General features: G+C 39.4%; 1 long non-coding RNA gene across 1 annotated transcript; it reads right to left on the bottom strand.

The window, feature by feature from the left end:
* Positions 1-13,469: 13,469 nt before the first annotated feature.
* On the bottom strand, positions 13,470-68,968 carry LOC119534672. Its single transcript, XR_005217091.1, has 4 exons — positions 68,908-68,968; positions 68,574-68,685; positions 44,133-44,218; positions 13,470-13,834 (listed from the first exon to the last, which is right to left on the bottom strand). It is a non-coding gene; the product is annotated as an uncharacterized LOC119534672 (long non-coding RNA).
* Between the last annotated feature and the right edge of the window lie 54,957 nt (positions 68,969-123,925).

Here is a 123,925-nt window from a genome sequence, read left to right as displayed (position 1 = left end):
CTCCCTCTGCTGTGGCACAGGAAAAGAGGTAAGCTCAGTGGGCAGAGGTCAGGTTCCTATCTGAAAATCTACCAAGCTACAATTACATATTTCAGCTTTAGGTAATATATTTCCTCCGCCCAGTGAAAGGGGCCCTGGAGACATCAACTCTCCTGATATTGGAACCATAGGGAATTTGAAACACATTATCAGCACCACGTTTGGACCTTGGGATAAGAGTCAGAACCCAAAGGGGCCAAACCATTGACTGGGAGTAGAAGGGTAGGAATCTGCACCAAGAAAGACAAGATGGAGGAATGGGCCTTGCATAAGCCAGCAATTGTGTCTCGGACAGCTGGGATTTACCAAACACCCTGCTGGATCTGAACAGAAACACACGTGAGACATTCTGGGGAGCCGTGACTGGGAGGACAGAAAAGGAGGTAATTAAAATGCAGCCAGTGAAGACTACAGTAGGAGCAGAAATAAGGTCCATATAAGCCTCCTCGGGGAGGGACATTTGGGATGGGGCTGGCATGAGACTGACCATCCTGAGAGCAAGGAGAGTCAGCCAGAACCAAGGAAGGCAGGAGGAGGTTCCAGGCAGAGAGAAGCATGAAGAAAGGATGCAGAGTGAGTGCCATGGGTGAGAGGCAGCAGTCACAGAGACAATTCTAGAGAACCAGGAGCCAGATGCTTTTTGGCTCTCTGTTCTATGGTCTGGACTCAATTGAGCTCATAAAGCTGCACTCTGAGGTAATTTTGTTGTGGTCTTAGAGGAACACAGGATAGGTTTACAGCTAAAATCATTTTTTATTTACTGTCTCAGAAAAGAGAAGAGATTTTTCTTTACTGGGCTAGCACACCACATCTGGGAAGTTGAGGATGGCTATTATATCAGGTTCAACTTTACATTGGTAAAGATTTCTCAACACTATCCTCACTAGATACCATATTTCAATAAATACAAGATAACATCAATTAGAAGACACACCATTTTTTGTATGTCATTAAGGAAAAGGATGCCAAATAAATTTAATATCACTGACAGGTATTAACATGAACCCTGATTTGACATGTTAAAATATGAAAACTTTGCCTCTTAGAATTGATAAAATATAGCAGGTGAGAGACTGATATAGAAACCACTCAATAAACTAGGAATAAAAAGTAACTTTCTCCACATGATAAAAAGCATTTATGATAAACTCAGAGCGAACATTGTACTTATGCAATAGTGAAAGATGAAAGTTTTCCCAGTAAGATCAGGAACAAGACAAGAATGTCTCCTTTTACCATAGTTATTCAACATTATGCTGGAAGTTCTAGTCAGAGTAATTTGGTAAGTAAAAGAAATAAAAGGCATTCAAAATAGTAAGGAAGAAGTAAAACTATATCTATTCACATATTATACTATGTTCCATATAGAAAATACCAAACAATCCACAAGAAAAGTTAATAGAGCTAATAAAAGAACAGAGCTGGGGGTCTTACTCTCCTTGATTTCAAAATTTTCTACAAAGCTGTAGTAATCAAACAGTGTGGTACTGGAATATGGATAAGACACATAGTCCAATGGAATAGAATTGAGAGTCCACAAATAAACTCATACATCTATGACCATTTGATTTTTGACAAGGGCAACAAGTCCATCCAATGGGGAAAGAGTATTCTCTTCAACAAATGGAGCTGGGGCAACTGTGAATCCACATGCAAAAGAATAAACTTGGACCCCTACCTCTTACCATACACAAAAATTAACTCAAAATGGATTAATGATGTAAAAAATAAGAGCCAAAACTAAAAAGAATCACAGAAGAAAATTTAGGGGAAATCATCAGGATCTTATACTCAAAGATATGACACCAAAAGCATCAACACAAAATAAACAATAGATAAATTGGACTTCATAAAAAGTCAAGCCTCTTGTGCAAAGGATATTATCAAAAAAGTTAAAAGACAACATAGGAAAGGGGAGAAAAGAGTTGCAAATCGCGTATCTGATAAGGGTTTAATATCCAGAATATGTTAAGAACTATTACAACTGAACAAGGAAAACACAGTTCCATTTAAAAAATTGGACAAAGGAGTTGAATTGATATTTCACCAAAGTGAATATACAAAGAGATAATAAGCACATGAAAAGAATTTTATCATTAGCCATTAGGGAAATGCAAATGAAAATCACAATGAAATACCACTTCATACCCAGTAGGATGCCTATTATTAAAAAATAAAATAAAATAAATATTGGCAAGGTTGTAGAGAAATAGCAATGCTTGTACATTGTTTGTGGGAACATAAGATGGAAAACTGTGGAAAACAATTTGGACATACCTCAAGAAGTTAAACATAGAATTAACATACAACTCACAAATTTTTCTTCTAGGTATTTACCCAAAAGAATTGAAAGCAAAGACTTGAACAGGTAATTGTATACCAATGTTCATAGCAGCATTATTCACAACAGCTAAACAGTGGCTATTCATTCCAACAATCAGAGTGTCCAGTAAAAGATGAATGGCTAAACAAAATGTGGAATAACTCCACATAATGGAATATTATTCGGTCATAATAGGGAATGAAGTTCTGATACACACTACAACATGGATGAACCTTGAAGACATGCTAAATGAAAGAAGCCAGACACAAAAGGACAAATATTGTATGATTTCATTTATATAAATAATTTAGAACAAACCAATATACAGAAACAGAAAGCATATGAAGGTTACCAGGGGTGGGAGAGGGTATGGGGAGTTGTTGCTTAATGGGTACAGAATTTCTATTTGGGGTAATGAAAATATTCTGGGAGTAGATAATAGTGAGAAATAGACAACATAGTCCAAGTACTTAAAATCACAGAATTGCAAACTTAAAAATGGTTAAAATGGTTTTTATGTTATATATATTTTACCATAATAAATTTTTTCTTAAAAAAATGAATATGTGGAAACAGGAAGAGGTGATTGTTGTACACATAGTGCATATACTACAGATCACTGGACTAAACAGCTTAAAAAGATGAGTTTTATGTTATGTGACTTATGTTTCAATTTTTTTTTAAAAGGAATATGTTAAAAAAAAAAGCAACAAACCTGGATGCATGGAGTGAAGGACAGTTAAGAAAGAAATGTTATTCTAACATTTCTTGACTGCTAAATAAAATTCCTATAAACAATGAAGGGTAGTATAAAAAACAAAAAGTGAAACGGAGGGACGAATACAAAGGTCTGTATCTTGCAAAGGGTGGTAGCAGAACATCATGTGTGAAATGTTTTTGCGAAGAATTATCTACCTGAGCTGAACAATCAGGAAATTCTGGCAGACATCCACTAGATCCATGGCCCACCTCTGTACATACAACATTAAGCCCTGATGAGCACCAGCCACTAACAGAGTCCTGAGGTAAAGGGGACATGCAAACAGGCAGAAAAATCTCTGAAGAATAAGGGAACAGCCTTTGTTGTATTCAAAGAAATAAATACTCAATGTCTTGGAACTCAGTATTACATTGTGTTGTGGATTAAATGCTGCAATTGTCAAACCATAAAAAATTAAATGAATGATTCAACAATTCTACTTCTAAGTATATACCCAAGAAATTTGAAAATATGTTTCAGAAATCTTGCACATGAATGCTCCAAAAAATAAATGACTGAATGAATGTAAAACTTGTGCACAAATGTTTTGACATCATTATTCATGATAGCCCAAAACTGGAAACAACCCAAATATCCATTAACTGAAAAAATGATATATAAAACATGGCATATCTATACAATGGAAAGTTATTCTGTTATAAAAGGAATGAGTTCTGATATATGCTGTGATATGGATATCAGCATGCTAACTGAAAGAAACCAGACACAGACACCACTTATTATGTCATTCCTTGTATATGAAATATCCAGAATAGGCAAATCCATAGAAACAGACAATAGATTAGTAGTTGTCATGGGTTGGAGGATGGGGAGAATTGGGAATAAGACTGCTCATGGGTAAAGAGTTTCTTTACCCATGATAGTGGTGATGGCTGCACAAGCTTGTGAATATCATGGTACATGAATTATATCCCAATAAAATACCTCTAGAATTTTTAAAAATTAAATGATACAGATCAAAGGAAACAACTCACATACACACCCACAAGATTACATTTACTTTTGTTCATTCTTTCTTCAGAGGAACCAAGATCCCTTACGAGTGTGTTGCCCTTTCCTTGTGAACAACCTGCTGAACTGTCCATGCGCTGTCCTCTAGGGAGAATCGCTTCTTTATGCAAATCTGTGAAAGGCTCTCCTTTCACTAAACTCTGCTCCAAGAACATTACCATCCAGTAGCAGTAGTCCCAGTGGGGCAGGTTCTGAGGCCTCTCGGGCTCTGAAGATATCTGGAGGTCTAAAGTAGTCAGGAGCTCTCGCTGTGGGGAACATTCAAGAACGGGGAGGAAAGACTGAAGATTACTGTTTTGACTCCAGGGCTGTGATGCAAGAGGCCTGGGTACTGTGGAATATTCAATCACAAGAGCAGCCCTGACCTTAAGGACTGAAGCTAACCCTTTAGCAGGTCATGGCATTTCAACATCAATCCCTCTAAAAGGGTAATGGCAGAACCATGGGGGACTCCAAGGAAAAATCCTCAACTCCAGTATCTCTTTTTTCCTACATTTTTGAGGGTCAATCTTTCTACACTATGCAGGGGAGTTCTAGAATTCTTTGTGTTGCTTTCCATGAATCCTGCCTGAGACCCGACTGCCCAGGTCAACCTCTCTTGCTCCAAGTCTGTTAAATCTATGATCTTTCTGTTTAAAAGTTTAAATCCTGGGGGCAAATGTTTGATCATTTTGTCATTACTAAGCAGTTATTAACTTTATTTTGCACTCTGTGCCTCTTTTAAAATCTGATGAAAGTGATGAACACTCTTCCCAGAAAAAATGCATAAACATAATTTTCAGGAATTCAGCCTTTGAAACTTATCTTTAGAAAATGGATAGACTCCCTGTAAAGAATTCTTGATTTGTAGGAAGTCACCAGGGCTGCCTTCCCTGTTTTGGATTTCAGGATTCTGATAATATACTTTAGGACTACCCCCAAGGAAAAGGAAATAGTTTGCATCAGCTTTTAAGGGAACTGGTTAATATTCATTGATGCTAATGTAACTGAGAATTAAAGAGTTAACAAATGATTATAATTGCTGAATCATTATATAAATGCTTTTCACTTTCTGGTATTTTACTCAAGGCCAGATGTCTTGATCTTTGATGATAATGCTTTATTGCATAACTATATAATCTTTATTTTGTAACTATATAGCCTCCTGATAACTTGTGACTGGCCTCACTTGTATCCCTTTATCTTGTTTTACAACTTTGAAGTCTTTCAATCTTGTAGACAGCCCCTTACTGTTCATTAATGAAAGAATTTGAGTTAGCCCAGAATTAACCCACCTGAATTCCTAAGCTAACTTACTAGATAAAGCTAGTTCTCACTAAAATTGGCCCATCTGACATACACTGTAGCTTAAACCTTAACCCATATGTGTCCTATACCTCATAATAATACTAAAAATCATGCCCATCTTCATGTTAAGGCCTCTATTTCCTTACATACATTCTGTGACTAGGTATGTAATCAGTTTGTGTATGCTCAATATTTAGACTATTTCTAACCTCGTCATGTTCAGCCCACTGTTCTTCCTTATCCTAAACCTTCCTGTCTTTGATTATAAACTCCACACCACTTGGGAGAGGAGCCTAGTGAGTTATAGCAGTTCTGGGAGACAGATTTGAGGCTCACAGGTCTTCTGTTCTCCTTGCTTTGTGGTTTGCAATAAAAGTCTTTATCCCTTTGAAATTTTGATGTCTGAGATTGGCTATTATGCACATCAGACAGAGAACCCCCATGGATGGGGGTGAGGGGAGGGAAGGTTTTGGTCTTTACAAGTCAAACCAACATCTTAAAATTTGTGCTTATGATCCAGGGAGAGATGGGCATTTCAAAGGCCTGAGGATATTAGAGATCCTTTTTGAATTTCAGAAGAGAAAATGTTTTTTTTTTTAAAAAATTGTTAGCAAAGTTTCAAGTTTATAGAGTCCCTGTACTGTTTTCAGCCCTGGTTTCAAAAGTCAAGGAGTGATGTTGTTTTGGGGAGAGCTAAGATGGCAGCATAGAGAGGAGTGGAAGCTAGTTAGTTCCCTGGAACAACTAATAAACAGAAACAACTAGTAAATAACCTGGAATAACTGCAGGGAGACAAATGTGACTGTCGACTCATCATACACCAACCTGAATTGGGAGGAATGCTTGAGATCACAGCATAAAATCTGTAAGTAAAAACTGCAGACCCATGCTGAAAGCCTCCCCCCCTCATAGAAGCCTCACAGAGCTAGAGAACAGCACTCTCTGAACAAGCAAATATACCTCAGTACAGCTCCAACTGCGGTTTTAATGTTAACTGCTCAATACAGACTGCAAATTTGCAACAAGCAGACTGAGGCTTTTGGTGATGACTGACCTTGGAGAGTCAGGGGATATATCTGTCTCAGGATGGGGAGCCCAAAGGATCAGGTGCTTATCTCTGGCCAATGGGTGAATCTGAGGGCTTTCTGTCCCGTTTTCTCTCTCTCAACCTGGGTGGCTCAGTGGAGAAAGCCTCAACCATTTGAAACTCACAGTGCTCTACAGTAGAGAAAGCCTCATCCATTTTAAACTTGCAGCACTCTGACCCAGACAAGGATGGAGATAGCAGAGTCAGAGAAACAAAAATCTATTTATATGCAAATGACCTCTCTCTAGGGGCATATCTTCCCAAGAGGAAAGAGGTGGGGCCCAGCTCTACTACCCACCTTCCATTCAGAACAAGAACCCAGAGCCTGGGGGAAAACAGCCCCTGGCCCACACCTCCTTACTCAAAGTCTGTAGTGACAGGCTGACAGGCGCCACTTGCTGGGCAGAAAAGCACAGGGTGTGTCAGTCCTCTAAGACACACCATCAGGGAAACTGGATACTGAATAATTCCTCCTTCTGGGACCTGAGCCTGTTCTCATCAGGGAAAACCAGATTGGGGTGGCCAAGAAGGTCAGATGCCTAGACAACAGAAAACTACAACTTACACTAAGAAAAATGAAGTTATGGCCCAGTCAAAGGAAAAAACTTACACTTCAACTGAGATACAGGAATTTAAACAGCTAATGCTAAATCAATTCAAAAAGTGTAGAGAGAAGTTATGGCAAAAGAGATAAAGGCTATATAGAAAACACTGGGCATACATAAGGCAGAAATCAAAAGTTCAAAAAAACAACTGGCAGAATCTATGGAAATGAAAGGTACAACACAAGAAACAAAAGACACAATGGAAACATAAAATAGCAGATCTCAAAAGACAGAAGAAAACACTCAGAAACTGGAGAACAAGGCACCTGAAAGCCTACACACAAAAGAACAGATAGAGAAAGAATGAAAAAATATGAGCAATGTCTCTGGAAACTTAAGGACAAAATGAAATACAAGAATGTATGTATTATTGGTGTCCCAGAAGGGGAAGAGAAGGGAAAAGAGGCAGAAGCAATAATAGAGGAAATAATCAGTGAAATGAAAGGGGAAACATTACTACCCATCCTACAGAAATAAAGAGGATTATAAGAGGATACTATGAACAGTTTTGCCAACAAGTTAGATAACTTAGATAACATGGACAAATACCTAGAAACACACAAACTACTTACACAGACTCAAGAAGAAATAGGCCTACACCAAGACACTTAAGCAGATTATCAAACATCAAAGACAAGGAGAGAATCCTGAAAGCAGCAACATAGAAGTGATCCATCACATACAAAGGAAGCTTAATAAGACTATGTGTGGATTTCTCAGCAGAAAACCATGGAGGCAAGAAGGAAGTGGTTGTGATATATTTAAGATACTGAAAGAGAAAAACCGCCCAACCAAGAATCCTATATCCGGCAAAACTGTCCTTTAAATATAAGGGAAAGCTTAAAATATTCTTTGACAAACAGACAATGACAGAGTTTGTGAACAAGATATCTGCCCTACAGGAAATACTAAAGGGAGCACTACAGACTGATAGGAAAAGATACAAGAGAGGTTTGGAGAAGAGTAGATAAATGAAGACTATCAGTAAGGTAAAAAGAAAAAAAATAAAAATAAATTAAGATAGGATGTATAAAATTCAAAAGACAAAATGGTAAATGGTTGCACAATATTGTAAGGCCATTGAACAAAGGTGAGTGTGAACAGGTGTGGAAGAGGAAGGCTATGGGCATGTATGAAACCAGAAGGAAAGGGAGAAGATAAGAATCAGGACTGTAAAACTTAGCAAAACCTAGACTGGACAATGATGATGATTAATTGTACACATATAAGAATTTTTTTTACATGAAGGAGGACAAATTAATGTCAAATTGCAAGGTGTTAAAAAGAAGATGGTATATAGAAAAATAAATCAATGCAAATTAGGGTCTATAGTTAACAGTAACATTGTAACATACTTGCAAGAAATGTAACAAAGGCAATATACAAAAGCTAAATGGCAATTCAAGTGGGGATAAAATGAAAGGGTATGGGATTCTTGTTGTTTCTCATTTTAATTTTTTTATTCAATTTTTCTCTATTAAAATTTTGCATTAGTATATTCTTCAATTTTTCTCTTCTTTCTTTGCAGTAGAAATAGAAATGTCCTCATATAGATTGTGGTGGTGAATGTATAACAGTGATTATACAAGGAACCATTGATTGTTCACTTAGGATGGATTGTATGGTGTGTGAATAAAACTACTGAAAAATAAACAGAAAGATACAAGTACTGGAGAAAATGTAGAGAGCAGAATGTGTATATCCACTGTTGGTAGGGAAATAGAATGGTGCAGCCCATTTGGAGTGCAGTGTTGTGGTTCCAGAGGAGGCAAAAATATAGGGATGCCATTTGATCCTGCAACTCCATTATTAGGTATATTCTTGGAAGAACTGAAAACAGGGAAATGAATGGACATTTCCACAATGATATTTATGGTGGCAGTATTCACTATTTGCAATGGGTGGAGATGGAATAAAGGTACACTGACTGATGAATGAAAGGGCAAACTTTTCTCTATGCATACAATGGCATATTGAGTGGCTGCAAAAAGGAATGAAATTGTGAGGCATGCAACTAGATGAATGAACCTTGAGGAGAGTATATTGAGTGAAATAAGCCAGAAATGAAAAGATTATTATAACACATCACTAATATGGACTAAATATAATGTGCAAACTCTGAAAATTGAATTCGAGAGCATAGGTTATTAGAGGAAGGCTTGCTGTAAATGTTCCTGGATTGTAAATTCTTACGACAGTTACATCTATTCCTGAGTTGTTACAGCTATTTCTAAATTCTGAGATGGTGGGCTCTTTGTGTACAACCTGGTCATTCCCAGGAAATTTAGGTAGGTGTATGATATTTGAAACTCAGAGTAAGAGTTCTGTGGCTATGAAAGTCAGTATTACCCCATAGAACAACTGTTAGGCTGAAAGAGATGACTTCAATCAAAGATATGAATGCAGCTGATCTGGTTAGGACTAAGGCAAATCAGATAAAAGGGTAAAGAGTGATATTGATGGTGTTTTAAAACTTCATCTTCTGTGTGATACTAAAGGAAGAGATGTTTAGTTGGTGTAAAATTTACATTTTCTCTAGCACATTATTTAATATAACTTATATGGTAAGTTTATTCAAACACGTAACCTTGAATATGGTGTGAGATCTTGATGATTTATACAGGTTAATGTGATTCTGTGACTCATTCCAGAGTAATTTGGGCAAAGAATAAAAATGTATTTTCAAAGCATCCTTGAGGGACTGGGAAACAATGTGGAAATACTAAACTTCCCCACCTGGGGAATTGCTGATAGTCTTGCAAGCATTGAGGACTACCAATAGGCCAAGTTCTTGATCTTAGGCCTTGCCCTTATGAAACATATTCCTACACAGAAGCTAAGCTTACTTACAATATGCCTGAGTTACCCCCAGAGATTCTCTTTTGTTTCTCAAATGTGGCCTCTGTCTAAGCCAACCTTGCAGGTAAACTCATTGCTTTCCCCCCTAGGAGGGTGTGACTCCAAGGGGAGTAAGTCTCCCTGGCAATGAGGGACATGACTCCTAGGGATGAGCATGGCCCTGGCATTGTGGGATTGAGTAAACCTTCTTGGAACAAAAGGGGAAAGAGAAATGAAACAAAAGTTTCAGTGGCTGAGGCACTTCAAATAGAGTTGAGAGGTCATTCTGGAGGTTATGCTTAGGCTTAGTAGAGATGTCCCCTTTTAGATTTTAGCATTTTGGAATAAATGAAAGGAAATATCTGAAATTGTTGAAATGTAATCCAGTAGCCTTGATTTTTGAAGATTGTGTAACTATATGGCTCTTAAGGTGTGACTGTGTAATTGTGGAAACCTTGAGACTGACACTCCCTTTATCCAGTGTATGGACAGATAAAACAAAAACACAAAAAAAATATTAAGGGGTGATAATGTGTATAGGATGTCTTAAGTGTTCTTTTTATTTTATTTTATTTTTTTGGAGTAATGAAAAGGTTAAAAAATGATGATGAATGCACAATTATATGATGATAATGTGATCCATTGGTTGTACAGTTTGAATGATTATATTGCATGCGAATATGTCTCAATAAAATTGCACAAAAAATAAAGAAGATGTGGCCCACCTCAATCATGATGGGTCCTAATCTTACCTACTGGGATCCACTATAAAAAGAATGAATACACAGAGAGAAAGCCAGGGAAGCAAGAAGCTGAAATCAAGGAAACCTGAAACCCAGAATAGAAGGGAGATACTCTTATAGGCTGCCATGTGCCTTCCCATGTGGCAGAGGAGCCAAGAATTGCCTGCAGCAGGTCTTCAGGAAGAAATCATTGCCTTCATGAGGCCTTGATTGGGAGCAAATAAACCATCATTGTTTAAGTCAAAATAAAAAATTAAAAAAAAAACAAAAACCCAGAAAGTTGTAAGTGCTGCTGGTAGATAAGTAGAATGCTGCAGCCCCTGTGGAGGGCAGTATGGTGGTTCCACAGTAGGCTAAGTATAGGTTTGCCATGTGATTTTGCAACTGCATTATTAGGTACATACTTGGAAGAACTGAAGCAGGGACATGAATAGACATGAATAGACATTTGCATGCAAGATTATTCTTTAATGGCTGTTTTTACTTATCATAATTGATTCAGAGTCTTTACTTATTTCCTTAGAGATCTATTTCTTCTTCAGTCATTTTAGATATATTATGGGTTTCTATGAAATTGTCCATTTTGTCAGAGTTTTAAAATATGTTGGTGTACAGTTATTCACAGTGTCCTCTTATCATTTTAGTTCTGTAAGGTCAGTATTAATGCCCCTCTGTTCCAGTATTCTAAAGCTGCCAGAAATGCAATATGCCAGAAATGGATTGGCTATTACAATGGGTGTTTATTAGTTCACAAATTTACAGTTCTAAGGCCATGAACATGGCCAAATTAAAGTATCATATGGTAGATACCTTCTTTGAGGAAAAGGCCAGTGGCATCCAGAACAAGGAAGGCATGTGGCTGATGTGTGCTGGTCCTTTGCTACTGGGCTGCATTATTTTCAGCTTCTGATTCCAATGTCTTTCTCCTTAAGCATCTGTGGGTTTTCACTTAGCTTCTCTGGGGCAAACTCTGGGATTCATCTCTTAACTTAGCATTTGAAACATCCAGGTCTGGTTGGCTCTGAACTCCCTTCAACATATCTCTGTCATTTATCCTCTGATAGAGGATGCTAGTAAACTAAGACCCACCTTGAATGGGTGGAGTCATAGCTCTGTGGAAGTAATCTAATCAAAAGATCCTGCTCACAATTGGGTGAGTCACATCTCCATGGAAACAACCTACTCAAAAGATGCCACACACAATAAGTCTGCACCCATAAGAGTGCAGTAAAAGAACATGGCTTTTCTAGGGAACATAACAGATCCAAACCAGCATATTCCACCATCTGGACCCCAAATAGACATGTTCTTTCTACATGTAAATTATGGAATTCCTTCCATCACAGTATCACAAAAGTCTAAAATCATTTTAGTAACAATAGATAAGTACAAAATCATCAAAATCAGTTACAGGCTTGTTTGTCCTAAGACAAAATATCCCTCTGGCTGCAAACCTGTGAAATTTAGAACAAGTTATCTGTTTCCAATATCCAAAGGAAGAACAGTCACAAACATTCCCATTGCCATAGGGAGAAGCTGAAAGAAAAACAGGGATCACTGGACCAAAACACTTCCTAAAACCCACAGGGCATACTTCATTAGATTTCAAACTTTCAGAGTCATTTATAGAATGATGTTTAATCCTTGGGGATTGAGAGAGTTGCAGGCCCACCAGTTCCAAGGGCTTATGCAATTGTTCTACTCTCTTCCAACACTGGGGTGATTGTTCCAATATATGCGAGTATTGGGGAAACCAATTTGTTCTCAGCTCCACCCTCCTCAAACATCTGGGTCACACTCAGACTCTCGCAACTATGAGGCACATGCTCAACCTTTTCAGAAGAGTGGGTTGTGGCCAGGATCTCTGCAATCTCCAGGGAGTGTGCTGCATCCTCTTTGAACTCACCCTCTCCACATGCATCAGTGGGTTCACTCTCCTGATGGAGTTCTCTTCACTCCCATCATCAACTTCCATGGTTCTGCCTTGGAAGAATTTTTTTCTTCAATCTGTTCCTTTTAGACCAGACTGACAATGTTTCCATTTATACAGATCTTGCAAAAAATTTGTTGGCTTGACATGCCTCACACAGGGTCAAAACATAGCACTTTCCACAAATCCTTCCTGGATAACTACATTTCCAAACCTTGCTTGCACTGTAATGCTTGCCAGTTACCATGTTTAGTTAAATCCTCATGTGGGACACTATCCTCTGGGGCCTCAATGTCTGGAAGTCCAGAATTTTCCAGACCATCAATTTCTGGTTCCTTTGTACTGAAGAGTTCAGTTCTCAGCTTATCTCTTTCCTCTCATGTTTTACTATAAGTTGCAAGGAGAAGCCAGGCTGCACTCTCCAGATTTAGTTTGGAAATCTCTTCAGTTAAGTATCCCAGCTCATTCTTTCAAATTCTCCCTTATATCCAACACCAAGACTCAATTTTGCCAAATTCCCTGCCACTTTAAAACAAGGATCACCATCCTTTAGTTGGCAATGACACAATCATCATTTCTATATAAGGCCTCATTGGAAGAACCTTTAGTGTCCATAATTCTACCAACAGTCTCTTTAAAGAAATCTAGGCCTCTTCTATCAAGTTTCCCACAATTCTTCCAAAATCTTCCTCTTATCCATTTATAAAGCTGTTCCAGCATTTTGGGATTTGCAAATAACAGCACCCCAGTACTCAGGTATGAAAATCTGTTATGGTTTGATAAAGCTGCCATCAATACAATATACCAGAAATGGATTGACTTTTACAATGGGTGTTTATTAGTTCACAAATTTACAGTTCTAAGACCATGAAAATGTCCAAATTGAGGCATCAAGAAGTACACACCTTCTCTAAGGAAAAGGCCAGTGGGGTTTGGAATACCTCTGCTAACTGGGAAGGCATGTGGCTGGTGTCTGCTGGTCCTCTCCTCCTGGGCTGCATTACATTCAGCTTCTGATTCCAGTGTCTTTCTCCTTAAGCTTCTCTGGGTTCTGATTTAGCTTCTCTGGGGAAAACTCTGTGCTTCATCTCTAAGCTTAACATTCCAAGCATCTGGGTCTGGTTGTCTCTGAACTCTCTTCAAAATAACTTCCTTTTATCCTCAGAGGATGGAGGGGGCAAGATGATGGCCTAGAGAGGAGTGGAATTTAATTAGTCCCTGGGAGCAACTAAGAAACAACCAGAAGCAACTAGTAAATAATCTGGAATAACTTCTGGGAGAAACTGTGACAGTCCATGCATCATACAGAAACCTGGATTGGGAGGAATGCCTGAGACTGCAGCATAAAATCTGTAAGTAAGAACTGCAGAACCATGCCAGAAGCCCCCTCACCCCATGGCAGGCTGAGCTGCAAAATATCACTGTGGCCGAAAGCAGCACTCTCTGAGCAAGCATATATAGCTCAGCCCATCTCCAACTGGGGTTTTCATTAACAAATGTGGACTGCTGAATAAAAGCTACAAACCCCTAACAAGGAGGCAGAGGCTTTTAGTGATGACTGACCTTAAAGAGCCAGAAGAAATCTCTGTCCCAGGAGGGGGAGCCCAGAAGACTGGGTGTTACCTTTGGCTAATGTGTGAAACTGGGGGTCTATGGACTGGCTCTGAAAGGGGGCTTTCTGTCCCTTTTCCCATCTTTAAACCTGAGCATCTCAGTGGAGAACACCTCAGCCAGTTTCAGTTTGCAGTGCTCTGACCCAGACATGGGTGGTGATAGCAGAGTCAGAGAGACAAAGGAGCTATTCAAATTCAGATGATAACTCCCTAAGGGGTATATCTTCCCTAAGGGGAAGAAAGGGAGTCCAGTTCTACTATCCATTTTCCCTTCAGAACCAGACTCAGAGCCTGTAAGGGGCTACACCTCCTTACATCAGTCAGGAGTGACAGGCTCACAGGTACCACTTGCTGGGCAGGTTAGGAAGAGCACAGTGGCTAGAGACCCCACAGGAAACACTGTCAATATCTAAGACATACCTGCAGGGACACTTGAAACTGAATATAACCCCATTCTAAGATCTGAATCCATTCCAGTCTGGGAAAATCTGACTGGGGTAACCAAGGAAACCAGATACCTAGACAATGGAAAACTACAGTCTACACTAGGAAATACAAAGATATGGCCCAGTCAAAGGAACAAACTTACACCTCAATCAAGATACAGTTGACATATTGTTTCACTTTAATGAAACAATCTATTAAAGACTTTCAAAGATATATGCTAAATCAAATCAAAAACCAAATCAACAAGTTCAGGGAAGATATGGCAAAAGAGATGAAAGCTATAAAGAAAACACTGGATGAACATAAGGTAGAAATAGAAACTTTGAAAAAACAACTGGCAGAATCTATGGAAATGAAAGGCACAACACAAGAGATGAAAAATACAATGGAGACATACAACAGCAGATCTCAAGAGGCAGAAGAAAACACTCAGGAACTGGAGAACAAGACACCTGAAATCCTACACACAAAAGAAGAGACAGGGAAAAGAATGGGAAAATATGAGCAAAGTCTCAGGGAATTGAATGACAACATGAAGAACATGAAGGTACATGTCATGGGTGTCCCAGAAGGAGAAGAGAAGGGAAAAGGGGCAGAAGCAATAATAGAGGAAATAACCAATGAAAATTTCCCATCTCTTATAAAAGACATAAAATTAGAGATCCAAGAAGTACAGCATATCCCAAAGAGAACAGATCTGAATAGAACTACACCAAGACACTTAATAATCAGATTATCAAACATCAAAGACAAAGAGAGAATCCTGAAATCAGCAAGAGAAAAGTGATCCATCCCATGCAAAGGAAGCTTGATAAGACCATGTGCAGATTTCTCAGTAGAAACCATGGAGGCAAGAAGGAAGTGGTGTGATATATTTAAGATACTGAAAGAGAAAAACCATCAAGCAAGAATCTTATCTGTCCTTCAAATATGAGGAAGAGTTTAAAATATTCTCTGACAAACAGACAATGACAGAGTTTGTGAACAAGATACCTGCACTACAGGAAATACTAAAGGGAGCACTACAGACAGATAGGAAAAGACAGGAGTGAGAGGATTGGAACAAAATTTTCTGTGATGGTAGCACAGCAATGTAAGGACACTGAACAAAGATGACTCTGAGTATGGTTGAAAGAGGAAAGTTAGGAGGACGGGGGACACCAGAAGAAAAGAGGAAACAAAAGACTGGGACTGTATAACTCACTGAAACCTAAAGTGTTCAACAACTGTGATAAAATGTACAATTATGTTTTTACATGAAAGAAAACAAATGAAGGTCAACCTTGCAAGGTGTTAAAAATAGGGTGGTATTGGGGAAAATACAATCAATGCAAACTAGAGACCATAGTTAACAGAAACATTGCATTATGCTTCCTTTAATGTAACAAAGGCAATATACTAAAGCTAAATGCCTATAAGAGGGGAACATAAGGGAGGGGTATGGGACTCCTGGCATTGGTAATGTTGTCTGACTACTTTATTGTACTTTAGTTTAATTCTATCTTTCCTTTTGGTGCTTTGTGGCTGTCATTATTTTCTTTCTTTTTTTTTCTTTTGTCTCTCTATCTTCTTTGATTCTTCTTCCTTCTTTGTGGAAGAAATGAAGATGTCCTTATATAGATAGTGGTGATGCTGGTGAATACATAAATATGTGACTATACAGGAAACCATTGATTATTTACTTAGGACAGATAGTGGTGATGGTGGTGAATACATAAATATGTGACTATACAGGGAATTAATTATTTACTTAGGACAGTAAACAAAACTGTCTTAAAATAAATGGGTTGATGAAGAAAATTGAAAGCACTATATTGAGTGAAATATGTCAGACACATAAGGGCAAATATTGCATGGTATCACTAGTATGAACTAATTATAATATGTAAACTCATAGACATGAAACATAAGTTACCAGGATATATAATGAGGTTAAAAATGGGAGTGGTTGCTTATTGTGAGCAGAATGTTCCACTAGGTTGAACTTAAATGTTTGGAAATGGACAAAGATGATGGTAGCATGTTTTTGTGAGAAGAACTAAAAGTGCTGAAAGTTGTGTGAATGTGTGGAAAGGGAAAGCTTAGAGTCATTATGTCACCAGATGGAATGTTGGAGGTTACAGTGTGGGAATGTACAAAACAGTGAATCTTGTGGTGAACAATGTCCATGATTAACTGTATAAATATTAGAAATCTCTCTCATGAACTAAAACACATGTATGACACTATAACTAGAAGTTAGTAATAGATGGGTTGTATTAGTTAGGGTTCTCTAGGGAAACAGAATCAATGAGAGATATCTATAAATATAAGATTTATAAAAGTGCCTTATGCAACTGGGCATGCATGAGTCCAAATTCCATAGGGCAGGCAACAAACTGGCAAACTCCAGTGAAGGTGTTAGATGAATTCCTCAGGAAATGAACTGGCAACTTGATGAACTCCTCAGGAAACACTTTGCTGGTCAGCTGAAGAAGAAGTGAAGGTCCTCTATCTGTCTTGCTTAAAAGTCTTCAACTGATTGGATTAAATCCAGCTGACTGCATTCGCTCATTGTGGAAGACATGCCCTTCACTGACGTCATCAGTCACAGCTGCAGCCAATTGACTGCTGATTTCATAAACCAGCCTGTTGGTTTATTAACCAGCCACAAACATCCTCACAGCAACAGTTAGGCCAGGGCTTGCTGGACCAGACAGCTGGGTACTATCACCTGTTCAAGTTGACACATGAAACTAACCATCACAGTCACCCCTTGTCAACTTAGCAGTTATACGCATTACCTAAAACCATACTTTATTCACTAAGTAGAGAACAATAACAGACATGTATTTTGCCTAACAATACTCCACTGTGCAGCATACAACTGGAATGCATTAAATCTCTCCAGAATAGGGTGCAAGTCCTTGGGTGACACTAACTCTTAAAATTGATTTCCTTTAGCTTAAATACAGCAAAATGAACAATACAGCTTATGTCACATGATAAGGGGACAAGACAGAGGAGAAAGCAAAGATACTTGCTTTACACAAATACAAACACACTCATAACAAAACAAGGAGGAAATATTCATACCATCATAATCCTGGTCACATGGCCATAGTTCATATTTATCACTACCTTCTTCTACTACCATTCCATGTTACCTTTACCCTCAGCAAGCACTTCAGCTGGCCTTGGCTCTTTGCCTGGTGGGGTGACCCAAACCTTCATTCCTGAAGTTTCTTGGCCATTGGTAGTCCTGCCTGGATTGGGTTGTTGCAGTTTTCCATTGACTTTAATCACAGGGCATGGTAGTATTAAGAGATGCCCTAGGGGATCTCCTGTATGCCAGGAAAACTCTTCTTTACTTCCATAGTGTACTTGCAGTGCTATTTCCCCTTGATAGGATCAATCACCCCCAGCCAGTACAGTAATCCCCTTCCTTGCCTGTTGATTCAGAGGCACGAGAAGACCCAAGTGGCCAGGTGACAGTCTTAACTTCCAGTTCAATAGGATTATTGTTGTGTTTTCCTGGTGGAAGCACTCCTCCTTTTGGAACAAAGACTTGTAGACCAGTAGAGCTTAAGCTTGCAGGGATAGGAAGCAAAAATTTACCTAGTGGATCACTAGGAGCGATAGTGAGTGGTGCCACTCCTGTTTCCACTCCTTGATTCCTGGACCCATGAATCCTGGCTATGGAAGAAACAGCCCCAGAGAGTGGATGCTGATTCAGAGCATACATATCCTCCTGGAGAACACTGCCACAGCCCTGAAAGGTATTGCCACCTAGTTGGCACTGTAATTGGGTCTTCAACAGGCCATTCCACTGTTCTATCAACCCACCTGCCTCTGGATGATGGGTGTACAAGTTTGAATGTACTATGTCCCCCAAAATGCCGTTATCTTTGATGCAATCCTGTGGGGCAGACTGATTAATCTTTTTGATTAGAGTGTGACCTTTTGATTGACTGTTTCCATGGAGATGTGACCCACCCAACTGTAGGTGATAACTCTGATTGGATGTCTTCCATGGATTGTGGCCCCACCCATTTAGTGGGGGCCTTCATTAGTATACTAGAGCACTATATAAGCTCAGACAGGAGCAAGACTGCTACATCCAAGAGGGACACTTTGAAGAATACACAGAAGCTGAGAGAGTAGCTGCAGAAGAGGGACTGTCTGAAGATGACCATTGAAAGCAGACTCTTGCCCTGGAGAAGCTAAGAGAGGACAAACACCCCAAGAGCAACTAAGAGTGACATTTTTGAGGAACTGCAGCCTAGAGAGGAACACCCTGGGAGAAAGCCATTTTGAAACCAGAACTTTGGAGCAGATGCCAGCCTCATGTCTTTCCAGCTAACAGATATTTTCTGGACATCATTGGCCATACTCCAGTGAAGGTACACAATTGCTGATGTGCTACCTTGCATATGTTATGACCTTAAGACTGTAACTGTGTAACCAAATAGCCCCCCCTTTTATAAAAGCCAATCCATCTCTGGTGTTTTGCAATCTGGCAGCAGTAGCAAACTAGAACAGATTTTGGTGCCAGAGAAGTGGGTTGCTGGTGCTGCTGAGTTTGCAAATACCAAACATGTAGGGATGACTTTTTAAATGGATAAGGGGAAGATTGTGGAAGAATTGCAAGGAGCTCAATAGAAAAGGCCCAAACTGCTTTGAAGAGACTGTAGAAATATGGACTCTAAAGATAGTTCTGATGAGGCCTTGAGCAGAAATGATGAATGTGTTGTTGCAAACTGGAAGGAAGGTGATCCATGTTTTAAAGGGGCAGAGAATTTGGCAAAATTGAGGCCTGGTGTTGGAAGGAAGCAAGAATTGAAAGCAACAATCTGGAATATTTAGCTGATGAGAATCTCTGAGCAAAATATAGAAGTAGCTTGGCTTTTATGTGCAGATTATAGTAAAATGTGAGAGGACAGAGATAAGCTGAGAAACAAACTCTTGGTTTCAAAGAAACCAGAAATTGGTGGCATGAAAAACTCTGCGCTTCCAGGGAGCGAAACCCCAGAAACTACAGCCTAATTTGAGGATGCAACCAAATATGGAACCCAGCTGCCATTACAGAAAAAGCCAAGATTGGAGGAGTTTATGCAGAAAGGATTTGTGGTAAGTCCTATTGTCTTATGGCTTTGACCCCTGTTTGCTTCATGTGAAGCCAACAAAATTTTTGTGAGATCTTTATAGACAGAGCTGCTGCCAGTCTGAACTGGAAGGGACAGACAAGGAACAAATTGAAGGAAAAATTTCTTCAAAGACAGAGCCATGGAAGTTGAGATCTGGAGTCAAGAGATCTCAGGCGGGGAGAGCGGAGTGACCCACATACATGGAAAGGGTGAGTTTGCCCTGGAGGTCGAGGGTGGGCCTTCTACCTCGATATTCAGGAAAGGTGTTGCCACCTCAGGCCCCAAAAAGGGTGGTGCACATTTCCAGGGAATTGGGGAGAGCCTGGCTGCCACCGCACTGTTCTGATGGGGTTGAGCATGTGTCCCGGGGATGGAAGGGAATCTGGGTGCTGTCCTGATGTTTGAGGAGGGTGGGACCAGGAAGGTGTGGATATGTGAGAGCACTCACCCAAGCATTTGGAGAGGAAAGGGCTGTGACAAAGGCTCTTAGGAAGGGTTAGACTCCCACTCTCTCAAGCACCAAGGATAAAATTTCATTCTCCAAATGACTCAGACTTTGAAATCTAATGGAGTTTGTCCTGCAGGTTTTAGGAACTGCTTTGATCCTGTTAACCTTGTTTTCCTTACTGTTTCTCCTTATGGCAGTGGGAAAATTTATCCTATGAATGTCCCTCCTTTGTATAGTAGAAGCACATAACTTGTTCTAAGTTTTACAGGTCCACAATCAGAGGGGAATTTTGTATTAGGATAGACCAGGCCTGTAACTGATTTTGATGGGATCTTATTGTTACTGAAATGATTTAATGTTTTGTGATATTGTGATAGAATGGTTTATATTATATGGAAAGATAATGTCATTTTGGGGTCCAGGGTGTGGAACGTGCCAGTTTGAATGTATTATGTCCCCCAAAATGCTGTTATCTTTGATGCAATCTTGTAGGGAAGATTGATTAATCTTTCTGATTAGGGTTTGACCTTTTGATTATTTCCATGGAGCTGTGACCCACACAACTGCAGGTGATAACTCTTGATTGAATGACTTCCATGGAGGTGTGGCCCCACCCATTGAGCAGGGGGCATTGATTAGTTTACTAGAGCACTATATAAGCTCAGACAGAAGCGAGATTGATACAGCCAAGAGGGACACTTTGAAGAATGCACAGAAGCTGTGAGAGAAGCTGCAGATGAGAGACAGTTTGAAGATGGCCATTGGAATCAGACTCTTGCTCCAGAGAAGCTAAGAGAGGACAAACAGCCCAAGAGCAACTAAGAGTGACATTTTTGAGGAACTGCAGCCTAGAGAGGAATGTCCTGGGAGAAAGCCATCTTGAAACCAGAACTTTGGAACAGATGCCAACCACATGCCTTCCCAGCTAACAGAGGTTTTCCAGACATCATTGGCCATCATCCAGTGAAGATGCCTGATTGCTGATGTGTTACTTTGGACACTTTATGGCCTTAAGACTGTAACTATGTAACCAAATAAACCCCCTTTTATAAAAGCCAATCCATCTCTGGTGTTTTGCATTCCAGCAGCATTAGCAAACTAGAACAAGGGGAGCATAGTAAGACCAGAGAATTCCACGAGCATGTGTCCATTCCCTCACTTCATTTGCTGTGAAGTGTGTTCCTTGGTCAGAAGCAATGCTATGTAGAATACCATGATGGTGGATAAGGCATTCTGTAAGTCCATGGATGGTAGTTTTGGCAGAAGCATTTCATGCAGAGAGGGCAACCCCATACCCAGAATATGTGTCTATTTCAGTAAGGACAAATCACTGCCCCTTCCATGATGGAAGTGGTCCAATATAATCAACCTGCCATGAGGTAGCAGGCTGATCACCTTGGGGAATGGTGCCATATGGGGTACTGAGTGTGGGTCTCTGCTGCTGGCAGATTTGGTGCTCAGCAGTGACTGTGGTGATGTCAGCCTTGGTGAGTGGAAGTCCATTTTGCTGAGCCCATGCATAACCTCCATCCCTACCACCATGACCACTTTGTTCATGAGCCCATTGGGCAATGACAGAAGTGGCTGGGGAAGGAGGCTGATTGGTATCCACCAAATGGGTCATTTTATCCACTTGGTTATTAAAATCTTCTGCTGAAGTCACCCTCTGGTGAGCATTCACATGGGACACAAATATCTTCATGTTTTTTCCCACTCAGGAAGGTCTATCCACATGCCCGTTCCCCAGACTTTTTTTGTCACCAATCTTCCAGTCATGTTCCTTCCAAGTCCCTGACAATCCAGCCAAACCATCAGCAACAGCCCATGAATCAGTATACAAATGTACCTCTGACCAGTTCTCCTTCCAAGCAAAGTGAACAAGGTACACTGCTTGAAGTTCTGCCCACTGGGAGGATTTCCCCTCACCACTTTGTCCTTCAGGGACATCCCAGAAAGTGGCTGCCATGCTGCAGCTATTCACTTTTGGGTGGTGCCTGCATATCATGCAGAACCATCTGTAAACCAGGCCTGAGTTTTCTCTTCCTCAGTCAACTGAATGTAAGGAACTCCCCAAGATGCCATAGCTATGGACTGGGAAAGAGAAAGTAAGGAGGAAGAATTGGGGTCCATGGGCATTTGGGCCACTTCCTCATGTAACTTACTTGTGCCTTCAGGACCAGCTCAAGCTCTGTCTTGTATATACCATTTCCATTTTATGATAGAGTTCTGCTGTGCATGCCCAAATTCATGGCTTCTCATGTTGGACAACACCCAGCTCATGATGGGTAATTCAAGTCTCATGGTAACTTGGTGGCCCACAGTTAAGTGTTCTGTCTCTACTAAGGCCCAGTAGCAAGCCAACAGCTCTTTCTCAAATGGAGAGTAGTTATCTGCAGAGGATAGTAAAGCTTTACCCCAAAATCCTAAGGGCCTGCATCGTGATTCTCCTATAGGAGCTTGCCGAAGGCCCCAAACAGCATCTCTATTTGCCACTGACACTTCCAGCACCATTGGTTCAGCTGGATCATATGGTCCAAGTGGCAGAGCAGCTTGCACAGCAGCCTGGACCTGTCACAGAGCCTCACCTTGTTCCAGTCCCCCACTCAAAACCTGAAGCTTTTTGGTCCCTCAGTAAATGGGCTGAAAGTAGCAAACGCAAATGAGGAATATGTTGTCTCCAAAATCCAAAGAGGCCAACTAAGCATTGTGCCTCTTTTTTGGTTGTAGGAGGGGCCAGATTCAATAGCTTATCCTTTACCTTAGAAGAGATACCTTGCCAGGCCCCACACCACTGGACACCTAGAAATTTTACTGAGGTGGAAGGCCCCTGTATTTTTGTTGGATTTATCTCCCATCCTCTGTCACACAAATACCTTACCAATAAATCTAGAGTAGTTGCTACTTCTTGCTCAGTAGGTCCAATCAACATATCATCAATATAGTGGACCAGTGTGATGACTTGTGGGAAGGAGAAATGATCAAGGTCCCTGTGGACAATATTATGACATAGGGCTGGAGAGCTGATATAACCCTGAGGTAGCACAGTGAATGCAAACTGCTGACCTTGCCAGCTGAATGCAAATTGTTTCTGGTGGTCCTCACTAATAGCTATTGAGAAAAAGGCATTTCCCAGATCAATAGCTGCATACCAGGTACCAGAGGATGTGTTGATTTGCTCAAGCAATGATACCATACCTGGAAGAGCAACTGCAATTGGAGTCATCACCTTGTTAAGCTTACAATAATCCACTGTCATCCTGCAAGACCCATCTGTTATCTGCACAGGCCAAATAGGAGAGTTGAATGGGGATGTGGTGGGAATACCACCCCTGCATCCTTCAAGTCCTTGAGAGTGGCATTAGTCTCTGCAATCCCTCAGGAATCTAGTGTTGCTTCTGGTTTACTATCTTGCTAGGCAGGGGCAGTTCTAGTGGCTTCCACTTTGCCTTTCCCACAATAATAGCCTTCACTCCATGAGTCAGGGAACCAATCTGAAGATTCTATCAGTTGCTGAGTATGTCTATTCCAATTATGCATTCTGGCAGTGGGGAAATAACCACAGAATGGGTCTGGGGACATGCTGGACCCACTGTGAAATGGAACTGAGCTAAAATTTCATCAATCACCTGACCTCCATGAGCCCCAACTCTGACTGGTGGACCAGAGTGATGTATTGGATCTCCTGGAATTAATGTCACTTCTGAACCAGTATCTAATAATCCATGAAATATGTGGTCATTTCCTTTTCCCCAATGCACAGTTACCCTGTTAAAAGGTCATAGGTCCTCCTGGAGAAGGCTGGGAGGAACAGTAACAGTAGAAATTTTTTGGCAGTATAACAGGGTCCTTCACCAAGTGTACCCAGCCTTCCCCTCATTGAAGGGGCTCTGGATCTGTAAACTGTCTCAAGTCTGGGAATTGACTAAGGGGCCATGACTCTCTGTTTTTGTAATTCAAGGGAGACTTTGGTTCACTTGACCTAGAATAATTCTTCTTATACAGTTCAAGCAAGATTTTACTTGATTGCCCATCTATTTTATTACTTTGTACTCCATGATCTACTAGCCAATGCCATAATTCTCTGTGAGTCAGATTATTTTGATTGCTGCTTTGAGCCTGCTTGCATTATGGTACCCATGCCCACCTTGTCTGTGGTGATTAACTGCAGCCACTTGGCTTCTGCCTGTTTGGGATCTGATTATCCTGATTGTGTTTGAGGATTCCAGCTCAGTGACAGCAGTTTCTACAGTAATATCTGACCTACAGAGAAGAGTGACTACAGAGCTCTTCAGAGACGTTGGAGCTAGTCTCACAAATTTATTCCTCACAGTCCTGGTAAAAGGTGTGTCCTCTGGACATTCCAGGGGTGTATGAGCAGGTCTTCCATGATAAATCTACCCTAACATTCCAATCTCTCTAAGCCTTTGAATCCCCTCCTCTATGTTATGCCAGGGCATACTGGCATTTCAACCTCTGGTAATGTCAGCCACCTTTTGATCCATGTTTCAGACAACCACCCAAACTGACAACACCCCTTCTAAACCCTCAAGCTACAACATTGAATGCAGAGTCTCTGCTTAGTGGGCCCATATCAGTAAATTCAGCCTAATCCAACCTTATATTCCTTCCACCATTATCCCATACACTTAATATCCATCCCCACACAATTTCCCTGGTTTCTGTCTGTATAAGTTGGAAAACTCATATAGTTCTTTTGGAGTATAGCGTACTTCCTCCTGGGTCACACTTTGACCTCATCCTTCAGGGTCTGTTGGGATTTTAGTCTAGTTACAGGTCTTGAAGCAAAGACTGGTGGTGGGGTTGCGTCATGAAAAGAATTAGAAGTATCCCTCAAGCCATTTACTTCAGGACATTCTGCTGCATTTTCATCTTGTAGAACAGGATTGATCTCTCCAGACAGAGGAGTGAGGGCTGCTTCCTCAGGGGAGGTGATTACAAGATTAGTAGGCACTGAAGAGTTAATCTCCTTAGGTGGAGGTTGGGTGGCAGACTCAGTGCAGACTGGAGGTGGGTAAGCTGTTTCCTCAGGACAGCCCACCACAGGTAAATCTAACAATGACTCAGCAGAATCCAGGGTTTCAGTGTCTTCACTGCCATTATTGTCAATCCATATGTCCCCATCCCAAATTTCAGGATCCCATTCTTTTACAATTAATGCCTTTACTTTAACAGCGGATACCCTGAGAGGTTGAGATTTTAGTTTACATTGTAAATCTGCTACTCGCACAATAAGAGTCTGTGTCTGTTTTTCAGAAATCTCAAGTCTGTGGCCATGGGAAATAAGATTTTCTTTCAGGGCACACATAGATACTTTTACATCTATCACACAGTACTTAAGTTTTAAAGTTGAAGCTTTAGCTCATCTCTTTCCCTTATAACTTTATCCAACATATCTAAGAGCAGCCAGCCAACATCATTATACCTCTTAATTCTGCAAAACTCTGTGAAGATGTTGAAAACACTGTCACCCAGAGCCTTTCTTCATACGAGTGTATGATTAGGAGAATCATATGGTGCTATTTTGTGATCTCCATTGCCAACTCATGCCATGGACTCTCAGTGTCATCTTGATTATTGGAAATGGAGTCATTAGTGCCTTTGAATCTAATCAGAGTAGAAAACAAATTGTAAAAACCCATTTTAAGATTCTGTTTCTCAAGAGCCACTTCTGGTACCAAGTTGTATTAGTTAGGGCTCTCTAGGGAAACAGAATCAATGAGAGATATCTATAAATATAAGATTTATAAAAGTATCTCATGCAACTGTGGGTATGCACAAGTCCAAATTCCATAGGGCAGGCAGCAAACTGGCAACTCCAATGAGGATGTTAGATGAACTCCTCAGGAAACAAACTGGCAACTTTGACAAGTCCTCAGGAAACACTTCGCTAGTCAGTCAAAGAAGAAGTGAAGATCCTCTATCTTTCTTCTTTAAAAGTCTTCAACTGATTGGATTAAATCCAGCTGACTGCATTCTCTCATTCTGGAAGACATGGCCTTCCTTGACATCATCAGTCACAGCTGCAGCCAATTGACTGATGATTTAATAAACCAGCCTGTTGGTTTATTATCCAGCCACAAACATCCTCACAGCAACAGTTAGGCCAGGGCTTGCTTGACCAGACACCTGGACACCATCACCTGGCCAAGTTGACATATGAACCTAACCATCACAGGGGTATGTAGGGAAAAATATACCTATTGCAAACTATGTACTATAGTTAGTAGTATTTTAACATTCTTTCATCAGCAGTAACAAATATGCTATACCAATATTATGAGCCAATAATGGAGGGAGGGTGGTTAGGGGTATGGGTGGAGTTGAGTCCCCTTTTTATGTCCTTATTTCTTTTCTGGAGTAATGAAAATGTTCTAAAAATAGAAAAAAGTTAATTGTGGTGATGGATGCACAACTGTATGGTGGTATCATGGGGAATTGATTGTACACCTTCTATCTTTGGATAATTGTATGGTACGTGAACAATCTCAATAAAAAAAAAAAACTCTGTGTTTTATCCTCAGATACAGAATGCAAGTAAACTACCTAAGACCCACCTTGAATGGGTGGGGTTACAGCTCATCCTCTTTCACTTGGTATGTTTTTCTTAAATTTTCATTTATTTTAAGATATTAGCTAATTTCCCTCTTGATATCTTTCTTGACCTACTGATTCTTAATTTTCACATAATTGTGAATTTTCCTTCCATTATTGAATTCTAGATCCATCTGATTGTGGTCACAGAAAGCACCTGGTATGCTGTCAGAATCTTTAAATTTATTGAGATCTGTTTTTGATGGAAAATGTGGTGTATCCTAGATCATCCATGAGCACTTGAGAGAAATGTGTATTCTGAGGTTGTTGGGTGAAGTGTTCTATGTATTTTGGCTATTGCTGACCTATAGTATTCTTAGTACTTTTCAAGTTCTCTATTTCTTTATTCATCATCATGCTTATTCTATCCCTTTTTGAAAGTGATAAGTTGAAGTTTCGTAAAAAACTTGTTGAACCATCTGTGCTGGTTTGCATGTATTATGTCCCCCCAAATGCCATGCTGTTTAATGCAATTTGGTGGTGGTGGGGGCAGATATACTAGTGTTGATTAGGCTGGAATATTTATATTACATTGTTTCCATGGGGATGTGACCCACCAAACTCTAGGCGATAACTGAATAATTGCCATGGAGGTGTGGCCCTGTTCATCCAGCATGGGTCTTGATTTAATCAAGGGAGTCCTTTAAAAATGCTGGCACAGCCCAGACATGAGTTGGCTTAGCTCAGAGATGCTTGGTGTTGTGAACCCCTGACGTTGGCTGCAGCATAGAGACATTTCGAGGATGACCATTGAAAGTAGACTTTTCCTTCTCGAGAGGAGAAACTAAGAGAATACCCCTAGTCACCTATAGAGAAACATCCTGGGAGAAAGCCATTTTGAAACACAATCTGGGAGCAAAGGAAGAAGATGCCAGCAATGTGTCTTTCCAGACAACAGAGGTATTCCTGATGCCATTGGCCATTCTTCTGTGATGTACCCTATTGTTGATGCCTTACCTTGGACACTTAATGGCCTTAAGACTGTAACTTTGTAACCAAATAAACTCACTTTATAAAAGCCAATCCATTTACGATGTTTTCCAAAATGGCAGCATTAGCAAACTGGAACATCTCTTTTTCCCTTCATATCCAGCAATGTTTGCTTTATATATTCTGGGCTCTGTTGTTAGGTGCATATATGTTCATAATTGTTATATCTCCTTGATGAATTGACCCTTTTAACAATACATACTGTCTTTCTATTTCCCTAATAATAGTTTTTGAGAAAGTTTATCTTGTATGTGATTAATGTAGCCAACCCCATTCACTTTTGATTACCATGGGCATGGAATTTTTCCCTACTTTTCACTTTCAACCTAATTGTATGTTTGAATTTAATGCAGATCTCTTGAAAACAGCATATGCTTGTGCCATGATTTTTTTTTTTTGTTTTGACTCTGCTTGATTATTTTTTTAAATTCGGTTTTATTGAAATGTATTCACATACCATACAGTCATCCATGCTATACAATCAACTGTTCACAGTATGATCATATAGTTATGCATTCATCACCACAATCTATTTCTGAACATTTTCCTTACATCAGAAAGAATCAGAATCAGAATAAAAAATAAAAGTAAAAAAAAGAATACCCAAAAACCATCCCCCATCCACCCTATTTGTCATTTAGTTTTTATCCTCATTTTCTACTCATCCATCCATACACTAAAGGAAGTGTGATCCACAAGGTTTTCACAATCACACTGGTCACCCCTTGTAATCTACATTATTATACAATCATCTTCAGGAGTCCAGACTACTGGGTTGGAGTTTGGTAGTTTCAGGTATTTACTTCTAGCTATTCCAATACATTAAAACCATAAGAGGTGTTATCTATATAGTGCATAAGAATGTCCACCAGAGTGACCCTCTCAACTCCATTTCAAATCTCTCAGCCACTGAAACTATTCTGTCTCATTTTGTATCCCCTTTTTGGTCAAGAAGATATTTTCAATCCCATGATGCCATGTCCAGATTCATCCCCGGGAGTCAAATCCTGTGTTGCCAGGGAGATTTACACCCCTGGAGTCAGGTCCCACATAGGGGGGAAGGGCAGTGAATTCACCTGCTGAGGTGGCTCACTTAGAGAGAGAAGGCCACATCTGAGCAACAAAGAGGTACCTCGGGGGAGACTCTTAGGCACAATCATATGCAGTTTAGCCCCTCCTTTGCAGTAAATGAGCTCATAAGGGCAGTCCCATGATTGAGGGCTTGGCACATCAAACCACCAGTCTCAATGTTTGTGACAACATCAACACTATTCCAGGTGAGAAGTCCAACACTTCTGCACCTTCCCCCAGCTCCTCATGGCAGGGCAGGGCAAGGGGGGGGAGGCTGTAAATATATTTTTTATTCTCTGCCCAAATTACTTTGGGATTGTCACTATTTCACTCTAACCTATACTAACCTACCATATCTCACTTCCTATTCAAAGTTCCATGTAATTGTGGTGTTTGAACAAACCGACTGTAGAGTTATACTGTTTAGAAATATAGTTCCTGCACCAAATAGACATCTCTTCCCTTGGTCTTACATGAAGTTGAAGTTTTAAAAACACAATCAGTTTTGACCTTTACCCTTTGGCCCGGTTTGCCCTAGTCTTAACCAGATCTGCTTCATTCACATCACTAATTGAAGTCTGGGCTCTTTTCAGATTTTTTTAAACAGTTGCTGTAGGCACTGATACTGACATTCATATCTGCTGAGCTCTAGCTCTGAGTTTCAGGTGTCTCAGAGATACGCATTGTTCCAGAGACCAATCAGGTCATACACTAAGGGATCAGCATCTCAGAGTTTAGAGATAGGCATTACAATTCAAAAATAGAGTTGACTACTGTAAGAGCTTACAATCTAGGGATTATTACAACTATCATGTCCACATTAGGCTATGTTCTAAGATTCAATTCTGAGTTTACACATTGTAGTTAGTCCATATTGGTGAAGCATTAGTGTTTGCCTTTATTTCTGGCATACTTCACTCAAATACTGTGTACAGGATTGTTCTAGTTTGCTAATGCTGCCAGAATGCAAAACACCAGAAAAGGATTGGCTTTTATAAAGCGGGTTTATTTGGTTACAAAGTTACAGTCTTAATGCCCTAAAATGTCCAATGTAAGTCATCAACAATCGGGTACCTTCACTGGAGGATGGCCAATGGTGTCCAGAAAACCTCTGTTAGCTGGGAAGCACGTGGCTGGCATCTGCTCCAAAGTTCTGGTTTCAAAATGGCTTTTCTCCCAGTATGTTCCTCTCTAGGCTGCAGTTCTTCAAAAATGTCACTCTTAGTTGCTCTTGGGGTGTTTGTCCTCTCTTAGCTTCTCCAGAGCAAGAGTCTGCTTTCAATGGCCATCTTCAAAATGTCTCTCATCTGCAGCTCCTGTGCTTTCTTAAAGTGTCCCTCTTGGCTGTAGCTCCTCTTCAGAATGTCACTCACAGCTGCACTTCAAAAGTGTCACTCACAGCTGCACTGCACTGAGTTCCCTCTGCCTGTCAGCTCATTTATATGGCTCCACTGATCAAGGCCCACCCTGAATGGGTGCATCCATGTCTCCATGGAAATACCTCATCAGAGTTATCACCTACAGTTGGGTGGGGCACATTTCCATGCAAACAACCTAATCCAAATGTTCCAACTTAATCCCCACTAATATGTCTGCCCCACAAGTTTGCATCAAAGATAATGGCATTTGGGGGACACAAACACATCCAAACTGGCACAAGGATCCATTCACCTCATTGTGTGTCTCACAGCTTCACACCTTCTCATAGTTGCTCAATATACCATTGTATGCATATGCCACAGTTCACCATTCTGTTCCTCAGTCTATATACCCTTAGGTCACCTCCACCTTTTGCAAATCATGATTATTGTTTTCCATGAACAACAGTTTGCAAATGTCCATTCATGTCTCTGCTTTCAGATCTTCAGATGACATACCCCATAATGAGGTTGCAGGACCTTATGGTCCCCACATACTTAACTTTTTGTGGAACCACCACACTGACCTTCAGAAAGGCTACATCATTCTACCTGCTCATCAACAGTAGATAGGTACATCTCTCTCACCATGTTTTCTCCAACACTTTTACTCCTGTATATACTCTTTCCTACAATTTTATAGAGTTATATTCACATACCATACATTTATCCACAGTGTACAATCAGTTGTTCATGGTATCATCATAAAGTTGTACATTTATCACCACATCAGCATATTGATTACAACAAGAAAAATTGTTTTTTTAGCAATAATAAAAAAGATGATAAAAAGAAAAAATAACATGTCATACAATAATTTATAATAGTAAGGACAGAAAATAACACCACTACCAGAATCCCATATTCTTCCCCTATACCCCTCATATACACTTAGCATTGGCATAGTGCCTTTGTTACATTTAATGGAGGTATATTACAATGTTACTGTTGACCATAGACTCCAGTTTGCTTTGATTATGTTTTTTCCCAAAGTGCCATGTTTTAAAAACCCATTCTCAAAATCTCTTGTTTGACTGGAGAATTATTCCATTTACATTTAAAGTAAGAGTGATGGTTAGGTTCATGTGCCAAACTTGGCCAGGTGATGGTGTCCAGTGTCTGGTCAAGGAAGCATTGGTCTAACCATTACTGCAAGGACATTTATGGGTGGTTAATAAACCAGAGGCTGTTTTATTAAATCATCAATTAACTGCACCTGTGAATGACTGCATTAACAAAGGGCATTTTTCTACAATGAGATAATTCAATTACCTAGATTTAATCCAAGCAGTTGAAGACTTTTAAAGGAAGAGAGAGAACCTTCACTTCTTCCTCAGCTAGCCAGTGAAGCATTTCCTGAGGAGTTTATTGAACACCTTTATCAGAGTTATCAGTTTGCTTCCTGCCCTACAGAATTTGGAATCATACATTCTGCCCAATGGAATTTGGACATGTGCATCCCCACAGTTGCATGAGGCACTTTTATAAATCTTATATTTACAGATATCTCTTGTTGGTTCTGCTTTCCTAACAGAGCTTGGTACCAGGAGTGGTTCTTGAGAAACCGAATCATAAAATGATCTTTTACAATTGTTTTTCTACTTTGATTAGATTCAAAGGCACTAATGACTCCCTTTCCAATAATCAAGATGGCACAGTCAATGGAGTGATTTTGGCAATGGAGATATGAGAAATATCACCATTTAATTCTCCCAGTCATATTCTTGTACAAAGCAAGGCTCTGGGTGACTGTTTGACAACTTAACAGAGGTTTTGTGGAGTTAAGAGGTAAAATGATGTTGGCTGGTTTCTCTTAGATACACTGGATTAAGTTATAAGAGAAAGACGAGCTAAAAGGACTCAAATTTGAAACTTAAGTGCTGTATCATGGGTGTAAATGTTTCTATGCATGCCCTGAAAGAAACTCTTATTTCCTGTGGCTGCAGACTTGAGATTTCTGAAAACCATACCAGAGACTCATTGTACAAGTAGCAGATTTACAACATAAACTGAAATCTCAACATCACAGGGTGTCTGCTGTTAAAGTAAAGACATTAATTGGAAAAGAATGGATCCTGAAACTTGAAACAGGGACATATGGAGTGATGATAATGGCAGTGAGGACATTAGAAACCTGGATTCTGCTGAGTCTTTGCTAGATATACCTGTAATGATCTGCACTGAGGAAACAGCACTCCCATCTCCAGTCTTCCCTAAGGAGAAAACCCAACCTCCAGCCTGCTTTGAAGAAACAGCTACCTAACCATGAGTCTGTCCTCAGAAGGCTGCCATCCAACCTTTACCTAAAGAGATTAACATCTCAGTGCCTGCTAAACCTATAATCACCTCCCATGAAGAAGTACCTCTCACTCCTCTGTCTGCAGATATTAATCCTGTTTCATGAGATGAACCTGCAGTGGAATGTCCTGAGGTAAATGGCTTGAGGGATACTTCTAATTCTTTTCATGTCCCACCCTCACCACCAGTCTTTGCTTCAAGGTCTATAAATAAAGTCCCAAGAGGCATGGGAAAGGTGAGATACAAAATTTGACCCATGAGGTAGTACACTATACTCCAAAATAAGTGCATGAATTTTCCAATTGTATAGAAAGAATATGTGTAGGGAATATGTGTGGGAATGGATATTAAGGGAGTGTGGATAATGGTGGAAGGAAATAAAGTTGGGTCAGGATGACTTTATTGATATGGGCCCACTAAGCAGAGACCTCTGCATTCAATGTTGTAGCTTGAGGGGTTAGAAGGGGTGTTATCTGTTTGGGGGTGGCTGGCTGAAATGTGGATCAAAAGGTGGCAGACATTACCTGAAGTCAAAATGCCAGAACTGCCTTGGTATATGTAGAGGAGGGGATTCAAGGCTTAGAGAGATTGGAATGTTAGAGTGGGATTTATCATAGAAGACCTGTTCATACACTCATGGAATGTCCAAAGGACACAACTTTTACCAGGACTGTGAGGAATAATTTGTGAGACTAGCTCTATCATCCCTGAATAGTAGTCACCTTTCTCTGTAGGTCAGATATTACTGCGGGAATTTCTGTCACTGAGACAGAATCCTTAAGCACAATGGGGATAATAATATCCCAAATTGGCAGAAGCCCTGTGGCAGCAGTTAAAACGCCAAAGACAAGGTGGGCATGGCTGCCATAATGGAAACAAGCTCAAAGCAGCAGTCAAAATAATGACTCACAGAGACTTATGGCTTTGGCTAGTAGATCATGGAGTACCTAGAAGTAAAAATAGACAGGCAGTGTACTAATTCTTGCTTGATCTGTGTAAGCAGAATTCTAGGTCAAGTGAACAGAAATCAACTTTGAATTACAAAAACAGAGAGTCATGGCCCCTTAATCAATTCCCAGACTTGAGACAGTTTACAGACCCCAAGTCCCTCAAATGAGGGGAAGTCCAGGTACCCTTGGGGAAGGACACTGTTACACTGACAAAAATTTATACTGTTAATCTTCCAACCCTCCCCAGGGGGACCTATGGCCTCTTAACAGGGTAATCGTGCATTGCTAAAAAGGAAATTATCAGATATATTGGAGATTATTACACACTGGTTCAGAAGTGATATTAATTCCAGGAGACCCAAAACGCCACTCTGCTCCACCAGTCAGAGCTAGGTCAGGTGATTGATGGAGTTTTAGCTCAGGTCCATTTCACAGTCATCCAATGGGTCCCCAGACCCTTACTGTGGTTACTTCCCTAGTTCCAGAATGCATGATTGGAATAGACATACTCAGCAACTGGCAGAATCTTCACATTTCTTCCCTGACTCATCAAGTGAGGGCTATTATGGTAGGAAAAGTCAAATGGAAGCCACTAGAACTTCCTCTACCTAGCAAAATAGTAAATCAGAAGCAATACTGGATTCCTGGAGGAATTGCAGAGATTAAAGTCACTCTTAAGGACTTGAAGGGTGCAGGGGTGGTGATTCCCACCACATCCCCTTTCAAGTCTCCTATTTGGCCTGTGCAGAAAACAGATGGGTCTTGCAGGGTGACAGTGTATTATTCTAAGCTTAACCAGGTGGTGACTCCAATTGCAGCTGCTGTTCCAGATATGGTATCGTTGCTTGAGCAAATCAACACATCCCCTGGTACCTGGTAGGCAGCTATTGATCTGGCAAATGCTTTTTTGTCAACAGCTCTTAGAAAGGACCACCAGAAATATTTGCATTTAGCTGGCAAGGCCATCAGTACATTTGCACTGTGCTACATCTGGGGTATATCAACTTTCCATCCCTATGTCATAATATTATCTGCAGGGATCTTGATCATTTCTCCTTCCCACAAGACATCAAACTGGTCCATTATACAGATGATATCATGTTGACTGCACCTAGTGAACAAGAAAAAGCAACTATCTGGATTTGTTGGTAAGGTATTTTGTGTCAGAGGATGGGAGATAAATTCAACAAAAATACAGGGGCTTACCAACTCAGTAACATTTGTAGGTGTCCAGTGGTGTGGGACATGTTGAGATATCCATTCTAAGGTGAAGGATAAGCTGTTGCATGTGGCCCTTCTTATGACCGTAAAAGAGGCACAATGCCTAGTTGGCCTCTTTGGATTTGGGAGACAACATATTCTTCATTTGAGTGTGCTACTCTGGCCCATTTACTGAGTAACCAGAAAAGCTTTTAGTATTGAGTGGGGGCCAGAACAAGATGAAGATTTCTAACAGGTACAGGCTGTTCTGTAAGCTGTTCTGCCACTTGGACCATATGATCCAGCCAACCCAATGGTGCTGGAAGTGTCAGTGGCAAACAGAGATGCTGCTTGGAGACTTTGGCAGGCTCCTATAGGAGAATCACAATGCAAGCCTTTAGGATTCTGGAGGAAAGCCTTACCATCCTCTGCAAGTAACTCTCCATTTGAGGAACAGCTTTTGGTCTATTGGGCCTCAGTAGAGACAGAATGCTTAACCATGGGCCACCAAGTTACCATGAGACCAGAGTTAACTATCATGAGCTTGGTGTTATCTGACCAGCCAAGCGATAAAGTTGGGCATGAACAGCAGCACTTAATAAAATGGAAATGGTATATATGAGACAGAGCAAGAGTCCTGAAGGCACAAGTTACATGGGTAAGTGGCACAAATATCCATGGCCTGCACTCCTTCCACCTTACCTTATCTTTCCCCAGCTCAAAGCTATAGCATTTTGGGGAGTTCCTTACAGTCAAGAAGAGAAAACTTGGGCCTGGTTTACAGATGGTTCTGTACAATATGCAGTCACCACCCAAAAGTTGACAGCTGCCACTCTGCAGCCCCTTTCTGGGATGTCCCTGAAGGAAAATGGTAAGGAGAAATCCTCCCAGTGGGCAGAACTTCAAGCAGTGCACCTGGTTGTTCATTTTGCTTGGAAGGAGAACTGGCCAGATGTGCATTTGTATACTGATTCATGGGCTGTTGCTAATGTTTTGGCTGGTTGGTCAGGAACTTGGAAGGAACATGACTGCAAAATTGGTGACAAAGTAGTCTGGGGAAGAGGAATGTGGCTAGACCTGAGTGGGCAAAAAACATGAAGATATCTGTGTCCCATGTGACTGCCCACCAGAGGGTGACTTCAGCAGAAGATTTTAATAATCAAGTGGATAAGATGTCCCATTTGGTGGAAACCAGTCAGCTTCTTTCCCTAGGCACTCCCTTCATCGCCCAACAGGTTCTTGATTAAAGTGGTCATGATGGTATGGTTGAAGGTTATGCATGGGCTCAGCAACATGGACTTCCACTCACCAAGGCCGACCTTGGCACAGTCACTGCTGAGTGCCCATCTACCAGCAGCTGAGACTCGCACTCAGTCCCCAATACAGCATCATTCCCTGAGGTGATCAGTCTGCTATCTGGTGGCAGATTGATTACATTGGACCACTTCCATCATGGAAGGGGCAGCAATTTGTTCTCACTGGAATAGAAACATACTCTGGATATGCATTTGCCTTCCCTGCATGCAATGCTTCTGTCAAAACTACTATCCATGGACTTACAGAATGCCTTACCCACTGTCATGATAGTCTACATAGCATTGCTCTAACCAAGGAACCCACTTCACAGCAAATGAAGTGAGGGAATGGGGCACATCTTCATGGAATTCCTCTGGTTTACCACATTCCCCCATCATCCCAAAGGCAGCTGGGTTGATATATATGGTGGAATGGCCTTTTGAAGGCTCAATTACAGTGCCACTAGGTGGAAATACCTTGCAAGGCTGGGCAGTGTTCTCCAGTAGGCTATGTATGCTCTGAATCAGCAATCCACTCTATGGGGCTGTTTTCTCCCATAGCCAGGATTTGTGGGTCCAAGGATCAAGGGGTGAAACTAGGAGTGGTACCACTCTCACTCCTAGTGATGCACTAGGCAAACTTTTCCTTCCTGTCCCTGCAACCTTAAGCTCTGCTGGTCTACAAGTCATTCCAAAAAGAAGAATGCTTCCACCAGGAGAAACAATTCCATTGAAATGGAAGTTATTAAGACTGCCACCTGGCCACTTTGGGCTTGTCATGCCTCCGAATCAACAGGCAAGGAAGGGGATTACTGTACTGGCTGGGGTGATTGATCCTGACTATCAAGGGGAAAGAGCACTGCAACTATACAATGGAGGTAAGGAAGAGTTTTCCTGGAATACAGGAGATCCCCTAGGGCATCTCTTATTACTACCATGCACTATGATTAAAGTCAATGGAAAATTGCAACAAACCAATCCAGGCAGGACTACCAATGCACAAGAAACTTCAGGAATGAAGGTTTGGGTCACCCCACCAGGCAAAGAGCCAAGGCCAGCTGAAGTGCTTGCTGAGGGTAAAGTTGAAATGGAATGGGTAGTGGAAGGAGGTAGTGATAAATATCAACTATAACCAGGTGACCAGTTACAGAAATGAGGACTATAATAGCATATTTCCTCATTTTGAGTATGCTTGTATTTGTCCATGAAGCAAATATCTGTTTTCTTCTTTATCTTATCCCCTTATCATATGTATGCTGGTTTGGATGTATTATGCCCCGAAAACACCATGTTCTTTGATGTAATCTTTGAGGGCAGACATTAGTGTTGATTAGACTGTAAGTCTTTGTTTCCATGGAGATGTGACCAATCCAACTGTAGGTGATAACCATAAATAATTTGCATGGAGATGTGGCCCCACCTATTCAGTATGGGCCTTGATTAGTTCACTGGAGCCCTATATAAGCTCAGATGGAAGGAGCAAGCTTGCTACAGCCAAGAGGGACACTTGGAAGAATGCACAGGAGCTGAGAGAGGAGCTGCAAATGAGAGACAGTTTGAGGAGGGCCATTGAAGCAGACTCTTGCTCCAGAAGAAGCTAACAGAGGACAAATGCCCCAAGAGCAACTGAGAGTCACATTTTGAAGAGATGTGGGTCTAGAGAGGAACATCCTGGGAGAAAGCCATTTTGAAACCTGAACTTGGAACAGATGCCAGCCATGTACCTTCACAGCTAACAGAGGTTTTCTGGATGCCATTGGCAGTCCTCCAATGAAGGTACTCAATTGTTGATGTTACCTTGGACACTTTATGGCCTTAAGACTGTAACTGTGTAACCAAATAAACCCCCTTTATAAAAAGCCATCCATTTCTGGTATATTGCATTCTGGCAGCATTAGCAACAAAGAACAATTTGACTAAGCTATAGTGTTTCATTTTGCCATATTTAGTTAAAGGAAAGGAATTTAAGGGTCAATGTCACCCAAGGACTTATCTCCTATTCATGAGTTTTAGTGCATTTCTGGTTGTACACAGGGAAAACTGCATATTGGTTAGATGAAATATAATGTCTGCTATTATTCTCTATTTAGAGATAAAGCATGGTTTACGGTGATGTGTATAACGTGAAGTTGACAAGGTGACTGTGATGGCTAGGTTCATGTGTCAACTTGGCCAGGTGATGGTGTCCAGGGTGTCTGGTCAAGCACGCACTGGCCTAACCATTTACTGCAAGACATTTGTGGCTGGTTAATAAACCAGAAGATTGGTTTATTAAATCATCAATTGACTGCACCTGTGACTGACTGCATCCACAAAGTGTTGTGACTTCCACAATGAGAGAATTCAAGTAGCTGGATTTAAATCCAAGCAGTTGAAGACTTTTAAGGGAGACAGAGAGGACCTTCACTTCTTCAGCTAGCCAGCGAAGAATTTTCTGAGTTTATTGAACACCTTCATTGGAATTGCCAGCCTCGCTGCCTGCCCTACAGAATTTGGATGTGTGCATCCCCACAATTGTGGACACTTTTAGAAAATATTTATATTTATAGTTACCTTGTTGATTCTGTTTCCCTAGGGAACCCTAACTAATACAGTAAGTATTATAAGGCAGACCTTACTTCTGAGCATCTAGTCATGGGATTTTTAGAGTATAAATTCCCAGATGCAGTGAGCACTAACACCATGAAAGGCAGCTTCTGGTGTGTTACTGGGTCTTGGTGAAAATGGAAAGTAATTACCAAGAGATCTCATGTTTTCCTGAGGCTAGAAATCCTTATCATACCCTGGGTTCCAGGTAATCAGAACATTTACCAAGGCAATGCCTAACGACAGAGTATCATCAAAAGGAAGTGGCAAATTCAGGACTGTGCTTGCCCAGATACCCACTGTTTATGGCCTGAGGGGGCTTTGCAGCCAAAGGACTAAAGAAGACACCAGTCATTTTGTGAGACAATGAGCTTTTATTCAGGCCTTACCTACAAGGAAATGGAAGTTGGTCATGTCCTGAATTCAGGAGCTGCCTGATCCTACCAGGAGAGTAGGTCAAAAACCTTAACTGACCTAGGTCACACGGTGTGCAGTCTTCAAAGGTCCTTAGAGAAGGCCCCTGGGCCAGGGACTCCCACACCGAGGAAGTGACATGGTTTGGATAAGGGATGGCAGAGATGCCCATCAAATATGAGCCTACTGCAAAAAACCAGGAGGCCCTTCCTCCATGCATTGAAATCCAAAGGACCCCTGACTCTTGGACGTCCTAAACCAGATGCTCAGTACTGGTTCACTGGTCAGTCAAGCTGAAGGTATGTGGCATCTACTGGGCAGCATAAATTATAGCACCTTTGGCACTGAAAAAAGTGCCAATGGACTGAACTGTGACTGGTCCTAATAATCCTGGAATGCTTGGGACCTAAGTACCCATGTACCTGTTTTACTGCCTCATTGAAGAAGCCAAAAACCAATGGCTTAGTCTGTTCAGGTTCATGGATAGAATAAGATTGTAGAATCAAATATTCACTATTATGGGCAACTTTCAAAACAACTGCTTGTGCAGAAAGTTATTTATGTTATTCGTGTATATACATATGGCAAGATTCTTTTTATGAAGGCTATCTTTGGAATGACATAGCAAACAAGGGATGCACCAAACTGCTTTTCATACCCAACAAAACTTGAGATTCTGGTGGAAGAGAGGCTGAGGATGATCCCTTCCTGGAGGATGAGGATAATGGACTTTACCTCAGTGATATTCATGAAACACAGCTTAATTTCCCATGAATTCTTCCAAATTTTTAATTTGGAACCTAAAAACATTCCTAATATTAATAATGGCCTCTAATTGTGTTTTGCAAATTTAATAGTTGTTTCCATATAACCAAATGTCATCTGTAGTTTCCTTTCATCCCAAGCTTTCTGCTTTTTGTTTTCTCTTTGGCTTATTATATTATACAACTCCCCATTATGTCTGTATGTAATGGAGATTATGAGAGAATGCAACCTTTTCTTAGACTATATCTAGGGTAAAGCAACCAGTCTTTCAATATTTCATAAAATATTAGATGTAGGGATGAGAACAGAAACTCTCCTAGTGTCCCCATTTAGTAGGAAAACTCAGACTTTTAAAATTATGAAGTTAGCTGGAAACTTTCCATACATTCATGCTCTCCATCATAATTTTCCAAAATTAATGCTAAAGACTGGATTTCCACATCGGAATAATCATAATGGCATTGCCATTGGGCTCCATAGGTTTTGAAACCTATTACCTCTTTGATTATTAAGATGATTATTTCAGTGAGTTTTGATTAATTATCCATTACGGGCCATTAGAGAGGAGAAATGGAGCTACCTGGAACTCCCACTTAAGTCAGTGAACTACTGTCTGCAGAACCCTCTAATCCAATGATAAATAATATAATAACTGAGATGAGGTATGTTCACTGTAAAATTTGAAACAAAACAAACATTTGTTCCTACCCTTCATATAATCACTGACCCAAAAAATGTTCATCACTCATCCAATAGAAGAAACCATTGAAAGCATATTCATTTACCCTAGAATACCAAATCACAGACCTCACACTCTCCTATGCCCAAACCTACAAGCATTTTTCACCGAGCTCTAAAACTCAGCCACCAGATACCCAATAATTTGCCCAATCTCATCAAACACTAACCCTCACAAAGACACAATAACTCATGCTAACAACCTTCCCAATTTCAGAATAAGTGATTTCCAATGACTTTACATTTAATACATTCTCCATCAAGAAATTTCCTGGATCTAACCCAAGGGTTTCACCCTCCTAAGAGACTTTTCCTTCTCATTTTTCCATGGTTATTCCTAAATTGAGTTTTTTTTTTTCAGCACAGCAAGGCTTGTATTTCACTGGTAGTGCACACTAATTACAAACTTAGTGTTTCATTGCAATGGAGTCCACTTGAAGTCCTTATCTCTAATTTATCAGATCTACAGCTTCGTGGAGTACACTTTCTCTAACTAACCAGCAGGTGGCGTCCACGAGCCACCTGTTCTCCACAAGCCAGTTCTCCCCTGCTTAGCCTTTTTGGTGAGTGGGGGAGTGAGTCTTGTGGGGTCCAATTGGTGTACCAAGCTTGCGTGTGTAGTTGGTGTTGCCTGCCCTGTATATGGGGCGTGTTTCTGGGCAGTCAGGGAGGGGGGGGGAGTGGCTCTAACAATCAAAATCTCCCTGGTGATCCTAGAGTTTTAAAGCTGCTGCAATAGTCTAATCCTTCAGTTCAGTCCTGCCACAGTTTGTCTCTGCCACTGACCCACAAGTCCTTGGTATTGGCGTATGGCTCCTGAGACTTGCAAGTTGGGGCCCTTCTTCCAGGCCGTGCACCCCGGGTCCTCTGTTGAGGGATGACTGTGCTATGTCACAGGTGAGTGCCGTCCCCCCAGGGCAGTTCTGGGCTGCTGGGCTGTGTAGGGAGGCTCCCAGTCTGCTGAAATGATGGCTGAATGGGGGCTTTGTTAATTCACACTGCTCTACCTTCCCAACTCTGGGACAATCAGCTGAGGGTTGCAGGGAAGGCTAATGTCCACGCCCAGTTTTGTGGTGTGTGTGCCTGTTATTTGAGGCACTTCCATCACACTGGGTTGTCTGGGGCAGTTCTGGGCTATGGGGCTGGCGATGGGCAGGAGTGTTTCCTGTCCACCAGGATGATGGCTGTGAGCGGACACCCCCCTTTTCCTGGAAGTTGTGGTGTTTAGTGAATTTTCTCAGCCACTGGATTATTGCGTTTTGTCTCAGAGCTCTCCTAGTTCTGCTCTTGACTTGACCTGCCCAAATTGCAAGTCTTTGAAGCTTTCTGTATTGGGCTTCTTAGAGTAATTGTTTTAGAAAAAGAAAAAAGGATTAAAAAAAAAAAAAAAAAAAAAAAAGGCCCTCCTCAGAGATCTAATGGGTTATTGAAATGCTAATAGACAAAGCAACCAGGGCCATTAAGGAAAGGTCCACAGGGCAGAGAGATCAGCTTTTCTTCGGGATTTGCATATGCGCCTCAGGGCCTGAGCTCGGGCCTAAGCTCTGCCCTTCCCCTTTCTGTGTTCACCAGAACTCCAAAAATCCTCCACTTTTATTTTGGAGTTTTTCATGTTGTTTTTTTTCTATGCCTGTCTCCTCTCTGCTGGGCTGGCTGCTCTCAGATTCTCTGGTGTCTGGTCTCCGTCTATCTATGGTTGGAGTTTGGATCAGCAGAATGAGTTTCTGATAAGGGCTGCCACTGCAGTTCTCCCTTCTCCTTCCCGGAGCTGACAGCCCCTCCTCCCACGGGACTGAGCCTGGCAGGGAGGGGCGCGGGTCCCCTGGCCGCAAAAACTTACAGATTTCGCTGATCTCAGCAGTTCCACGTTTTCATGAGTGTTGTATGAAGTATGCCCAAAGTCAGATTGCTCTGTGGTGTCCAGTCCATGCAGTTCCTGGCTTTCTACCTACTTTCCTGGAGGAGTAACTAAAACATACAGCTCACCAGTCTGCCATCTTGCCCCGCCTTGCTGCCTGCTTTTTAGATACACTCACAGAACCACAGACATTTTAAATACATAGAACTCCATTGTAAAGGAATATCACATAATATGTGGAGTGATATATACCTGGAAATTTCCAAACAGACTTTGATTATGAGCTCCTGATGCTGACTGTAATACTTGCTCTAGAGCATCCCATAATTAAAATGCTATTTTCCATCAATTTCAGATAAATCTACAGACTCATTATAAGGCAAGAAATATCCATGATTTGTCACTTTTTAAAAATGACTAGGGTTAAATTATTCTTATATACGGATGACCTCACTTTGTGTCATTTATAAAATTATTTACATTATGTTATGCATTTAAACAAACCCAGTGCACTGATATGTGAAGCGCTCTCTATCTAAATTCAATTCACTGGTCTGTTCATTAAAGTGGCAGGGTACTTTGAAGCAATATCTAGAATTCTTCAGACCTAAATGAGTTTCATACAGAACCCTGCATCAGTAAGTGCTGCCTCCCTCAATTCTACATAACTCAATTCTGTGATTTTAAGTACAGCTGGTACAGGATAACAAGTCAGGGACCCTTGAGACAGTGAAACTGAAAGATGGCCTTAGTCTGACTATTTCTGTTGTAGGAGACCTCCCATTCCCAACATTTTCTGCAGCCTACAACATCACTTTTCATTGTCCCTCTCATATCTTCATCTCTCATGTCTACTGAAGAGTAAAAGAAGCACCATTGTTGCTTCTGGTCTCCTTAAATCTGCAAAAATTTTCACAGTTCCATAAACTGCATTTTATTAAAGGGAAGAATACTTCCTATATATTGAATCTATTTAGAAATTTGAATAAAGTTGATTTACAGAAATTGAAGTTGGGAAATTGGGAACAACAGTTGAAAGGAAACTTTTAGTTTACTTTTCTGAATGTTTCAAAATGTGCAAATATATTCTCTATCAACACTTTCAGAAAACTGAAATTGGGGAAAATAAATGAACAATTCCTCATTTCCTTTTATTTCTTAACCATCTCTTGTGCTCTGGTCAACAATGCACAGTTTTATACTCTAGCACCTGTAAAACTGGATTGATTAAATGCACCCACTAAAACATCACCCTCCCCACTGACTATTAATTTCTACTCTTATTCATCTGTATTACCTATGTTCACCACACAAGCCTAAGCAAACTTCATGCACTGACATTATCCATGAGTGCATTATTTCTCCAATGAGGCCATGGGTTAGGTGAGAAAAAGAAAATCTGTCCCATCATTTCAGAGAATACAAAAGCTTAATGGAGGCTGGAATAAACTAATGTAATATTGGGAAGGAAATTACTTATTGATGAGCCTCAAACTTACCATAACTATTCTAGAGCCCACAAAAACAAACTGAAGCTCAGATCCTTGAATACCTCATGAATGGACCCGGAAAATTCTTGACAATAGGAGAAACCTCCCCATCTACTGATAACAGTGGTTAAACTGTTTATCTTCAGTTAAAGAAGAAATCCCTACTCACCCGTGACTGCATTATCAACAGCTCAGCTGACAACTGTCTTCCTCTGGATTTTCACTCACAACCAGACAGGCAGTAGGTGAGCAAATCTGAGAAAAGAGATAGAAACCTTCAGAATCAAATCTTTTTTTTTTTAATTAAATTCAGTTTTATTGAAATACATTCGCACACCATACAATCATCCATGGTATACAATCCACTGTCCACAGTATGACAACATAGTTATGCGTTCATCACCACAATCTATCTCTGAACATTTTCCTTACATCAGAAAGAACCAGAACAAGAATAAAAAAATAAAAGTGAAAAAAGAACACCCAAATCATCCCCTCATCCCACCTCATTTGTCCTTTAGTTTTTATCCCCATTTTTCTACTCATCCATACACTAGATAAAGGGGGTGTGATCCACAAGGTCTTCACAATCACACTGTCACCCCTTGTAATCTACATTATTATATAATTTTCTTCAGGAGTCCAGACTGCTGGGTTGGAGTTTGGTAGTTTCAGGTATTTACTTCTAGCTATTCCAATACATTAAAGCCTAAGAGGTATTATCTATATAGTGCATAAGGATGCCCACCAGAGTGACCTCTCGACTCCATTTGAAATCTCTCAACCACTGAAACTATTTCATCTCATTCTGCATCCCCCTTTTGGTCAAGAAGATATTCTCAGTCCCACGATGCCAGGTCCACATTCATCCCCGGGAGTCATATTCTGCGTTGCCAGGGAGATTTACACCCCTGGGAGTCGGGTCTCACGTAGGGGGGAGGGCAGCAAGTTCACCTGTCGAGATGGCTCAGTTAGAGAGAGAGAGGGCCACATCTGAGCAACAAAGAGGTACTCAGGGGGAGACTCTTAGGCACAACTACATGCAAGTTTAGACTCTCCTTTGCGGTAACGAGCTGCATAAGGGCAAGTCTCACGATCGAGGGCTCAGCACATCAAACCGCCAGTCCCAATGTTTGTGACAACATCAACACCAGTCCAGGTGAGGACGTCCAACACTTCTGCACCTTCCGCCAGATCCTCAGGGCTGGGGAGGGGGAGGCTGCAAATATATTTTTTATTATCTGCCCAAATTACTCTGGGATGTGTCACTATTTCACTCCAACCTATACTAACCTACCGTATCTCACTTCCTATTCAAAGTTCCATGCAATTGTGGTGTTTGAACAAATCGACTGTAGAGTTGTACTGTTTAGAAAATTTAGATCCTGTACCAAATAGATATCTCTTCCCTTGGTCTCACATGGAAGTTGAAGTTTTAAAACACAATCAGTTTCAACCTTTACCCTTTGGCTTGGCTTGCCCTGGTCTTACAGAATCAAATCTTGAGTACAATTTCCAGATTCACCTGTCAGGAATCTCAAACACTTCACCTGGAAGTAAAACCAGTACAATCAGCAGGAACATGCAGGAAGACCCAAGAGAAAGGGAGAAGTCTCTTCTCTCCCAGGGTCAAGATGTAGGACACCTGGCTTCTCTAGCAACTAACAAAGCTATGAATACCTTCATATTACAGATAAGAAATATAAAAATCACTTAATTGTATGTATTTCTGATGTTATTCAGAAACTTAATTCCCTCCCTGATTCCAAAACAGGAATTCCTGATCCATGTCTCATCTGGAATTAGGCTGCCACTACCAGAGAAAGTTGTCTGAAATTTCTTATACAATTAGGCTTGGTGTATGCACCAGCATTGGTTCTCCAACATCCGTCCCTATACTCTGGACTCTTACTACCTCCCTGTCCTAACCACCTGCACCTAGCCTTCTGGATACAGTTGTCCTAAATCATCTTGGTTCTTTCCCATGTCATGTATAACAATGTAACTCCCTCAACACTGAGTACTAGATCTCATCCCAATGGATTTGGATGTCAACCAAGAAACTCAATACATTTAATTATAGGGGAAATCTTGAGATCAATTCAAGATCTTCATCAGTTTGCAGGGATCAATGGCTCCTCTCATATAAATCTAATCATGAAAATCCCCTGCATCAGAAAACAGCAAAAGTATTTGGGTCATAATGCCATTGTCATGTCCTAAAATCTTCAAAGGATTAGGAGGCTCAGAAGATGTAGAATGAAGAGATCTGGGAGAAAATCTATCTGCTCACTTTGATATTTTTATGAGAGGGTAGCTGAAAGCTTTTTCGTACATTAATCATCAGCTGTGATATCTAACACTTCATTATTAATATATGTGAGTGGATGTGTATAATGTAAATTTCTCCTCAAAACATTAATTGCATGCACTTCATGGGCAAATAATGATAAAGTGTCATAAACAGAGGTAGGATTAACTTATTCATTGGTACCTGAAGTCTGGGGAAAAAATAGCCTTGGTTTTTTGAAGGCAATTGTATAACTATGTAGCTTACATACTGTGACACTGTGATTGTGAAAACCTTGTGGCTCACACTCCCATTCTCCAGTGTATGGAGAGATGAGTAGAAAAATGGGGACAAAAATTAAATGAAAAATACAGTGGGATGGAATGTTTTAGGTGTTTTACATTTATTTATTTATTTATTTATTTATTTGAAGGAAAATGTTCAAAAATTGATTCTGGTGATGAATGTGCAACTATATGAGGACACAGTGAATAACTGATTGTACACTGTGGATGACACTAGGGTATGTGAATGTATCTCAATAAAACTGGATTTAAAAAAAAGTACTTCATTATTACTTTCAAATTAAATGGATTCACTCCCCAGTCAAAAGACAGAAATGATCAGGATAGATAAAAACAAACAAACAAAAAAATCCCAAGTGTATGCTATATACAAGTAACTCACTTTAGCTTCAAAGACAGAATTAGGTTCAAAGTAAAAGGATGGAAAAAAGATCTACCATAGAAGCATCAACCAAAAGGGAGCTGGGCTAGCTATACATATATGAGATAAAATAAACTTTAATTCAAAAACTATTACAAGGGACAAAGAAGGCCATTATATACTAATAAAGAGGTCAATTTAACAAGGAGGCATAACAATTATAAATATATATGCACCTAAGAGCAGAGCCTCAAAATACATGAAGTAAATATTGACAGATTTGAAGGCAAAAGTAGATGGTTCTATATTAACAGTAGGAGATCTCAATATATCACCTTCAATAAGAGTCCATCCACATGAATAAATAAAAACTATCTGGTATTTACACACAATGGAATAATATTCAGCCATAGAAAGGAATGAACTTCATGTGACAACATGGATGAAACTCAAAGACTTCATATTGAGTGAACAAAGCTAGACACAAAGGACAAATACTGTATGAGCTCCCAGAAATAAAATAATCCTAATAAACTGAGTCAGAAACTAAAACTAAAAAGGAAAAAAAGAAACACTATCCAACACAGTGAACCCTACTGTAAATGATGGACTATAGTTCATAGTGTAATTAAAATGTCCTCTTAAATTTTAACAAATGTACCACATTAATGCAAGGGAATATTAAGGTAGTATATGGTAACACTATATGTATGATTTACCGTAAACCAATAACCTCTCTAATTAAAAAAAAAAAAATAGATTGGGGCTGACTGAGGAAAGAATCAGTGAACTTAAAGATAAGACAGCTGAAATCATCCAGTCTGATGAAGAGCAGAAGGAAGAAAAAATGAAGAAAAGTGAACAGAGTCTGAGGAACTTATGGTGGTTTGGAACTGTATGTACCCCAGAAAAATAGGTTTTTAAAGATAATCCATTCCTGTGGGTGTGGACCCATTACAATTATAATCTTTTGATGAGGATATTCAGTTAAAGTGTGACACACCACCTTCAGGATGGGTCTTAATCCCCTTCTGGAGTATTTTTTAAAAATTCAGTTTTATTGAGATATATTCACATACCATACAATCATCCATGGTGTACAATCAACTGTTCACAGTACCATCATATAGTTGTGCATTCATCACCCCAATCTATGTTTTGAACATTTTCCTTATACCAGAAATAATAAAAATAAGAATAAAAAATAAAAGTAAAAAAGAACACCCAAATCATCCCCCCCATCCCACACTATTTTTCATTTAGTTTTTGTCCCCATTTTTCTACTCATCTATCCATACACTGAACAAAGGGAGTGCGATCCACAAGGTTTTCACAATGACACTGTCACCCCTTGTAAGCTACAATGTTACACAATTGTCAAGAGTCACGGCTACTGGGTTGCAGTTTGATAGTTTCAGGTATTTACCTATAGGTATTCCAATACATTAAAACCTAAAAAAAGAGTTATCTATATAGTGCATTAGAATGCCCACCAGTGACCTCTCAACCCCATTTGAAATCTCTCAGCCACTGAAAATTTATTTTGTTTTATTTCACACCCCTGTTTTCGTCAAGAAGATGTTCTCAATCCCACAATGCCAGGTCCAGATTCATCCCCGGGAGTTATATCCTGCATTGCCAGGGAGATTTCCATCTCTGGAAGTCAGGTCCCACATAGTGGGGGAGGGCAGTGAGTTCACCTGCCAAGTTGGCTTAGCTACAGAGAGAGGGCCACATCTGAGAAACAAAGAAGTACTTGGTGGGGGGGGGGGGACTCTCAGGCCCAATTACAAGCAGGTTTAGCCTCTCCTTGCAGTAATGAGCTTCCTAAGTGCAAGCCCCAAGACAGAGGGCTCAGCATACCAAACTGTCAGTCCTCAATGTTTGTGAGAACATCAACAACAACCCAGATGAGGAAGTCCAACACTTCTGCATTTCCTCCCAGTTTCTCAGGGGGGCCCTGCATATATACTTTCATTCTTTGCCCAAATTACTTTGGGATGTTTCACTACTTCATAATAACCTATACACATCTGTGCCGGTTTGAGTGTATTGTGTCCCCCAAATGCCATTATCTTTGTAGTCTTGTGTGGGGCAGAAGTTTTGGTGCTGGTTAGATTTGCTTGGAGTGTGCCCCACCCAGCTGTGGGAGATAATTTTGATGAGATGTTCCCATGGAGGTGTGGCCCCACCTATTCAGGGTGGGCCTTGATTGGTGGAGCTATATAAATGAGCTGACTATAAGAGAGAAAAGAGAGTGCAGCTGGGAGTGATGTTTTGAAGAGAAGCAAGCTTGCTAGAAAGGAACGTCCTGGGAGAAAGCCGTTTTGAGGCCGGAGCTTTGGAGCAGATGCCAGCTGCCTTCCTAGCTAACAGAGGTTTTCCGGAGGCCATTGGCCATCCTCTGGTGAAGGTGCCCAGTTGCTGATGTGTTGCCTTGGACGCTTTGTGGCCTTAAGACTGTAACTGTGTAGCGAAATAAACCCCCATTTTATAAAAGCCTATCCATCTCTGGTGTTTTGCATTCTGCAGCATTAGCAAACTAGAACAACATCTACCAGATCTCACTTCCTACTCAAAGTTCCATGTATTTATGGTGTTTGAACAAACTGACAGTACAAGTTAAATTGTTTAGAAAATATAGATCCTGCACCAAATACCTCATTATGGGGTATGTACTTGGAAGATTTGAGAACAGGGACATATATGGGCATTTGCACACTGGTGTTTATGGAGGCAGAATTTATGATTAGCAACAAGTGGAGGTAGCCTAAGGGCACATCAGCTGAGGAACAGAGTGGTGAACTGTGGTGTATGCACACAATGGAATACTGAGCAACTCCAAGAAGTGAAGCTGTGAGACACACAACAAGGTGAACAGATCCTGTAGACAGCATTTTGAGTAAGGTATGCCAAAAACAAAGACAAACATTATAATGCCTCACCAATATGGACTAACTACAATGTGTAAATTGGAATTGTATCCTAGAGCACAGCTTATCAGGGGAATGCTTATTGTAATGGTCCCTAGATTGTAAGGTCTTACAGCAGTCAAATCTATTCCTGAACTGTAATGGCTATCTCCAAACTCTAAGTTGTTGATCCCTTTGTGTGTAACGTGATTGGTCTCTGGAACTTTGGATATCTGTGTGACAGCGCAAACTCAGAGCTAGAGCTCAACAGAGATGAATGCCAGTATTAGTGCATACAGCAACTGTTAAAAAAAAAAAGCTGAAAAAGAATCCAGACTTCAGTTAGAGATATGAATGAAGCTGATCTGGTTAGGACTATGGCAAATTGGACCAAAGGGTAAAGGACGATATCGGCCATGTTTTAAAACTTCAACTTCCATATGAGTTCCATGTATTTTTTTTAATTGTTAACATATACAATCCAAAAATTCCCCCTTTTAATTACATTCATAAGTACATTTCTGTGCTGTTGACTGCATTCACAATGTGTTACCATCATTCCTTAAGATGGCGGCTAGGAAAGACAGTGCAAAAAAACACTTCTGTGAAAAATACTAGATAAAAGCCAGAAAGTGACCCAGAACACGAGTTCTACTGATGCACCAGCTGGACAAGGTCTGCTAAATCCACAGGGACCGTGCACTCGGTGAAACTGGGAGTCTGTGTTCTGAAATGAGTGAGTAAGCCTGCTGAATGTCCAGCAGCCACACTTAGGTGTGGGAAAACTGTGGGTTGGCATTTGGAGGTGGACTACATCTTTTTAAAAAAACCCCAAAGCAGCTGCAGATACGGCAGCGAGAACTGCACAGTGAAGCGTGGCAGGAACAGGCTGTGTGAACACCTCAATATCTGGTGTGGAAGATAGCCTTTAGCACACCCACTGCTAATTGTCTCAGAGTGAGGAAGGCAGAGGTGAGCCAAAAGGGGAAAATAACCACGCCCCTTACAGCCATTTTCCCAGCAGGTTGGGAATGCTCCTGCCCGGCGCGGGAGCCACAGGCCAGAGCCACGCCAAAAAACCCAGTGTGAAAGGAAGTGTTTCCAGCAACACATCCACACAACACAATTTTGGGCATTGACAATAGCCTTTCGTGCACCCACAGCTAACTGTCCTGGAGCTGGGAAGGCAGAGCTGTGCAAAAAGGGGGAAATTAAGATGCCCCATTCAGCCATCCTTACAGCAGGCTGGGAATGCCCCTACACGCCCGGCATCCCATAACATCCCTTGAGGGACAGCACACACTTGTGACATAGCACAGCCTTCCCTCAGCAGAGGTGCTAGAAGGGCATGGCTTGGAAGAGGGACCCACTTGGAAATCCCAGGGACCATATGCCAATACCAAGGACTTGTGGGTCAGTGGCAGAGAAAATCTGTGGCGAGACTGAACTGAAGGTTTAGACACTTGCAACAGCCTTAAATCTCCAGGAACACCTGGGGGTTTGATTATTAAAGCTGCCCTCTGTCCCTAACCAGTCAGACACATGCCCCACATTCAGGGTGGACAGCACCAACAACACACCCACGCCATCTGCTGGTTAAAGAAAGTGTACGCCACCAAGCTACAGATCTGACAAATTAGAGATAAGTCTGTGAATAGTCCTACATATCCTAACAGAACCCTAACAAGTAAAGCAAATGCCAAGAGGCCAAAAACAACAGAAAATTTTAATGTATATGAAAAAACCCAACAATATGGATAACCCAAACCCAAAAACCCAAATCAAAAGATCAGAGGAGGCACAGTACTTGGAACAATTAAAGAAAGAACTAAAGACAAACGAGAGTATGGCACAGGATATAAAGGACATGAAGAAGACCATAGAAGAGCATAAAGAATAAATTGCAAGAGTAAATAAAAAAATAGATGATCTTATGGAAATAAAAGAAACTGTTGGCCAAATTAAAAAGATTCTGGATACTCATAGCACAAGACTAGAGGAAGCTGAACAACGAATCAGTGACCTCAAGGACCACAGAATGGAAAATGAAAGAACGAGAGAAAGAATGGGGAAAAATTGAAAAAATCAAAATGGACCTTGGGGATATGATAGATAAAATAAAACATCCAAATACAAAACTCACTGGTGTCCCAGAAGGGGAAGAGAAGGGTAAAGGTCTAGAAAGAGTATTCAAAGAAATTGTTGGGGAAAACTTCCCAAACCTTCTACACAATATAAATACACAAAGCATAGATGCCCAGCGAACTCCAAACAGAAAAAATCCAAATAAACACACTCCAAGACATATTCTGATCAGACTGACACATACCGAAGAGAAGGAGCAAGTTCTGAAAGCAGCAAGAGAAAAGCAATTCACCACATACAAAGGAAACAACATAAGACTAAGTAGTGACTACTCAGCAGCCACCACGGAGGCAAGAAGGCAGTGGCATGACATATTTAAAATTCTGAGAGAGAAAAATTTCCAACTAAGAATACTTTATCCCGCAAAGCTCTCCTTCAAATTTGAGGGAGAGCTTAAATTTTTCAAGGACAAACAAATGCTGAGAGATTTTGCCAATAAAAGACCTGCCCTAGTTCAGATACTAAAGGGAATCCTACCAACAGAGAAACAAAGAAAGGAGTGAGAGATACAGAGAAAGGTTCAGTACTAAAGAGATTCAATATTGGTTCATTAAAGGACATTAAGAGAGAGAGGGGAAAAATATATCTGACAAACATAAAACAAAGGATAGGATGGCTGATTCAAGAAATGCCTTCACGATAATAACATTGAATGTAAATGGATTAAACTCCCCAATTAAAAGATATAGATTGGCAGAATGGATCAAAAAATATGAACCATCAATATGTTGCATGCAAGAGACTCATCATAGACACAGGGACACAAAGAAACTGAAAGTGAAAGGATGGAAAAAATATTTCATGCAAGCTACAGCCAAAAGAAAGCAGGAGTAACATTATTAATTAATCTCGGATAAAATAAACTTTAAATGCAAGGATATTATGAGAGTCAAAGAAGGCCACTACATACTAATAAAAGGGGCAATTCAACAAGAAATAACAATCATAAATGTTTATGCACACAATCATGGTACCACAAAATACATGAGACAAACACTGGCAAAACTAAAGGAAGCAATGGATGTTTCCACAATAATTGTGGGAGACTTCAACACATCACTCTCCTATAGATAGATCAACCAGACAGAAGACCAATAAGGAAACTGAAAATCTAAAAAATCTGATAAACAAATTTGATTTAACAGACATATATAGAACACTACATCCCAAGCCACCAGGATACATATTCTTCCCTAGTGATCACGGAACTTTCTCCAGAATAGACCATATGCTGAAACATAAAACAAGCCTCAATAAATTTAAAAAAGTTGAAATTATTCAAAGCATATTCTCTGACCACAATGGAATACAATTAGAAGTCAATAACCATCAGAGACTTAGAAAATTCATAAACAGCTGGAGGTTAAAAATGAGGGGGTGATGAAAACATTCCTGGATAATCAAAAGCTGAGGGACTTCATCATCAGTAGATCAATCCTATAAGAAATGCTAAAGGGAATTGTGCAGGTTGAAAGGAAGGGATACTAAACAATTGACTGAAACCACATGAAGAAATAAAGATTTCCAGTAAAGATCACATGGTAAATATAAATACCAATACTACTGTATTTTTGATTTGCAACTCCACTATTTACTTCCTACAGGATCTAAAATACATAAAGTGTAATGATAAATCAGCAGTTTTGGATTCAATGTAAAATATGTAATTTTTGACAAGACCTACATAAAAGTGGGGGAATGGAGGAATAAAGGAACATAGTTTATGTGTCCTTTGAAGTTAAGCTGGTATCAAGGAAAACAAGATTGTTATAGATTTAGGATGTTAAATTTAAGCCCCAGGGTAAACACAAAGAAAATATCAGAGAATATGATCATAGAGATGAAGAGTATGGGTTACAGGAAGTGGGGGAAGGGGCAATGGGGAGTTAATAAGAAATGAGTGCAGGGTTTCTATTTGGGGTGAAGGGAAATTTCTAGTAATGGATGGTGGGAAGGTGATGGCATTGCAACACTGTGAATGTGATTATTCCCACTAAATGGAATGCTTGGGAGTGGTTGGAATGGGAAGATTTATGCTGTATATGTTTCCACAAATGAAAAAAAAAAGTCTAAATAGATAACGACAATTAAATGCCATAGATGATCCTGGATGAGATCTAAGAATAGAGGAGAAAAGGCTCAAAAGCTCACAATTGGGACATAAGAAAAAAATGAAATATAGAATGTAAGCTTTATATCAGTGTTAAATTCTTGAACTTCTTAACTACACTTAGTGTGATGACATAAATGAATATTCTTATTCATAGGAAATGTATATGTGAATTATATTATTTGTTCAAGGATGTGTGTAACTTGCTCTCATATGTTCACAAGACAGAGCAATAGATGATGGATGATAGACAGGGAGGAAGGGAAAGAGAAATGGTAAAGTGACAAAATAGTAAAGTTGGTACATCTGGGTATCGGTGGAGGGGGTTTGGGGTATGCTGGATTTCTGTGTATGGGGTTTGTATTATTTTTGCAACTGTCCTGTAAATTTGAATTTATTTTAAAATAAAAAGTGAAAAACAATAGATTGGGGTGATGAATGCACAACTATATGATGATACTGTGAACAGTTGATTGTACTCCAAGGATGACTGTATGGTATGTGAATATATTTCAATAAAAGTGAATTTAGGGGAGGAACCTAAGATGGCTACTAGGTGAGACAGAGAAAAAAACACCTCCGTGGAAAACACTAGATAAAAAAACCAGAAAGGACCCAGAACACCACTTCCAGAGTAGCACCAGCCAGACAAGTTCTGCTAAAGCTACAGGGAATGTGCGTTTGGTGAAACCAGGAGTCTGCATTCTGAAATGAGTGAGTGAGTAGGCTGAGTCCCTTGGCCACACTGTGGTGTGGGGAAACGGTGGGTTGGCGTTTTAAAAAAAAAAAAAAGCAGCAGCAGCCTGGGAACAGCTGCAGATAAGACAGGAGCGGTCTGGACTAACACCTCAGTGTTCTGGGGTGGAGGATACCCCTTCCCACACCCACTGCTGATTGTCTCGGGTCCAGGGGAGCAAAGGGGATATGCACAACTTGCAGCCGTCTCCCCAGCAGGCAGGGCTACTCCTGCCTGGGGCCGAACACACAGCACAGAGCCGAGCCAAGAAACCCAGCCTGACAGGGAGTCTTTCCCACAGCACCACTCACACGACACAGTATCGGCCATGGACAGTGGCCTTGAATACACCCACGGTTGACTGTCCCAGAGCTGGGAGGGTGGAGCTGTGTGGAAAGGGGGAAGTTAACGCGTCCCATTTAACCATCTTCGAAGCGAGATGGGAACGTCCCTACATAGCCCGGTGGCCCAGGGCTTCCCTGAAGGCTGGCGCTCACTTGTGACGTGGCACAGCTCTCCTCCCCTCAGCAGAGGTCCTGGAAAAGCACAGCAGGGAGGGGAGAACCGCTCGGAAATCCCAGGGAACCTACGCCAATACCAAGGACTTTTGGGTCAGCAGCAGAGAACAGCCTTAAATCTCTGGGAACACCAGGGGGGTTTGATTATTAAACCTGCCCTTCCTCCCTAACCGCTCAGGCACACACTCTTCATTGAGGGCAGACAGCACCGACAACACACCCAAATTAAGTGCACCAATTGGACCCCAAAAGAATCAGATCCCCACACACCACAAAGTTGGGGAGAACTGACTTGAGGGGAATAAGTGACTCACGGACGCCATATGCTGGTTAGTTAGAGAAAGTGTATGTCACCAAGCTGCAATTCTAACAAATTAAAGATCAAGTAAAGCAAATGCCAAGAGGCCAAAAACAACAGAAAATCTTAAAGCATATGATAAAACCAGATGACATGGAGAACCCGAACCCAAACACTCAAATCAAAAGATCCAAAGACACACAGTTCCTGGCAGAATTAATCAAAGAACTATAGACAGGCAATGAGAGCATGACATGGGATATAAAAGACTTGAAGAAGAGCATGGCACAGAATATAAAAGACATAAAGAAGACCCTAGAAGAGAATCAAGAAGATACTGTAAGAGTAAATAAAAAAATAGAAGATTCTTATGGAAATTAAAGAAACTGTAGGCCAATTTAAAAAGACTCTGGATACTCACAATACAAGATTAGAGGAAGATGAACAACAACTCAGCCTCCTCGAGGAGCACAGAACAGAAAATGAAAGAAAAAAAGAAAGAATGGAGAAAAAAATTGAAAAACTTGAAATGGATCTCAGGGATATGACAGATAAAATAAAACATCCAAATTTAAGACTCTTTAGTGTCCCAGAAGGGGAAGAGAAGGGTAAAGGTCTAGAAAGAGTATTCAAAGAAATTGTTGGGGAAAACTTCCCAAACCTTCTACACAATATAAATACACAAAGCATAAATGCCCAGCAAACTCCAAATAGAATAAATTTAAACAAACACACTCCAAGACATATTCTGATCAGACTGTCAAATACTGAAGAGAAGGAGCAAGTTCTGAAAGCAGCAAGAGAAAAGCAATTCACCACATACAAAGGAAACAACATAAGACTAAGTAATGACTACTCAGCAGCCACCATGGAGGCAAGAAGGCAGTGGCATGACATACTTAAAATTCTGAAAGAGGAAAATTTCCAACCAAGACTACTTTATCCAGCAAAACTCTCCTTCAAATTTGAGGGAGAGCTTAAATTTTTCACAGACAAATGCTGAGAGAGTTTGCTAATAAAAGACCTGCCCTACTTCAGATACTAAAGCGAGCCCTACCGACAGAGAAACAAAGAAATGAGAGAGAGAGATAGAGACTTTTAACAGACATATATAGAATTTTACATCCCAGGTCACTGGGACACACGTTCTTCACTAGTGATCATGGATCTTTCTCCAGAATGGACTGTATGCGGGGACATAAAAACAAGCCTCAAAAAAATAAAAAATAAAAAAATGAATTTGTTCAAAGCACATTCTCTGACCACAATGGAATACAAATAGAAGTCAATAACCATCAGAGACTTGGAGAATTCACAAACACCTGGAGGATAAAAATGAGGGGGAGATGAAAATATTCCCAGCTAATCAAAAGCTGAGGGACTTCATCACCAGTAGATCAGTCCTAAGCAGGCTGAAAGGAAGGGACACTAAACAATTGACTGAAACCACATGAAGAAATAAAGATTTCCAGTAAAGATCACATGGTAAATATAAAGACCAATACTACTGTATTGTTGATTTATAACTCCACTATTTACTTCCCACAGGATCTAAAATACATAAACTGTAATGATAAATCAGTGGTTTTGGACTCAATGTAAAATATGTAATTCTTGACAAGAACTACATAAAGGTGGGGGAATGGAGGAGTATAGGAACACAGTTTACATGTCCTATTGAAGTTAAGTTGGTATCAAAGAAAAACAAGATTGTTATAGATTTAAGATGTTTTACCATCCTAACATCTTTAAGCCCCATGGTAAACACAAAGAAAGTATCAGAGAATATGACCAAAGAGATGAAAAGTAGAGTAGGGGTTCCAAGAAGTGGGGGAAGGGGCAATGGGGGGGGTTAAGAAATGAGAGTAGGGGTTTTGGTTTGGGGTGAAGGGAAACTTCTAGAAATGGATGGTTGAAAGGTGATAGCATTGCAACTTTCTAAATGTGATTAATCCCACTAATGGAATGCTAGGGAGGGGTGGAATAGGAAGATTTAGGCTATATATATCTTTCCACAATTGAAAAAAAAAATAAAAGACAGTCTAAATAGATGACAATTAAATGCCAAGGATGATCCTGGATGGGATCTGAGATCAGAGAAGAGGAGGCTAAAGGGACACAGATGGGACACAAGGAAAAAAAAAAAGGAAATATAGAATGTAAGCTTTATATCAATGTTCAATTTCTTGAACTTCTTAGCTGCGTTTAATGAGATTGCATAAAATAATGTTCTTGTCCATGGGAAAGGTATATGTGAATTATATTGTTTGTTCAAAGATATGTGCAGCTTGCTCTCCTATGTTCAGAGGACAGAGCAATAGATGATGGGTGTTAGGGAGGGAGGGAGGGAGAGAGAGAGGGAAAGAAAGAGACAGTGGTGTGACAGGATCTTAAAGGTGATGGATCGGGGTTTTGGGGGTGGGGGGTCGGGGTATGATGGAGTTCTATATATGGGGTTTGTACTGTTTTTACAACTGTTCCTGTAAGATTGAACTTATTTCAAAATAAAATTTATTATAAAAATACAAACAAAAAAGTGAATTTAATTAAAAAAAAAAACTCATGGGATGCAGTTAAATGATCAGTGATCTAAGTTTCAATCCCAAGAATCTGGAAAAAGACAAAATTAAATCCCAAGAAAGTAGAAGGAAAGAAATAATAAAGATAATAACAGAAATGGGTAACTAGAAAATAAACATACAAATAGACAAAATCAAGAATTCCTAAAAATTATACTTATGAAAACAATTATTAAACACTTCTCAAGACTGATGATAAAAGAGAGAATGAGAAGGAGACAAGGAGAAAAGGAGAGAACACAAATTACCAATATTAGGAATGAAAATAAAGGGATACATGAGCAAGTTTATGCCAATAAATTTGACAGTTTGGATGAAATGGACAAGTTTCATGAAAAAATGTAACTTCATAAAACTGTCACAAAAAGAAAATATGAATTATCTTTCACCTATTAAAGGAATTAAATCTGTAATTAAAAACCTTTCCAAAACACATCTGAAGCACAAATAGCTTTGCAGGTAAAATCTCCTAATCATTAAAGGAGAAATAATATCATTCTTTTCAAATTATGCTAAAGGAGAGAATGGGCACAGCTGGTTCTGCCAGCTACTGATATATAACACTTCTTTGGGATGAACGGAGTCCTGGAACAACTCACTCCACTACCTTGATGACCCTCAAACTGTTCTAAATTTTTACTCAAATTTGAGGATGTCAGATACTAGAGCATGTTTAAATTCTAAGATGATGGATCAAATTGATAACAAGTAATTTAAAATATAGTTCATAATTTATTAAAAATAATACACAATTACTGACATAGGAAATTATGGAACCAAACACAAATATATAGATGAAGAACATAGCTAGGATTAAAGATGATCTCTTGCCTCTTATGGGAGAGATGACATAAAGAACAGATGCCAGTCTAGAAATAATTTCAATTGTGATGGTCAAAATCATCTATCTCCAAAGTGATCTATTTCTTTTGTAAAATAGTTTCAAACCATCTCTTTAATGTGGTGATTCAAAGGTCAAGGCAAAGGTTTAAAATAATATTTATCAAGCAAAAGAGATAGAATTGATTGGGAAAGTCTTACTAGGATTGCCTGGAATTTTTGAGGAATGCCCCAAATAGCCTGGTGTCATAGCCTCAGATCCAGTGTAATACTTATTATGTACCCTGGTAGAACTGCTTCCTCCTGGGAACCAAGTATTTTAACCCAATAGGACCTATCTCTGCAGAAACAACAGTTTCTGCAGGGCCTTAACATAGCTCTAGCTTAGAAACCTTCAAAATGCCACTTTGGAACCCACAATAATAAGTAGTTGGGTCAAAGAGGATATCTAACTCTTAGATGTATCAGAAATAGCCATGCTTCCAGAGACCAAATGGATTTTAAGGTTCACTGGGCCAATTGTTGCTGATATTTGTAGAACCCCAGATAAATTCAGCCACCACTTATATGAGATCTATGTACCTAAAGTGCTTTAGTAATCCAGCTTTTAAAAGAAATACCATACAATGGGATGGAAAAAACAATGGGAATTTACTGACTCATGATTTTGAAGGTAGAAAACTTGCTTCCTCCTGGGGTTATCTTATGGCTGGCTACCAATCTTTGGGATTTCATGAAGTTACTGTCACATAGCAGTATATGTGGTATCTTCTCTTTTTACCTCTGGGGACCAATAATTTTCACCTTGTGTGTGGGGAACCAAGCTTTTCATGTCACTTAGACCATGTCCGGGGTGGTGGCCTGGAACGCTGGGCCACAAGCCTGCATGGAACGCCGTGTAGGCACGCCTTGTAAAGATGTGCGTCTTGTGACTATGACAGCAGCGTTAACCATTGACCCCAGATTGTTCCTTCTTATCTGCAGCAGGATGTAAAGATTAATATCTGAGAGATACTGAATGCTTTTAATCACGTAGCGTAGTCTTGCTTTGTGTAACAAAGGAATAAATAACTGGAGCACAGGTGCATCAGCACCCACTTGGCACACGATGCTGTGGGCCCCCTGCTCCCTTAAATCTTAACTTTGTGTCTGTGTCTCATTTCTGCGTCGCCCTGTCAGCAACACTTGTGAATGCTCCCATGGTGGCGGCCATGGCTTGTCCTGTGCCAAATGTCCTTTGCTTTTAAGGACTTCAGCCATTTTGAATTCAGGCCCACCCTCATTCAGTTTGCTCACACCTTACTAGACATTTTGAAAGTTCTTATTTACAAATGGGTTCTTATCCACAGGACCAGGTTTGAGACCTGAACTTGCCTTTGGGGAGGACATGATTCTATTCCCAACATGAGGGAAGGTCAACTTCGTCCTCTGTCTTTATTCATCTGTAAAATTTGGGTGATATCTTATCCAACTCATATATATTGAATAAAATAATTTGAAACATGTAAAAAGCTTTGAATTAAGCTTGATAAATATTTATTAACATTGTTAAAGTAAATTAAATTATTACTGTTATTATTATTTTTGAATTCCCAACACCAACAGCTCTTTCTGTGCCAAGGGTGTGACCACTCATGTCCTCTCTATGAGAACTATGAAATTTGAGCCCTCAGATATTTTATCAATTTAGAAAAATTTACATGCAAGGTAAAAAGAATTTTATAGAAATGTCTGATTAGTGATTAAAATAGAACAATCACAGGCAATAGGCCAATCCCTAAAGAGAGAGGGGATACTCACAATTTTTCAAAGTTTCTAAATATTATCAAATGTCTCCAAGTCAATTTTTTTTTATTCCTAGGAGGAATAATTTTAATAAGATCAAAAACCTAACAGAGTAAATTAAGAAGAGAGACAACTTTATTGAAAAATATCCACCTTCAATATTAGAAAATATGAATTTGTTATTAAAATAGCTAAAATGGATACTCACAACAGATGCTAAAATTTAAACTTAGGCGTCCAACAAATATTCTTAGTAAATTAGACATGAAGCATGAAAACAATTTTAATCAAATAGAAAGGGGAAAGCTTGGGATAAAAATATACTTTGACTACAAAAAATGACTTCCTAATGAAAACTCAATGCAACTACTGTTGATTACATTATTTTAAATGCATTTAAACCTAAAATCAAAACATCTAAGTATTCATAAATGTGAACAGTGTGGACCATGTTCTCTCCTTTTTTGGTCCCACTGTCAGCCATCTCAGTTCAGGTGTCTCTGAAAGGTTTGGGTCAGTGAACATCAATGGTTTTTATTTAATCATCTTTAAAACTGACTCAGATAGCCCCCACATACATCCAACTTAATCTCCAGCCTTCCTTGGTTGGGCACTGACTCCTTCAAGCTCTTCAAATACTTCCCTGAGGAGTGGTTTTCTTAAACATTAATCCCAAAACCTAAACTTTAATAAACAACAAATGGCAAAACCAGTGTCGGTCATTCTGTCCATAAGGTTCCTGAGCCTATTCATATGCCAAACTCTGGTGTTCAAAGGTGAGACTGATAGACTTGATACCTAATGTTTTGGAGTTCATTGTCTGGGAGAGGAGGCAGTCAAGAAAAGTGGACTATTAGTTGAAAATACTTTGGTAAAAACACAGAGGCATTGGTGAGCTTTGGATAGGCACCAAAACTGGATCTGAATATTCAGTGAAGGCTTCCAAATTATTAATAACTAGGCTAGGATCTGAAAGAAGCACATGCTGGGTGTGGCTGCAAGGCGCTCCAAGAATAGGAGACTGCATGAGCAAGATACTAATGCCTTTTTAGATGTAGGAATTTCCCATTTGCATCACACATCATAAAGCAATGTGAGTGAAAAAGATAATACACTGTTTAGACCTATCAGAAAAGAAAGCTTTTGCCTTGGGTATAAACAACTGCACAGAAATGGGCAATCTCAAAAATCATTCCATATATGCTTGGAAAGAATAAGAAAAATAAGAGCTGAAAAAATTCTGATCAGCCAAACAGACGTTAGGCTACAGGTCTAGAATAAGTTGCAGCAAATGTCAAGGAACTCAGATGAGATATGAGAATTCAAACAACTAATTGAGGATGCTCAAACAAACCTAAATCAAGTCAACAAGTTGAAGGAAAATGTGTCAAAGAGACAAAGAATATAAAGAAGACACTGGGTGACCATAAAGAACGCAGAAACTTGCAAAACAAAATGACAGAACTAATGGGAATGAAACGCACAAAAGAAGAGATGAAAAATACAATGGAGACATACAACAGCACATTTAAAGAGGCAGAAGCAAGAGTTAGTGAACTGGAGGACAGGGAATCTGAAATCACCCACAAAAGAACAGATGGGAAAATAATGGAAAAATTTGAGCAGGGTCTCAGGGAACTGAAAGATAACATGACACCCATGAATATATGTGTTATGGGCATCCTAGAAGAAGAGAAGGGAAAGGGAGCAGAAAGAATAATTGAAATAATCACAGAAAATTTCTCATCCCCTATGAAAGACATCAAATTACACATCCAAGAAGTGCAACATACCCCAAAAAGAATAGCCCTAAGGAGACCTACTCCAAGACATTTACTAATCAGATTATCAAATGCCATAAACATACAGAGAATTCTGAAAGCAACAAGAGTAAAGGGATCCATCAAATACTAGGGAAGTTTGATAAGATTAAGCATGGACTCCTCAGCAGAAATCATGTGGGTGAGAAGGGAGTGGCATGATACATTTAACACACTGAAAGAGAAAAACTGCCATCCAAGCATTCCATACCTGGCAAAAGTGTCCTTCAAAAATGAGGGAAAGTCTAAAATATTTACAGATAAACAGATACTGAGAGAGGTCATAAACAAGAAAATTTCTACAAGAAATATTAAAGGGAATGCTACAAGCTGAAAGGAAAACACAGGAGAGAGGATTGGAGGAGAGTGTAGAGATAAAGATTAACAGTAAGTGTAACTAAAAAGGTAAAAAAAGAAAACAATAATATATCACATATAAAATCCAAAGGACAAAATGGTTGAAGAAAGTCTTGCATTTATAGTAACAACATTGAATTTTAATGGATTAAACTCCCCAATCAAAAGACATAGACTAGCAGAATGGATTAAAAAAAAAAAAAAGAGGATCCATCCATATGTTGTCTTCAAGAGACTCATTTTAGACTTAAGGACAAAAATAGGCTAAAAGAGAAAGGTTGGAAAAATATATTCCACACAAACAACAACCAAAAAGAAGCAGGGAAGGTATACTAATATCAGATAAATTAGTCTTTAAATGTAAAACTGGTAAAAGAGATAAAGACACTATGTATAAATAAAAAGAACTTATAAAGAAGAAATAACAATCAGATATTTATATACTGTGCCTGTTTGGATATATTATGTCCCCCAAAAAGAACCATGATCTTTTAAACCAATCTTGTGGGAAATTTGGGTTAGGCTGTTTCCATGGAGATGTGACTCACTCAACTACAGGTGATACTTTTGATTAGATTATTTCCATGGAGGTGCAGTCCCTCCCATTTAGTGCAGTTCTTGATTAGTTTACTGGAATCCTTTAAAAGGCACTGACACAGGCCCAGGCTTTTGCCGATATTTAGAAATGCTTCTGAGAGGCAGGCCCAGAGTTTGCTCCAGAGATGCTAAGAGAGGCCAAAACACCCCAAGAGCAGCTGAGAGAGACTTCTGGAGACATGCTTGGGTGCTGACATTAGGAGATACTTGCTGATGTTTGGAGATACTAGCCCAGAGATTCCTTCTGAGAAGCTAAGAAAGACAAGCCCAGAGATATCTGGAGCAAGCCATTTTGAAACCAAAACCCAGGAGCAAAGTATCAGCAGATGCCAGCCATGTGCCGTTCCAGCTGACAAAGGTGTTCCTGACGCCATCGGCCATACTTCAGTGAAGGTACCCTCTTGTTGAAGCCTTAGAACTGTAAATTTTTAACTTAATAAATCCCCTTTATAAAACACAATCAATTTCTGGTATTTTGCATAATGGCAGCATTAGCAAACCGGAACATGCACCTAGCCAGAGGGACCCAAAAAACATGAGGCAAACGCTGGCAACACTGAAGGGAGAAATAGATCTCTCTACAATAATAGATGGAAACTTCCATATACCACACTCAATTGACAGAACATCTAGACAGAGGATCAATTAGGAAACAGATCTTGAATAACATGATAAATGAACTAGTCATGATAAACGATCTAGTTGATCAACACTGGGCTGGAAGTCTGGCAGAGTAATTAGGGAAGAAAGAGGAAAAAAAGGCATCCAAATTGGAAAGGAAGAAGTAAAACTTTCACAGTTTGCAGAGGACATGATCCCCTCTGCAGAAAGTCCTGAAAAATCTACAACAAAGCTAATAAAGCTAATAAATAATTTCAGTAAAGTGGCAGCACAGAATATCGACACACAAAAATCAGCAACATTTCTATACACTAGTAATCTGAGGAGGAAATCGAGAAAATAAGTTGAATCACAATAGTAAGCAAAAGACTCAAATATCAAGGAGTAAATTTAACCAAGAACATACAGGACCTATACAAAGAAACTACAAAACATCGGTAAAAGAAATCAAGGAGGATCTAAATAAATGGAAGAACATACCACATATATGGATTGGAAGACAAAATTTGGTTAAGATGTCAATTCTACCCAAAATGATTTTTATATTCAATGCAATACCACTGAAAATCCCAACAATTTACTTTGCAGAAAATAGAAAAGCCAATATTCTAGTTTGCTAATGCTGCCAGAATGCAAAACACCAGAGATGGATTGGCTTTGATAAAAGGGTGTTTATTTGGTTCCACAGTTACAGTCTTAAGGCCATAAAGTGTCCAAGGTAACACATCAGCAATCAGGTACCTTCACTGGAGGATGGCCAGTGGTGTCTGGAAAACCTCTGTTAGCTGGGAAGGCACGTGGCTGGTGTCTGCTCCAAAGTCCTAGTTTCAAAATGGCTTTCTCGCAGGACGTTCCTCTCTAGGCTACAGTTCCTCAAAAATGTCACTCTTAGTTGCTCTTGGGGCATTTGTCCTCTCTTAGCTTCTCTTGAGCAAGAGCTTTCAACAGCCGTCTTCAAACTGTCTCTCATCTGCAGCTCCTGTGCTTTCTTCATAGTGTCCCTCTTGGCTGTAGCTCCTCTTCAAAATGTCACTCACAGCTGCACTGAGTTCCCTCTGCCTGTCAGCTCATTTATATAGCTCCACTGATCAAAGCCCACCCTGAATGGGTGGGGCCATGCCTCCATGGAAATATCTAATCAGAGTTATCACCTACAGTTGGGTGGGGCACATTCCATGGAAACACTCAAAGAATTCCAATCTAATCAGCCCCACAAGATTGCATCAAAGATAATGGCATTTGGGGGACATAATACATTCAAACCAGCACAGCCAATAATCAAATTTATTTGGAAAGGAAGGGTGCTCCAAATAGTTAAAAAAATCTTTGGAAAGAAAAAGGAAATTGGAAGTCTCACACTACCTCACTTTAAAACATATTACAAAGCAATGGTGGTCAAAACAGCATGGTACTGGCAAAAAGAGATACACCAACCAATGGAATTGAACTGAGAGTTCAGAAGTAGACATTCTCATCTATTGACAGTTGATTTTTGATAAGGCACCCAAGTAGGTTAGAACAGCCTCTTCAACAAATGGTGCTTGGAGAACTGGATATCTATATTCAAAGGAATGAAAGTGGACCCCTATCTCACACTTTATACAAAAGTTAACTCAAAATGGGTCAAAGTCCTAAACATTAGTACTAAGACCATTAAAATGTTAGAAGAAAATGTAAGAAAGTACCTTAAAGATCTTGTGATAGGAAGTGGTTTCCTAGACCTTGCACCCAAAGCAAAAATTTTTTTAATTGAAACTTATAAGCTCTCTATTTGTGTCTGTTAGTAGGTTTGTTCCATGATATTTTTCTACCTATGATTGTTACTACCAAATTATCCATGTCCAAAAGAATTAAAGAGGATCCATATCTCACACTTTATACAAAAATTAACTCAAAATAGACAAAAGACATAAAACATTAGAGCTAAGACCATAAAACTCTTAGAAGAAAATATGGGGAAATATCTTAAAGAGCTTGGTAGGAGGTGGTTTCCTGGCAATTATACCCAAAGCAAAAGCAATGAAAGAAGAAATAGATAAATGGGATCTCCTCAAAATTGAATACTTTGGTCATCAGAGGACTTTGCCAAGAAAGTAAAAGGCAGCATACTCAATGGGAGACGATTTTCAGAAACCATATATCTGATAAAGGGATAATATCCAGAATATTTAAAGAGATGCTAAAACTCAACAATAAAAAGAGAGAAACTCAATTTAAAATTGGGCAAAAAACATGGATAGACATTTTTCCAAAGAAGAAATACAAAGGGCTAAAAAGTATATGAAAAGATGCTTAACTTCACTAGCTATCATGGAAATGCAAACCCAAACCACAATGAGACACCATTTTACTCCACCCAGGATGGCCATTATCAAAAAAAAAAAAAAAAAAAAAAAAAGTGATGGAGAAGATTGTAGAAAACTAATACACTTATTCACTGTTGGCAGGAATGTAAAATTGTGCAGCCACTCTGGCAGTCAGTCTGGCAGTTTCTCAGGAAGCTATATATAGAACTGCCATATGATCCAGCAATCCCACCGCTACATATGCACTCAGAAGAACTGAAAGAAGGGACATGAAGAGACATTTGCACACCAATGATTACAGTGGCAGTGTTCACAATTGCCAATAGATGGAAACAGCCCAAATGTCAATCAACTCATGGGTGGATAAACAAACTGTGGTACACACAAAAGATGGAATATTATGCAGCCGTAAGAAGGAATGAAGTCATGATGAATGCAACAAAATGGATTAAACTTGAGGACATTATGTTGAGCAAAATAAGCCAGAAACTAAAGGACAAATATTGCAGGGACTCACCACTATGAACTAAATATAATGAGCAAATTCTCAGAGTTAAATCAAGAGCACAGATTAACAGGAGATACAAAGATGGTAGCGAAGGGAAAATTGATGCTTAAAGAGTACAGAATGTTTAATAATATTGACTGTAAATGTCCAGAAATGGATAACACAATAGTGTGTGATGGCAGCACAATACTGTAACTGTAATTAAGAAAGCTGAGTCTCTGTATGGTTGAGAGGAAGACTAGGGTCATGTATATCACCAGAACGAAACCTAGGGAAGAAAACCTGGGATCACATAACTTAGCAAAACCCAGAGTGGACAATGACAGTGGCTAATTGTGTAAATATAAGTAAGTTCTTACATGAACCAGAACATGCATACAACACTATTACAAGGGGTTAATAATAGGGTGGTTTATGGGAAAAATACAATTAATACAAACTAATGTCTATAGTTAACAGTAACACTGTAATGTTCTTTCATTAACTGTAACAAAGGCACTATACCAAAGCTAACTATCAATAACAGGGGGATACAAGGGGCATGAGATTATTTTTTTCAGAAGAAATGAGAATGTTCTAATATTGATTGTGGTGCTGAATGCATTAATATGTGATGATACCAAGAGCCACTGATTATATACTTAGGATGGATTGTATGGTGTACGAAGTTAAAAAAAAAGAGAGAGAGAGAGAAAGGATGAGGTGGATGGCAGTATAAATTATATTTTCATCTTTAGTATAAGAGAAACCTATGGCCCATATAAATTAGAAAAGGTTACCAGATTACTAGCATCTGGAAAAATGATCCAGATATTTCTATCCTTAATTACACAGGTATTTTTCTCATCAATAAGAAGAGAAATCCTCAATCCCAGGCAACATCATACCTTCATACCTGGTCTCAGAGAAATGATGAGGACTCTGTCTCCTAGAACCTGGATGACAGTATCTTTCAAAATGGGAAAAGGCTGAGGTAAATGAACTGCAAGTCCCAAATGTAAAGGAAAACAGAGTGCTTCTGTACTAGCTCTATCAAAACCTTTTCACTGCAAAAGGTGAATCAGGATAATCTGCTGCAAAGTTGAGGGGTGAATGCACAAGTGAGTTTGGGGTGACTTTGCCTTTCTATGGTCTCATTTTCCACTCTGTGAAGTGGGAACAGTAAGAGGACCAACATATTACTTAAGCTTATAATCGCTGATCCTCTGAGACTTCAGAATTGGTCATTTTGCTTACCTTCCTTTGCCTAAGATTTCTCATCTATCAATATAAATAATTATTATGGTTATCTCCTTTGTAATATTTTGTGAGAAATAATGAGTTAGTACATTCAAAGCACATAGAATTTTGTCTGATGTACATGCAGGTTTCAAGTTAAGATTTATTCCTAATAACCCACCCATGCTTTCAAAGTAAAGGCTAATTGCCCTTTGGGAAATTTTTATCAAATTAGAAAAATATCTGCAAATTGAAAACCGTACGGAAGAACCAAACTAGCAATCCAATAGACCAATACTAGTACCTTCAATCACCTAGAATATGTGAGATTGCTCCGTTTTCTTAACGCATATCCTTTTGAAATCTTCTGTACTCTTATTAGAACAGCAACATCTCCACAAGCTGATGTTCACTGACTGAAAATAAATTAACATCAAGTAAAACTTCTTCCTGGCATCCGCGGGCGAGTGTTGCCAGCGCTCTCCTGCCCACCCTCTCCCCAGGGGCGCAGGGGCGCGCGGGCTGCAGTGGGTCCGGGGAGCGGCCGCGGCGCCTCTGGGGGCCTCCGCGCCCCAGGCAGGGCCGACGAGCCGCTCCCGTCGGCTGAGAGACGGTCCGCGGAACGCGAACTCGCTTACCAGAGCTGTGTCCGCCGTCGGGTATTCTGTGTTTGGCGCGCCCGGCAGCATGCTCCTCCCCTTCCGTCTCAAGCGATCTGGCCGACGCAGGAAGCGTCTAGGAGAACGGAACTCTCGCGTAATACGCCTTTCTTCCCGCGACGTCGGAAGAGAAAGAAACGTGCTTCCGCTGTCATTCACTCTCTCTCCAGTGAGGGTGGGAAATGAACCCGCCGACCCTTTCCGCGGCTGAAGGAGCGTGCTCAGCTGCAGAAGCCTATCTCCATCAAGTATCGGGGAGGCAAAAATGAAAGAACCAACATATTTCATCGTTTTTAAGATGCATTTTCTTTGCATTTTAACATCTCTAAAAAGTCAGGATGTGTCTCAAAAAGAGTTGTGTGTTTTTGTATTTTTCAGGCAGCATTTTCTCTTTCCTAGTGAGTCAGGCAGCAGTAGTGCGTCTTAAGACTGATGACATTGTAGATGCGATGAAACAGTTGGTAGAACTTCAACCCAATTGATGCGGCGTGTGAAACCAATCCGTCTTGAACGGTATGCAGGCAGAGTCTCCTTAGACCCTGCACTGTTTGTTTTGTTTTGTTTTGGAAATGTTCTGGGAACCTTATTTTTTTAAAGGACAAATCAAATAAGATACAGTTTTCATTTCCCAAACATGAATAATCCATTCTTAATATGAAATGGACTCAATTGGTAAATTACACATGAAATAAAAAGGGAATGCAATTTTACATATATATGTATATATAACTATCCTATCTATACCAATTCAACAGTCAAATTAATCAAGACATCGTACAGTTTTTTAAAAACCCAACATTTTGAAGCCAGTTATCTACAGTAAACCAAGGGAAATTCTGATATGGAATGGTGTGTCTCAAAGCAAAAATGAAGGTGCCTGCTATGAATTAAGAGCGGTAACTTTCATTTTAAATTTATAAAATAGATTTATTTAACCAAGACACCTATTTCAAAGAAGGAACCAAATATAGGGGTTGATTTACTGGGTGACAAAGGCAGGTAACATTGTGGTTAAAAAACTGCTGGCCCAAGGTCAGCTGATTCCTATTCCTTCATTTGGAGCAGTTCAGCTAACCCGGGTAGTCAAAGTGCTTAACTACTCTCCCTTTTTCCCATACTCGAGGAGATATCAGAAACTCTGAGGTTCACTCTGGGTATAGACTAGGTAGCAGTTTCCCTTCTGTTCCTCTTAACAGTTTAAAAGAGAATTCCTGAGACTATTAACAAAACACGTGGATGCACCTTTTTTTTTTTCCAATTCATCAATAGACACCTCAAACTTTTTTTCACCAAGTTATGGCTAAGAATATAAATATCCAATACTTGCAGTTCTACAACACTACTAAAAAACCCAAAACCTGCCTTATCACCCTCACCTCTATTAGTAAAAAGGAAATTTGATTAAAACCTGTAAAATCATACAACAAAGGAAGACTAAAGTCTGATCCTTACTTATCCTTAAATCTAATTTCAGATGTCACGCTAGTCTGATGCATCTGGTAACTAATAGCATTTCAATAACAAATCCAGTAAAAGCATCTCTGAACTAAGTGTAACTTTTAGTTTAGTTGATGTGCCTTTTCGATATTAAAGGTGCTGGTATTATTCTAAGATGTCTTATGACTTACTGGGCTCAATAGCATCTCCTAATGAGGCATCCACCTTTAGCAGTATTTTTTCCTCAAATTTTATCTAGCATAGTAAACTCCTCTGACATTTTAAAATAATTCTGGTGAAATCAATGCTGACATAAACAACCTTCCCTGACTTGGCCCCATGGTAGCTTTTAGTGAAACTGCAGTGACTAAGTTACAAAATGCTCAATTTTTTATGGCATCTTAGGTTAGTATATTCACTCATTCAAAATCAAGGTAGTATAATAGAAAGACTATTATTAAAATAGATGTGGTGATAAGCATCACCCTTCATATTACACATTTAGAAGATTTTTAAAATTTTTAGGTTCTAAAGCCTATGGTAAAACTAGGCTGTGTAAGTCGATTTGTTCAAACACAATTGCATGGAACTTTGAATAGGAAGTGAGATACGGTAGGTTAGTATAGGCTGGAGTGAAATAGTGACACATCCCAGAGTAATTTGGGCAGATAATAAAAAATATATTTACAGCCTCCCCCTCCCCAGCCCTGAGGATCTGGGGGAAGGTGCGGATTTGTTGGACTTCCTCACCTGGACTGGTGTTGATGTTGTCACAAACATTGGGACTGGTGGTTTGATGTGCTGAGCCCTCGATCATGGGACATGCCCTTACGAAGCTCGTTACTGCAAAGGAGAGGCTAAACTTGCATATGAGTGTGCCTAAGAGTCTCCTCCTGAGTACCTCTTTGTTGCTCAGATGTGGCCCTCTCTCTCTCTAACTGAGCCATCTCGACAGGTGAACTCGCTGCCCTCCCCCCTACGTGGGACCCAACTCCCAGGGGTGTAAATCTCCCTGGCAATGCAGAATATGACTCCCAGGGATGAATGTGGACCCGGCATCGTGGAACTGAGAATATCTTCTTGACCAAAAGGGGGATGCAAAATGAGATGAAATAGTTTCAGTGGCTGAGAGATTTCAAATGGAGTCGAGAGGTCACTCTGGTGGGCATCCTTATGCACTATATAGATAACACGTCTTAGGTTTTAATGTATTGGAATAGCTAGAAGTAAATACCTGAAACAACCAAACTCCAACCCAGCAGTCTGGACCCCTGAAGAAAATTATATAATAATGTAGATTACAAGGGGTGACAGTGTGATTGTGAAGACCTTGTGGATCACATTCCCTTTATCTAGTGTATGGATGAGTAGAAAAATGGGGATGAAAACTAAAGGACAAATGGGGTGGGATGGGGGGAATGATTTGGGTGTTCTTTTTTCACTTTTATTTTTTTATTCTTGTTCTGGTTCTTTCTGATGTAAGGAAAATGTTCAGAGATAGATTGTGGTGATGAATGCATAACTATGTTATCATACTGTGGACAGTGGATTGTATACCATGGATGATTGTATGATGTGTGAATGTATTTCAATAAAGCTGAATTTAATAAAAAAAAAAAACTAGGCTGTGTAGCTCTTCCATTTATAAGCACCTTATAACAGAATAGTTACTTGACCCTATGTGCCAGTTGTGGGGGCAGACATATTAGTGTTGATTAGATTGGAATCCTTTGAGGGTTTCCATGGAGATGTGACTCAATCAACTGTGAGTGAAATGTTTTATTGGATAATTTCCATGGTAGTGTTACCCCGCCCACTGAGGGTGGGTGTTAATTGGATCACTGGAGTCGTACAGAAGAGTTTACAGATAGAAGGATCTCAGCGCAACTGAGAGTGACATTTTAGAGAGAGTTGCAGCCAAGAGAGACATTTTGAAGAATGCACAGGAGCAGAGAGCTACATCTGAGAGACACATTTTGAAGATGGCCATTGGAAGCTGACACTGAAATTTTGGAGAGGCCATTTTGAAACCAGAACTCTGGAGCAGATGCCAGCTACATGCCTCCTCAGCTAACAGAGGTTTTCCGGATGCCAATGGCCTTTCTCCAGTGAAGATACCCTATTGTTGATGCCTTACCTAAGATACTTTATGGCTTTAATACTATAACTTTGTAACCAAATAAACCCCCTTTATAAAAGCCAACCCATTTCTGGTATTTTGCAAAATGGCAGCATTAGCAAACCAGAACACCCTATATTAGAATGTCCTTTCAGTTCAAGAGAGTAATAAAGTGCCTACCTCTATACAAACCACAGATTCCAAACTTTAAATTAAGCTAACTGCATTGACACGTTAGGGTTAAATTCTAGACCTGCACTGCTTTTAAAAGGATCAGCTTGGTCATCCATGGTTTTGGATGAGCTGCTTTGGACAATTGCCATGTGGTGGACCCAGTCCCAAGCTTGGAATTCAGTTTTCTACCCAGGGAGAAACCAATTCTGCAAGCTCAGGCACTTGAGACTGCTGGCCTGTTAAACCTCAACAGTTGGGTAAGCCTCTTTTCAACCCTGGCAAAGTTTAGAAATTAACATGGAAAACCTCTTGTTAAATATGGCAGATTCACCTCCTCTTCCTCCTGAGACCCCTCTAATATTATAGGAAAGGGTTTTTATAAAGGCAAAAACCCATGAGGGTATAAAAGATGGGAATCTTGCGGAGCTGGAACTAGGTATAGAGTGGTTGCTGCCTTAAAAGACTGGGGCATGAGGCCAGTGCCTGAGGCATCATGCATGAGAATGGAGTTGGAAAAAGAAGAGAACCCAGACCTCTCTCCCAATCCATGTCACTGGCTGCCATGGCCCCCTGCCCCAGTAGGGACTAGGATATGAAGTCATAGAGAGGAAGCCCACTCATCCAGCGTCAGAGCCCTGTTCTGAGGCTCCTTGGAGAGGAGGTCTCCTCTCTGCAGCTGCTCCCAGCTCAAAAGGAAAGACTGGTAGTTAGGGGTCATCTAGTAGAATCGCCCAGCCAGATCCTGGCCTCAAAGTTCAGCAGCAACAGGTGCTAAGAGCATCTCGCTGGTCATGCAACTGAAAATCCCAGGAGATTCTCAGTCACTAGAGAAGAGTGGGAAATAATAAAGGAAGAGGGGCTCAGAGGAACAGAGATGATAAGGGAAGCAGAGAAAAAAAAAAAACTAAAAACAATGTCCATAAACATATTAAAGAAAATGTTGCATCCAAAAAAACAAGAATAGGAGGCTGTAAGAGAACATTTAGCAACTGAGGAAGATCTCCTACAAATTAAAAATACGACAGGAAAATGAATAATTCAATAGAAGAGTTGAAAGATATAGTTGAAATCCTCCAAAATGAGTAAAACAAAATCAAAACCAGAAAGGCAAAAAACCAGTAAATGTTATAGTAATAACTTTCCAGTGCTTAGAATCAGCCTGGCACATGGATGACCTCCACACGACCGGAGGATGAAGAAGGGGTTGTTGGGCTGGGACTGTCCATCAACACCAGAGGCAGCCACAAGCTCCACCTCTGGGCACAGCTTCCCCTGTGAAATGTGACATTGATGTATAAGTATGACACTCAGAGTACATGTGTGCCAGGCATTGTTCTCATTACTTCATGCACATTAACTCACATGATCCTTGTAAGAACCCAGTGGAGGTGATCAATGAACAACTATATGACGGTAATGTGATCAATTGATTGTATATTGTGGATGAGTGTATGGTGTGTGAATAAATCTTAATAAAAATAAATAAAAGAAAATAAACTACCATATATATATATATATATATGTGTGTGTGTGTGTGTATATATATAAAGAACACCCAAAACATCCCCCCCACACCCCCATCCCCTCTATTATTCATTTACCTTTTGTCACCCTTTTTCTGGTCATCTGTCCATGCATTGGATGGGGCGAGTGTGGGCCACGGGATTTTCATGGTCGCACTGTCGCACCGTGTGGGCTGTATGGTTGTGCGGTCGTCTTCGGGAGTCGTGGATACTGGGTTACAGTTCTGCGGTCTCCGGTGTTTCCTTCTAGCTATTCTAGTGCATTAATAAATAAAAAGGTATATCTGTAAAATGCGTGGGGGTGACTTCCAGGGTGGCCTGTAGACTGCATTTGGGGTCTCTTGGCCACTGGGGCTTTATTTTGTTTTGTTACTATTCCTTTTTTTGGAGGGTTTTCTCGGTCCCATGATGCCAGGTCTGGGCTCATCCCCGGGAGTCATGTCCCACGTTGCCGGGGGGATTTGCACCCCTGGAAGTCGTGTAGGGGGAAGGCAGTGGGTTCACCTGCAGTGTTCGTTTGGAGGGAGGGGCCACATGAGAGCAATGGGGGGGGGTTCTCCAGGGGTGACTCTTGGGCGCAATTATGGGTAGGCTTGGCCTCTCTGCGGCGACCGGCTTCACGGGGGCTGCCCCAGGATTGAGGGCTTGGCCACTAAATTGGTAGTCCCCAATGCTTGTGAGAATATAGGGAATTCCCCAGGTGGGTAAGTTTAATATTTCTGCATTTTCCCCCCGGTCCCTCAAGGGGGCTTTGCAATTACATTTTTTAATTCTCTACCCAAATTACTCTCGGATTTATCAGGGCTTCACACTAACCCATACAAACCAACCAGGTCTCACTCCCTGTTCAAGGTTCCATGTAGTTATGGTGGTTGAATAAACTGACCATATGAGTTAAAGTAAAAAAAAAAAAAAAAAAAAAAATCCAGTGGAGAAGGTACTGTTACTATTCCCATTTTTACAGATGAAGAAATGGGAGCAGAGACGAGTGTCATACAACAGGGAGAGGAGGTGCAAAAGCCAAATGGCTCCAGAACTTGTACCCTTTGTGCCCGTAAGTACTACAATATTGCCCCTCACTTAAAAATAAGTCCAACATCTTATGTGATTTCTAGAAAAGAAGGAGACAAGCAAAATCTACATAGAAATTATTCAAGAAAATTTCCTAAAATTTAGGATTATGAGTTTCCATAGTAAAAGGACCATGGAAGGCTGGAGACAAAGGAAGAAGGGGTCTACACTGAAATACATCACTGAGAATTTCCAAAGCATGGAGCAACGAGGAGATACTAAAAGTTTGCAGGTAAGGAAAAGTGATCACAGATAAATGATTAGAATTCAAAAAGGCACAAGACTGCTAGGGATTAGAAGATGGCACAATACTCTACAAAATCTGGGGGGAAATGATTTTCAACCTAGCCAAACTTCTATACTTAAAAGCAAATGTAAGGGTAGAAGAAAGACAAAAAGGCCTCACACCCACTATGATGGCTACATTGAAAAAAATGGAAAACAGCAAGTGTTGGAGAGCATGTGGAGAAACAGGAAACTTTGTTCTTTGTTGGTAGGAATGTAAAATGGGCAGCCACTATGGAAAAGAATTTGGTAGTCCCTCAGAAAATTAAGTATAGAATTACCATATAACCCAGCATTCCCACTTACAGGTATATAACCAAAATAATTAAAACAGGGACAAAGGAGATAATTTCACACTGAAGTTCATAGCAGTATCATTCACAATTGCCAAAACATGGAAGCAACCTAAGTGTCTGTCAACCGATAAGCGGATAAACAAAATGTGATAGATCCATACAATGGAATATTATTCACCCATAAAAGGAATAAATTTTGTGGCTCAGGAAGGAATGAAATCATGAGGCATGCAACTAGGTGAATGAACCTTGAGGACATTATGTTGAGCGAAATAACACAGAAACAAATTGACAAGTATTTTATGGTCTCACTAATACAAACTAACTATAATGATGACTCCAACAACTGAATTCAAGAGTATAGGTTATCAGGGCATAGAAAGTGGGCAGAGATTGGGCAATGGATGATTAAGGAGTACAGAATGTTCAATAAGGCTCCTTGTAAAGATTCCTAGATTGTGAGCTCTTAGAACAATCACATCTATTCCTGAATTTCAACTTTTATTTCTAAATTCTGAGATGCTATGCACTTTGTGCATAAACTGGTAGTTCCCTGGAACTTTAGGAATCTGTGTTATACCTGGGACTTGGGGTTGAAGTTCTGCAGCTCTGAAAGTTAGCATTACTCCATACAGCAACTGCTAAAGAAGCTGAAAAAGAGATCAGACTGCAATTAGAGATATGAATGAAATAGACCTGGTTAGAACTAAGGTAAATCAGAATATAGGGTAAAGGATGATATTGTCTGTATTTTAAAATGTCAACTTCTGAATGAGACCAAAGGAAGACATGTTTATTTGGTACAAAAATTAAATTTTCTGTAGCACCTTATCTAATTTAACCTGCCTGATCAGTTTATTTAAGCTGGATAATTACATGGAATCTAGTGTTGGGAATGAGATCTTGTAATTCTGTACAGGTTGACATAATACCCTGATACATTCCATAGTACTTTGGGGCACAAAATAAAAAAGTATTTGCAAAGTCTCCTTGTGAGAGTATGGGTAAAAATGTGGAACTATTAAACTTCCCCACCTGGGGAATTCTTGATATACTGTCAAGCATTAGGGACTCCCAATTTAATTAGACAACCCTCAGGCTTGAGGCTTCCATTGTAAAACTTATTTCTACAATGGCAAAGCTAAGCCTATTTATAAGTATGCCTAAGAGTCACCCCAAGAGAACTTCTTTCGTTGCTCAGATGTGGTCTCTCTCTCTAAGCCAACTCCACAAATTAACTCACTACCCTACTTCCATGCTGATATGTTTACATCAAGGCAAGACATTTTCCTATATTTTTATTTATTCTTTAATATATATATTGATGACATTCATTGAGTCTCTTCATCTGGCATACACTTAGTGGGCACTCGGGTACAAGAGGGATCCGGACAGGTGTTATCACTACTACCTTCACTCAGACAGTCCAGAAGAAGACACATTCAAACTAGGAATCACAGGGAATATTGGTGCAAGCCTTGCTGGGGAGATGTGGAGATCTGAGGGAGCACAAATCAGGGACCAGTGTTGGGTTGAATGAACATGATATACATAAGTAGATTCCTGAAGGATGAGAAAAAGTCCGGTAAGGTAAATTTGGGAACAGGAGAGAGGTACCAGTAAAATAATAATGTAGGTAAAAGACAGAAAACAAACTAGTTTGTGGCCCATAAATTGTATGCACGTTTGGCTGTTACCTTTAATTCAATTGAGGGAGTAGTAGTAACATGACAGTGAATACCTTGGCCATGCTGATGGAGAACAGAAATATATTAAGATATGGTCTTTATTATATACAATGGCCAAGTGCTTCTTATTCCAGGTATGCAAGGGTGGTTCAACACACAAAAAATCTATTAATATAGTACACCACATTAATAATCAAAGGGGGAAAACCTCATGACCATCTTGATTGATGTAGAAAAGGCATCTGACAAAATTCAACATTCTTTCTTGATGAAAACCCATCAAAGGATAGGAATAGAAGGAAAATTCCTCAACATGATAAAGGGAATATATGAAATACTCACAGCTAACATCATAAACAATGGGGAAAGCTTTCCCTCTAAGATCAGGAAAAAGACAAGTATGCCCACTGTCACCACCGTTATTCAACAGTGTGCTGGAAGTTCTAAGTAAAGCAACTAAGCAATAAAAAGAAATAGAGCATCCAAATTGGAAATGAAGATGTAAAACTTTCACTGTTTGCAAATGACATGATCCTATATGTGGAAAATCCTGAAAAATCTACAGCAATAAATAAGTACAGCAAAGTTGCAGGACATAAGATCAACATTCAAAAATTAATAGTGTTTCTGTACACTAGGAAGGAGCAATCTGAGGAGGAAATCAAGAAAAGAATTCCATTTACAATAGCAAACAAGAGAGTCAAATATTTAGGAATAAATTTGACCCTGAATAGCCAAAAACATCTTGAAAAAGAAGAATGAAGTGGGAGGACTCTCACTTCCTAATTTTAAAGTCTGTTACAAAGCTACAGTGGTGAAAACAGCTAGTACTTGCATAAAGGTAAACATATTGAGCAGTAGAATTTAACTGAGAGTTCACAAATAGACCCTCACACCTATGGACAATTGATTTTTTTATGTGAACTTTGACATATATACATAACAGTGATAAGTTTCAAAGTATGATTTCACAAGTAGAGAGCAAATTTCAAAGTATGTCATGGGTCACAGTTCCACAACTTCAGCCATTTCCATTATTGTAAAATATAACATACATAGAGAAAGGTGTTATCTCTTAATGTACAGTTCAACAAGCAGTCATATAGGTAATTTCAAAAATTATTATGGGTTAGAGTTCCACAGTTCCACTTATTTCCTTATTATGCAATGCAAGGTATATACAGAAATGTGAAGACCTTCAAGGCACAATTCAATAAGCAGCTAGAGAGAAAATCCCAAAGGATGCTACAGGCTACAATTCCACCATGTCATTACCTCCTTCCAGCCATTCCAACACCCCAGCATCCAAACAAATCTGTAATTATATAAAGTTTCAGTATTCATAGACCTTTTTAAAATCTTAAGTTGGTTGTTGCTATGCCCTCCTCTCATTTAATATCTTTCTTCAAATTTAGGGGTGTCTAGACAGTGAGCACCCTGACTTTTTCTAATTGAAATGGGGTGTCAACAGTATAGGAAGGGGGCTGCATCAGAAAGTTGATCTTAAAGAGGCTCTTGCCTCTGGGTTTTAGGACTTGTCTGGTACAGGAACACCCTGATGGATTTAAGTTTCTAAAAGATGAAAGTTAGTGAGTGCATCTTTTATAGAAACTCAGGTATTGACCTAGGTATTTGGGGACCACCTTTGGTAAGGGCATGGCATACTGTGACCATTTGGGATGTCTAGCTGGAGCTTGCATAAAAGCAATCTCCAGGATAGCGTCTGGACTCTATCTGGGATCTCTCTGCCACTGTAATCTCAGCTTGTTACCTTTCTTTTTTCCCCTTTTGGTCAAATAGGCATTTTCAGTCCCTCACAGCCAGGGCCAGGATCATTCCTGGGAATCATGTCCCATATTACCAAGGAGATTAATTCCCCTGGGAGTCATATGTCCCTCTTGGGTGGTGGGAAGAATAATAAGTTTATTTGCTGAGCTTGGCTTAGAGAGAGAAAGGTGACATCTAAGCAACAAAAGAGGGTCCCTGGCAGTGCCTCTTAGGCATAATTATAGGAGGGCTCAGCCTTCTGTTTACAACCCTAAATTTCACAAGAGCAAGCCTCAAGTTGAGGGCTTGACTAATTAAGTGATTGTTTCCTAACTTCACTTAATATATATTCTATCCCAAGATAAATGGTCAGTTTCTTATACTATCTTCACTTAGTTTACAACCATCATTACTCTCAAACTTAAACAATTATCATAACATAATACATCCCAGAGCTCTTATCAGCTGCTAAGTATTCATCCCTAATATTAGTGTAGAGTTTGATAAGATATGCCTATTGAGTGTAATCATTAATATATAATGGGTAGTTTTTCCATTCCGCTCTGTTGTTAACCTTCTGCATCAGTGTCATACCTTATACCATGCTAACACTTATTTAGGTTCGTGGTGCTACTATATGGATTACATGCCTTAAAACAGCCATTTATGAACATGTTCTTCTTCAATGCATCATTGATACTAATAGTCCCATTAAAGAGCCATAGTCACACCTGACCATTCCCATACCATAATATCACCCTCATTGTAATATCTGTACATATCAGATTATCATTCCCTTTTCACTAGCTTCTGACTATCTCTAGGTCCCCTATATTCTACATTATAAGACCTATACTTTACATTTTTCACAGAGATCACATTAGCAGTAACATACCATATCTCTCCTTTTGTGTCTGACTTATTTCATTCAACATTATGTCTTCAAGGTTTGTCCATGTTGTTATATGTTTCATGACCTCATTCCTTCTTACTGTTGCATAGTATTCCATCATGTGTATATACCACATTTTGTTTATCCATTCGTCTGTTGAAGGACATTTGGACCATTTCCACCTCTTGGCAATTGTGAACAATTCCACAATGAACACAGATGTGCAAATATCTGTTTGCGTCACTGCTTTCAGATCTTCTGGGTAAATATTAAGAAGTGAAATTGCTGGATTGTAGAATAACTTGACATCTGGTTTTCAGAGGAACCACAAAGCTGTCTTCCAGAATGGCTATACCATTATACATCCCACCAACAATGAATAGAGTTCCAATTTCTCCACATCCTCTCCAGCATTTGTAGTTTCCTGTTTATTAAATGGCAACCATTCTAATTGGTGTGAGATGATAGCTCATTGTGGTCTTAATTTGCATCTCCATAATAGCTAGTGAATACAAACATTTTTTATGTGTTTTTTAGCCATTCATGTTTCCTCTTCAGAGAAATCTCTTTTCATATCTTTTGCCCATTTTATAATTGGGTTATTTGTACTGTTGTCATTGAGTTGTAGGATTTCTTTATATATGGAAATATCAGTCTTTGATCATATATATGGTTTCCAAATATTTTTTTCCCATTGAGTTGGCTGCCTCGTCACCTTTTTGACAGATTCCTTTGAGGTATAGAAGCTTTTAATTTTGAGGACTTCCCATTTGCTTATTTTTAGTTTTGTTTCTTGTGCTGGGGGTTTAAGATCTAAGAAACAACTTCCTAATACAAGGTCTTGAAGATGTTTCCCTACATTATCTTCTAGGAGTTTTATGGTACTGTCTCTTATATTGAGGTCTTTGACCCAGTTTGAGTTAATTTTTGTGAAGGGTGTGCAGTAGGGGTCCTCTTTCATTCATTTGGATATGGATATCCAACTCTCCCAGCCCCATTTGTTGAAGAGACTGTTATATCCCAGTTCAGTGGTTTTGGGGGCCTTATCAAAGATCGGTTGACCATAGATCTGGGGGTCAATTTCCAAATTCTCAATTCGATTCCGTTGATCAATATGTCTGTCTTTTGGCCAATACCATACTGTTTTGACTACTGTGGCTTTACAGTAAGCTTCAAAGTCAGGAAGTGTACATCTCCAACTTAGTTTTTCTTTTTTAGAATGTTTTTAGCAATTCAAGGCATCTTTCCCTTCCAAATGTATTTGATACCTAGGTTTTCCAGTTATCAAAATAGGATGCTGGAATTTTGATTGGAATTGCATTGAATTTGGGTAAAATTGACATCTTAATGACATTTTGCCTCTTATCTATGAACATGGAATATTTTCCCATCATTTTAGGTCCCCTTCTGTGGCAGTTTGAATATATTGTGTCCCCCAAATACCATTATCTTTGATGTAATCTTGTGTGGGCAGACATTATCAGTATTGATTAAATTTCTTTGAGTGTTTCTTTGGCGATGTGCCCCACCCAGCTGTGGGTGATGACTGATTAGATATTTCCATGGAGGTGTGCCCCACCCATTCAGGGCGGGCCTTGATCAGTGGCGCTATATAAATGAGCTGACAGGCAGAGAGAACTCAGTGCAGCTGTGAGTGATGTTTTGAAGAGGAGCTACAGCCAAGAGAGACACTTTGAAGAATGCCCAGGAGCTGAGAGAGGAGCTACAGCTTTCAGACACATTTTGGAGATGGCCTTTGAAAGCAGACTTTTGCTTTGGAGAAGCTAAGAGATGACAAATGACCCAAGAACAACTAAGAGTGACATTTTTGAGGAGCTGAAGCCTAGAGAGGAACATCCTTGGAGAAAGCCATTTTGAAACCAGAACTTGGAGCAAATGCTGGCCATGTGCCTTCCCAGCTAACAGAGGTTTTCCAGACACCATTGGCCATCCTCCAGTGAAGGTACCTGATTGTTGATGCATTACCTTGGACACTTTATGGCCTTAATACTGTAACTTTGTAATCAAATAAACCCCCTTTTATAAAAGCCAATCCATCTCTGGTGTTTTGCATTCCAGCAGCATTAGCAAACTAGAACACCTTCTATTTCTTTAGTTAAAATTATGTAATTTTCAATGTATAAGCCTTTTACATCCTTGGTTAAGTTTATTCATAGATACTTGATTTTTTTAGTTCCCATTGAGAATGGAATTTTTTTGAGGGTTTTAACTAGAAATATTATGTTACTTCTAGTGTATAGGAACATTATTGACTCATGTATTAATCTTGTATCTTGCTATTTTGCTAAATTTGTTTATTAGCTCAAGTAGCTGTGTTGTCGATTTCTCAGGGTTTTCCAAATATAAGATCACATCATCTGCAAAAAAATGGTAGTTTTACTTCTTCCTTTCCAATTTGGATGCCCTTCATTTCTTTGTCTTCCTAGATTGCTCTGGCTAGCACTTGTAGCACAAAGTTGAATAACAGTGGTGACAGCAGGCATCCTTGTCTCATTCCTGATCTTAGAGGGAAGGCTTTCAGTCTCTTGCCATTGAGTACTATGCTGGCTGTGGGTTTTTCATATATCCCATTATCATATTGAGGAGGTTTCTTTTGATTCCTACCTTTTGAAGTGTTTTTATTAAAAAAGGATGGTGGATATTGTCGAACGATTTTTCAGCATCTATTGAGATGATCATTTGATTTTTCCCTTTTGATTTATTAATGTGTTGAAATAAATTGATTTTATTAGGTTGAGCCATCCTTGCATGCCTTGATTGAACCCCACTTGGTCATGGTGTATGATTTTTTTAATGTGGCTTCTTACTCAATTTGCAAATATTTTGTTGAGAATTTTTGTGTCCATATTCATGAATAAGATTGACCTGAACTTCCCTTTCTTGCAGCATCTTTACCTGGTTTGGTATTAGATTGATGTTAGCTTCGCAAAATGAGTTACGTAGTGTTCCATTTTCTTCAACATTTTGAAAGATTTTAAGTAAGATTGGTGTCAGTTCTTTTTGGAAAGTTTGGTAGAATTCCCCTGTGAAGCCATCTGGCCATGGGCATTTTTTTTTTTTTTTTTGCAAAGCTTTTTGATGATTGATTTGATCTCTTTGCTTGTGATTTTTTTTTTTAATTTTTATTGGGATTGTTCAGATACCATACAATTATCCAAAGATCCAAAGTGTACAATCAGTTGCCCCTGGTACCCTCTTACAGCTGTGCATCCATCACCACACTTAACTTTTGTTCAATTTTTAGAAGCTTTTCATTACTCCAGACAAGAAATAAAGTGAAAGATGGAAAAAAAAAAAAAAGAAAAAGAAAAGGAAACTCGAATCCTCCCATATCCCTAACCAATCCCCCTCAATTGTTGACTCGTAGTGTTGGTATAGTACATTTGTTACTGTTTATGAAAGAATGTTGAAATACTACAAACTGTAGTATACAGTTTGCAATAGGTACATATTTCTTCCCTATATGCCCGTCTATTATTAACTTCTAGTTGCATTGTCATACATTTGTTCTGGTTCATGGAAGAGCTTTCCAATATTTGTACAGTTAATCATGGACATTGCCCACCATAGGATTCAGTTTTATACATTCCCATCTTTTGACCTCCAACTTTCCTTCTGGTGACATATATGACTCTGAGCTTCCCATTTCCACCTCATTCACGCACCATTTGGTGCTGTTAGTTATTCTCACATGTTGCTACTGACACCTCTGTTCATTTCCAAACATTTAAGTTCATCCTAGTTGAACATTCTAGTCATACTAAGCAACCACTCCCCATTCTTAAGCCTCATCCTATATCTTGGTATCTTATATTTCATATCTATGAGTTTACATATTATAATTAGTTCCTATCAGTGAGACCCTGCAATATTTTTCCTTATGTGTCTGGCTTATTTCACTCAGTATATTGCCCTTGAGGTTTTGACATCAACCCATTTTTTTAGATGGTTTTGTTCACCCCCTTTACATTCCATCCTAAGTAAGCAATTGATGGTTCTCTGTATGGTCACATATTTATGTGTTCACCACCTTCACCACTATCTATATAAGGGCATCTACATTTCTTCCACAAGGCAGGAGGGAGCGTCATAGAAGGTAGAGAGGGAAAAGAAAGAGGAAAAAAATGACAGCTAGGAAGTAGCAAAAGGAAAAGTAACCTTAAATCAAGGTAGGGTAAAGAGTCAGACAACACCACCAATGTCAAGTGTCTAACATGCCTTCCCTATCCCCCCCACTTAATCTGCATTTACCTTGGTATATTGTCTTTGTCACATTAAAGGAAGCATAATACAATGATTCTGTTAGTTACAGTCTCTAGTTTACATTAATTGCATCCCTCCCTCAATACCTCCCCATTTTTAACAACTTGCAAGGTTGACATTTGCTTGTTCTCCCTTGTAAAAGAACATATTTGTACATTTTATCACAATTGTTGAACACTCTAGATTTCACCAAGTTACACAGTCCCAGTCTCTATCTTTCCTCCTTTCTTCTGGTGTCTCACATGCTCCCAACCTTCCTCTCTCAAACATATACATAGCTATCTTTGTTCAGTGTACTTACATTGTTGTGCTACCATCTCTGCAAATTGTGTTCCAAACCACGCACTCCTGTCTTCTCCTATCACTCTGCAGTGTTCCCTTTAGTATTTCCTGTAGGGCGGGTGTCTTGTTCACAAAGTCTCTTATTGTCTGTTTGTCAGAAAATATTTTGAGCTCTCCCTCATATTTGAAGGACAGCTTTGCTGGATATAGGATTCTTGGTTGGCATTTTTTCTCTTTCAGTATCTTAAATATATCACACCACTTCCTTCTTGCCTCCATGGTTTCTGCTGAGAGATCCGCACATAGTCTTATTAAGCTTCCTTTGTATGTGATGGATTACTTTTCTCTTGCTGCTTTCAGGATTCTCTCTTTGTCTTTGACATTTGATAATCTGATTATTAAGTGTCTTGGCGTAGGCCTATTCAGATCTATTCTGTATGGAGTACGCTGCACTTCTTGGATCTGTAATTTTACGTCTTTCATAAGAGATGGGAAATTTTCATTGATTATTTCCTCTATTATTGCCTCTACCCCTTTTCCCTTCTCTTCTCCTTCTGGGATACCAATGATATGTACATTCTTATACTTTGTTTCATTTTTAAGTTCCCAGAGACATTGCTCATATTTTTTCATTCTTTTCTCCATCTGCTCCTTTGTGTGTAAGCTTTCAGGTGTTTTGTTCTCCAGTTCTTGAGTGTTTCCTTCTGCCTCTTGAGATCTGCTGTTGTATGTTTCCATTGTGTCTTTCATCTCATGTGTTGTAACTTTCATTTCCATATATTCTACTGGTTGTTTTTTTGAACTTACAATTTCTGCCTTATATATGCCCACTGTTTTCTTTACAGCCTCTATCTCTTTTGTGAAATATTCTCTAAACTTTTGGAATTGATTTAACATTAGTTGTTTAAATTCCTGTATCTCAGTTGACGTGTACGTTTGTTCCTTTGACTGGGTCATAGCTTCATTTTTCTTAGTGTAGGTTGTAGTTTTCTGTTGTCTAGGCATCTGACTTCCTAGGCCACCCCAATCAGGTTTTCCCAGATGAGAACAGGCTCAGGTCACAGAAGGAGGTAATATTTCAGTATCTGGTTTCCCTGATGGCTTTTCTTAGAGGATTGAGACACCTGTGCTTTTCTGCCTGGCAGATGCACCTGTCAGCCTGTCACTGCCTGTGTAAGAGGGTGTGGCCTGTGGCTCTCCTCCCCCAGGCTTTGGGGTCTGGTTCCAGAAAGACTGAAAGATGGGCAGTAGAGCTGGGCCCCTCCCTTTCCTCTTGGGAAGATATGCTCCCTCCAGAGATGTCAACTGCATATCAACAAGTTCTTTGTTTCTCTGACTCTGCTGATCAAAGTGTTTTGATTTTAAAATGACTGAGGCTGTCTTTACTGCAAAGCACTGTGGGCTGAAAATGGCTAAGGTTTTCTCCACAGAAAGAGAAAGGGACAGAAAAGCTCCCAGGTTCACATGTCAGCCAGAGATAGCACCTGATCCTCTGGGTTCCCCATCCTGAGACAGATATGTCCCCCAACTCTCCCAAGGTCAGTTGTCACCAAAAGCCTCTGTCTGCTTGTTGAGGATTTGCTGTCTGTATTGAGCAGCTAACATTAAAACCCCACTTGGAGCTGGGCTGAGAGAGTGCACCGCGTGGCTTCTGTGAGGGAGGGGCTCTCAGCTCTCGACTCTCAGCTCTCAGCATGAGTCCGCAGTTTTACTTATAGATTTTACACTGTGATCTCAGGCATTCCTCCCAATTCAGTTTGGTGGATGATGAATGGACAGTCATGTTTGTCTCCCCGCTGCTGTTCCAGATTATTTACTAGTTTTTTGGTCATTTATGAATTGTTCCATGGGGGGACTAACAGTTTTCCACTCCTCTCTATGCTGCCATCTTAGCTCGCTTGTGATTCGTTTTTGAGGACCTATATTTCTTCTCTGGTCAGTCTAGGTTGTTCATTTGTTTCCAGAAAATTGTCCATTTCCTCAACATTATATAGTTTGTTGGCATGCAGTTGTTCATAGTATCCCCTTATAATTTTTAAATTTCTTCAGGATCCACAGCAATGTCCCTCTCTCATTTATTATTTTATTTATTTGGGTCTTCTCTTTTTTTATTTTGTCAGTCTAGCTAGGGGCTTGTTGATCTTGTTGATCTTCTTGAAGAACCAGTTTTTGGTTTTATTTATTCTCTCTATTGATTTTTTGTGCTCTATGTCATTTATTTCTGCTTTATTCCTTGCTATTTCTTTTCTTCTACTTGTTTTAGGATTCAGTTGTTACATTAGTTCTTTGATTTTATCTCTCTCTTCCTTTATTTATTCATTTTTATTGAGATATATTCACACACCATGTGGTCATACAAAGCATACATTCAATTGTTCACAGTACCAGTATATAGTTGTGCACTCATCACCAAAATTAATTTTTGAACATTTCCAATACCACACACAAAAATAAAAAGAATTAAGATTAAATTGAAAAAGAACAATTAAAGTAAAAAAGAACACTGGGTGTTTCTTTTTTTGTTTTGTTTTGCCACCATTTTTCTACTCATCCATCCACACACTGGACAAAGGGGAGTGTGGTCCCTATGGCTTTCCCAATCACATTGTCATGCCTCATAAGCTACATTTTTATACAATCGTCTTCAAGATTCATGGGTTCTGGGTTGTAGTTTGATAGTTTCAGGTATTTGCTGTTAGCTATTCTAGTTCATTAGAACCTACAAAGCATTGTTTATATTGTGCATAAGAGTGCCCACCAGAGTGACCTCTTGGCTCCTTTTGGAATCTCTCTGCCACTGAAGCTTATTCCATTTCCTTTCACATCCCCATTTTGGTCAAGATGTTCTCCATCGCATGATGCCAGGTCTAGATTCCTCCCCGGGATTCATATTCCACGTTGCCAGGGAGATTCACTCCCCTGGGTGTCTGATCCCACGTAGCGGGGAGGGCAGTTATTTCACCTGCCAAGTTGGCTTAGCTAGAGAGAGAGGGCCACATCGGAGCACCAAAGAGGCATTCAGGAGGAGGCTCTTAGGCAAAATTATAGGCAGCCTCTCCTTTGCAGCAACAGTCTTGCCAAGGGGTGAGTCCCATAGTAGAGGGCTGTATTAGTTAGGGTTCTCTAGGGAAACAGAATCAATGAGAGGTGTCTCTGATTATCAAATTGTAAAAGTGACTCACACAACTGTGGGTATGCATGAGTCCAAATTCTGTACAGCCATCAACAAACTGTCAACTCCAAGGAAGATGTCTGATGAACTCCTCAGGAAACGAACCAGCAACTTTGACAAACTCCTCAGGCAATAAACTGGGATCTTTGACTAATGTGTTCGAAGAACTCCTCAGGAAACAAACTGGCAACTTCGAAGAACTCCTCAGGAAATGCTTCACTGGGCAGCCGAAGAAGAAGGGAAGGTCCTCTGTCTGTCTTGCTTATAAGTCTTCAGCTGATTAATTGGATCAAATCCAGCCAATTGCATTCTCTCATTGTGGAAGGCACACCCTTTTGTGAGTCATCAGTCACAGCTGCAGTCAATTGACTGATGATCCAATAAACCAGCCTGTTGGTTTATCAACCAGCCTCAAACGTCCTCACAGCAATTGTTAGGCCAGTGTTTGCTTGACCAGACAGCTGGGTCACCTGGACAAGTTGACACATGAACCTAACCATCACAAGGGCTCAGCCCACAAGCCACCAGTCCCCTATGTCTGTGAACACATCAGGAACCATCAAGGTGGGGAAGACCAACACCACTGCATTTTCCACCAGGTCCTCAAGGGGGTTCTGAATATTTTTTTCATTGTTTTTTTTAAAAATTAGCTCTTTTTTAAATTAACTATATAAAAAAATTTTTAAAATGCAATAAAAAAACATTTCAAACAAACCATAACATAACAAGGGAGTAAGAAAAAGATGACTAACCTAAAATAACTATTTTACTTCCAATATATTTCTACTCTACCCCACAAAAATAACCTAATATAGCAACATTTCTGTGAACTTGTTCCTACCATACCCATCAGAAATTAACAAACCATAGTCATTCCTGGGAATTCCCAGAACATTAAATTTACCCACAATAGCTTAATTGTTCTTATTGGGTTATCATTACCCCTTCACTAATTGCTATCTATCACTATTTCCCCTACATTCTACATTATAAACCATTTATTTTACATTATTAAATGTTCACATCTGTGGTAGCACATAATATTTCTAATTTTGTGCCTGGCTTATTTCGCTCAGCATTATGTCTTCAAGGTTCATCCATGTTGTCATATGTTTCACGACATCATTCCTTCTTACTGCCATGAAGTATTCCATCGTGTGTATACACCACATTTTATTTATCCACTCATCTTTTGAAGGACATTTGGGTTGTTTCCGTCTCTTGGCAATTGTGAATAATGCTGCTATGAACAATGGCATGCAGATATCTGTTTGTGTCACTGCTTTCAGATCTTCTGGTTATATACCAAGAAGTGCAATCACTGGATCGAAGGGTAACTCTATATATAGTTTTCTAAAGGACTGCCAGACTGAATTCCAGAGTGGCTGAAACATACAGTCCCACCAACAATGGATAAGAGTTCCAACTTTGCCACATCCTCTCCAGCATTTGTAGTTTTCTGTTAAATGGAAGCCATTCTAATTGGTATGAGATGGTATCTCATTGTGGTCTTAATTTGCATCTCTCTAACTGCTAGTGAAGCTGAATATTTTTTCATGTTTCTTGGCCATTTGTATTTCCTCTTCAGAGAACTGTCTTTTCATATCTTTTGCCCATTTTATAATTGGGCTGTCTCAACTCTTGTCACTGAGTTGTAAGATTTCTTTATATATGCAAGATATCAGTCTTTTGTCAGATACATGGTTTCCAAAAATTTTTTCCCATTGAGTTGGCTGCCTCTTTACCTTTTTGAGAAATTCCTTTGAGGTGCAGAAACTTCTAAGCTTGAGGAGTTCCCATTTATCTATTTTTTCTTTTGTTGCTTGTGCTTTGGGTGTAAAGTCTAGGAAGTGGCCGCCTAATACAAGGTCTTGAAGATGTTTTCCTACATTATCTTCTAGGAGTTGTATGGTACTTTCTTTTATATTGAGATCTTTGGTCCATTTTGAGTTAATTTTTGTGTAGGGGGTGAGGTAGGGGTCCTCTTTCATTCTTTTGGATATGGATATCCAACTCTCCCAGCCCCATTTGTTGAAAAGACTGTTATGTCCCAGTTCAGTGGCTTTTGGGGCCTTATCAAAGATCAGTTGACCATAGATCTGGGGGTCTATCTCCAAATTCTCAATTTGATTCCATTGATCAATGTATCTATCTTTGTGCCAGTACCATGCTGTTTTGACAACTGTGGCTTTATAATAAGCTTCAAAATCAGGGAGGGTAAGTCCTCCCACTTTGTTTTTCTTTTTTAGAGTGTGTTTAGCAATTTGAGGCATCTTCCCTTTCCAAATAAATTTGATAACTAGCTTTTCCAAGTCTGCAAAGTAGGCTGTTGGAATTTTGATTGGTATTGTATTGAATCTGTAGATGAGTTTGGATAGAATTGACATCTTAATGACATTTAGCCTTCCTATCCATGAACATGGAATATTTTTCTATCTTTTAAGTTCCCCTTCTATTTCTTTTAGTAGAGTTATGTAGTTTTCTTTGTATAGGTCTTTTACATCTTTGGTTAAGTTTATTCCTAGGTACTTCATTTTTTTTAGTTGCTATTGAAAATGTTATCTTTTTCTTAATTGTGTCTTCAATTTGTTCATTTCTAGCATATGAAAACATTACTGACTTATTTGCATTAGTCTTGTATCCTGCTTCTTTGCTAAGTTTGTTTATTAGCTCTAGTAGCTGTATTGTTGATTTCTCAGGGTTTTCCAGATATAAGATGGTATCATCTGCAAACAATGACAGTTTTACTTCTTCCTTTCCAACTTGGATGCCTTTTATTTCTTTGTCTTGCCAGATTGCCCTGGCTAGCACTTCCAGCATAATGTTGAATAACAGTGGTAACAGTGGGCATCCTCGTCTTTTTCCTGATCTTACAGGGAAGGCTTTCAGTCTCTCACCATTGAGTATTACGATGGCTGTGGGTTTTTCATATATGCTCTTTATCATATTGAGGAAGTTTCCTTCAATTCATACCTTTGGAAGTGTTTTTATCAAAAAAGGATATTGGATTTTGTCAAATGCTTTTTCAGCATCTATTGAGATGATCATTTGATTTTTCTCTTTTGATTTGTTAATGTGTTGTAATTCATTGACTGATATTCTTATGTTGAACCATCCGTGCATGCCTGGAATGAACCCCACTTGGTCATGGTGTATGATATTTTTATTGTGTCTTTGGATTCGATTTGCAGGTATTTTGTTGAGAATTTTTGCATCTATATTCATTAGGGAGAAAGGCCTGTAGTTTTCCTTTTGTGTAGCACCTTTTCTGGTTTTGGTATTAGATTGATGTTAGCGTCTTAAAATGAGTTAGGTAGTATTCCATTTTCTTTGATGTTCTGAAATAGTTTAAGTAAGACTGGTGTCAGTTCTTTTTGGGAAGTTTGGTAGAATTCCCCTGTGAAGCCATCTGGCCCTGGGCATTTATTTGTGGGTAGCTTTTTGATGACTGATTGGATCTCTTTGCTTTTGATTGGTTGGTTGAGGTCTTCTGTTTCTTCTCTGGTCAGTCTAGGTTGTTCATATGTTTCCAGGAAATTGTCCATTTCCTCTACATTATCCAGTTTGTTGACATACAATTGTTCATAGTATCCTCTTATAATTATTTTAATTTCTTCAGGATCTGCAGTAATGTCACCTTTCTCATTCGTTATTTTGTTTATATGGGTCTTCCCTCTTTTTGATTTTGTCAATTTAGGTAGGGGCTTGTCAATCTTGTTGATCTTCTCAAAGAACCAACTTTTGGTGTTATTTATTCTATTGTTTTTTTTTCTCTATGTCATTTATTTCTGGTTTAGTCCTTGTTATTTCTTTTCTTCTACTTGGTTTAAGATTGGTTTGCTCTTCATTTTATATCTTCCTCAGTTGATCCATTAGTTCTTTGATTTTGGCTCTTTCTTCCTTTCTAACATATGCATTTAGTGCTATAAATTTCCCCCTCAGTACTGCTTTTGCTGCATCCCATAAGTTTTGGTATGTTGTGCTCTCATTTTCATTCATCTCTATATAGTTAGCAATTTCTCTTGCTATTTCTTCTTTACTCTGCTGATTGTTTAGGAGCATGTTGTTTAACCTCCAGGTATTTGTGAATTTTCTAAGTCTTTGATGGTTATTGACTTCTAACTGTATTTCATTGTTGTCAGAGAATGTGCTCTGAATAATTTCAATGTTTTTAAATTTATTGAGGCTTATTTTATGCCCCAGCATATGGTCTATTCTGGAGAAAGTTCATGACCACTAGAGAAGAATGTGTATCCTGGTGATTTGGGATGTAATGTTCTACATATGTCTGTTAAATCCAATTCATTTATCAGGTTGTTTAGTTTTTCAATTTCCTTATAGGTCTTCTATCTGGTTGATCTTTCTATAGGAGAGAGTGATGTTTTGAAGTCTCCCACAATTATTGTGGAAACATCAATTGCTTCCTTTAGTTTTGCCAGTGTTTGTTTCATGTATTCTGTGGCACCTTGATTGGGTGCATAGTCATTTATGATTGTTATTTCTTCTTGTCGAATTGCCCCTTTTATTTGTATGTAGCAGCCTTCTTTGTCTCTCATATATCCTTGCATTTGAAAACTATTTTATCTGAGATTAATATTGCTACTCCTCATTTCTTTTGGCTGTAGTGTGCATGAAATATTTTTTCCATCCTTTCACTTTCAATTTGTTTGTGTCCCTGTGTCTGAGATGAGTCTCTTGTATGCAACATCTTGATGGTTCATTTTTTTTTTTGATCCATTCGGCCAATCCATATCTTTTGATTGGGGAGTTTAGTCCATTACATTCAATGTTATTACTTTGAATGTATTTCTTGCATCAGCCATCTTAACCTTTGGTTTATGAATTTCAGATATATTTTTTCCTCTCTCCCTTAATGCCCTTTAAAATACCCATACTGAATCTCTCTTCAGTACTGAAACTTTCTCCATCTCTCTCTCTCTCTCCTTTCTTTGTTTCTCTGTTGGTAGGGTTCCCTTTAGTATCTTAAGTAGGGCAGGTCTCTTGTTAGCAAATTCTCTTGGCATTTGTTTGTCTGTGAAAAAATTAAGCTCTCCCTCAAATCTGAAGGAGATCTTTGCTGGATAAAGAATTCTTGGTTGGAAATTTTTCTCTCTCATAATTTTAAATATGTCATGCCACTGCCTTCTCACCTTCATGGTGGCTGCTAAGTAGTCACTACTTAGTCTAATACTGTTTCCTTTGTATGCGGTGAATTGCTTTTCTCTTGCAGCTTTCAGAACTTGCTCCTTCTCTTCTGTATTTGACTGTGCCATCAGAATATATATTGGGGTGTGTTTATTTGGATTTATTCTATTTGGAGTTCTCTGGGCACTTATGATTTGTGGATTTATGGTGTTTAGAAGATTTGGGAAGTTTTCCCCAACAACTTCTTTGAATACTCTTCCTAGACCTTTACCCTTTTGTTCTAGTTTGCTAATGCTGCCAGAATGCAAAATGCCAGAGACGGATTGGCTTTTATAAACAGGGGTTTATTTGGTTACACAGTTACAGTCTTAGGCCATAAAGTGTCCAAGGTAACACATCAACAATTGGGTACCTTCACTGGATGATGGCTAATGGTGTCCAGAAAACTCTGTTAGCTGGGAAGGCATGTGGCTGGCATCTGCTCCAAGTTCTGGTTTTAAAATGGCTTTCTCCAAGGATGTTCCTCTCTAGGCTGCAGTTCCTCAAAAATGTCACTCTTAGTTGCACCTGGGGTATTTGTCCTCTCTCAGCTTCTCCAGAGCAACAGTGCTTTCAACAGCCATCTTCAAATTTTCTCTCATCTGCAGCTCCTATGCTTTCTTCAAAGTGTCCCTCTTATCTGTAGCTCCTCTTCAAAACATCACTCACAGCTGCATTGAGTTCCCTCTGCCCATCAGCTCATTTATATGGCTCCACTGATCAAGACCCACCCTAAATGGGTGGGGCCATGCCTCCGTGGAAATATCCAATCAGAGTCATCACCCACAGCTGGGTGGGGTGCATCTCCAAAGAAACACTCAAGGAAATCTAATCAAAACTGATAACGTCTGCCCACACAAGATAATGGTGTTTGGGGGACACAATACATTCAAACTGGCACACCTTCTCTTCCCCTTCTGGAACACCAATGAGTCTTATATTTGGATGTTTTATATTATCTATCATATCACTGAGGTCCATTTCAATTTTTTTTTATTTTTTCCCCATTCTTTCTTTTGTGCTTTCATTTTCCACTCTGTCATCCTCCAGGTCACTGATTCACTGTTGAGCCTCCTCTAGTTCTTGTACTATGAGTATCCAGAATCTTTTTAATTTGATCAACAGCTTCTTTTATTTCCATAAGGTCATCCATTTTTTTATTTACTCTTGCAATTTCTTCTGTATGCTCTTCTAGGGTCTTCTTCATCTCCTTTATATCCTGTGCCATGGTCTCATTGTTCCTCTTTAGTTCTTTGATTAATTGCTCCAAGTACTGTGTCTCGTCTGATCTTTTGATTTGAGTACTTCAGCTTGGGTTATCCATATCATCTGGCTATTTCATATACTTTAAAATTTTCTGTTGTTTTTGGCCTCTTGGCATTTGCTTAACTTGATAGGGTTCTTTTAACATATGTAGACTGATTCAAACCCTTATCTCTAATTTGTCAGATCTACAGCTTTGTGGAGTACATTTTCTCTAACTAACCAGCAGGTGGCTTCTGAGAGCCACCTATTTCCCTCAAACCAGGTCTCCCCAACTTTTTCTTTGTGGTGAGTATTGGTGTGAGCCTTGTGGGGTCCAATTGGTGCACTAAGCTTGTGTGTGTAGTTGGTGTTGCCTGCCCTGCATATGGGGCATGTGTCTGAGTGGTTGTGGAGGGGGGGCAGCTTTAAGAATCAAATCTCCCTGGTGTTCCTTGAGATTTAAAGCTGTTGCAATAGTCTAATCCTTCCATTCAGTCTTGCCACACTGTGTCTCTGCCACTGACCCACAATTCCTTGGTATTGGTGCATGGTCCCTGGGACTTGTGAGTGGGTCCCTCTTCCAAGCTGTGCACTCTTAGGTCCTCTGCTGAGGGACAACTGTGCTACATCACAGGTGAGCACCATCCCCCAAGGGAAGTTCTGGGCTGCAGGGCTATGTAGGGGCATTCCCAGTCTGCTGAAAGGATGGCTGAATGGGCATGTTAATTTCTCCCTTTTCACACAGCTCTCCTTCCCATCTCTGGGACAATTAGCTGACAGTGCAGGAAAAGCTGTTGTCCATGCCCAATGTTGTGGTGTGTGTGTGTATTGTGGAAACACTTTCCGTCATACTGAGTTGTTTGGGGCAGCTTTGGGCTGTGGTGGTGGTGCTGGACAGGAAATTTCCCAGCCCACTGGGAAGATGGCTGTAAGGGAATTCCCCCCTTTCTTGGGAAGTTGTGGTGTTTAGCAAATTTTCTTAGCACTGGACTTTTTGCCTTGTGTTTCAGAGGTCTCTTAGCTCTGCTCTTGTCTAGGCCCAAATTGCAAGTCTTTGAGGCTTTCTGTAATGGGCTTCTTAGAGTAATTGATTCAGAAAAGAGAAAAAGATAAAAAAGGGGGGGTGGATTCCTTGCAGATCTAATGGGCTATTGAAATGCTAAGAGACGAGGAGATTAGGGCCATTAAGGAACAATCAAGAAAGCAGAGAAACTGGCTCTTCAGACAAGGAAACTTGCCTACTGGATTTGCATATGAGCCTGACTCTGAGCCCTGCCCTTCTCCATTCTATGTTCACTGGAAATCCAAAAATTGTTTCTATTTTATTATTATTATTATTATTATTATTATTATTATTACTATTATTTTGCTGATTTGCTACCCCTATCTCCTGTCTGCCAGGCTGACCATTCCTGGATTCTCCTGTGTCTGGTCTGAGTCTAACTACATTTGGAGTTTGGATCAGCAGACTGAGGTTTCAATAAGAGCTGCAACTGCAGTTCTCTCTCCTCATTCCCAGCACCAATGGCCTCTCCTCCCATGGGACTGAGCCTGGCTGGGAGAGGCATGGGTCCCCTTGCCATGAGAACCTACAGATTTCACTGATCTCAGATGTTCCACAGGTTCATGAATTTTGTGTGAAGTATGCCCAAAGTCAAATTGCTCTCCATTGTCTGGTCCATGCAGTTCCTGGCTTTCTACCTACTGCCCTGGAGGAGTAACTAAAACATACACCTCACCACTCCACCATCTTGCCCCACCTCCTACCATGCTGTTTTGACCTCTGTATTTTTGTAATAAAGTTTAAAGTCAGGAAGTGTGAGTCCTCCAACTTTGCTCATCATTTTGAAGATTTTTGTTTGTTTGTTTGTTTTTTACTTAATGGGGCTCCATGACCTTCCAGTTAAATTTGATGATTGCTTTTTCCATTTCTGCAAAGTAGGCTGTGGAATTTTGATTGGGATTGCATTGAACCTGGAAATCATTTTGGTTAGAATTGACATCTTGACAACCTGTAGTCTTCCAAACCATGAACACAGAATGTCCTTCCTTTTATTTAGATCTTCTTTGGTTCCTTTTAACATTTTGTAGTTTTCCATGTTTACCTCCTTTATATCCTTGGATAAATTTTTCCTTGATATTTGATTCTTTTAGGTACTATTGTAAATGGAATTTTTTCTTGATTTCCTCTTCAGATTGCTCATTACTAGTGTATAGAAGCACTGTAAGAAGCACTATACATTTTTGTGTGTGGATCTTGTACTCTGCCACTTTGCTGAATTCATTATATCTGGTAGCATTGTTAGAGATTTGTTGGGACTTTCTAAATATAGGGTCATGTTGTCTGCAAATAGTGAAAGTTTTACTTCTTTCTTTCCAATCTGGATGCTTTTAATTTCTTTTTTTTTATCCTAATTGCTCTGACTAGAACTTCTAGTATAATGATGAATAATAATGATGACAATGGTCATCCTTGTCTTTTTTCCAGATCTTAGTGGGAAATCTTTCAACTTTCACAATTGAGTAAGATGTTAGCAGTGAGTTTTTTCGTAAATGCCCTTTATTATATTGAAGAAGATTCCTTCTATTCCTATTTTCCTTAGTGTTTTTATCAATAAAGGATGCTGCATTTTGTCAAATGCCTTTTCTGCATCCATTCAGATGATCATGTGGATTTTTTCATGTATATTAATATGCATTGATTAACACAGTGTATGTTATATAAATTGATTTTCTTATGTTGAACCACCCTTGCATACCTGGGATAAATCCCATTTGATCATGGTGTATAATTCTTTTAATGTGTTGTTGGATTCAATTTACAAGTTTTTTTTTTTTTTTTTGAGGATTTTTGCATCTATAGTTATAAGAGTAATTGGGCTGCAATTTTCTTTTCTTGTGATAGCTGATGTTGGCCTCATAGAGTAAGTTAGGTAGTGTTCCCTCCTGTTAAACTTTTTGGAAGACTTTGAGCAGGATTGGTGTCAATTCTTTTGAATATTTGATAGAATTCCCCTCTGAAGTCATCTGGTCCTGGACTTTTCTTTTTTGGGAGATTTTTGATGACTGATTCAGTGTCTTCACTTGTAATTGGTCTGTTGACATTTTTATTTCTTCTAGAGTCAATGTAGGTTGTTGTTTGTTTCCAGGAATTTGTCCATTTCACATAAATTGTCTAATTTGTTGGCATACAGTTGTTCAATCTCTCCTTTTATTATCTTTTTTATTTTTCTGGGATCAGTACTAATGTTCCTCTCTTATTTCTGATTTTTTGGTGTTTGTGTCCTCTATTTTTGTCAGTCTCGCTAAAGATTTGTTAATTTTATTGATCTTTTCATAGAAGCAACTTTTGGTTTTGTTAATGCTCTGTATTTAAAAAAAGTATCTATCATTTAGTAATGTTCTAATCTTTGTTATTTCTTTCTGCTTGATTTGGATTTAGTTTCCTCTTCTTTTTCTAGTCTTCCAGGTGTGAAGATAGGTCTTTGATTTTAGTTCTTTCTTATTTATTCATGTAAGCACTTAGTGCTATAACTTTCCCTTTCAGCACTGTCTTTGATATGTTGTATTCTCATTTTCATTCATCTCAAGGTATCTACTGATCTCCCTAATTTCTTCTTTGACCTATTGATTCTTTAAGAACTTGCCATTTAACTTCCATATATTTGGGGTCTTCCAGTTCTCTGCTTCTCTCCAGCTTCATTCCATTGTGGTCACAGAAGATGTGTTGTATAATTTCAATCTTTTTAAATATATCAAGACCTTTTTGTGACACAATGTGTGGCCTGTTTTGGAGAATGATCCATGTACACTTGAAAATAATGTATATCCTGGCATTTTGGGGTGCAATGTTCTGTGTATGTCTGTTAGGTCTAGTTCATTTATCATATTATTCAAGTTCTCTGTTTCCTTATTGATCTTCTGTCTAGACAGTCTATGTGTTGATGAAAGTGGTGTATTGAGGACTCCAACAATTATTGTAGAGGTGTCTATTTCTCCCTTCAGTTTTTCCAATGTTTTCCTCATATATTTTGAGACATCATGATTAGATGCTTAAATACCTCTTATTGGTGGATTGTCCCTTTTATTAATATTTAGTGTTCTTCTTTGTATTTTATAACAGTTTTTTACTGAAAGTCTATTTTGTCTGATATTAGGATTGCTACCACAGCTCTTATTCATTTATTTTTTTTTTTTTGGTTACTTTTTGCATGGATTGTTTTTTTTAATCTTTTCACTTTCAACCTATTTGTGTCTTTGGGTCTAAGATGAGTCTCTTGTAAACAACATAGAGTTGGATTGTGCTTTTATATCCATTCTGCCAAACTTGTCTTTGACTGGGGACTTGGAGAGTTTAATCCATTATCATTCAGTGTTAGTATTCTAATTGCAATTTATCCATTTTGTCATTTGGTTTTTATATGTTGTGATGGTTAGGTTCATTTGTTAACTTGGCCAGGTGATGATACCCAGGTGTCTGATCAAGCAAGCACTGGCCTGAACATTACTGCAAGGACATTTGTGGCTGGTTAATAAACCAGAAGGCTGGTATATTAAATCATAAGTCAATTGGCAGCAGCTGTGACTGATTACATCAATGAGGGGTGTGTCTTCCACAATGAGAGAATGCAATCAGCTGGATTTAATGCAATCAGCTGAAGAATTTTAAGTGAGACAGATAGAGGACCTTCACTTCTTCAGCTAGCCAGTGAAGTGTTTCCTGAGGGTTTCATTCAATTTGCCAGCTTGTGCTTGAGGAGTTCATTGAACACCTTCATTGGAGTTGCCAGTTTGCTGCCTGCCCTACAGAATTTGGAATCATGCATCCACACAGTTGTGTGACACACTTTTGTAAAATCATTTATTTAGATATGTCTTGTGGTTTCTGTTTCCCTAGAAAACCATAACTAATACAACTTGGTACTGAGAGTGGTTCTTGAGAAACAGAATCTTAAAACTGACATTTACAATTGGTTTTCTACTCTGATTAGATTCAAAGGCACCAATGACTCCATTTTCAGTGCTCAAGATGGCACTGACAGTCCATGGTGTGAGTTGGCAATGAGGATATGCAAAATAACACCATTTGATTAGCCTAATCATACCCTTGTATGAAGCAAGGCTCTGCATGACAGTGCTTTTGACACCTTCACAGAGTTTTGCAAAGTTAAGAAGTATAATGATGTTGGCTGGTTGCTCTTAGATATGCTGGATAAAGTTATAAGAGAAAGGGATGAGCTAAAGGTTTCAAATTTGAAACTTAAGCACTGTACACATGTAAAAGTTCCTATGTGTGCCCTGAAAGAAAATCTTATTTCCTGTGGCTGCATGCTTGAGATTTCAAAAAACCAGACCCAGAGTCTCATTGTATGAGTAGCAGATTTACAACATAAACTAAAATCTCAACATCACAGGGTGTCTGCTGTTAAAGTAAAGGCATTGCTTGGAAAAGAATGGGATCCTGAAACTTGGGATGGAGACATATGGATTGATGATAATGGCAGTGAGGACATTGGAACTCTGGATACTGCTGAGTCTTTGTTAGCTATACCTGTAGTGGTCTGTCCTGAGGAAACAGCCTTCCCACCTCCAGTCTGCTGTGAGGAGACTGCTACCCAATCTGCACCCTGCTTTGAGGAAACAGCTTCTGGATCTCCAGTCTGCCCTGAGGAGCCTGTCATCCAACCTCCACCTAAAGAGAGAAACCCTTCAGTGCCTGCTAAACCTGTAATCACCTCCCTTGAGGAAGCAGCCCTCACTCCCGTCTGGAGAGATTAATCTTGTTTCATGAGAAGAATCTGCAATGGAATGTCCTAAGGTAAATGGCTTGAGGGACATTTATAATTATTTTCATGACCCACCCCCACCACCAGTTTCTGCTTCAAGACCTATAAATAGACTAAAGTCCCAACAGACCCCGAAGGATGAGGTACAAAGTGTGTCCCATGAGGAGGTACACTATACTCCAAAAGAGCTTTATGAATTTTCCAATTTATTCAGACAGAAATCAGAGGAATATGCATGGTAATGGATATTAAGGGTGTGGGATAATGGTGGTAAGAATATAAAGCTAGATCAGGCTGAATTTATTGATATGGGCCCACTAAGCAGAGATTCTGCATTCAATGTTGTAGCTCGAGGAGTTAGAAAGGGTGTTAACAGTTTGGATGTTTGGCTAAAATGTGAATCAAAAGGTGGCCAACATTACCTGAGGTCAAAATGCCAGAACTGCCCTGGCATAATGTAGAGGAGGGGATTCAAAGGCCCAGATAGATTGGAATGTTAGGGTGGATTTATCATGGAAGACCTGTTCACACACTTATGGAATGCCCTGAGGACACACCTCTTACAAGAACTGTGAGGAATAAATTTGTGAGACTAGCACCATCATCCCTGAAGATCTCTGTAGTTGCCCTTCTCTGTAGGTCAGATATTACTGTGTGAACTGCTGTCACTGAGCTGGAATCCTTAAACACAATGGGGATAATTGGGTCCCAAGTTGACAAAAGACATGTGACAGCAGTTAATCACCAAGGACAAGATGGGCAAGGCTACCATAATGGAAAACAGGCTCAAAACAGCAGTTTGAAGTACCTAGGAGTAAAACAGTAAAATTGACTGAACTTTTGTTTCAACTAACTATATAGGCAGAAGAATTCTAGGTCAAGTGAACAAAAGTCTCCCTTGAATTACAAAAATGGAGTGTCATGGCCCCTTAATCAATTCCCAGACTTGAGACAATTTACAGATTCAGAGCCCCTTGAATGAGGGGAAGTCTGGGTAACCTTGGGGAAGGACCCTGTTACACTGCCAAAAACTTATATTGTTAATCTTCCCCCCAGCCTTCCCCAGGGGGACCTATGGACTTTTAACAGGGTAACTGTACATTGGGGAAAAGGGAATGATCAGATATTTCATGGATTAGTAGACAATGGTTCAGAAATGACATAATTCCAGGATGCCCAAAACATCACTCTGGTCCACAGAGTTGGGGCTTCTGCAGATCAGGTGATTGATGGAGTTTTAGCTCAAGCCCTTCTCACAGTGGGTCCAGTGTGTCCTAAGAACCATCCTTTGTTTATTTCCGCAGTTTTGGAATGCATAATTGGAAAAGACATACTCAGCAATTGGCAGAATCCTCACACTGGTCCCCTGACTCATGGAGTGAGAGCTGTTACGGTGGGAAAGGTCAAATGGAAGCCACTAGAAGTGCCCCTGCCTAGCAACATAGTAAATCAGAAGCAATGTGGATTCCTGGATGGATTGTAGAGACTAATGCCACTCTTAAGGACTTGAAGGATGCAGGGGTGGTGATTCTCACCACATCCCTAGTCAACTCTCCTATTTGGCCTGTGCAGAAAACAGATGGGTCCTGGAGGATGACAGTGAATTATTGTAAGCTTAACCAGGTGATGGCTCCAATTGCAGCTGCTGTTCCAGATGTGGTATCATTGCTTGGGCAAATCAACACATCCCTTGGTACCTGGTATGCAGCTATTCATCTAGCAAATGCTTTTTTCTCAATAGCTGTTAGTAAGGACCACCAGAAACAGTTTGCATTCAGCTGGCAAGGCCAGCAGTATACATTCACTGTACTACCTCAGGGGTATATCAACTCTCCAGCCCTATGTCATAACATTGCAGGTATCCTCTCCCTCTCGCAAGACATCACACAGGTCCATTATATTGATGATATCATTTTGATTGGACCTAGTGAGCAAGAAGTAGCAACTACTCTAGATTTGTTGGTAAGGTATTTGCATGTCAGAGGATGGGATATAAATCCAACAGAAATACAGGGGCCTCCCATGTCAATAAAATTTCTAGGTGTCCAGTGGTGTGGGAGCATGTCAAGATATCCCTTCTAAGGTGAAGAATAAGCTGTTGCATCAGAAAGAGGCAAAATGCCTAGTTGGCCTCTTTGGATTTTGGAAACAACATATTCCTCATTTGGATTCCAGTCCATTTTCTGAGTGGCCGGAAAAGCTTCTAGTTTTCAGTGGGGACTGGAACAAGATGAGGCTCTGTGACAGGTCCAGACTGCTGTGCAAGCTGCTCTGCTACTTGGACCATATGATCCAGCTGACCCAATGGTGCTGGAAGTGTCAGTGGCAAATAGAGATGTTGTTTAGAGCCTTTGGTAGGCTCCTATTGGAGAAGAACAATGCAGATCCTTAGGATTTTGGAGTAAAGCCTTACCCTCCTCTGCAGATAACTACTCTCCATTTGAGAAACAGCTTTTGGTCTGCTATTAGGCCTTATTAGAGGCAGAGCACTTAACCATGGGCCACCAAGTTACCATGAGACCAGAGTTATCTAACATGAGCTGGGTGTTTTCCTACCCACGAAGCCATGAAGTTGGGCATGCACAGCAGCATGCCATCATAAAATGGGAATGGTATATATGAGATAGAGCTTGAGTGGGTCCTGAAGGCACGACTAAGTTACATGAGGAAGTGGCCCAAATGTGTATGGCCCCCACTCCTGCCACATAATCTTCTCTGTCCCAGCCCACAGCTATGGCATTTTGGGGAGTTCCTTACAATCAGTTGACTGAGGAAGAGAAAACTCAGACCTGGTTTACAGATGGTTCTGCACATATGCTGGTGCCACCTGAAAGTGGTCAGCTCTAGCACTGCATCCCCTTTCTAGGTTGTCCCTGAAGGACAGCAGTGAGGGAAAATCCTCCCAATGGGCAGTACTTAAAGCAGTGCACCTGATTGTTCACTTTGCTTGGAAGGAGAACTGGCCAGAGGTCCATTTGTATACTGATTCATGGTCTGTTGCTAATGACTTGGCTGGATAGTCACAGAGTTGAAAGGAAAATGGAAAATTGGTGACAAGGAAGTCTTGGAAAGAGGTTTGTGGATAGACCTTTCTGAGTGGGCAAAAAACATGAAGATATTTGTGTCTTATGTGAATGCTCACCAGAAGGTGACTTCAGCAGAAGATTTTAATCATCAAGTGGATAAAATGACCCATTTGGTAGATACCAATCAGCCTCTTTCCCCAGCAACTCCTTTCATTGCCCAATGGGCTCATGAACAAAGTGGTCATGGTGGTAGGGTTGTAGGTTATGCATGGGCCCAGCAACATGGACTTCCACTCCTCAAGGCTGACATGGCCACAGCCACTGCTGATTGACAAATCTGCCAGCAGCAGAGACTCACACTCAGTCCCCAGTATGGCATCATTCCCCAAGGTGATCAGCCTGCTACCTGGTGGCAGGTTGATTACATTGGACCACTTCCATCATGGAAGGTGCTGTGATTCATTCTCACTGGAATAGACAATTACTCCAGGTATGTGTTTGCCTTCCCTGCATGCAGTGCTTCTGCCAAAACTACCATCCATGGACTTACAGAATGCCTTATCCACTGTCATTGTATTCCACACAGTACTGCTTCTGACCAAGGAACCCACTTCACAGCAAATGAAGTGAGGGAATGGACACATGCTCATTGAATTCTCTGGTCATACCATATTCCCCATCATCCAGAGGCAGCTGGGTTGATAGAATGGTGGAATAGCCTATTGAAGACTCAATTATGGCACCAAGTAGGTTGCAGTACCTTGCAGGACTGGGGCAGCATTCTACAGGAGGCCTGTATATGCTCTGAATCAGCATCCACTGTATGCTGCTGTTTCTCCCATAGCTGGGATTCATGGGTTCAGGAATCAAAGGGTGGAAACAGGATTGGCACCACTATCACTCCTCATGATCCACTAGGGAAATTTTTGCTTCCTGTCCTTGCAAGTTTAAGCTCTGCTTGTCTACAAAAGACTTTTTTTCTAAAAGAAGGAATGCTTCCACTTGGAAACACAATAATTCCATTGAACTGGAAGTTAAGACTGCCACCTGGCCATTTTGGGCTTCTTATGCCTCTGAATCAACAGGCAAGGAAGGGGATTACTTTACTGGCTAGGGTTATTGATCCTGGCTGTCAAGGGGAAATAGCACTGCAACTACACAATGGAGGTAAAGAAGAATTTTCCTGGAATACAGGAGATCACCTAGGGCATTTCTTAGTACTACCATGCCCTGTGATTAAAGTCAATGGAAAACTGCCAACAACCCAATCCAGGCAGACAACCAATGGTCAAGAAACTTCAGGAATGAAGGTCTGGGTCACCCCAGCAGGCAGAGAACCACAGCCAGGTGAAGTGCTTGCTGAGGGTAAAGGGAACATTGAATGGGTAGTGGAGGAAGGTAGTGATAAATATGAACTATGATGTGATGCATTACAGAAAAAAGGACTATGATGGTATGAATATTTCCTCCTTGTTTTGAGTACATTTGTATTTGTCTGTAAAGCAAACATCTTTGCTTTCTTCTCTATCTTATCCCCTTATCATATGACATAAGCTGCATTGTTCATTTTGCAGTATTTAAGTCAAAGGAAATCAATTTTAAGAGTTAATGTCACCCAAGGACTTGTGCCCTATTCTGGAGAGATTTAGTGCATTTCTAGTTGTACACCAGATAGTGGAGTAATGTTAGGTGAGATATATATCTGCTATTGTTCTCTACTTAGCAGTAAAGTATGGTTTAAGGTACTGTGTATAATGGCCAAGTTGATGGGGTGGACTGTGATGGTTAGGTACCTGTGTCAATTTGGCCAGGTTATGGTACCCAGGTGTCTGGTCAAGCAAGGACTGGCCTAACCATTACTGCAAGAACATTTGTGGCTGGTTAATAAACCAAAAGGCTGGTTTATTAAATCATCTATTAATTGGCTGCAGCTGTGACTGATCACATCAATGAAGTGTCTTCCACAATGAGAGAATGCAATCAGCTGGATTTAATCCAATCAGTTGAAGACATTTAAGTGAGACAGATAGAGGACCTTCACTTCTTCAGCTAGCCAATGAAGCATTTCCTGAGGAGTTCATTGGAGTTGCTAGTTTGCTGCCTGAGTAGTTCATTGAACACCTTCATTGGACTTGGCAGTTTGCTGCCTGCCCTGTGGAATTTGGACTCATTCATCCCCACAGTTGTGTGAGACACTTTTATAAAATCTTTTATTTAGATATCTGTTGTTGATTCTGTTTCCCTAGGGAACCCTAACTAATAATTATGTCATTTCTTTTTGTCTCTCATTTCCTTTGTTGCATCCTCCTTTTCTTTATAGTTTATCTTCTGTGATGTATCTGTCTGATCCCTTTCTCATTTTGGTTTCTTTACATTTTACAAATACTTTCTTTGTGGTTACTCTGGGTTTTGTATTATACAACCTGCATCTATAACCTACTAATTTGAAAAGATACCAACCTAACTTCAATATCGTTCATATTCTCTGCTCCAATATCCCTCAACTTCCCATCTGTATATTGTTTTTGGACCAACATTACCTCTTTTTATTTTGCATGTCCATTATCAGGAAATATAATGTTTTCCTGTTCAATTGTAGTTTTACTTATCAGAATTAAGGAGTAGAGTTTAATATTGCAAATACAATAATATTGGGTTTTGCACTTTCTCTTTTAGTTACCTTTTCTAAAGATCTTCACTTCACATTACTCCACACCATTCTCTCCTTTCTATTCCTTTCAACCTGAAGAACAATCTTTGGGGAATTCTGTAGGACAGGCCTTTTGTGATGAACACTCAATATTTTTTCTGAAAATTTTAAAATCTCTGTTATTTTTGAAGGACAGTTTTTCTGGGTAAATCCATTTTGGCTGACAGTTTTTCTCTTTCATTACCTTAAATATATCATACCATTGCCTTCTTGCTTCCATGGTTTCTGATAAGAAATTGCCATTTAGTCCTATTGAGGATTGCTTTATGTGATGAATCACTTTTTTCTTATTGATTTCACAATTCTCTCTTTATCTTTGGCATTTGATATTCTGATTAGCATGTGTCTTAGAGTATGTATCTTAGGATTTATTCTGTTTGGAGTACATTGTTCTTGGACATGTATATTTATGTCTTTCTTAAGAGTTGGGAAATATTTGCTATTATTTCCTCAACTATTCTGTCTACCCCATTTCCCTTCTCCTGTCCTGGGACACCCATGATGCATATGTTTCTTTGCTTCATGCTGTCACTCATGTCCCCGAGACACTGACCAATTTTTCTATTCTTTTCTTCATCTGTTCTTCTGACTATATGATTTCAATTGTCCTGTATTTTAGCTTGCTTCTTTCTTCTGGCTGTTCAATTCTGCTCTTGTATGCCTCTAGTGTATTTTATATGCATTTTTTATTGTGAACTTTAACATATATACATAACTTTCAAAGTATGATTTAACAAGTAGTTAGAGAGCAAATTTCAAAGAATATCATAGGTAGTAGTTCCACAACTTCAGCTATTTCCATTATTGTAAAATATAACACATACAGAACAGTGTTAACTTTTGATGTGCAGGTCAACATGCAATTATATAGGTGCTATGGTTTGCTAATGCTGCTTATCATACAAAATACCAGAAATGGGTTGGCTTTTATAAAGGTTTATTTGGTTACAAAATTACAGTCCTAAGGCCATAAAAGTGTCCAAGCTAAGGCATAAACATGAGCATACCTTCACTGGAGAAAGGCCATTGTCATCTGGAAAATCTCTGTTAGCTGGGAAGGCATGTGACTGGCATCTGCTCTGGGGTTCTGGTTTTGAAATGGCTTTCTCCTCTCTTAGCTGCAGCCAACATTGGGGGTCCACAACTCCAAGAATATCTGAGCTAAGCCAGCCAGCTTCTGGGTCTGTGTCAGCATTTTTAAACTACAACCCAGAACCCATGAATCTCGAAGACAGTTGTATAAAAATGTAGCTTATGAGGGGTGACAGTGGGATTGGGAATGCCATAAGGACCAAACTCCACTTTGTCTAGTTTATGGATGGATGTGTAGAAAAGTAGGGGAAGCAAACAAACAGACAGGGGTACCCAGTGTTCTTTTTTACTTCAATTGCTCTTTTTCACTCTAATTATTATTCTTGTTATTTTTGTGTGTCTGCTAATGAAGGTGTCAGGGATTGATTTAGGTGATGAATGTACAACTATGTAATGGTACTGTAAACAATCAAAAGTACAATTTGTTTTGTATGACTGCGTGGTATGTGAATATATCTCAATAAAATGATGATTAAAAAAAAAAAATAAAGGACTCCAGTGATTAAATCAAAACCCATGCTGAATGGGTGGGGCACTACTCCATGGAAATTACCTAATCAAAATTATCACGTACAATTGGCTGGGTCACATCTCCATGGACACAACTTAATCCAATATTCCAACCTAATCAACACTAATACATCTGATCCCACAGACTGTATTAAGGAACATGGAGTTTTGGGGGACATAATATATCCAAATCAGCAAAACATATAATTTCAAAAATTCTTATGGGATACTGTTTCACAGTTTCAGTTCTTTCCTTATTATGCAATGTAGGGTATATACAGACAGGTAAAAACTTTCAAAGCACAATTCGACAAGTAGCTATAGAACAAATTTCAAAGAATGTTATAGGTTACAATTCCACCATGCTATTTAACTTCTTCTAGCTATTCCAACACCCCAGCATCTAAAAATATGTATATATTTATATAAAGTTTCAGTATCCATAGACCTTTGTTAAATCTTTTCTTGTTTTTGCTACCCCTTACTCTCACTTAAACTCTTTCTCCATTTTCAGGGTCATCCAGGCAGGGACAACCCTAACTTGTCCATATTGAAAGGGGGTGTTGACAATATGGGGAAGGGGGCTGCACTTGATTGTTGCTTTTAAAGAGGCTGTTGCCCCTGGGTTTTAGGACATGTCTGGTATAGGAACACTCTGGTGTATTCAAGTCTCTGAAAGATAAAAATTAGTGAGTGAATCTTTTATAGAATCTCAGGTAGGGACTTAGGAATTTGAGGATTACTTTTGGTAAAGGCATGGCATACTGCGGTCATTTGGGATGTCTAGCTAGAGCTTGCATAACAGAAACCTACAGGATAGCTTCTCAACTCTATTTGGGATATTTCAGCCACCATAACCTCAGCTTGTTCCCTTTCTTCTTTTTCCCCTGTTGGTAAAGTAGGCATTTGCAATCACTCACTGCCAGGACCAGGTTCATTCCTGAGTTGTGTCCCATGTTGCCAGGGAGATTAATTCCCTTGGGAGTCATGTCCTTCATTCTCCCTCATTTTTGAAATAAAGTCTTCCCAAATATAAAATTCTTATTTGACAATTATTTTCTTTCAGCAGTTTAAAAATTTCATCCCACCACCTCTTGCCTCCATGATTTTTGATGAAAAATCAGTGCTTAGTTTTATTGGGGTCCCCTTGTACAGAACTCATTGCTTTTCACTTGCAGCTTTCAGAACTTTGTCAGTCTTTTGCATTAGACAATTTGATAACCACGTGTCTGGGTGTGGTTCTTTTTGAACTTCTTCCATTTTAGGTTTGTCAAAATTCTTGAATATGCATATTCAGCTCTTTTGTTAAATTTGGGAAGTTTTCTGCCATTATTTCTTTGAATATTCCTTCTGCCCCTTTTCTCCATTCTTCTCCTTCTGAGACTCCCATAATGCATATATTTGCATGCTGGGTAGTGTCCCACAGGTCTCTTAGACTCTGTTCATTCTTTTTTATTCTTTTATCTTTCTGCTCCTCAACCTGAATCATTTCTGTTGTTTTCTCTTCAAATTCACTGATTCTTTTTTCTTGCATTTCGAATCTGCTATTGAAATCATCTATGGAAGTTTTATTTCAGCTAGTACATTCTTCAACTCAAGTATTTCTCCATAGAAATTCTCACATTGTTCATTCATTGTTTTCTCCAAATCCTTTAGTTCTTTCTCCATGTTTTCCTTTATCTCCTTGAGCATATTGAGGATTATTACTTTAAAGCCTCTGTCCAGTAAGTCCAAAGTCTGGTCTTCTTCCTTGACTGTTTCTGGACTTTATCTTGTTCTTTTATATGGGCAATCATTTCCTTTTTCATTGTTTGCCTTGTAAGCTTTTGCTGTGCATTATACATTTTAATATTGTAAAGTATTGAACCCTGGGATTTAGTCCTTGGGATGTCCCAACTAAGGATATGACCAAGATTTTCTTGAATGCCAGGCATTCAAACAAACCAGACAAAAAGCACCTTTTGACCTTTTGTCAAATTGATCCTGTTTGGCAAAGTCTGGTCTTCTTCAGAGCTTAGCTCTCCTACCAAGCAGGTCAGCCCAAGGAGACTGGGAAGGGCAGTATCTTCTCTGCCTTATCTGAGCCTGCCTTGAGCCAGAGTGAGAGAACCTGCTTCTTGACCTGGACATGTGCTTGCTAGAGAGACCAGGAATTTCCCATTTAAAGACCACAAGACTTTGAGTGAATGAGCTCTCTACTCCATTTGCAACAGACCTCTTCCCCTTTCTGGTGGTTTTTGCAGTGATTTAATGCAGTTAGTCCTCAGCCCTAGGCTTTTTCTCAAAATGTCCCAGCTGTCTGCAAGCACTTTCTTTGCCGTCAGAACAAAATCTGGAAGAGCAAGCCTGAGACATTGCCCCAACTCAGACTCTCATATTTCTGTTTAATAAATTAGCACTGATACACATCAATCCTATGATGCAAATAGGGACTATACTGCTACTTCTGTAACAATGCAAGGGACCCACAATGGGAGTTCAACTGGCTCCACCCTGTGTTATGGAGGAGCCACTAAGGATATCAGGAGCTTTTTCTATGGCTTTTGAAGGTATTTTCTTATATCAGCACTTGCCAGATAAGGGAGTCCTTTAACTGCTTTCCATAATTTGGAGAAAGAATACTGTCTTTAAGATTCCTCTGCTGCTTTTATCCCACAAGTATTGGAATAATTGCTGTCCTCAAAGACGGCCCAGAAAAATCTGAATTAGCTGATGAATGCTAGAAATCTGGATCAGTCCACACATGCCCAAAGTTTGGTGGACTAGTTCTTTATGCCCCACACTGACACCAGCAAGTTGAGCCAGGAGTTGGAATTCCAGTTCCTATTGCTGCCCATCACATGGCTTGGGGAAGGGAGATGGTAGCTGTTGTATGGAGGGTGCATCTCACCATATTCTCTCACAGTTTATCAGCCTCTTTCTCCCACTCATCACTGGATGCTGCTTGGTGTTTCCACACACTATAGAGTTCCAAAGTGCTTGTTTCAGACTCTTTCTGCCAGTTCAATTGTTGTTTTGGTGGGGGACTGATCCCTGGAGCTTCCAACTCTGCCATTTTCCCACAATCCTCTCCTTGATATATCCAGGGTTTCTGATGAGAATTGACATTGAATCTTATTGAGGATTCCTTGTATGTGATGAGTTGCTTATCTCTTGTTTTCAGAATTTTCTTTTCATATTTAGAATTTTCCATTTTGATTATAATATACTTGGAGTAGGTCTGTTTGGACTTAAACTACATGGAGTTTTTTGGGCTTATTGGGTATGTATGTTCATTTGTTTCATAAGATTTGGGAAATTTGGGGCCATTATTTCCTCAAAAACTTTTTCTGCCTTCTTTTGCTTCTCTTCTTCTGGGACTCCCACAATATGTATATTGGTACACTTCATCTTGTTGCACAATTCCCTTATGGTTTGATCACTTTTTAAAAGTAGTTTTATTGAGATAAATTCACATACCATACAATCCATCTAAAGTATAAAATCAATGTCTTCTAACATAGTAACAGAGTTTACATTCATCATCACAATCAATTCATGAACATTTTCTCCACTTTAAAAAGAAAAACCCCATACCCTCAGCAGTCACCTCTCAATCCTTCTCTTCTTCTCTAGCCATACATAGCAACTAATCTATTTCTGTCACAAAAACACTCTTCTCTGTCCCTATAAATTTATTTATACTTGCATTTTATATAAATTAAGTCAAACAATTTGTAGTACTTTTTGTCTATTTTCTTTCACTTAGCATAATGTCCCTGTTTTTATTTTTTTTTATTTTTGCAATTGAAGGAAGAATATTCATATATTACTATTTACTACAGTCCATAATTTGCTTTAGGTGTACTTTTACCCATATACCACCCTATTATTAACACACTGTAATAATATTGTACATTTTTTTAAGTCATGGAAGAACATTCTTATGTTTGTAGTATTGACCACACTCATCATCCACAAGAGAGTTCATTATATTATACTGTTCTATGTTTCATCCCTTGGCTTTCTTTTTAGTGGCATTCATGATGCTAAACTTTCCCTTTCAACCACAATTGCACCCACATATCATTGCTCTTAATTACACTCACTATAATGTGCTACCATCACCTCTATCCACTTCCAAAGATCTACAGTCAATCTCATTACAAATTCTGCTGAAAGTAAGCATCAGATCTCCATTCCCTGCCCTCATTATATCTTCTGTGACCTATATACTAGATATTAACACCATGAGTTTGCTAGTTATATTTAGATCATATTAGTGAGGTCATCCAATATTTATTCTTTGATGTCATTCAACATAATGTCCTCAAGTTTCCTCCATGCTGTCCCATGCTTTGACTTCATTTCTTCTTAAGGCCAAATTATAATCCATCATATGTATACAGCACATTTTGTTTATCCATTCCTCAGTTCGTGGGCACCTGTAATTTTGAATAATGCCACTATGAATATCCATGTGCAGATATCTGTTTGCTTCCCTGTCTTCAGTCTTCTGGGTATAAACCTAGTAGTGTAATTGCCAGATCATATGGCAATTCTATATTTAGCTTCCTGAGGAACTGCCAAATTGTCTTCCACAGCAGCTGTACTATTCTACATTCCCACCAACAGTGAATAAGTGTTCTATTTCTCCACATCCTTTCCAACACTTGTAGTTTTCTGTTTTTTATTAATAGTGGCCACTCTAGTAGATGTGAAAAAATATCATATTGTAGTTTTGATTTGCATTCCCCTGATACATAGTGATGTTGAACATCTTTTCATATGCTTTTTAGCAATTTGTATACCCTCTTTGGAAAAATGTCTATCAAGTCTTTTACCTGTTTTTTTTTTTTTCTTAATTTAGTTCCTTTACTGGGAAATTTTTCCTGCTTTTGTGTACAATCAGTTGTTCAGAGTTGTGCATTGATCACCACAATCAATCTTTGAACATTTTCATTACTCCAAAAGGTAAAATAAAATTAGAATAAAAAAGAATATCCAAAACATTTCATTCCTCTCCTCCCCTCATTTTTTGTTTACTTTTTTCACACTCATTCATTGTTTTTTAACTTTATAAAAAATAAAAAAGCTATAAAAACATTTCAAACAAAACCAAAATGAAGGAATAGGAAAAAAAAACAAATAACCTAAGACAACTACCTTGCTTCCAGGATGTTCCTACCATACCCCCCAAAAATAAACAGACTATAACCCAAGAAAGGAAAAATAAAAACAAGTAGCCTAAAATAACAACATTTCTGTGAACTTGTCCCTACTATACCTCCCAGAAATTAACAAACCATAGTCATTCCTGAGCATTTCCAGGACATTAAGTTTACCCTCCATAACTTATCTGTTCTTATTAGATTATTGTGCCCCCTTCACTATTTGCTGTCTATTGCTAAGTCACCTACATTCTACAATATGAACCAATTATTTTGCATTTTTCACATTGTTCATATTAATGATAACATACAGTATTTCTCTTTTCGTGCTTGGCTTATTTCATTCAGCATTATGTCTTCAAAAGGTTCATCCATGTCATCATATGTTTCATGACATTGTTCCTTCTTACAGCCATGTAGTATTCCATCATGTGTATATACCACATTTTATTTATCCACTCATCTGTTGAAGGACATTTGGGTTGTTTCCGTCTCTTGGCAATTGTGAATATGCTTCTATGAACATTGGCATGCAGATATCTGTTCGTGTCACTGCTTTCAGCTCTTCCAGGTACATACCGAGAAGTGCAATCGCTGGATCAAAGGTTAACTCTATATCTAGTTTTCTAAGGAACTGCCAGACTGAATTCCAGAGTGGCTGAACCATTATACAGTCCCACCAAGAATGGATAAGAGTTCCAATTTCTCCACATCCTCTCCAGCATTTGTAGTTTCCTGTTTAATGGCAGCCAATCTAATTTGGGAAAAATTAACACCTTAATGACATTTAGCCTTCCTATCCATGAACAAAGAATATTTTTCTATCATTTTAGGTCCCCTTATATTTCTTTTAGTAAAATTACATAGTTTTCTATATACAGGTCTTTTACATCTTTGGCTAATTTTATTGCTAGGTACTTGGTTTTATTAGATGCTACTGAGAAAGCTATCCTTTTCTTGAGTGTCTTTTCAGTTAGGTCATTAATCTTGTGTCCTGCTACTTGGCTAAATTTGTTTATTAGCTCAAGTAGCAGTGTCATTGATTTCTCAGGCTTTTCCAGATATAAGGTCATATCATCTGCAAATAATGACAGTTTTACTTCTTCCCTTCCAATCTGGATACCTTTTATTTCATTGTCTTATGTATTGCTCAGGCTAGCACTTCTAGCACAATGTTGAATAACAGTGGTGACAGCGGGCATCCTTCTCTTGATCCTGATCTCAGAGGGAAGGCTTTCAGTCTTTTGCCATTGAGTAACATGCTGGCTATGGATTTTTCATATATCCCTTTATCATGCTGAGGAAGTTTCCTTCAATTCCAACCTTCTAAAATGTTTCTGTCAAAAAAAGGATGCTGGTGTGGCAAATGCTTTTGCAGCATCTATTGTGATGATCATTTGATTTTTCCCTTTTGATTTGTTAATGTGTTGTATTACATTGATTTTCTTATGTTGAACTATCCTTGCGTGCCCAGTATGAACCCACTTGGTCATGGTGTATGATTTTTTAATGTGTCTTTGGATTTGATTTGCAACTATTTTGTTGAGAATTTTTGCATCTATATTGATGAGGGAAATTGGCCTGTCGTTTTCCTCTCTTGTACCATCTTTACCTGGTTTTGGTATGAGAGTGATGTTAGCATCATAGAATGAGTTAGGTAGTGTTCCATTTTCTTCAATGTTTTCAAAGAGTTTAAGTAAGATTGGTGTCAGTTCTTTTTGGAAAGTTTGGTAGAATTCCCCTGTTAAGCCCTGGACATTTATTTGTGGGAAGATTTTGATGACTGATTGAATCTCTTTGCTTGTGATTTGTTGGTTGATGTCTTCTATTTCTTCTCTGGTCAGTCTAGGTTGTTTATGTGTTTCCAGGAAATTATCCATTTCCTCAACATTATATAATTTGTTGGCTATAGTTGTTCATAATATCCTCATAATTTTTAAAATTTCTTCAGGATCCACAATAATGTTGATTCTCTCATTTTTAAAATTCATTTTATAGAGATATATTCACATACCATGCAGTCATAGAAAATGAAGTATATATTTGTACATTAATTTGTTCACAGTACCACCACATCATTGTGCATTCATCACAAAAATCAATCCCTGATACCTTCATTACCACACACACAAAAATAACAAGATTAAAAATTAAAGTGAAAAAGAGCAATTAAACTAAAAAAGAACACTGGTGCCTTTTTGTTTGTTTGCTTGTTTCCTTCCCCAATTTTTCTACTCATCCATCCATAAACTAGACAAAGGGGAGTGGGGTCCATATGGCTTTCCCAACCACATTGTCACCCCTGATAAGCTACATTTTTATACAATCATCTTCAAGATTCATGGGTTCTGAGTTTTAGTTTCATAGTTTCAGGTATTTACTGCTAACTACTCCAATTCACTAGAACCTAAAAAGGGTTATTGATATTGTGTGTAAGAGTGCCCACCAGAGTGACCTCTCGGCTCCTTTTGGAATCTCTCTGCCACTGAAGCTTATTTCATTTCCTTTCACATCCCCCTTTTCATCAAGAAGATGTTCTCCACCCCACAATGCCATGTCTAGTTTCCTCCTTGGGAGTCATATTCCACATTGCTAGGGAGATTCACTCCCCTGGGTGTCTGATCCCATGTAGGGGGGAGGGCAGTGATTTCAACTGCCAAGTTGGCTTAGCTAGAGAGAGAGGGCCACATCTGAGCAACAAAGAGGCATTTGGGAGGAGGCACTTAGGCACAATTGTAGGGAGGCCTAGCCTCTTCTTTGCAGCACAGTCTTCCCAAGGTCAAGTCCTGTGGTAGAGGGTTCAGCCCATCAAACTACCAGTCCCCTATCTCTGTGAGCACATCAGCAACCATTGAGATGGGGAAGACCAATACCCTTGCATTCTCCACCAGCTCCTCAAGGGGGCTCTGCATATTTTTTTCATTTTTTTTAATTAGCTCTTTTTTTAAAAGCAACTATATAAAAAAATTAAAAAAACATGCAATAAAAAAACACTTCAAACAAACTATAACAACGGAGTAAGAAAAAGACAACTAACCTAAGATAACTACTTTACTTCCAATATGTTCCTACTCTACCCCAAGAAATTAACCTAATATAGCAGCATTTCTGTGAACTTGTTCCTACCATGCCCATCAGAAAATAACAGACCATAGTCCCTCCTGAGCATTCCCAGAACATTAAATTTACCCATGATAGCTTATCTGTTCTTATTGGGTTACCATTCCCCCTCCTTAATTGCTCTCTATCACTTGTTCCCCTACATTCTACATTATAAACAATTTGTTTTACATTTTCCAATGCCCACATTAGTGGTAGCAAATAATATTTCTCTTTTTGTGCCTGGCTTATTTTGCTCAGCATTATGACTTCAAGATTCATCCATGTTGTCATATGTTTCACAACATTGTTCCTTCTTACAGCTGTGAAGTATTCCATCATGTGTAAATACCATATTTTGTTTATCCACCCATCTGTTGAAGGACATTTGAGTTGTTTCCATCTCTTGGCAATTGTGAATCATGCTGCTATGAACATTGATGTGCAGATATCTGTTTGTGTCACTGCTTTCAGATGTTCTGGGTATATACCAAGAAGTGCAATCACTGGATCGAAGGGTAACTCTATATCTAGTTTTCTGAGGGAGAGCCAGACTGAATTCCAGAGTGGCTGAAACATTATACAGTCCCACCAACAATGGATAAGAGTTCCAATTTCTCCACATCCCCTCCAGCAATTGTAATTTCCTGTTTGTTAATGGCAGCCATTCTAATTGGTGTGAGATGGTATCTCATTGTGGTCTTAATTTGCATCTCTCTAACTGCTAGTGAAGCTGAATATTTTTTCATGTTTCTTGGCCATTTGTATTTCCTCTTCAGGAACTGTCTTTTCATATCTTTTGCCCATTTTTTAATTGGGCTGTCTGAACTATTGTCATTGAGTTGTAGGATGTCTTTAAATATGCAAGATATCAGTCTTTTGTCAGATATATGGTTTCCAAAATTTTATCTCATTGAGTTGGCTGCCTCTTTAACTTTTTGAGAAATTCCTTTGAGGTACAGAAACTTCTAAGCTTGAGGAGTTCCCATTTATCTATTTTTTTCTTTTGTTGCTTCTGCTTTGGGTGTAAAGTCTAGGAAGTGGCCACCTAATACAAGGTCTTGAAGATGTTTCCCTACATAATCTTCAAGGAGTTTTATGCTACTGTCTTTTATATTGAGACCTTTGATTAAGTTAATTTTTGTGTAGAGTGTGAGGTAGGGGTCCTCTTTCATTCTTTTGGATATGGATATCCAACTCTCCCAGCCCCATTTGTTGAAAAGACTGTTATGTCCCAGTTCAGTGGCTTTGGGGGTCTTATCAAAGATCAGTTGGCCAGAGATCTGGGAGTCTATCTCTGAATTCTCAATTCTATTCCATTGAGCAGTATGTCTATCTTTGTGCCAGTACCATGTTGTTTTGACAACTGTGGCTTTATAATAAGCTTCAAAGTTGGGGAGTATAAGTCCTACTACTACTTTTTTCTTTTTTAGAGTGTCTTTAGCAATTCGAGGCATCTTCCCTTTCCAAATAAATTTGTTTACTAGCTTTTCCAAGTCTGCAAAGTAGGTTGTTGGAATTTTGATCGGTATTGCATTGAATCTGTGGATGAGTTTGGGTAGAATTGACATGTTAATGACATTTAGCCTTCTTATCCATGAACACGGAGTATTTTTCCATCTTTTAACATCCCCTTCTGCTTCTAATAGTAGAGTTATGTAGTTTTCTTTGTATAGGTCTTTTACATCTTTGGTTAAGTTTATTCCTAGGTATTTGATTATTTTAGTTGCTATTGAAAATGGTATTTTTTTCTTGAGTGTCTCTTCAATTTGTTCATTTCTAGCATATAGAAACATTACTGACTTGTGTGCATTAATCTTGTGTCCTGCTACTTTGCTAAATTTGTTTATTAGCTCTAGTAGCTGTATCATCAATTTCTCAGGGTTTTCTGGGTATACGATCATATCATCTGCAAACAATGACAGTTTAACTTCCTCCTTTCTGGTTTGGATGCCTTTTATTTCTTTGTCTTGCCAGATTGCCCTGGCTAGCACTTCCAGCACAATGTTGAATAACAGTGGTGACAGCGGGCATCCTTGTCATGTTCCTGATCTTAGAGGGAAGGCTTTCAGTCTCTCTCCATTGAGTACTATGGTGGCTGTGGGTTTTTCATATATGCTGTTTATCATATTGAGGAAGTTTCCTTCATTTCCTACATTTGAGTTGTTTTTATCAAAAAGGGATGTTGGATTCTGTTGAATACTTTTTCAGCATCTATTGAGATGATCATTTGATTTTCCCCTTTTGATTTGTTAATGTGTTATAATACATTGATTGATTTTCTTATGTTGAGCCATCCTTGCATGCCTGGAATGAACCCCACTTGGTCATGGTGTATGATTTTTTTAATGTGTCTTTGGATTCTATTTGCAAGTATTTTGTTGAGAATTTTTTATCTATATTCATTAGGGAGATAGGCCTTTTGCCAGTTTGAATACATTGTGTCCCCCACATGCCATTATCTTTGAAGTAAGCTTATGTTGGCAGACATCATCAGTGTTGATTAGATTGTAATTCTTTGAGCGTTTCTTTGGAATGCACCCCACCCAGCTGTTGGTGATGACTCTGATTAGATATTTCCATGGAGGCATGGTCCCACCCATTCAGGGTGGGCCTTGATCAGTGGAGCTATATAAATGAGCTGACGGACAGAAGGAACTCAGTGCAGCTGTGAATGACATTTTGAAGAGGAGCTACAGCCAAGAGGGATACTTTGAAGAAAGCACAGGAGCTGCAGATGAGAGACAGTTTGAAGACAGCTGTTGAAAGCAGACTCTTGCTCCGGAGAAGCTGAGAGAGGACAAATTCCCCAAGTACAACTAAGAGTGACATTTTTGAGGCACTGCAGCCTAGAGAGGAACGTTCTGGGAGAAAGCCATTTTGAAACCAGAACTTTGGAGCAGATGCCAGCCATGAGCCTTCCCAGCTAAAAGAGGTTTTCCGGACACCATTGGCCATCCTCCAGCGAAGGTACCCAATTGCTGATGTGTTACCTTGGACATTTTATGGCCTTAACACTGTAACTTTGTAACCAAATAAACCCCCTTTTATAAAAGCCAATCCATCTCTGGTGTTTTGCATTCCAGCAGCATTTGCAGACTAGAACAAACCATGAAGACATCATGTTGAGTGAAATAAGCCACACACAAAGGAACAAATATTGTATGATCTCATTGATATGAAATAATTAGAATATACAAACTTATAGAATCGAAATCTAGAATATAGGTTACCAGGAGCTGGTTTGGGGCTTAAGAATGGTGAATTAATGCTTAAGTTGTACAGAATTTCCATTGGGGTTGATTGTAAAGTTTTGGTAATGGAGGTGGTTATGGTAGCATAACACTGTGAATATAATTAACAGCACTGAATTTTATAATTTTATACCCCTTTTATAAAAGCCAATCCATTTCTGGTGTTTTGCATCCCGGCAGAATTGGCAAACTAGAACAGGCCTGTAGTTTTCCTTTTGCGTAGCATCTTTGCTTGAGTTTGGTATTAGATTGATGTTCCTTCATAAAGTGAGTTAGGTAGTGTTCCATTTTCTTTGATGTTTTGAAAGAGTTCGAGTAAGAGCAGTGTCAGTTCTTGTCGGAAAATTTGGTAGAATTCCCCTGTGAAGCCATCTGGCCCTGGGCGCTTATTTGTGGGAAGCTTTTTGATGACTGATTGGATCTCTTTGCTTTTGATTGGTTGGTTGAGGTTTTCTGTTACTTCTCTGGTCAGTCTAGGTTGTTCATATGTTTCCAGGAAATTGTCCATTTCCTCTACATTATCCAGTTTGTTGACATACAGTTGTTCATAGTATCCTCTTATAATTATTTTAATTTCTTCAGGATCTGCAGTAATGTCACCTTTCTCATTCATTATTTTGTTTATATGGGTCTTCTCTCTTTTTGATTTTGTCAGTTTAGGTAAGGGCTTGTCATTCTTGTTGATCTTCTCAAAGAACCAACTTTTGGTGTTATTTATCCTCTGTATTGTTTCTTTGTTCTCTACGTCATTTACTTCTGCTTTAATCCTTGTTATTTCTTTTCTTCTACTTGGTTTCAGATTGCTTTGCTGTTCATTTTCTAGCTTCTGTTGATCCATCAGTTCTTTGATTTTGGCTCTTTCTTCATTTTTAATATATGCATTTAGTGCTATAAATTTCCCCCTCAGTGCCGCTTTTGCTATATCCCATATGTTTTGGTATGTTGTGTTTGCATTTTCATTTATCTCTATATATTTAGCAACTTCTCATGCTGTTTCTTCTTTAACCCACTGATTGCTTAGGAGCATGTTGTTTAACCTCCAGGTATTTGTGAATTTTCTACTTCTCTGATGATTATTGACTTCTAACTGTATTTCATTGTAGTCGGAGAATGTGATTTGAATAATTTCAATTTTTTTAAATTTATTGAGGCTGTTTTATGTCCCAGCATATGATCTATTCTGGAGAAAGCTCCGTGAGCACTAGAGAAGAATGTGTATCCTGGTGGTTTGGGATGTAAAGTTCTATATATGTCTGTTAAATCCAATTCATTTACCAGATTGTTTAGGCTTTCAATTTCCTTATTGGTCTTCTATCTGGTTGATCTATCTATAGGAGAGAGTGATGTTTTGAAGTCTCCCACAATTAGTGTGGAAACATCCATTGCTTCCTTTAGTTTTGCCAGTGTTTGTCTCATGTATTTTGTAGCACCTTGATTGGGTGCATAAACATTTATGATTTTTGTTTCTTCTTGTTGAATTGTCCCTTTTATTAGTATGTAGTGGCCTTCTTTGTCTCTCCTAACATCCTTGCATTTAAAGTCTATTTTATCTGAGATTAATATTGCTACTCCTGCTTTCTTTCAGCTGTAGCTTGCATGAAATATTTTTTCCATCCATTCACTTTCAATTTCTTTGTGTCCCTGTGTCTACAATGAGTCTCTTGTTTGCAACATAGGTGATTGTTCATTTTTTTGATCCATTCTGTCAATCTATGTCTTTTAATTGGGGAGTTTAATCCATTTACATTCAATGTTATTACTGTGAAGGCATTTCTTGAATAAGCCATCTTATTCCTTGGTTTATATTTGTCATATATATTTTTTCCTCTCTCTCTTAATGTCCTTTAGTATACCCATACTGAACCTCTTTAGTACTGAACCTTTCTCCATATCTCTCTCTCCTTTCTTTTTTCTCTGTTGGTAGGCTCCTTTAGTATCTCAAGTACGGCAGGTCTCTTGTTAGTAAATTCTCTCGGCATTTGTTTGTCTGTGAAAATTTAAGCCCTCCGTCAAATTTGAAGAAGAGCTTTGCTGGATAAAGAATTCTTCATTGGAAATTTTTTTCTCTTTCAGAATTTTAAATATGTCATGCCACTGCCTTCTTGCCTCCATGGTGGCTGCTGAGTAGTCTCTACTTAGTCTTATGCTACTTCCTTTGTATATGGTGAATTGCTGTTCTCTTGCTGCTTTCAGAACTTGTTCCTTCTCTTCACTATTTGTCAGTCTGATCAGAATATGTCTTCGAGTGGGTTTATTTGGATTTATTCTATTTGGAGTTCACTGGGCATTTATAATTTGTGTATTTATGGTGTTTAAAAGATTTGTGAAGTTTTTCCCAACAATTTCTTTGAATATTCTTCCTAGACTTTTACCCTTCTCTTCCCATTCTGGAACACCAGTGAGTTTTATATTTGGACATTTTATTTTATCTATCATATCCATGAAGTCCTTTTCAATTTTTTTGATTTTTTTCCCAATTCTTTCTTTTGTTATTTCATTCTTCATTCTGTCATCCTACAGGTCACTGATTTCCTGTTGAGCTTCCTCTAGTCTTGTACTATGAGTATCCAGAATCTTTTTAATTTGGTAAACAGTTTCTTTTATTTCCATCAGATTTTCTGTCTTATTATTTACTCTTGCAATTTCTTCTTTATGCTGTTCTAGGTTCTTCTTCATGTCCTTTATATTCTGTGCCATGCTCTTCTTCATGTCCTTTATATCCTGTGCCATGGTCTCATTGTTCATCTTTAGTTCCTTGATTAATTGCTCCAAGTACTGTGTCTCTTCTGAGCTTTTGATTTGGGTACTTGGGCTTGGGTTATCCACATGATCTGTTTTTCTCATATGCTTTAAAATTTTCTATTGTTTTTGGCCTTTTGGCATTTCCTTAACTTTAATTGGGTTCTTTTAGGGTTTGTAGACTGATTAAAATGCTTTTCTCTAATTTTTCAGATCTACAGGTTCATGGAGTACACTTTCTCTCACTAACCAGCAGGTGGCATGTGAGAGCCACCTATTTCCATCATGCCAGTTCTCCCCAACTTTCTCTTTGTGGTGAGTATTGGTGTCAGTCTTGTGGGGTCCAATTCATGCACCAAGCTTGCGTGTGTAGTTGGTGTTGCCCACACTGTATATGGGGCATGTTTCTGAGCAGTTAGAGAGGGATGCTGGCTTTAATAATCAAATTTCCCTGGTATTCCTGGAGATTTAAAGCTATTGCAATAGTCTAATCCTTAAATTCAGTCTTGCTACAGTATGTCTCTGCCACTGACCCACAAGTCCTTGGTATTGGTGTATAGTACCTGGGACTTGTGTATGGGTCCCTCTTCCAAGCTGTGCACTCCTAGGTCCTCTGTTGAGGGATGACTGTGCTACATCACAGGTGAGCACCATCCCCTAAGGGAAGTTTTGGGCTGCAGGGCTGTGTAGGGGCATTCCCAGTCTGCTGAACAGATGGTTGAATGGGGTGTGTTAATTTCCGCCTTTTCACAGACCTCCACCTTCCCAGCTCTGGGACAATTAGTTGAGGGTATGGGAAAGGCTATTGTCATGCCCAATATTCTGGTGTGTGCCTGTGTTGTTGGAAACACTTCCCATCACACTCAGTTGTTTGGGGCAGCTCTGGGCTGTGGAGCTGGCACCAGGCAGGAGTGTTCCCTGCCTACTGGAAAGATGGCTGTAAGGTACTTCCCCCTTTTCTTGGGAACTTGTGGTGTTTAGCAAATTTTCTCAGCCAGTGGACTTATTGCCTTGTGTCCCAGAGCTCTCTTAGCTCTGCTCTTGTCTGGGCCCATATTGCAAGGCCTTGAGGCTTTCTGTAATGGGCTTAGATTTCACTGATCTCAGCTGTTCCATGCATTCATGAGTGTTGTATGAAGTATGCCCAAAGTCAAATTGCTCTGCGGTGTCTGGTCCATGCAGTTCCTGGCTTTCTACCTACTGCCCTGGAGAATTAACTAAAACCTATACCTCAGCACTCCACCGTCTTCTCTCTCTCATTTTTATTTTGTTTATTTGGGTCTTCTCTTTTTTTTTATTTTGTCAATCTAGCTAGGGGTATGTCAATCCTCTTGATCTTCTCAAAGAACAAACCTTTGGTTTTATTTATTCTCTCTACTGTTTTATTGTTCTTTATGTCATTTATTTCTGCTTTAATCCTTGTTATTTCTTTTCTTCTACTTGGTTTAGGATTAGTTTGCAGTTCATTTTTCAGCTTCTTCAGTTGTTCCATTAGTTCTTTGATTTTAGCTCTTTCTTCCTTTTTGTTGTATGCATTTAGAGCTACAAATTTCCCCCTCAATACTGCCTTTGCTGCATCCCATAAGTTTTGATATGTTGTGTTCTCATTTTCATTCATCTCTCTATATTTAGCATTTCTTTTGCTATTTCTTCTTTAATCCACTGATTGTTTAGGAGTTCATTGTTTAACATCCAGATATTTGTGAATATTCTAAGTCTCTGATGGTTGTTGACAATTAATTGTATTCCATGGTGATCAAAGAATGTGCTTTGAATAATTTCAGTCTTTTTAAATTTATTGAGGCTTGTTTTATGGCCCAGCATATGATCTTTTCTGGAGAAAGTTCCATGAGCACTAGGGAAGATTGTTTATCCTGGTGATTTGGGACATTACATTCTATAAATGTATCTTAATTCAAATTCATTTATCAGATTTTCTAGGTTTTCAATTTCCTTGTTGGTCCTCTGTCTGGTTGATCTATCTATAGGAGAGGGTGATGTATTGAATTCTCCCACAATTATTGTGGAAATATCTATTACTTCCTTCAGTTTTTCCAATGCTTGTTTCATGTATTTTGGGGCTCCTTGATTGGTTGCATAGACATTTATGATCGTTATTTCTTCTTGTTGAATTGTCCCTTTTTTTAGTATATAGTGACTTTCTTTGTCTCTGATAACATCCTTGCATTTAAAATCTATTTTATCTGAGATT

Source organism: Choloepus didactylus, chromosome 5 (assembly GCF_015220235.1).
Source record: "Choloepus didactylus isolate mChoDid1 chromosome 5, mChoDid1.pri, whole genome shotgun sequence".
NCBI lineage: Eukaryota > Metazoa > Chordata > Mammalia > Pilosa > Megalonychidae > Choloepus > Choloepus didactylus.
This window is presented reverse-complemented; position numbering and strand designations above follow the sequence as displayed.